The 143402-nt window shown below is 36.9% G+C and overlaps 6 protein-coding genes across 10 annotated transcripts in view; 3 read left to right on the top strand and 3 right to left on the bottom strand.

Annotated features, from left to right (window-relative positions):
- Nucleotides 1-14275: 14275 nt before the first annotated feature.
- LOC117326589 (fukutin-like) lies at nucleotides 14276-39071 on the bottom strand. Its single transcript, XM_033883346.1, has 8 exons — nucleotides 38883-39071; nucleotides 38311-38340; nucleotides 37459-37641; nucleotides 35726-35976; nucleotides 34492-34754; nucleotides 28982-29115; nucleotides 24256-24362; nucleotides 14276-14492 (listed from the first exon to the last, which is right to left on the bottom strand). Exons 1-8 carry the CDS (start codon nucleotides 38976-38978, stop codon nucleotides 14276-14278), a joined length of 1281 nt encoding a protein of 426 aa, XP_033739237.1. The 5' UTR covers nucleotides 38979-39071.
- Nucleotides 39072-39139: 68 nt separating this feature from the next.
- Nucleotides 39140-50785, top strand: LOC117326298 (solute carrier family 35 member E1 homolog). The gene is made up of 6 exons (XM_033882985.1): nucleotides 39140-39646; nucleotides 40464-40534; nucleotides 41927-42064; nucleotides 44753-44878; nucleotides 46192-46437; nucleotides 50105-50785. Exons 1-6 carry the CDS (start codon nucleotides 39325-39327, stop codon nucleotides 50423-50425), a joined length of 1224 nt encoding a protein of 407 aa, XP_033738876.1. The 5' UTR covers nucleotides 39140-39324; the 3' UTR covers nucleotides 50426-50785.
- A 9737-nt stretch (nucleotides 50786-60522) lies between these two features.
- Nucleotides 60523-71033, top strand: LOC117326296. Of its 2 annotated transcripts, none has more exons than XM_033882982.1 (4): nucleotides 60523-60681; nucleotides 64860-65106; nucleotides 67089-67247; nucleotides 69075-71033. In XM_033882982.1, exons 2-4 carry the CDS (start codon nucleotides 64872-64874, stop codon nucleotides 69725-69727), a joined length of 1047 nt encoding a protein of 348 aa, XP_033738873.1. In that variant the 5' UTR covers nucleotides 60523-60681; nucleotides 64860-64871; the 3' UTR covers nucleotides 69728-71033. The 2 variants fall into 2 exon arrangements, with proteins under 2 accessions (XP_033738873.1, XP_033738874.1); XM_033882983.1 differs by having other exon boundaries at nucleotides 60526-60681; nucleotides 64860-65100.
- Nucleotides 71034-73554: 2521 nt separating this feature from the next.
- On the bottom strand, nucleotides 73555-114600 carry LOC117326295 (7-dehydrocholesterol reductase-like). 3 transcript variants are annotated; one of them, XM_033882980.1, is made up of 3 exons: nucleotides 114488-114600; nucleotides 83284-83359; nucleotides 73555-77020 (listed from the first exon to the last, which is right to left on the bottom strand). In XM_033882980.1, the coding sequence occupies exon 3, from the start codon at nucleotides 77017-77019 to the stop codon at nucleotides 75574-75576; it is 1446 nt and encodes a 481-aa protein (XP_033738871.1). In that variant the 5' UTR covers nucleotide 77020; nucleotides 83284-83359; nucleotides 114488-114600; the 3' UTR covers nucleotides 73555-75573. The 3 variants fall into 3 exon arrangements, with proteins under 3 accessions (XP_033738871.1, XP_033738872.1, XP_033738870.1); XM_033882981.1 differs by lacking the exon at nucleotides 114488-114600 and adding an exon at nucleotides 100527-100548; XM_033882979.1 differs by lacking the exon at nucleotides 114488-114600 and adding an exon at nucleotides 88211-88332.
- Nucleotides 114601-133183: 18583 nt separating this feature from the next.
- LOC117326293 (NADH-cytochrome b5 reductase-like) lies at nucleotides 133184-143205 on the bottom strand. Of its 2 annotated transcripts, XM_033882976.1 has the most exons (7): nucleotides 143100-143203; nucleotides 136644-137927; nucleotides 136199-136350; nucleotides 135421-135508; nucleotides 135119-135223; nucleotides 134045-134248; nucleotides 133184-133499 (listed from the first exon to the last, which is right to left on the bottom strand). In XM_033882976.1, the coding sequence occupies exons 2-7, from the start codon at nucleotides 137325-137327 to the stop codon at nucleotides 133293-133295; spliced, it is 1440 nt and encodes a 479-aa protein (XP_033738867.1). In that variant the 5' UTR covers nucleotides 137328-137927; nucleotides 143100-143203; the 3' UTR covers nucleotides 133184-133292. The 2 variants fall into 2 exon arrangements, with proteins under 2 accessions (XP_033738867.1, XP_033738868.1); XM_033882977.1 differs by lacking the exon at nucleotides 135119-135223 and having other exon boundaries at nucleotides 143100-143205.
- Nucleotides 143206-143248: 43 nt separating this feature from the next.
- The window catches only part of LOC117326294 (probable proline--tRNA ligase, mitochondrial), a gene marked incomplete at its 3' end in the record, with an annotated part of 4729 nt that continues 4575 nt past the window's right edge, over nucleotides 143249-143402 (top strand). Inside the window, 1 exon segment of the mRNA XM_033882978.1 lies at nucleotides 143249-143302.

Raw genomic sequence — 143402 nt, 5'->3', positions numbered from 1 at the left:
TTGTGAAATTAGCAATGACTTAATAATATTAATCTTCCCTAATGGAGTTAAGGTTCGTCTCTTCCATGTTTGAATCATTGCCTTAAGTTTTACGATTTTTTTTATCAAAGTTCATTTTTGGAATTTGACTTAAGTCTACAGAAAAGTCTATCCCTAAAAATGTGAACTTATCTCTTCCCCACTGTAAATTAGCTTCTGGCATAAAAGTATCTTGACTATATATCCTACTCCCTATCCATATAACCTGGGTTTTACTAGTATTAATGTTTAGTCCAGATATTTTTGCATAATTCTTCAGTTGAAGGATAGATTCCCTCAAAGACCCCTCAGACCCATCCAATATCAGCCCAGTGTCGTCTGCATACAATATATTTCATTAAAAATCCACCAAATACCCTTCATACCATGAAATCTGAGAACAATGTCTGCATCTCATTTTTAACATACGGGTTTACAGTTTATGTAAGTACAGTCTTGTAATAAGTCGAAATGTATGTCTCACCCAGAAGTGTGCCACTACTCCACCAGAATCGCACACTGAGTTTATCTAAGACTTGTTTTGCTCCTGCTAACACCTGTCTCGTTCTTTTCCTGAATGCGTTTGCTGCCGACGATATATCAGGAGGATACATTTTGAAGAAGTTGTCTGCCGTTGTTTGATTACAGTCAATGTACTTGGATTGCGCAACTGTCTCTGGAAACTTGTTCGCTGGTTTGGGGATATATAGACGTAAGCCATCTATCATTGCTAGTTCTAGATCAAACCTGTTTAGGAAAATGTAGTTTATACCGTGAAATCTGAGAACAGTGCCTGTATCTCATTTTTAACATCCGGGTTTACAGTTTATGTAATATCACAATAATATATATTGAGATTTTTAATGTTTTGCGTCTACCGCCTGGTAGTTTCTTAAGCTTCCTTGTGTTGTTTTTTTATCTGCAGGTATATATATGCCTGGTTCTTGTAAACATGTAATGCGTATACATTACATGTATACATGTGTAGCCGCCGGCAGAAAAATTATGAACATTTCATAATGATTTTAGGAATTGTCTTGTTTTTAATAATTTGATATTGATTCTCTTAAAACTCAGATATTGACAAAAATAAGCGACGAAAATTCAGACTCTCTATTTCTAAGTCTCCAATATAATTGAATAATTTGATGAGATTTAATCTAAATTTCATTTTTTTAGTCTTGATTTTGTCTCCAATATCATCTACATGGTATGTTGTCTTTGGAAGCATTGTATAAAAACACAAAAAAATTATAGTACCATTACCGGTTATTAGGAATGCTGATAATGAAAACATGAATTTCAATCATGTTTTCACTTCATTTTTTTAGTCTTGATTTTGTCTCCAATATCATCTACATGGTATGTTGTCTTTGGAAGCATTGTATAAAAACACAAAAAATTATAGTACCATTACCGGTTATTAGGAATGCTGATAATGAAAACATGAATTTCAATCCTTTTGGTGGACGCAATATACATATGTTCATGCAATTCTTCTTGGTTATCATACATGATGGTCTTAAATAAGAATCGTTATGAAAACCTCACCTTAACACGTCTGGGTTTCCGCTCGGGTACGGCTTTCTGAAAAAACAATGACAATATATGCCAAACGTCCCTTCGTGTATATACTTGTTCAGACCAGTGGAACGAAGCAAGCAATGCAATAAGAGACTCTAGTAGTGTTAGAGTTTTTAAAAGCAGGTATCTGCAGGATTATTTCACTCAATCTTAACCTGTACCAGGTATACACCAGTATTTTATATTCTATATGTAATTTTAGTCGAAAATTTCCAATCCAAACTTTTATAGAACTGACTTCATTGTTCCATTTTAATACAAACTATATTAGTGTATATCTTGTCAATTTTTACCATGTGCTATATTAGCATTGTATGTATATTCCACTATCATAGTGATTTAACCATGTTAATTAGTTACACTTGTGTGATATACAAGTATTCACTATTTAAGTTTTACAATATGCTAAATTTTAAGTTTCTTTAACTGTGATAATTGCTTACATTATTATATTGTTATCTTAAATTGTATTATGTTTGTACATATATAGGATGCAGGGCCATGTTGTAAACTAGACATTGTCGAAATATGTAAACCTGGATAAATAAAAGATATGATGATGATGATGATGATGATGATGATGATGATGATGATGATGATAGCCTGGGGGTCTAATAGGTTCGATTTATCTAAGAAACATAATTTAATAAATCTCACATCAATTCGATCACAAGTTATATCAAGTCATATTTGATTTTTATACGATTTTATCCAATATTTTTTCTTTTTTTAAAGAATTGTTTACACTTCGTGCGCACAGCGCATACAAGACATTGGACTGAGAATTATTATTATTTTTTTCGTTCCGGTGATGTCTGCAGTAATGACGTGAATGACCGTTAAATTTTAGTCAAAATTTGCCTGCAACGCTGCCTGTCATTTCAACCTACCAATCGAATTACAGGAACAATTAAAAAGATCTATAAAAAAAAAAAAAAAAATGATAACATTTTCACCAGAAAAATAAGGCGCATATTTTCTCAGAAAAGCGTTTCGATTTTCCGCTGTAGTGAAAAAGAACTTGCTTTTTCACCACTAAAAAATAAACACTTTTAGAGTTCAATATTAGCAATGTACATATAAATACAGAACACCAGTGACTACATAAAACTAAACAAACCATTGTTCAGAAATTTGCATTCAAAAGCAAAGGAGTCATATTATTTTGAGGTCTTTTCAGGCATTTGCAGGTAATTTACAAAATGTAACGTCTTCAGTTATTACACGAAGTCGTGTATTTTTTAGGAATTGTTTTTACCAAATATTAGCCATGGTCGTAAAATATATCTTTGTGTGCCCTAAAGGTACTGTTACTCGATTTTAGTCGACTTATTTGACATTTCAGCATCAATGTTAATCAGGTTTGAAAAGTACGATCGTCAAAAGTGTACGCTTTATGTATAATCTGAAAACTGATGGCTAAACTTAATTCACAATATTTCGGCCATACCTCTTTTAGTAAAAACGCAGTCCTTTCCAATAGATAAAGGAACAAAATAACTGATGAAACCATCAGTGCAGCTTTAAGGATAATCCTTCGATTCTTCTTGCGGGATGAAATCATTCCTTTTAGCATGAGAGATATGTATATTGTTTACAGGTAAACGCTCCTTGTTTAAAAGTTATTAAGCTATTTTCCAATTCCTTGGGTACATGTATCTTGTAATCAACACTGACTTGATAATAAACTGAACTTTTCCATAGATGTATCTGAGTAACTTGCTAACCACTTCAGAGTAAGTAAATTGTTTCCTCGACCTATCGTTACAAGACAGCGTCGGTTCCGGTATTTCCGTACACCTGTGGATGTCACCTCATTTCACGTTACATATAATTTAAATCCGCCCTGGCTTGATGTTACCAGAGACATATATACAGAGAGATTAGTAACATCGCTATTTCCCCGTACACGTAGTGGCTCCCTTTATTCGTGACCACTCAAGCATATCCCTTATCGAGAGCGTCCTGTCTCCTATCAAACACACGCGAGCGCAGGTAAATCGGGCTATGCGCATGTGTGTATCGTAGTATTGGAACTTATTCGACATGTTCTGGTTAATCCGCCATTACGTCAGACCAAAACATCGTCATTTTAAATACACACAGAAAGCACATCGTTTTATTTTGGCCACTACAAAAGTTACCACATTAACCAAAAACTATCTAACTTATGGGATATAGTCTTATTGATCATGCATATTGTTGTCATTTATCCGTATTTTCTAAAATCCATTGGGTCCTATTCGACATGTCCAAGTTTGTAAATAGCCGCCATTACGCCAGACCAAAACATCGTCAATTTTAAACGCACACAAAAAGCACATCGTTTTATTTAGGCCACTACAAAAGTTACCACATTAACCAAAAACTATCAAACTTATGGGAAATAGTCTTATTGATCATGCACATTGTTGCCATTTATCCGTATTTTCTAAAATCCATTGGGTCCTATTCGACATGTCCAAGTTTGTAAATAGCCGCCATTACGTCAGACCAAAACATCGTCAATTTTAAACGCACACAAAAAGCACATCGTTTTATTTAGGCCACTAAAAAAGTTACCACGTTAACCAAAAACTATCATACTTATGGGATATAATCTTATTGATCATGCACATTGTTGCCATTTATCCGTATTTTCTAAAATCCATTGGGTCCTATTCGACATGTCCAAGTTTGTAAATAGCCGCCATTACGTCGGACCAAAACATCGTCAATTTTAAACGCACACAAAAAGCACATCGTTTTATTTAGGCCACTACAAAAGTTACCACATTAACCAAAAACTATCAAACTTATGGGATATAGTCTTATTGATCATGCACATTGTTGCCATTTATCCGTATTTTCTAAAATCCATTGGGTCCTATTCGACATGTCCAAGTTTGTAAATAGCCGCCATTACGTCAGACCAAAACATCGTCAATTTTAAACGCACACAAAAAGCACATCGTTTTATTTAGGCCACTACAAAAGTTACCACATTAACCAAAAACTATCAAACTTATGGGATATAGTCTTATTGATCATGCACATTGTTGCCATTTATCCGTATTTTCTAAAATCCATTGGGTCCTTTTCGACATGTCCAAGTTTTGTAATTAAGCAGCCATTACGTCCGACCAAAACATCGTCAATTTTAAACGCACACAAAAAGCATTGTTTTATCTAGGCCACTAAAAAAGTTACCACATTAACCAAAAACTATCATACTTATGGAATGTGTTCTTGATTATCATGCACATTGTTGTCATTTATCCGTATTCTCGAAAACCCCATAGGGACTTTTCGAAAATTGGAGATTCCCGCCGATCTTTCCTGCGTTGTGCTTGACTTTCATACTCAAAATACAAACACTTGGACAGCAAATTGTGATATATTTCATATTGATGACACTTCTGCACTTTGATATTAATAAAATTAAAGCACATAATTGGATCTTGGTGATGATTTCAAATAGAAATTATCGATAATTATGTGTCTGGTTTTCAAGTTTTCTCCAATATGGCGTCTAGTGAAGACTGAACCGAGCGACCGCAAAGGATTGTGGGAAGGTCAGGGGCCACTATGTAAACACAAGGGCAAATAGAGAGCTGCCAATCTCTGTATATATGTCTCTGCTGTTACACACTAAATTTTCTTTCCAGTCTCTCCCATAGTGCATTGCGGTTTCCCTCCATGCCACATCTGTAAACGGCTCACGCCATTAAAATATTCTTGAAAAACGTATTTGTTGTACTGTATGTTATAGATTTGTTTACCAATCTTAAGTTTATTTATTTGTCATTTACCTCCATATAATTTTCAGTAATTTCCGAAAATAATCACATCAATATTCATTCTTACTATGGATTATATTGCGGATGAGTATTTATTAGTTAATAGTCACACTTTTAACGAAGAAAACATTTGATTTGGTAGCCAATTAACTGGTAGATTTCATTGAAAATAAACTTATCATCATGCGAGTTCGACATTAACGGGATGGCCATCAGATATATGCTGGTCCGCAGTGAATATCGAGGTAATACTTTTTAATTCATGAAAAATTAAGAGTTATCTGCCCTTTATTTTCAATCGTTTCAAAAACTGAGAAACATGTTACACCAGAAGTATTAAAAATGTTTCAACGACACAGAATATAAATATAAATTGAAAGAATCCATGTGCTTACTAGTGTTCTTTTTTTATTGTCAATATCATGAATTAAAAAGTATTACCTGGATATTTACTGTGGACCTGCATAACAATGGCCACTATTTTCACGACATGGTTGACGTGACAGACCAGCTCAGAAAGTTTTTAGCTGAAATAGAACTTATTAAACGCAGTGAGTAATGGTTTATGTTTGTCGAGTGTTAAATAATGTTAGCGGCATCTGTGTATACTAATAATTATATTGTAAATCGTATATTTTTCCCGTTTGCAGAGATTTAAGTGATTGTTGTCATCGGAGGCGTTGCATACCTGTTCTTTTTTTTATAGTAAATACCCTTATTTTTTGTATGGTATTATATATCAGTTTACAATCAGAACTTCAAACGCCTGTGATCAAACAGAAGAAGCACTTACCTGTAACCTGAGCAGTAAGATGGTCAGTGTCTCTCAATTATCTTTCAAACCTTGTTCAAAATAAAGTCTCCAAATAAATGCTGAAAAATGCATAACGAATTCATCCCAAATACTCTATCCATTTTCTCACGTGTTTTTCGTGGGTGCAGCCATTTTAATAACAAGTAAACAGTCCGAGGGGTTCCAACCTTTACTCGCGTCTACACTAGCACTCGGAACTCCTCGGATGTATTTCTATTGTCTACCCTAAACTAGGGCTGTTGTAGTGCAATAGTGCGGTTTTATCACGCTTTAATTGCGTTATGACACTTGCAAAAATGATACGAAGACACGGGAAATATTTCGATGGAAACTATGGATAAACAGTTGTAAAGTTATTCTTGCTGCATATCCCACTGGAAAGACTCAGGTAGGAAATTGTATTAGGTGCATGCTTTGTTGTGGCCCAATATTGTCAATATTTTCTTCTCTTTCTTTTATTGTGAAATAAAATATATATATATATATATAATTATCTCTTCAAATTCCATATCAAAGTTCTGCAATTGCGTACAATGTAAACAAAAATCCGCTGGCGTGTGTATTGAGAACGTCATCTATATATAATGGAGAGATGTGTTGCTTTGCGCATGTATCGATAGACTGATACTTGTCTCTAATTTATTTATTTATTTATGGGTTTTACGTCCGCTATTACTTGTCTCTATGAACGCACGCGCATTTATAGCGGTTCGTATCCACGCATAACCAAAAACAAAAATGTCTGCCCGTCCTTAGTTACGACCCTACTATAACTGGGGGATGTCTCGGAGACGATTTTTGGAAATCTATACATGTATCTTTTTTTTTTTAATCTCAATTGGATGCTTTTTAACTTGCACTGTCAGCTTTAAGTGGCTAATTCTAAACAGGCTCCATATGATAATGGCCTTCTTCGAGCGTCAAGTATTTACTTTAATCAGGCTGTTCCGGCTAATGTGATTTCATATGCGTATAAATAACAAACAATCACTGCCGGCTTCCAAATGGTGAAGCATGCGCAAACGAAGTCTAGGTGTGAAGTTGGACCAAGTGGTTGAGCAAATTCGACTAGACATGCGTCTTGTAACTTCTTGTTTCTCTACACATGCGCATTACATATAACCAATTAAAAGTGCTTTCAACATAGACACTATAGTAGACTATAGTAGTCGGCCGTAATTGATACAAATGTTTAAAAAGATCTTTTCATAAAGATTAACATCATTTATACAGCAATGTGTTGAACTACAGGTATATAAGATGGTTTTGATATTTTTGCTATATATACGAAATGTATATTATAGAGAATGGGTACAAAGTTGCCTTATGTCATTACATTTATACTTTAACGTAATGTTTTTGGAAATTGTTTTTATAATTGTCACCATTTGTAATAAAAATGTCCAAACAATTCATATGTATACCAGTTAATGATGTGTGCAAAGATTAATCATTGAATATCCAACATAATGAAAACTTAAGTAAACAAAATTTGTTAATTTTAAAACCAATAAATGTTATCATAATGTTGGCAACATAATGACAAATTCACTATCAGCTGTAATTGCATCATACCTGTTATGGGTATGAAAGACGTTTACAGAAAAAAGTCTCGGCCATGTTTCTGTTCTATCGGACAAACACAGATTTTTGTTCTCATGAAACTACAAGATATTCCTAAAAGTATGGACTACTGTTAGTGACGGGAATCTCTCTTCATTCATTCATTCTGTAAATCTCTGATTCATGTATTTCGAAATTCATTCATCCCACACATATCTCCTGTCTGATATCAGTTAACAGATTAGATGGTCTAGCATGGGTATTGCCTACACTACCCTGTTCCGATATACAGATTGATTAAGAAGCAATTTACTTGTCAGTCAAAAATGAAACAGGCTTTCTAATATCACAGGAAGAAATTTCTCATCAAATTCCAGGTGATGATTCTCATCAAACTCATCTACTAGAACAATTAGTTCTCTTGTTAGTCGTTTATAGTTATTGTTACCTTCGCTTTCATTTTTCTTGTAGATGAGGTGATATTTTAATGTTACTAAAAGCTGGATACTTTCTCCCTGGAGTGTTTTTGAATTCTCAATGGTTTCCAATTCTTCGGAAGACACAATTTTGAAAGCCTACTAGATTTAGATTGTATACCAACACTGTTATCAAATTGCTCGCATAGATTTGTGATCATATCTGCTGTTTCAGTTACACGACCTTTTGCTACATTTTTACCTTACTTTTTTGTTGGCAAAAAGAGTTTTGATCAAACTTTTCTGGTTGCATACGGAGTGCTCTTGCACAAGGAAGTAGACCAGATAAAGTATGTTTGGCTTTGTCAAGGGCTTTTTTCTGATCAGCTAAATTTCCTCCTTACCGGGAATCCGCATCTTTCAGGTGTTCCTCAAGACGTAACCCGAAACTTCTTCCCGTCTCTGCAGTTAACGATGCTCAGCAGCTTTTGCATCCGAAATTTTACACGCGTTCTACGACGTTTTCCTTGTGTGTATTATACTATTACTAGGGTACTAGAGTGTCTTGTCGTAGCTGTAGTTATACCATGGCGGCAGCATGTCCTCTTGATGGTTTCGGATATACCTTTGATATACGGGATGGCCACTTGGCTTGTAGTTTTTCTGTTGTCCTTAGCTGGTCTTCTTTGCTTTTTCCTTAATTTTGACATTGGTTTTGTACATGTACCCGTTTGTTTGGCCCATTCTGGTTATCGCTTCTTGCTGCAGATGTTCCATGAGCCACTGGGCTCCCCATGGCAGTGCCGAAGAGTTCCTGGTAAATGCTGTCTCGGAAACTAAGATACATTTTGTATGTTGTTATGAGCACAAATTCCAGCAACTCCATGATGTCCTGAATCTGGAGGTTTGTATCCTTCCGCGAAGATCTCTCGAGTTCTAGGCGCATCTAAATGATTCTAATTGATTTACCATAGCCCTCAAGGGGAATCCCTGTTTTTGGATCTTGGGTGTGCAGTACATTCTAGGGCTGTTCTCTGCGGTGGGGTGTAGGTATCTGTATTGGCCTTCATTAATTTTGCTGTCATGTTTCAATTTTCCTAGAATGGCTACTAGACGCCTTTTAAACTTTTGTGTTGGGTTGGTCTGCAGCCCTTCGAACGTTTTGGTATCCTGCAGCATTTCATGACCTTGGTGTCATAGTCATCGGTGTTTATGACGACTGTGACTTTACCCATGTCAGCTGGTAGTATCATAACAGATTTTGTTTGTAGTGAAGCTCTGTGGCTATAACAAAATCGTCAACTAGTCTGTCCGTCCCTCCCTCCCTCCCGTCCTCTGTCCAAATTGCACAAAAACAGCTATGTAATATACCAAAATGTTTGTTTAGACCTGTTGTTCCTTAAACTAAACAATCATTTGCTGTAGATGCTATAGAGTTACTTTGTGGTAAGATATCGATGTAGCATGGAATAATTCAAAGCCACACAGATAATCAAACCTGAAAAATAGCCATGTTGTTGTGCTAGCGAGTGTCTATACCACACGACAGGAAAATTATGACATATAAGGAGGTATATCAAACATCAAAACTGCTGTTATTAGATACTATCAAGAACTCTAGACATGGCAAGAAGACTGTTTCTAGGAAATGACATTCAACTGCTGAGTTTGGGGTCAAATGCATTTTTTTTTTTAAGTTCACAAACTCGAATTTGTTGTGAAAACGTCCTTCTTACTATTATCAGATTCTTAAAAGTATGATATAGGAGCAATATCTGATTGAAATGCCTCCCCTTATGTCATATTTGTGTGATATTATTCACAGCCGCCATTTGCATTTCAAGGTCAAAATAGAATCAGTGTTTATTCATATATATTATAAAGTCAAATTTGGTCTAACCAATGCTCCGTGTGTGTACTTTACACGCTTGTGAGCAAAATAGCATGGCTATTTTATGCAATATATGTGATACATATGAGGTAATTCTGTCCCCTATAAACATGCATTTTTCGCATGTTTCGTTAATATATCAACACAAAGGCCCACGGTTTGCCATGATTCATACTAAAAGTTTGTCAAGTTACTTTTGTTAAATTGCATCATAGTAGGAATTCATAGGCTCATAAATGTCAGAGACTGGAAATACCAGTTTCTACTGTCACAAGTAAACATTCTCCGGTATATCCCACCCAGGAACAATACATCCTCTATATATGTGCATTTCAGCTGAACGGACGATCGAGCCGGTGTTTAATTGCACAAAAACACGTCAAAATTATGCAGTGATTGTATTACATCGGCGAAACACTGAACTCTCTCACGAATTCCATTTCCTAATACTATCTTTAGATTTAGATTGTACACCAACACTGTTATCAAATTGCTCGCATCGATTTGTGATCATATCTGCAGTTTCAGTTACACGACCTTTTGCTACCTTACTTTTTTGTTGTCAAAAAGAGTTTTGATCAAACTTTTCTGGTTGCATACGGAGTGCTCTTGCACAAGGAAGTAGACCAGATAAATTATGTTTGGCTTTGTCAAGGGTTTTTTTCTGATCAGCTAAATTTCCTCCTTACCGGGAATCCGGATCTTTCAGGTGTTCCTCAAGGCGTAACCCGAAACTTCTTCCCGTCACTCCAGTTAACGATGCTCAGCAGTTTTTGCATCCGAAATTTTACACGCGTTCTACGACATTTTCCTTGTGCATTTCCTAATAATATCTTGATAATAATCAACATGACGGGAAGTAGTATGGCCAGCCAAATTGTCATTTATTCGTTGAGCAATGTTGATTCAGTATTTTACCAAATTGTATTACTTATCTTTTATGATATAGACGTATCGTATATGTTTATTAGATATCTTATAGTTTAAAAGATATATTATTTAAAGTTTATGAGATATCTTATGTAATATATAAAATATCTCATAAACTATATGAGATATATCATAAACTTTTCTTCATAAGATATATTATATAAGAAACTATATATATCAAATAAAATATCTTATATATAAGATATATTTTATTGAACAGTTTATTAGATATCTTATAAAGAACGGGACTCTCGCGAGACCGGCAAAAAATAAAAGTTCGAGAATGACTGCACCCTCTGTAAGGTCACTTCCGTTTTTTGTTGGAAGGCCAGTAGTATGGCTGAAAGAGTGGCCGAGACGGCGTCTGCCACAATCATCTGAATAAAATGATGACACATTATGAATATGACAATTTTAAATCTGTACCAAACCATAGTATGAAGTTTGAGCTTCTGTCTTGTGTTCCGATGAGATTTTCTCGGATCCGTCATCTTATCTCAAATTCCATTCTCGTTCTTTATACGAAATCTTATAAACCAATTATATAATATATTTTATATATTTTTCTTCGTACGATATCTAATATAATATATAAGACATCTGATATAATATATAAGACATCTGATATAATATATAAGATATCTGATATAATATATAAGCCATCTGATATAATATATAAGATATCTGATATAATATATAAGATATCTGATATAATATATCTAATATAATATGTAAGACATCTAATATAATATATAAGACATCTGATATATTATATAAGATATCTGATATAACATATATGATATCTCATTTAATTTTCTTTATACGATATATTATACCTTTAATGAGATATAATATTATTATATAAGATATGTTATATCTTTTATGAGATATCTTGTATAAAACATAAGATTTTTTTATAAAAAATATATAGGTTATCTCATATATTAATAAGATATCTTATAAAGTGTATGGGATATGTTATATAATTATATAAGATATCTGATATAATATATGGGATATGTTATATAATTAAATAAGATATCTTACATAATATATGGGATATGTTATATAATTATATAAGATATCTGATATAATATATGGGATATCTTATATAATTAAATAAGATATCTTACATAATATATGGGATATGTTATATAATTATATAAGATATCTTATACAGTTCATTAGATATCTTATATAATTAAATAAGATATCTTACATAATATATGGGATATGTTATATAAGTATATAAGATATCTTATACAGTTCATTAGATATCTTATATAATCAAATAAGATATCTTACATAATACATGGGATATGTTATATAATTTGGAAAATTCCTGGATCAACGTTGTTCCGTGAATAAATGTCAACTAGGCTTGCCATAGAGGAACTAAGCGAACCACGCCATCTTAAAAACGTTTTGTTTTTATAATTAAACGGAGAAAGGAGGTGCGCCAGCTATAATTCTTCATGTTTCTGATATATGCTGGAATTTCTAAACTAAGATTTCTAACCTAATCTCAAAACAAAATTCCAGAAATTTAGAATAACATTTTTGAATCTACATATCTATATCTAAGTATTAATTTATATTTGAAAAAATAGCTCATCACACTGAAGAGGCATATAAAATATCCGGTTTTGTTGTTGTTGTTTTTGTTTTGAGAATAACTTACAAACGGTGTCAATCTATTGAAAATAATATGTTCAATTCAACATACAGATTTAAATAGACTATAGTTAAATTGTGTCCAGGTAAATATTTCTACAGAAACAACACGTTGTGTAAGTGGAATGAACCCATATACATGTACACATTAATCAAACGTTTTGACACTTATGTTTGCAGTATACTGTGTTATGCATCCGAGTATGGGGTTCATGCAAGGGTCAGAATATCGAAAAGTCCACTTGGAGTTAAATAAAAAGATAACATGTGTTTAAAAAATCAACATGTAATATAATGATTTATTTTGAATTGTGTATACCCAGTATTATAATGTAAAATGAGATGACAGTTTGATAGTATACACATATTGGTCCTGACTGACCCCAAGGGGCTGATGGACAGGGCTAAAAAAAAGTTAAATTGACTGAAATTTCAAAAATCTTCTTCTCAAGACCAAAATAAGGTAGAATCAAATGTTCTTCATAGATGGAAGGGTCTTAAGGTACTTTACCAAATTGTGAATTTCATGACCCTTGGGTCTCACGTTTGCCCCTGGGCAGGGCGTAAACTTTACTATATTTGATATAGGGAAATCACATTTTTGACTATTATTTGTTTGATTTGTATTGGAATACATTCTAATTTGGCTAACATTATCAGTATGAGATGACAGTGTGATGGTGTGCACATGTTGGCCTTGACTGACCCCAGGGACTGATGGGTGGGGCAAAAAAGGGTCAATTTAATTAACTGAAATATTTCAAATCTCAGGAGACCGTTAAGGCGCTAGTCATGCAAGATTAATTTGGAGACAGATCGGAAAAACCAAATGGCCAACAGTAGAAATTTGTAATCTCTATTTCTAAAAAGGTTTTTCTTGGATTTTGCTCCATTTGTGTGTGTCGGTTTTCCTTGATCTCTAATTTTGCATTTTAAATTTTGAGAACGATTTGAAGAACAATTAAACAGCTGTCAGATCGTCATTGTTAATTTAAAAAAGATACAGTTTGTTTTCTCTTTTTCTCCGAAATTTCTTTCTGATTTTTTTAATTGAGGTTCTCCTCAGTGTGTCTCATTCAGACTGATTGGAATAAAAATGGCTGACAGACTGATATTTTGAATTTTTGACTGTTGAAGTTTGCTATCGCTATTTCTCATGAAGTTCTTCATTGATCTTTCTAAGCTTTCATATGCAAGTTCGCCTGATTACAGATGATCAACAGAAAAATAGAAAAGATGAGAAAAGTAGAGAAAAAACCTGTCTACAGAGATTCAATAATGATAACTCAATTATGAGCATCAACATGCCTCTGGGACCTCTTACTCCTGGTGTTGTGCATGTAGTTTCTAGGTAGATCCTTTATACGCGGAAGAATTAATCCTTTACACTTCTTCCACATATACAGTCTAAAGCAATAGCTAGGTGCCATGTTTCCCTCCGGGTCCACATAGAAACAACAAAAGCCAACACCATGAACTGGAATCCTCTTGCATAGTACGTAATAAATTACTACACACGGACATTTATCATCAACGTGATCACGCCTGCTGCAGAAATACCCGAGACAGGAAATGTGCTATCGACGTTTGCCCGGCCGGGCATTGGTCAAAGTTCAAAGGAAAAATTCCCTGTCTTTGGCCCAAACTGTTTGGTCGGTTGGTTACAAGTTTTCCGTTTCCTTTCACGGCAGCAGCTGTGTTCAGGTGACTCAAGCTCTGGGGAGACATTCAGTACGTTCTGCAGGCCGGGCAGATCCCTGATACAGACGCGGGATTCGTCGTCTGCAGGCAGGCTGATCGGTTGGTTACAGGTCTTCCGTTTTCTATCACGGCAGTAGTTGGGGTTCAGGCGACGTCATGGGCCCGGTACGTTCTCAAGAATGTCAGACGTTTCACACCCAAAACGTTTCGCACCATGACGTTTCGCCCCCAAGACGTTTCGCACCGCGACGTTTCGCACCCTATGAAAAGACGTTTCGCACCCTAATTTTTTCACTTGTTTTAAACCTTAATAATAGTTAATGTTGTGTTATTTTGATACTATAGTCGTTAATATTGTTATCATTTTTGTGGGGTTTTCTTTTTACAGGAAATTGGGCGAGTCTGATAACTGATATGCATATTGATACATCTCGGAGATATATATACTCCATTTTCTCGTAAATTTGTTTTTACTATTTTTTTTTTTATTTACTCCCTTTTCACGAAATCTCGAAAATGCACAACTCGAATCTATAGATCTAATATTTCAAGAAGCCAATCGTACGTATTACGTAGTCACCAATAATAGTAATTGATGATTATTTGTACACGTGTTGTTGCAGCAGTACAAGATTTTATCAGATATAACGACGGAGTTTTTACGTAACAATTAATTCTGTCATAATGCGTTATATTCTATTTGATTGGTTTAAACAGTATTTTATTTTGTAAACAGCAAAGTTGTACACATTACATGAATGTAAGGATTCGAAAAAAAGCCTAAAGCTTATGTTAATATTCTATTTGATTCGCAGGAGATTGATAAATAATTGATATATTCATTTTTAAGTCATTAATTGTACTAGAATACTAAAACAATATATATTTTTGCCCATGATTGTACGTTATCTAGCGAGTGTCTAGCTAGATTAGCCGAACACGCGGGCTTGTCACTCATTAAAACTGTTTATGTTGTAAAAAAGAATGTTAGCATTTAACTTAATTAGAATTACAGTTTTCGTATTTATTCTAGAACACAAAGTTTACGATGTTATTAAACGTTCTAATTACTGAACTGAAACTATGTAACTGAAGGAATAATCGTAACTGATGAAATAGTAAGTTTTTATGTGTATTTTATTCCGGGTTGCAATATGTAATATATCAATTAACAGGAACATGTCAAGTTGTTATGTAAACCAATACAATTACCGGTCACACCGCAGGTGGGCGGTGCTACGGGATTACTTTGTCAGATCGCAGGTAGATATAAAATGGCCCGGGCAGTGAAGTGATCACCGAAGGCTGGATTCAGTAACAAAATACAATAATATACACTCGTCCGATCGAAGTGAAATTTTGCATGGTGTTAGATAAATATATAATCTGTATGCAAAATGTCCCTCGACACCCGAGTGCACGCTGCACTGCAACTTCAGAGGTACATTTCCGTATTATGCAATCATTTGATCGAAGTGAAATTTTGCATGGTGTTAGATAATGGTCTATATATGTCTCTGTAAGTATGTTACAGAAATAAATATCAAAACAATCTTCATTAACGAAATCCTGGGCGTGCAAAATGTCCCTGGTCACTCATTAGGTACACCGCTAATAACAACTCGATGTGGCTTCGCACAAATATTAACGACTGTACGAAGGGAAGCTACAACACAAACATAGCAAAGTATTTACACCAGTAACCAAGGTACAAAACAATAAAAACACGGTCAAACAAAATATAGTGTTAATAAGCCGGGCAGCTACCTGATACAGACACGGGATGGGTCGTCTGCAGGCAGTCTTCTTCAAACATTATATAACATTTGTTTACATTTCTTGAAACAAAAGTAAGAAGAAACAAAACGGGGATAAATGGTTTCAGAATATATTGGCAAATAATACTAACATGGAAACAAAATAAGTTTTAACTCAAATCCGATGGGAAAATGGGAACATAACACGAAGATCAAAGAAAACGTCAAAGAAGAAATGGCCTTGTGCTCCGGCACCTGCCCTGCAAATCTAGGTCAGATCTAGGTTTGTCACATCGTCAGCGTTTTAAATGTCAATGGGTTCACATATATATCAGGAATAGTGAATGTCTAACAGGATAGATCGTTATAGAGTTTTCAAAGTCAGGACTTCACATAGATATCGGGAATAAATAGGTCGTTATAGAGTTTTTAGAGTCTATGGTTCATATAGATATCATGAATAACGAACGTTTAACAGTGTGACCTTGACTTCTAGGTCGAGCAAATGCAATTCTTTAAAGCAATCCTTTTTTATAAGTCGTGTCTTTGTGATAACGTCTAAACCATCTAAGATATATTATTGGTGAATACCTTAATCACCACATGACAAAGTGCAGTGCTCCATCATTAGATCATTAACAAAACAAAAAAAAAAATAAAACATACAACACATAGTCTTTGATTAATGGGTTTTATTATCACAAAGTATAAATATGGAATGATTATCACATAACATTTGATGATCTAAGACCATTTTCAATACCAATAAAATGAGAAATATTTGAACTTTTGCCACTAAAGGAAGAGAAATAAAAGGAAAATAAACAACTCCATGCAATTGTATTATGATTTTGGCACAATCACCATATTGCGATTTAACCCTAATTTGAAATGAACTTAAAGTCTTTGAAAACACCCTTAATGTGTATAAGCTGGCAAAACATGGAGGCAGCTAGAAGTTTATAATGTAAAATTTATGAGTAATAACACCTAGACAAGAAATAGAATTTCAGCATCGTTGGTCCTTTGGGCAAGTTCAGGTTCAAAAGAATTTATTCAAGTTGAAACAGTAATCCAATTGAACTGAATCAGTCGCATCTTAGATTACTTGACTTTGGTAAAGATTACAAGTAAATTTCAGCTTGTCTATTGGGCAAATTACCACCAAAACCTTCTAGCCTCCAGTAATTTTAGGACTTTGGATTTGTCTTGCCATGATTATGTGACTTATCAAAATATATTTTACAAAGATAAACAAAATAATTAAAATGCTATATTAAAGCATATGTTAATTGTACAATGCATAAATTGTAATGCATGCTAGCACCATTTGATATATATAACAAACAAGGGCCCAATGGGCCCAAATCGCTCACCTGCACCTTATCATATATGGATCCTGCAGTTATTTGAAAGCATGCTACAGGACCAATATAATGTCTCTCTGCACTTTGGCTTTTCACTAAAAGTCATTTAAAGATTTAAGCATACTTGATCTATGTGACCTTGAATGTGAGTCAGGGTCATTCATTTGAACAAACTTCGTAGCCCTTTACCCCAGCATGCTACAGACCCAATATTAACTCCATGGGACTCTTGGTTATTGAGAAGAAGTCGTTTAAAGATTTTAGCCTTTTTGACTCCTGTGACCTTGAATGAAGGTCAAGGTCATTCATTTGAACAAACTTGGTAGCCCTTCACCCCAGCATGCTACAGGCCAAATATTAGGTCTCTGGGACTGTTGGTTATTGAGAAGAAGTCATTTAAAATGTTTAGCCTTTTTGACCGCTGTGACCTTGAATGAAGGTCAAGGTCATTCAATTGAACAAACTTGGTAGCCCTTTACCGCAGCATGCTTCAGACCCAATATCAACTCCCTGGGACTCTTGGTTATTGAGAAGAAGTCGTTTAAAAATGTTAGCCTTTTTGACTCCAGGGACCTTGAATGAAGGTTAAGGTCATTCATTTGAACAAACTTGGTAGCCCTTTACCCAAGCATGCTACAGGCCAAATATTAGGTCTCTGGGACTGTTGGTTATTGAGAAGAAGTTGTTTAAAAATTTTAGCCTTTATGACTCCTGTGACCTTGAATGAAGGTCAAGGTCATTCATTTGAACAAATTTGGTAGCCCTTTACCGCAGCATGCTACAGACCCAATATCAACTCCCTGGGACTCTTGGTTATTGAGAAGAAGTCGTTTAAAGATTTTAGCCTTTTTGGTCCCTGTGACATTGAATGAAGGTCAAGGTCATTCATTTGAACAAACTTGGTAGCCCTTTACCCCAGCATGCTACAGGCCCAATATCAACTCCCTGGGCCTGTTGGTTATTGAGAAGAAGTCGTTTAAAGATTTTAGCCTTTTTGATTCCTGTGACCTTGAATGAAGGTCAAGGTCATTCATTTGAACAAACTTGGTAGCCCTTCACCCCAGCATGCTACAGACCCAATATCAACTCCCTGGGACTGTTGGTTATTGAGAAGAAGTTGTTTAAAGATTTTAGCCTTTTTGACCGCTGTGACCTTGAATGAAGGTCAAGGTCATTCATTTGAACAAACTTGGTAGCCCTTTACCCCAGCATGCTACAGGCCCAATATCAACTCCCTGGGCCTGTTGGTTATTGAGAAGAAGTCGTTTAAAGATTTTAGCCTTTTTGATTCCTGTGACCTTGAATGAAAGTCAAGGTCATTCATTTGAACAAACTTGGGAGCCCTTCACCCCAGCATGCTACAGGCCCAATATTAACTCCATGGGACTCTTGGTTATTGAGAAGAAGTCGTTTAAAGATTTTAGCCTTTTTGACCGCTGTGACCTTGAATGAAGGTCAAGGTCATTCATTTGAACAAACTTGGTAGCCCTTTACCCCAGCATGCTACAGGCCCAATATCAACTCCCTGGGCCTGTTGGTTATTGAGAAGAAGTCGTTTAAAGATTTTAGCCTTTTTGATTCCTGTGACCTTGAATGAAAGTCAAGGTCATTCATTTGAACAAACTTGGGAGCCCTTCACCCCAGCATGCTACAGGCCCAATATTAACTCCATGGGACTCTTGGTTATTGAGAAGAAGTCGTTTAAAGATTTTAGCCTTTTTGACTCCTGTGACCTTGAATGAAGGTCAAGGTCATTCATTTGAACAAACTTGGTAGCCCTTCACCCCAGCATGCTACTGACCCAATATCAAGTCCCTGGGTCTTTTTGCTATTTAGAAGAAGTCGTTTAAATTTTTTTTAGCATATTTGACCCCTGTGACCTTGAATGAAAGTCAAGGTCATTCATTTGAACACACTTAGTAGCCCTTCACCGCAGCATGCTACAGACCCAATATCAACTCCCTGGGACTCTTGGTTATTGAGAAGAAGTCGTTTAAAGATTTTAGCCTTTTTGACCCCTGTGACCTTGAATGAAGGTCAACGTTATTCATTTGAACAAACTTGGTAGCCCTTCACCCCAGCATGCTACAGGCCCAATATTAGGTCTCTGGGCCTTTTGGTTATTGAGAAGAAGTTGCTTGAATCGAAAAGTTGATGCCGGACGGACGGACAGACGGACGGACGACGGACGCCGCGCCACGGCATAAGCTCACTTGCCCTTCGGGCAGGTGAGCTAAAAAAACAAAAACACAAAAAAGATATTGTTCTTACTAATCCGCCTAATATTCCACAGAATAACAAATAAAAAAACATTAATATTGATAAGGAGGGTTTTTTATACTTGAGATTAAACACAGAACTGAATCTCAAATTGCTGAACATAGGCTATTGTCGCATAATTGGTGGATTGGCTTCATCATAAACAGTGAGAGAAACATATGCATGTATATATTCTGTAAACATGGTTACTTTCGCAGGGGCTTAATTTCACGATTTCAATATGGTAAACTATATGCGTTGGGATAATTTTCGCAATTGACTCACCTATTTTTATTTCTATTTGTATTTCAAGGTTACACAAACTGATATCAAAATAATATGTGTGGAGGAAATTTTTGCCATCAAAAGGACTCAGCGTAATCAGCATAAATTTCCACCTTGCATAAATGTCCACGTTTACAGTATCTGAACACCACCTAAAGATAATTTCTACTAAATAACAGTAGGCCTTTGTTGAACTAGTTCTCAACCAAATAGATAATTAACACAAACAAGACTCTACTATATTGTTCATAATTTATCTACTAGAAAATTTGACAATTTACTTGTCTGTACTGTCGTTACGACAGTATTTTATCATACATACGAATGTGTTATCATATACATGTATCATATAAACGTAATCATATTTCTGACATCAAATCAACAAAATAATGTCACAACCGACGACAAAATGAATAATTTACCACTAGACCATTGAAAAATTACAAGGCGACCATTGAAAAATTTCATGGAGACCATTGAAAAATTTCACAAGGAGACCATTGAAAAATTTCACAAGGAGACCATTGAAAAATTACAAGGAGACATTGAGAAATAACATGAGACCATTAAAGAATTACAAAGATAAAAAAATATTTTCTACTCCGACTCGCATGGGTTTTGAGTTTTTGAGTGCATACATGTAAAAACTAGAGAAAATATTGTTTCCTGTATAATAGATGTTCATTGTCTCTCCAACCCCCCTCCCTCCCTACCAAAAAGCGCAAAAAAACAAACAAGAGATCCCAGAGGGATCTTGGCGCCCACCATTGAATGATCTTTATAGGTTCCATGTCAGATTGATCTTTTCCCTACTTTTCCCTTCCTCTAAGTCTTACTTATCTGTGTAAATTCAGAAACAGCCCTCTAGTACTATTCAAACAAGGGGAACCTATATATAGAATTTAAGATTTAGCTATAATGGCTGTCTGTCGGCCATGTTGTTTTCGTATTGGTCCCAGTATGCAAAACTAGGCACTGAGGGGAACCTACATATGAAATTTGAAAAAGATCCCTTCAGTACTTTCACAGAAATAGCGATAACAAACTCCAATTGTAAAATTCCAAGATGGCTGCCTGTCAGCCATGTTGTTTTCTGATTAGTCTCAAAATGCAATATGCATAACTAGGCACTGAGGGGAACTTGCATATGTAATTTCAGAAAGATCCCTTCATTACTTTCTGAGAAATACTGATAACAAATTTTAATTGTCAAAATCCAAGATGGCTGCCTGTCAGCAATTTTGTTTTCCGATTGGTCTCAAAATGCAATATGCATAAGTAGGCACCAAGGGGAACCTCCATATGAAATTTGAGAAAGATCCCTTCAGTTCTTTCACAGAAAAAGCGATAACAAATTTCAATTGTCAAAATCCAAGATGGCTGCCTGTCGGCCATGTTGTTTTCCGATTGGTCTCAAAATGCAATATGCATAACTAGGCACCAAAGGGAACCTATATATGAAATTTGAGAAAGATCCCTTCAGTACTTCCTCAGAAATAGCGATAACAAACTCAAATTGTCAAAATCCAAGATGGCTGCCTGTCGGCCATGTTGTTTTCTAATTAGTCTCAAAATGCAATATGCATAACCAGGAACAAAGAGGAACCTGCATATGAAATTTGAGAAAGATCCCTTCAGTACTTTCACAGAAATAGCGATAACAAACTTCAATTGTCAAAATCCAAGATGGCTGCCTGTCGGCCATTTTGTTTTCCGATTGGTCCCAAAATGCAATATGCATAACTAGGCACCAAAGGGAACCTTTATATGAAATTTGAGAAAGATCCCTTCAGTACTTCCTCAGAAATAGCGATAACAAACTCAAATTGTCAAAATCCAAGATGGCTGCCTGTCGGCCATGTTGTTTTCCGATAGGTCCCAAAATGCAATATGCATAACTAGGCACCAAAGGGAACCTACATATGAAATTTGAGAAAGATCCCTTTAGTACTTCCTCAGAAATAGCGATAACAAACTCCAATTGTCAAAATCCAAGATGGCTGCCTGTCGGCCATGTTGTTTTCTGATCGGTCCCAAAATGCAATATGCATAACTAGGCACCAAGGGGAACCTACATATGAAATTTGAGAAAGATCTCTTCAATACTTTCTCAGAAATAGAGATAACAAACTTCAATTGTCAAAATCCAAGATGGCTGCCTGTCGGCCATGTTGTTTTCCGATCAGTCCCAAAATGCAATATGCACAACTAGGCACCAAGGGGAACCTACATATGAAATTTGAGAAAGATCCCATCAGTACTTTCTGAGAAATAGCGATAACAAGAATTGTTTACGGACGGACGGACGGACGGACGGAGGGACGGACGGACGGACGGAGGGACGGACGGACGACGGACCACGGACGCAGGGCGATTTGAATAGCCCACCATCTGATGATGGTGGGCTAAAAAAATCAGCCAAAACAAAAACGTCATTTGCATATGATGCAGCTAATGCCCCGCTATTTTTTTTTATCAATTTTTGTTATCATCATGCCAACCACTGAATGATTTAAAACAAGCAATGGAAAACAAAAATACAGGCAAGATATTAAAGTTTTTAAAATGGATAATGTATTTCTCCTGCTAGAGAATTTGATATGTAACATGATAAGATAATATGATAGTGTAGGTCTAATCTCACAAATAAATCAAATATAACATCACACATCTCCTACATAAATATAGATCATATCACAAATATCCTTTTAAAGGCAAGTTCATCGAATAAACATCTCATATATTATTTACACACATACGTACACTTCATTCTCATTTCAACATACTTACTACATGTATATTGTGGATTTTTATCAAAACTCACTCATCTAATTGTTTCAGGAATCAATGTTCTCTATGATGAGCAAAAAGGGAGAAAATCGAACATTGAGAGCAAAACATATGCCTTAAAAACAAGAGGCCCAGAGGGCCTTTATCACTCACCTGGATTTGACCAAGATGTCAAACAACACAATAAATGGTTATAGGTGGAAATCTCAACTGTTTCAAAGAGAAAACCCAGAAACAAAGTTCAGACAGATACCGTGGTGGTGTGAAAAGACACCAGGGATTGTTTTTCAACATGATTGTTTTTAAAGGAACTAGTCCCTTGGGGTGGGGAAAGACTGCTAGACCTACTTTTATATCAGGATTGGGTTGATGTCTTGGTATCCGCGGGGCCGCGGTGGCCGAGTGGTTAAGGTGTACCGACACTTTATCACTAGCCCTCCACCTCTGGGTTGCGAGTTCGAAACCTACGTGGGGCAGTTGCCAGGTACTGACCGTAGGCCGGTGGTTTTTCTCCGGGTACTCCGGCTTTCCTCAACCTCCAAAACCTGGCACGTCCTTAAATGACCCTGGCTGTTAATAGGACGCTAAACAAAAACAAACCAAAATCTTGGTATCCACCTATGCTATACATTGTATTTGGTAATGGGGTGGGAATCTCAACGATTTCATAACCAAGAAAGTTCCTTAGGGTGGGGAAAAACCCAAGGGCCTATTTTTACATCATGATTGTGTTTATCTCTTTATGCCCAACAATATAATGCTATATAAGATTATGGGGTGGGAATCTCAACAAAAAAAGTCGTTTATAGCAATACAACAAAGTTGCTCCCTTTTGGCCCTGCCCCTTAGTCCCCTGGTGGTTAGCCCCACACTTCGTAGTTTTTGAATCCCCACCATCTAAGGATGCAATCAGTCAAATATGAACAATAACCATTACTTAGTTCCAGAGAAGAAGTCATTTATAGCAATAAAGGCAAATTGCTCCCTTTTGGCCCTGCCCCTCAAACCCCCTGTATTGGCAAGCCCAACCATCTTTAGCTTTTTGAATCCTAATTCCTTAAGGATGCTACCATTCATGTATGAGCGATATCCACTGCATTGCTTAGTTCCAGATAAGAAGTCATTTATAGCAATATAAGCAAATTGCTCCCTTTTTTTCCGTACCCCTTAGCTCCCTTGGGGTTCAGCCCCATCATTTGCATAAATTTGAATCCCACCAACCAAGGGATGTTACCACTGAAATATAAATCTACATTGCTAAGTTCCAGAGAAGAATTCATTAATACCGTAAATATTCGCGTATAGTGCACACTTTTTTTTCAAAAATTGACAAGTGAAAAAAATATTGCCAAATTGCTTCCTTTTGGCCCCGCCCCTCAAGCCCCGGGGGAGTCAGCCTTATCTTGTCAGTTTGAAACCCTGCCCACCCTAGGGATCTTCCTACAAAATTATTCCCATTTGATCCGGTTAAGAAAAAGAAGATGTCTAACTTTACATCCCCAGCTTGGAATGATAATTCGAACGTGTCGTTGATCTGGGGAGACAAAGCAGTTACAAAAAAAATCATTGTGTAGTCAGGAAAATTGTAAGATGCACTCTACACCGCAATTTTACGAAAATTTATTTTAGGCAATTTTGCGAAAATTTATCTTTAGGTGATATTACGAAAAAAAAATTTTAGACAATAACTCTTTACAATAGTAGACAAATTAATTCAATGAAATGAAAAATTATGAAATAATTTCAAGCAACACATTTATCAAACTTGAAAATTATCTTATATCAATATATTTTCCTTTTTAGCCTGCTTCTTGAAAAGTGGTCATCCCAGTCTCGAGTCAGCGTTTTTTTTTTTATCTAAATGTTAAGTTTTTGGTGTAAGTGTTAAAAGGCATAAATAAACTCTTTTATAAGTGTACTAGGGTTCTAATGTCTGGCTTGAGAGTTGCTATGGGGGTTAACAATGACTTCCTGGAGTCATATGAATAATGCTTAGAAAAAATATAATATATTTGAAGAACTACACTTCATTTTCTTACACCTAAGGTTAGAGAAAGTGTGTAAGACATAAATGCTCCTGCTCATCTTTGCAAGGAACTTGGTCTTAGGTAGCCCGAGTCTGGTGTCAGGGTCAGAGGAAACTTGTGTTATGTATATGGTGTTACTGGTCTGTGAGATATCTTATAATTGTACAATCTAGGGGAGATAATCTAACTCCATATGTATATGAGTTATTCCCCTTTGTTGTAATTCTTTTCGTTTGTGAGATACATTTTGATGATTCATATAAAGACTTTGAACTGGAAAGACGTTTGTTGGTTTTGTCTGATGATATGTAGCGTAAAGCGAGTTCCCCATACCTCACAATATTACATGGTGGAGAATCTAAATCCGGTTTGGTGTTCATCTACTATTATGTAACTTTTTTATTGTGTATTCGCCGGTGTGGCCGGCGAGTCAGCCTCGGCTCGTCGGCCAGACATCAGACATTTCACGCCATGTGCTAAGTTGGCGGGAAGGTGTGGACTTCAGATGAATTCACACTATCATATCCACTGACAGCATGTATCACTTAGTGACTTTTATGATATATCGGATATACATATTGATGCAGGAAGAAACTTTCCGTGTTCCACTGTTTATGATGTCTTTATATTTCATACAATGTGCCATGACGTCACCAACATGATGATAGATGGAGGATCTGAGTGTGACTACGGTCCGCGGTATCATTTGATTTACTTCGTTTGTCCAAGGAAAAGTATTCCTTTATCATGATTCGTACATTTAAACGATCCAGTATCCTGATTATTATACCTGACGTCTAACCATGACCCCGGGATAATGCTGACGGTATTTCGCTGGATTCAGTTGTTGGCTTGTTGCAGTTAATTTTTCATTGTTAACATTTCATCTCGGTTCCAGTTCCAGTCTGACAACTTCAACTTATAATAGACTGGTCTACCTACAGATATCTGGAATTGTCTGGACTCCATACCAATATTTGAACTTTTTTTTCGATCTACTATAGCAGTGACGTTCTTTGTTTGCTTTGTTAATGTTAGCATAGTTTTCATGGTTTACTCTATAACTGAAATCACATGGTATAATACATTATTGTACACAACATAGTGATATTGCAAGTTAAAAGTTTATATATATATATAGAGGATCTGTCATGAGTTTCCCTTCATATTAGATTTATGATATGAGTTTTGAATTTTTTATTTTTGCGAGCCTCTGGCGAGCAAAAATAAAAAAATTCTAAACGAGTATCATAAATCTAATATGAAGGGAAACGAATGACAGATTCTTTTTATCTTATGACGTTTTCTTTCATCGTTCCCCATCAAAAACTGATTTTCTCTTTTGCCTTGAATCGTCACATCTCAACCAAATCACCCGAACCTTCGAAGTAGGTCAATTATACCGACGAGAGAAGAAATAGTTCTAACACAACTGACTCTTGAAAAGGATTCATTTTATTAAATACACGTCTCAAAACAAAATTTCAGCATTTTTTCATTTAATCTATAATAGATAAATTGTCCTTGGTGTTTGAAACAATGAGGAAAATATTTTAGTTTGAAAGTTCATGAGCGACTGTTTTTGATGTGACGAAGCCGTGACGTCACTTGGCGCGATAATGGAGGCTTCGTTGTACAAATGTCTATTCGCTGTCGCTGTCGTACAGAACCATTGTACAGCGCCTTTTCACTGCTTTGTGTTTATCCTCGTCCTCGCGGGAGTTTATGGAGATGTGAAATGTTCCACCGTGAATATTCCCACTGAACATTGTGTTCAGACTGCCGTGAAAAGCGACTTTGGATGCCGATTTGTTGGCAGTGTTGTTTGTTTTGACATTACACGTGTTTGTCGACGACAGTGTCTGCATGTTATTCTGAGTAACCGTTGAAGGCAAGTTGTAACAAACTACATTGCCGTTTTTCATGAGGATTTTATTAAATAATGTTATTATTTGTTTATTTGAAAAGAATCTAGACTAGATATGTCTCATCGGACAACGCAACCGCAATTTTCTATCGGAGTTGAAATATGTTACTAGGGGTCATAAAATAGATGTTTGCCAGGCCTAATTTAACATCTTATAGTATAAATATAATTAAAAAACTTAGGATGTTTACATCTTGGATTTTATATTTGATTGTACAATATGTTATGTTAATAGACCAATTTGTCGTTCAGTTGATTTTTTTTCAAAGTTTACAAGCACTAGTCGCCATTTTTACGAGTCGTAGTAAAAAGAAGTAGGTCGTTCCCACGCGTATGAATACAGTTCTCACGGAACCAGCCAATCAGCGTAGCGAAAGGTGTTATTACACTAGTGTCATAAAGAAAATTTATGTGATGGGTTTATGACACCGTATATAACGGTAATCATATGATAAATGTATTTATTACATTTTTACCAGTGAAATATCAAAAATTATTCATTCTATAAAAGTGATGAAAAATATCACTTTTGCTGATTTGACCAATCAAATTAATGATTAGAAAATACCACAATAATTGACCAATCAGAAAGCCCGACATATATGTCAGCACCTGGACAGGGGGAACTACATTTTTTTGTATGCAAACTTTCGCTGTAGGCCTAGTTAGCATACAGGGTAGGTTTTTCATTGATAAAAAATGTAATAAACAGAATATCTAACAGTGTCTTCAGTAATACCAAATATATTTCACTCGTGTGGCTAATATTTTGATATTTTTCACTCGTGCTACGCACTCGTGAAAAATATCAAAATATTAGCCCCACTCGTGAAATATATTTGGTATTACTGAAAACACTGTTAGATATCCTCTATTTATTACAAAGTTAGTATTACCACAACGGATTTACCATTTATCATGTTACTTGTATTATTTTTGAATGACAAGCTTGATGGGTTTCAGAATGATAATCTGCATTTGATCTACTGTATCAAATGTAATCATTCTTGTGTTCATAGTTGAATACATGTGTACTGTATATAGCATCTTGTATAGGTACAAAGTGTATTTGTTATGATTGTTGTATTTTAAAATTTGTATGTGCCTAAAGTTTGGATTTCTTGAATATTGTAGAAGTCATAAATAATTACTAAAGTTTAATACAATTCTTGTTAAATTACTGAAATTAATATCATTTTAAATGTAGCTTAATAACTTGTATTTTTGTATGTGAAGTTCTTTTACCCATGCTATTAAATCTGCATCCTTGTATTTGTGTTCCAGAAATGCGCAGCTGGAGGGTAGATATAGGTATGATGCAGACATGGTGTTGTGTGAGGGAAGTTTTATTGCAGATTTACTCGGTTTTTTTTATAGTAACGTTTAAATGAATAGTGTAAAATTCTTGATTTCTGTATATTCATGTCATGTAATCAGACATCTCACGACCAGTTGTTAATTTCACAGGGTTCAATTTTTTAAGGGGGGCATGTTATGTATATGGTGTTACTGGTCCGTGAGATATCTTATAATTGTACAATCTAGGGGAGATAATCTAACTCCATATGTATATGAGTTATTCCCCTTTGTTGTAATTCTTTTCGTTTGTGAGATACATTTTGATGATTCATATAAAGACTTGGAACTGGAAAGACGTTTGTTGGTTTTGTCTGATGATATGTAGCTTAAAGCGAGTTCCCCATACCTCACAATATTACAATTGGGCTAGATCTTATGATGCTATACCAAATCTATTGAGGTGTTCTCAATTGTTGAGATATTGATTCGAAATGGGACAATGTAATTGTGTCCCATTCTGGAGGGATCAGATGTGACCTTTGACCTTGACTGATGTATGTTATGATGTTATGGTGTAAACAAGAACCAAAATCTGTTGAAGGGCTTTCAAGATACAGATGTATGTTATTGATGCAGAATGGGACAGGATGCGACAGGATGGAGGGAAGGACGTACAGACGGACATGAATAAGTCTATGCTGGTATGACTATAATTGATAAAGAACAACTACACAATCTGAGACTGAACTTTAAAGAAGTGGAAAATATAGGTCACCTTATGCCCTACGCAGAGCTCATAAATAAATTGCGGGGGAGGGGGGAAATTAGAGGGATCTATGAAGTGATTTTTCAGAAGTGTCGCTATTCTTTCGGAGTGGAAGAACTACATAGAGTACCAACCCTGCCAAACACATGTTTGAGTGGTAGTCCGGCCTTCTCCATCTCGTGGATGAGTTGTGAGTTGTAGTCTTTGATCCACATCCCGAAATCCACATCCTGGGCATGCGTGATGATGTCACACTGTCGATACCATCCTAAAAACAATCAACACAAACTACAAATTGTCACATATTTTATGAATGGACTTTAAAAGGAGGGTCATGGCGTCTTCAATCATAGGATATTTGTTGGGTCAATAAAAGATTGGTCTTATCTCCCTACCCATGGAATTTTGTGTTTCATAGTTCACCGAGAAAGAAATCAGTCGGGACTGTTACAGTTATGCACTAGGGTGATAGTGTACTCTTCAACTTTGGTCTAGTATGCATGTAATGGGCCTCAAGTGCTATATAGTGAGTTAGCCATTGGCACGTACAGGGGACCGAGAGGCGGGGCCTAATGAAGAAAATTCTTTAAAATTCTTTTCCTTCTCTAGGATTAAAAAGATTTGTTCTTCATTTTATCTGAAGGTTCCCTCAGTAAATGAAGTAAGCTGGTTTTGTATAAATGTTGGTCAGGCCCTCCACGGGCCTTATAGGTGGGGGTCAAATTGGGAATATAGAGGAAATTCTTGGAAGTCCTTCTTTTGCAGGAATGATTTCGTCCAAATGTGGTGTAAAGCATCTAAATGGGCAAAGGGATTAAAATATGCATAAAAGCTTGTTCTGGCCCCCTTGGGGGCAAAATGTTGGGGCCAAATAATGTAGCAGTAACGTTTTTTTTTTTTAAATTCCTCTTCTGTAACAAGAGGCCCATGGGGCCTGTATCGCTCACCTGGCTGGATTTGACCAAATGTCAAAATAATGTTCATGTTCAATTCCTTTTGTTTGTTAACCTCAAACAATGCTATTTATGGTTATAGCGTGGGGATCCCAACTGCTTTAAAGAAATAATGAAGTCCAGACTCTCTGAGTTTACAACATGCATTTATAACTTTATGACTAGTAGTGATTTAAAGGAATTACCTCTATTTCCTATATGGGGCCCCGCCCCTTTTGCCCCTCGGGGGTCAGAGTCACCATTTATGCAAAATCTGTTCCCCTTCCCCCAAGAATGTTTCTTACCAAATTGGGTTCAAATCCATTCATAACTTTATGACTAGTAGCGATTTTAAGGAATTACCTCTATTTCCCCATAAGGCCCCGCCCCTTTGGCCCCTTGGGGGTCAGAGTCACCATTTATGCAAAATCTGTTCCCCTTCCCCAAAGAATGCTTCTGACCAAATTGGGTTCAAATCCATTCATAAATTTATGACAAGTAGCGATTTAAAGGAATTACCTCTATTTCCCATATGGGGCCCCACCCCTTTGGCCCCTTGGGGGTCAGAGTCACCATTTATGCAAAATCTGCTCCCCTTCCCCAAAAGATGTTTCTTATTAAATTGGGTTCAAATCCATTCATAACTTTATGACTAGTAGCGATTTAAAGGAATTACCATTACCTCTATTTCCCATATGGGGCCCCGCCTCTTTGGCCCCTCGGGGATCAGAGGCACCATTTATGCAAAATCTGTTCCCCTTCACATAAGAATGTTTCTGACTAATTTGGGTATAAATCCATTCATAACTTTATGACTAGTAGCGATTTGAAGGAATTACCTCTATTTCCCCATTAGGCCCTGCCCCTTTGGCCCCTTGGGGGTCAGAGTCACCATTTATGCAAAATCTGTTCCCCTTTCCTAAAGGATGTTTTTGACCAAATTGGGTTCAAATCCATTCATAACTTTATGACTAGTAGCGATTTGAAGGAATTACCTCTATTTCCCCATTAGGTCCCGCCCCTTTGGCCCCTTGGGGTCAGAGTCACCATTTATGCAAAATCTGTTCCCCTTTCCCAAAGGATGTTTCTTACTAAATTGCGTTAAAAACCATTCATAACTTTATGACTAGTAGCGATTTAAAGGAATTACATCTATTTCCTATATGGGGCCCCGCCCCTTTGGCCCCTTGGGGGTCAGAGTCACCATTTATGCAAAATCTGTTCCCCTTTCCCAAAGGATGTTTCTTACTAAATTGCGTTAAAAACCATTCATAACTTTATGACTAGTAGCGATTTAAAGGAATTACCTCTATTTCCCATATGGGGCCCCGCCCCTTTGGCCCCTTGGGGGTCAGAGTCACCATTTATGCAAAATCTGTTCCCCTTCCCCCAATGATGTTTTTGACCAAATTCGGTTCAAATCTTTTCATAATTTTATGACAAGTAGCGATTTAAAGATATTACCTCTGTTTCCCCATTAGGCCCCGCCCCTTTGGTCCTTTGGGGGTCAAAGTAACCATTTATGCAAAATCTGTTTCCCTTCACATAAGAATGTTTCTGACCAAATTGGGTTCAAATCCATTCATACCTTTATGACTAGTAGCGATTTGAAGGAATTACCTCTATTTCCCCATTAGGCCCCGCCCCTTTGGCCCCTTAGGGGTCAGAGTCACCATTTATGCAAAATCTGTTCCCCTTCCCCAAAGGATGTTTCTTACTAAATTGAGTTCAGATCCATTCATAACTTTATGACTAGTAGCGATTTAAAGGAATTACCTCTATTTCCCATATGGGGCCCCGCTCTTTGGCCCCTTGGGGGTCAAAGTCACCATTTATGCAAAATCTGTTCCCCTTTCCCAAAGAATGCTTATGACTAAATTGGGTTCAAATCCATTCATAACTTTATGACAAGTAGCAATTTGAAGGAATTACCTCTATTTCCCCATTAGGCCCCGCCCCTTTGGCCCCTTGGGGGTCAGAGTCACCATTTATGCAAAATCTATTCCCCATCCCCAAAGGATGTTTCTGACCAAATTTGGTTCAAATCCATTCATAACTTTATGACTAGTAGCGATTTAAAGGAATTGCCTCAATTTCCCCTATTGGGCCCCGCCCCTCAGGCCCCTTGGGGGTCAGAGTCACCATTTATGCAAAATCTGTTCCCCTTTCCTAAAGGATGTTTCTGACCAAATTGGGTTCAAATCCATTCATAACTTTATGACTAGTAGCGATTTGAAGGAATTACCTCTATTTCCCCTAATGGGCCCCGCCCCTTTGGCCCCTTGGGGGTCAGAGTAACCATTTATGCAAAATCTGTTCCCCTTCCCCAAAGGATGTTTCTGACCAAATTGGGTTCAAATCCATTCATAACTTTATGACTAGTAGCGATTTGAAGGAATAACCTCTATTTCCCCATTAGGCCCCGCCCCTTTGGCCCCTAGGGGGTCAGAGTCACCATTTATGCAAAATCTGTTCCCCTTCCCCAAAGGATGTTTCTGACCAAATTGGGTTCAAATCCATTCATAACTTTATGACTAGTAGCGATTTTAGGAAATTACCTCTATTTCCCCATTAGGCCCCGCCCCTTTGGCCCCTTGGGGGTCAGAGTAACCATTTATGCAAAATCTGTTCCCCTTCCCCAAAGGATGTTTCTGACCAAATTGGGTTCAAATCCATTCATAACTTTATGACTAGTAGCGATTTAAAGGAATTGCCTCAATTTCCCCTACAGTGGTCCCCCTATTTACGACCACTCTCAAGAACGACCACTCCCTGTATGCGACCAAGTTTCGCGTTCACCGACGTTTTCCAACGATAAATTACCCCTTCTAAACGACCACCCCGCTAACCCGACCAACGACCGCTTAATCATGTCCCATAAACGTGAAATGTACTTTGGTATCCCTCTCGTGAACGACCAAGATTTTTGCAAAGTTTCATTAAGACATTCAAATTATAGAATAATCAATAATAAAAGCGTGTAACGTCCAGCTCATTGAAATTCGTGGACCCAGGTAAAATTTGACACATTGGATTGACAGGTTGTTTACACTGCGATAGCCAGCTAGTGAGCTGTTTTGTCCACCGATGTTTTTACAAACAAGATAATTACTCCTACCTTTTGTAGACAAATGGTTTGTTGTGATTTTCACAAATTTAATATATTGTGGAATCTGTATACAATGTATCCATTATACAAAGCTATTATTAAATTGTACGTACAACGTAGGACTACAGTATACGAAGCTAGACAACGTGATGAAATTCCATTAGAGTGACCTCCCCTGTTATCTGTATGCGTGCGCATCGTTGTCGGTAATGAAAACAATTTATTACAAAGATGGCTGAACATCCTCAGCAGTCAGCAAGAAACGAAAAGTTTTTACACTTAAACAAAAGATCGGTGTTTTAGAAATGATACACAATGGTGGTAATGCAAGAAAGATTGCATCGGAACCAATGTCGGTAAAACGCCGAACTCAGATCCCGAGCTTGGATTATTGTTTAGTTTCTCTTCAACGGCTTACATAATCCGAGGGTTCTGATGTTAATTAATATCTCAAGCTGCCTTGTATCTACGTAGTAAGATCGTCAGAAAATTCGGACTAAGGCTTACAATAACAGATTAAAGTATTTTTTCTATAACTAGTTTTGTTGGTGCTTTTCAGCTATTCGTACCTGCAAATTTTCTGTATTTTTACATTAGAGATCGACGTTTTTCAGGGATGAGGGGGGTAATTTTGTGGATCCTGCACTCAAGCGTGCCTATTTACGTTTTTTGCTTATTATTCGAGATATAACGTTACACTTAAATTTTGTGAAATAATTTACACATGCAACAAGTAAACCAAATTCAAAACATTACTGACAGAGAACATTTAAAAACACATTTTAACTTAACACAATGAATTGTCTATGTATATAATGTAATATGTACTAGCTTGTGTGATCATTGACTTCACTGACGTCACTCAGATGACAAAACTCTCAACAAAGACCACCCCCGTTATAAGACCACCTGATGCCTGTCCCATAGGTGGTCTCATAAGAGGGGGACCACTGTATTGGGGCCCGCCCCTCAGGCCCCTTGGGGGTCAGAGCCACCATTTATGCAAAATCTGATCCCTTTCTGCCAAGGATGTTTCTGACCAAATTTGGTCAAAATCCAATAAGAACTTTTTGACTAGTAGCGATTTGAAGCAAATGTTGACGGACGGACGCCGGACGCCGGGCGACGGACGCTGCACCATGGCATAAGCTCACCGGACCTTCGGTCCAGGTGAGCTAAAAATGCAGTGTTTTGCCATAATCACTGAAATATCCAGGTGAGCAATACAGGCCATCTGGGCCTCTTGTTTGATGATTATTCTCATAAATGAACATGCTCTTCTATATACCAAGAGGAACTAACTTGGAATCCTGTGAAATGCTGCAATAACATATCAAACCTGTCCAAATATTAGATGACTGGCTATCAACCATTTTGTTTTTTCTGATCAGCCTCGAAATTGAACATGCTTAACTATAAATAATAACGGAAGGACAGCGAACGGTGTGCAAAAGGACGATTTAGATTTCACACTGATATTTGGCTATGAAAAGAAAGATCAAAGAGAGGGAATTTTCTATTTCAGAACCTCAGATTTCAAATACAAAATTTCCAATTATTATACAAAGACACACGAATGAAAAAGAATGAAAGATTTAAGTACCAAGAAGTGTTCCACTGCTGATCCAGAATCGCATTCCAAGTTTATTAAGCACCTCTTTTCCTTGAGCTATGAGTTGTCTGGCCTTCCTTTGAAAATATTTTGCTTTGCTTGATACATCGGGAGGATGAGCTTTCAGGAAGTTGTCTGCCCTTTTCTGATCACATTCAATGTATCTGGATTGTGGCACAGAATCCAGAAACTTCTCCACAGGTTTGGGAATGTATAGAGATATACCATCTATCACAGTATGCTCAAGGTCAAATCTGTTGTAAGAACAAGTTAAATAAATATATCATAACATGTAAATGAAGTTGTTATTAACATGATGGTGATTTAACACAAAATAACCATCCAGTATCTAAAATGTCATTTCATGAAATATCTATTATATTCTGCAATAATTTGAATCTGCAATTACAAAACCTTTGGATCGTTGGTATTTTCGCTTGTTTGCTTGTTTACTGGGTTTATAAAACCATGAACAGCATTTAACATTTTGAGGGATCAGCAGGGCATCCAGTTATCTCTTAATTTTTTGGAAATTTTAGAAGTCAAATCACTATATTCTCAGAAAACTGAAGGGTTAAATAGACATGTCCTTTCAATCCCAAGAGTCACATTTTATTTTGGGGAGTCAAAAACATACTTTCAAAGGTGCTCTGAGTCAGGGTCGCATTGTAGTAGTTGGTGACTACACTGAACAAAATAAGGGTGGCCCGTCACATACAATCAAAAGCAATTTGATTAAAGTGTCTTGTTCCAGGACGCAACTACAACAGCAGAGACTGGCCTGTTTCCCAGCTTCCCAAGAAATACAAACTGACACGGGTGGGGAGCGTCAAACTATGCACCTAAGATCTTCACCTGAGGTTACGGTGCCACCACACTACCCGACAGAGCTACATGTGTATTGTGGCCCCTGGCAGGGTTCAAAGTGAATATTTTTACGGGGTGGCCTATTTGGCTACCAAGTCATAAAATCTAGGCGCCAATTGGAAAAGTTAGTAGCCTGGCCTAGTTGTCTTAAATAAATAATAAAAAAAAAAATTCTTTAGATCAGTATAAGATCTCTCTGTAACCAAAGTTAATTTACAAATGTTTTCTAGTGGCCATGCAGGCCTAATAGGTCCGTTACTGGTTGCCAATTGTGAATTTAAGGCACCATGGCCACTAAAATAGGCGCCACTTTGAGCCCTGCCTGGCAATTTTGTAGTCAAGTGATACTGGTACCTACTTTTTATACGAGCCAGCCTCATATCCAAACGAAAGATCACTAGACGCCACCTGAATCTTCGAGTGCCACAGAAACCCAGCAGCACGCTCGTACAGAACCAATATATGTACGGATGGCTCCGGATATTTCATATTCTGGAGGAAAACGTGTGATGTGACGTGGAATGATGTGTCACCGACAAATTCTGGAAACTCATCGATAGAATCCACTACGGCAAAGTTGTAGCTGCGCAGTCGGTGGAAAACAGGTCTCTGTGGAAACAAAAAAATTTTAAAAACAAAAGTTGTAAATATCATTCCAGAAGTATTCTGAAACTAATTTATATTCCTAAGTTGGCAAACTGAACTTTCATCTACAGTAATAATTTGAAAAGACATAAATCCACATAAATGTCTTATTGATGTTGAAATTGAGATCATCCTGAAGTCTGTGATGATAGCAGATATATATCTAGTGAGATAGTCATTATATACATGTAGTACTGTAAAATTTGCACATATAGTGCACAGGTACTTGTTTGTTTGTTTGTTTTTGTTTAACGTCCTACTAACAGCCAGGGTCATTTAAAGACGTGCCAGGTTTGGAGGTGGAGGAAAGCCGGTGTACCCGGAGAAAAACCACCGACCTACGGTCAGTACCTGGCAACTGCCCCACGTAGGTTTCGAACTCGCAACCCAGAGGTGGAGGGCTAGTGTTAAAGTGTCAGGACACCTTAACCACTCGGCCACCGCGGCCCCGTGCACAGGTACATTTTTGAGGTTCATTTTCAGTATCTTTTTTTTTAAAACTGCAATTAGCTTGTGATTTTCATGCTAGTATGATCTATATTTTGATTTATATACGAGGGTAATTACCTGTAAGCCCAACTATAACAATATTGGTAATTTACATGTTTTAGATGCTAGGAAGACAAAACAAACCTTATCAAGATAAACAGTTACCTTGACATTTGTGTTGTCAAAATACGTACACCTTCATACTAAATTTGAACATAACAGTATCAAAATATCACATCAGTTAGAAGTGACATGACGCATACATGTTGGCCATTACGTCAAATAAGAAAATGGAATGACGGGGCCTAATGTCATAGTACCAAACATTTGATAAAAACAAACAAAATATACATCAAAGTTCACCTACAATGTATCTAAAAGTAATTTTTAGAAATTGTGGTCTCTGACTATAAATTGAACAAGCACAACCAAGAATAGTTAGGACCAACATGAATATGATCCTTATAAGCAGGTCATCCAGTAGACCCTTGAAAGTGCTTTTGACCTTCCAAAATCAAATTTGACTTATAGGATTGAAGGAACATGTATATTTGACATGTTTCGAGCCTTCAAATTTCTGAGAAATAGTAATTTGACTTCTTAAACTGCTAATAATCAGGGTCAACTGGATTCCCTATCCTTATAAGCAATACTTCGCATGAAATAGTGATAACACTGCATCAAAGGGAAATTTGAACAGACCATGTAATTATTTATTCATGCTGATTTTTCAACAAATTTTCACATATTCTAGTTTTAGCTGAATTTTCAAAACTTTCACTTGAATATTTCAGGGCTTTTTCTGGTGAATTGACCCCATTTTCCAGTTTACTCCTGAAAAAATCTTTCCAAATTCACCAATTTTCTTCCCAAAATGAGACAAAAAGGCCCTTTCCCAAACCAGTGAGAAAAAACCATGTATCTATGACAGATGTGTACAAATGCTATTGATTTTACCAGGCTTTTTTTGACGTCTCCTATTACACCAAATGTGACAAGTCTTTTCTGACTCTGACAGAAACTTCCACATGCCTGGCCTTCCATCTTGTCCTCCGCGTATTCTGTCAGTATGTCTGGATCCATCAGGAACAGTTTGCCCTTGTCATGATCCCAGACATTCATTAAAGCTTTGATCACATCCTACAAACACAAATAAAGTTCGAATAACACATGTCTTGGTTAACATATATATCAATGCATATATTTGCTTGCTTGTGTGTTGAATTTTATTGGTTTAGTTTTTTGTGTTTTTTTTTATTTGGGGGGGGGGGGGAGGTACTGGGATTTTCGCCCAATCAATAGCCAGGGTGGTAGTTTGGCACAGTGGTAACACACGTGTCTTTCACCTTGGCCACCAGGGTATGCTTCTCCAATCGGACATGAAACCATTTAAGTTTTCTCCAGTTATTTTGGTTTTCTCCTAAAGTTAACCCCCACACACACTTCCATCCGGGCCAACAAGCATGATTAATAAAAGTTGGTATTACTTGTTTCACAACTGTTGTAAATAAATGAAGTTTACATTGTCAACAACCATATGCATGGTCATTTGAGGCTGCTGGTTGTCTTCACCAGGCACAATAATGTTGACCTCAGCTTTGTTTGCTGGGTTTATTGCCCAATGAACAGCTAGGGTCATTTTGAGACAGGGTCTCCTTGTAGTAGTTGGTGACTACCTCAATGAACAACAAATTGCATACATACCGAGAGGAAATCTATATACTGTAGTCCCCTTGTTTCACCAGTTGGGGACCAATAACATTCAAACCTGTCAGCTATATTTGAAATGAAATTAACTATATATCTTACCTTTACCCTACTTGGATTTGGCTCTCCGATCTGAAAATAAAATAAAAACAAAAATTTAACACTGTGGATCCATTTCTTCCAGGGGCTACTGTATACAACATACTTGGAGCTTTAAAGTGAATCTATACATACAGAAATTGAATCCTTTACACAGAAAAAGAATCCTTCATAAAAAAAAAATCATAAAAAAACAACAGAATCCTTCATACAGAAACAGAATCCTTGTAGACACCAGAGTACAGAGGATGTAGTGTGGACAAACCTTTGCAAAACCTTTACAATTATAGCCATTTGATAAGATTGATACGTGCACGTGGTTTTATTAACCTGAAAAAATATTAACCAATGACAATTACAATGAAATAAACATATCCTAGAGAGATTTGTTGGGATGGAAGAACTGTGATTCCGTTGGCCTCTAGTGATCTCTCATTCGGATATGAGACTGGCTCGTTTAAAAAGTAGGTAGGCCTATCAGTATCACTTTACTCCATCTGCCCTGGGCATGTATCGCAGATTGTGCACTTTACCGAGTGTGATCTCAGTCTGCCTAATCATCTATCTTGACATACCTCTTTTGATGAAAATTTCGTCCATATCACTAATTGAATAAGCATAAAAACTGACGATAAAATCAGTGCAATTTGGAGAAGAGTCCATCTTTTCATTGCTGTCGTTCACTCGATAGCTGCTTCGAACTGGGCGCTGACATATTGTAGGTCTGCAGAACATGACGATTAATTCATAATGCATACTTATGCGAACTGTTATGATATGGCAATTGTCAAGAGTTAATGTTTAATTTTAAATATATGTATACTTTAATATTTTAACGGGCTCTTATTTTGTTTATATTTTTATTTACACAAATCACATTCCTCTCAATATTCACCTCGGCCCTTAAAAATCGTCGGCAACAACGTGGACACTTGACAGGAGGTTTTCGAAGATGGGTACAAGTATGTCATATTGATGTTCCGGTGATCCTGTGTGGAGACACAAACTGCTCCAAAAATGGATAAAGCAGCCGTAAACGATGCGGTGAAATTAATAGTGATATGCGTGATGTGGTATACCACGAGTTCGGGTGGCAATATTGTAGGGAAACTTGTTTTGAACGAATTCCCATACCCAATGACAGTGACGATGGTTCAACTGTTGTCGGGAGCTTTATACCTCAAACCGATCATAAACATGTTGTCAGTCCCTAACACCGGCGACGTGCCGCGCTATTACTATTGGACTATGATATTACCTCTGGCACTGGGCAAATTTCTAGCGTCCGTTTCGTCACATATCAGCATTTGGAAAGTTTCTGTTTCTTACGCTCACACAGGTATGATGATTAATTGATATTTTTCTATGCTTTCTTCAGTGGCCTAAAATTTAAGTTCTATTTTCTTTCGATATTGATCTACATTGAATGAGATTAATTACATATATTTAAGGTGAACTCCTAAAGTCAAATGAATATTGTTTGGTTAAATCAATGCAATGCTGTATCTATTTTCTATATTTATATATAATTAAATATCCAATATAATGCTAACCCAAATGGCAATAATTAATCTATATAGAACTAAGTGTGATTTTGAATTTAGGAAATTCATACCTGTATTTGTACATCTATAACATGGCCTTTATGACAATAATCATGATTTTAAAATTATGGAATGCATACAGTGCAACTTTCCAAAACTGATCACTCGATCTTGATACTGATCGAAATGGCAATGTACTGATTTGTTTCTTCTTTATTATAGTAATAAAAAAAACTTCCCAATGCTGATCACTCTGAATTCCAAATACCAAACTGATTTTGTGTCCAGAATGGTTAAAATGTACCCAAAATTACTTCTGTAAACCGAGACTACCTGAGCGAATTTGAACATGACAGGTGATGACTGGCCGAAACGTATATGAAACTCTGGTCATATGGGAATAGTTCATTGCTATATAATATATATATATAATACCATTGACCAAATAGGCCTATTGCATAGGAGCTCCACACTGCAATGAGCAGCAACAACAGTAATTTTTTTTTTTTTTGTGACATGTTAAAAAATTGACTGATCGACATGTAGGGTATTTAAAGTTTCAATAGTTTTAAAGGGAATGTTACAATATAATCCTGTGTCTTTTTTTTGCAGTTAAAGCTACTTTGCCATTATTCACAGTTTTATTATCAAGAATTATCCTTGGAGAGAAACAAACATATCCTGTAAGTATTTATACATGGATAATACTGTAAATCACTTAGATTTCGCAAATACTTTATTTCGCAAACTTATATTTGTTTCATACATCTTCGTAAATACATGATTCCATGACCATGTAATTATAAGAGTCATGCCATATGGACTCTGCAAGACCGCTTTGCTGTTATCCGAGGGTGCTATTTTCATACAAATCGCAATGGATTTGAACTTGCTGTTTGTCTTTCCTTGCCTTATATATACATCATGTATACATGCATAAGCGAAAATGAATTCCCATGCAAAATGTAACTGATTTACACTATACAGTACTGCTAAACCAAAAGGTACTTGCCAAAGGCAAATTGTTGATAAAAATCTACAGACAAATTCCTAACACGTTCAATGATAACAGATATGATTATTCACTCAGAGAATTCATTGAAGTCGTAAACATTTTTTCTCAAGCAATTATTTAAATGGGGTCAAATTAGCTCAGTCAATATATAGAGTATAACGGACTGTGTATTACACTCAGATGAAGATCTGAGTTGTGTAGTTCGATCGATATCCCTTTAGCGGAATTAGACCGGGTCGATCATTGGCAACCAGGTAGCTCAATTGGTAGAGTACCCGGCTAGTGTTTGGAGGTCCTGGGTTTGATCCCCTGTCTGGCCGTGCATTTTTCCTTTCCTATTATATTACTGTTACATCCCTATTCAGGGCGGTGTGTTTCTCTGAAAGTTGAGATCGAGGACTCTCCTGTTCTGTTGTGGTTGTGTCCATGTGACACGTCACTAAGACATAATTATAACTACCTATTATAATGTAATGATCACCTTGATTATAGACATGTCATTATGTAACTTATTTTTATGTAAGTATTGTCTTGTAAATCCTTTAAAATGTGTTTTCATACGCCCGTCAACGACGGGTTGTATTATAGTACCGGTATATACCCTGCTCTGTCCGGACGTTCGTTAACTTTTCCTTGTTAGCTTTTTCTAGCAATTATTTATCAACAGATTTTCATGAAACTTGCTACAAATATTCTATATGGCACAATAGCTGAAGTGAGTTCATGTTATGGAATTTCACGATTATTTCTAGCAAAGTTATGCCCCTTTTATTGCCAAATATGGGCATTGTATCAGTAATTGAGAAGATCAGGACTAGTCTGATTAGCTATACTGTAAAGCTTATTTATATGATTGCATGGATGTAAATTAAACATTTTATTTGTGTTTGTTGCAGGTCTACTGATTAGCTATACTGTAAAGCTTATTTATATGATTGCATGGATGTAAATTAAACATTTTATTTTTGTGTGTTGCAGGTCTACTGATTAGCTGTACTGTAAAGCTTATTTATATGATTGCATGGATGTAAATTAAACATTTTATTTTTGTTTGTTGCAGGTCTACTTTTCATTAGTTCCAATAATTGGAGGAGTAATCATAGCCACACTCACCGAAATATCGTTTGATTACATTGGCCTGATTAGTGCTCTATGTGCAACAGTTGGCTTTTCCTTACAAACTATATTTTCTAAAAAGGTAAGCTGTGTCATTTTGTTAACTACCTCTAGATTTCTCGTACCCTGTATCAACAACAGAAATTGGCTTCAATATAAGATAATTAAGTTCTGTTTGAGCTTGGTTTCAGGTTGGAGAGGAACCAAAATAATTTTGTTGGTTTTATGGAGGATGCATGTATACACAGTCAGAGTTTACATATCGGCCAATTCTTTGCTTCATGCTAATTCTTTTATTTTCCCCAAGGAATCAGAAATCAATTAGATAAGGCTTCAAGGCCAGTTGAACCTTCATGATGATCACTCCCTGCAATTTCAGAAGTGATATCAACATTCGCAGAAATCTGTAGGGTAATGTGTCGAACAGACATTTTCTTTCAATCATTAGAGTCAAATTTTGTTTTGAGGTGACAAAATATTTACTCTCAAAATTGATTATATTCCAAAGAGAAACCTATCAATTTGAGAATATTGAGTCTTGTTAGTAAGCAACAATCAAATATCTAGTTGAGCAAGAAAATGTTGATACAGGCTATTTAAGTCTATTGTGTGATAAAGACTTGGCAGAAAACAACGTCAGACTCTCACCATATGTCACTGTTTCATAAACAGACTAAAAAGGGACTTATTTTGATAGACTCACCTAGCTAAACTTACAACATAGCACCTGTTACCAATAGAAGCAGGTGGACACCAGATTAACTTGTCTTTAGTGAATTCAAACATTCAGGAATATTAACATACTCCCCGACATCTAAGCCCTGCGATTATTGGCTTGAAAGAACATTATGAAGCAGTATAAAATATATAATTATTCATATCCTACAATTTTTTTTCTCCAGGCATATTTAATGCTTCTGTAATACTGTCATTGGCCATATCGTGTACAGTGTATTGCATTGATCAATATATATTCCATTTTTAAAAAGGAATAGCATGCATTGTAAGATAAGTGTTTGTCCAATCTTAGCAGTGTCGGATTAATGGGTGGTCTTAACTTGTGTACATGTACTGGTTTTGAATCAATTGTGGTATTAATGTAATTACTGTATTAAATTGTTATTCTACATCATGGATGACTTCAAAAGGATAGTGATATGTTCTCTTAAATCCATATTATTTTTACCTATTCCATGAAATGATGAGGTCCTAATGGGCCAAACGATATCAAAGACTGAAAAAAACAGAGACATTCCAGGTATTGCAGTATGTAGATCTCTTTGGTATTTTCGTTATCCCTTAATTCAAAGTGAGTATCTTCACCATCCCCTAATTTAGAAATAGTATTTTCACCATCCTCTAATTCAGAGATGGTATCTTCGCCATCCCCTGATTCAGAGATGGTATCTTCACCATCCCCTAATTCAGAGATGGTATCTTCACCATCCTCTAATTCAGAGATGGTATCTTCACCGTCCCCTAATTCAGAGGTGATATCTACACCATCCCCTAATTCAGAGGTGATATCTACACCATCCCCTAATTCAGAGGTGATATCTACACCATCCCCTAATTCAGAGATGGTATCTTCACCGTCCCCTAATTCAGAGATGGTATCTTCACCATCCCCTAATTCAGAGATGGTATCTTCACCATCCCCTAATTCAGAGTTGGTATCTTCACCATCCCCTAATTCAGTGTTAGTATCTTCACCATCCCCTAATTCAGAGATGGTATCTTCACCATCCCCTAATTCAGAGATGGTATCTTCACTATCCCCTAATTCAGAGATGGTATCTTCACCATCCCCTAATTCAGAGATGGTATCTTCACCATCCCCTAATTCAGAGGTGATATCTTCACCATCCCCTAATTCAGAGATGGTATCTTCACCATCCCCTAATTCAGAAATGGTATCTTCACCATCCCCTAATTCAGTGTTAGTATCTTCACCATCCCCTTATTCAGAGATGATATCTTCACCATCCCCTAATTCAGAAATGGTATCTTCACCATCCCCTAATTCAGAGTTAGTGTCTACACCGTCCCCTAATTCAGAGATGGTATCTTCACCGTCCCCTAATTCAGAGATGGTATCTTCACCATCCCCTAATTCAGAGGTGATATTTTCACCATCCCCTAATTCAGAGATGGTATCTTCACCATCCCCTAATTCAGAGGTGATATTTTCACCATCCCCTAATTCAGAGATGGTATCTTCACCATCCCCTAATTCAGAGGTGATATTTTCACCATCCCCTAATTCAGAGATGCTATCTTCACCATCCCCTAATTCAGAGATGGTATCTTCACCATCCCCTAATTCAGTGTTAGTATCTTCACCATCCCCTAATTCAGAGATGCTATCTTCACCATCCCTTAATTGAGACAGCTGTAGTGTTTTAAATAACCAATTTAGTAAGGAGTGTTAAAGACTTCTGTTCATGACTTAATTCTTCTGTAGTACAAAGATTGTAATTACAGTATAAGATTAACATGTGTCCCATATTTATACCAATGTACCATTACATCAAGTTCCATTTTGTTATATTTACGTGGTAGTCATTGTCAAGGTTAAAGGGTCAAAGGTCACACTATTACCTGAAATATATACTATAAAGCCATGAACAATGCCCATTGTTTACTGAGTGGGGTGTAGTATATGTATGTTATAGCTGTATTTGGTGGAGATGAAGATTTGACTAAGGGATGTATGTTAGCTGTATATAGTGAAGATTAAGATTTGACTTTCTCTTATTATTTCTTACAGTGTTTAAAAGAGACGGGGCTACACCACCTACGCCTATACGTTACCATCTGTCGCCTCGCGGCCACATGTTTCCTCCCTATGTGGGCTCTGTTTGATCTCCGGAGAATCTACGCTCACCATGATTCGGTAAGACTTATAGTTCGGCAAAATATTGAACTTGTAAGAGAGAGTTTAGTGGTGAGTGACCTTGTCAAGTTTTCTATGGTTAGGAACTGATGAAAGTATTTAACTAAAAGCTGGCCTGACACAGTAGCATCTTATGTGGGAGGAATGATCGATATCTAGTGATTTAACGAGTTCCGTAAAACAACACAGGTTAAATGAAAGACTTCCCTAACTCTTCAGATTTTAAAACGTGGGAAATTAGTGAGGTTGTTATTATTCACTAACCTAAGGTTGTTATTAAAGTTTTCCTGCACATAATTAAGGAACTTTTTATATATAGGGGAGTTTTGTGTAATGCTTTTAATTTTTAGACCCTTAAGCTGTATATATTGGTAAACAGTTCTTTCTTCAAATGACAATATCTCACTTTCCCTATAATAGCACACTTTTTTTCAAATTTATAATTTTGTTGAATATGCCCTTGATTTAAGCCATTATATATTGTTCATTTCCATCTATTGGTGTCGTCTTAAAGTAATAAATTATAAGAGAACATACACATTATCAATACTTTATCTGAAGATTTTCTTTACTTAATCGTAACTTTTGACCAAGTTACATACAAGTAATTTTGCTGTGGTTAATAAGCATATTATTACAGCACCATTCTTGTGCTTGCTCCGAATTCCTATCTTGCAGGCCTAGGGGGCCTGTATTTCAGATGGATTATCTCCCTTTAGATGTGAAGGTTCATGTCTACATGATCATATTTAGAGTTGTTAAATATATATCGGAAACATCAAAGGCCCTAGTATAGACCCTTGAGGTAGACCAGGCGATTTAGTCTGAAGCATATCATTTGATATGAATCTTTATTACAATTTATTATTTATTGTAATACATATGTTTGTTACATATGAAATATGATTCATATCAACATTTTATTAAAGCACAATACTATAAACAAGTATTTTTAACCCTCCCTGGTTCAGAGCTCGAGGGAGGCTCAAGATTCTTAGGCCCAAAATTAGTAATAGATAATTTTGTTGGTGGTGAGTGATCTTGTAATTATAACACAAGTTTTCTGTATTTTCTATGGGTGATGATTTGATTTCAGCATCCTTCGATGAAATAAATGTTTTCCATGATTGTTGATATTCAGGTGAGCTATACAGGCTGATTGGGCCTCTTTCTTACATCACAGAACACATATTTCCCACACTGAGCTTACATTTTCCAAAAACCAAATAGAAATACACGACCTGCCACTGGAATAAATAACAATCTGATATTTCTACGTCACTCTTACTCCGACATTGGTCTTCTGTTTAAAGATGGTTGAGGGAAGAATGCTTTACTACGTTTTCCTACTGCTGTTGGACGGATTCTTCAGCATGCTGCAGAACGTGTTTGCCTTCACCGTCATTGCTATGGTGGCACCCCTTAGTTACGCTGTAGCTAATGCCACTAAGCGGATCATTATCATCGGGGCATCCCTGTTCTTCCTGCGTAACCCAGTTACACCCATGAACCTACTCGGGATGTCAGTCGCAGTGTTTGGAGTCCTCATGTATAACAAGGTAAAGTAGTCTTACTACAAGTTACTTTTCTGTGTTTTGACAATCTTCTAATGTATTTCATGCTTCAAAACTTTTATACAGTAAAACTCACTTGTGTCGAACACGGTTGAATCGAATACATCGGATGAGTCGAACGTTTCGTTCGGTCCCGATTTTTTCCCTTCTTTATCTTAGTAAATTAAGCACGGATGACTCGAACACTGTTGAATCGAATACTGCGGTTGTGTCGAATATATTTTGTGGTCCCTCCCTTCTAAACTATACCAAAATTTCCATTTTTGTGTCGAACATCGAGGCGTCATGCTGTCTCAGGTAAAATTTGCTGGCCTCGTATGATTGACCGAGTGTAACCGATCACCCGTAACGGTGTAAACAGAGCCTATTATTAGTTTCCGGCTGTCGGTTACGCATCATCCCATTGTTTATACAGGTGCTCAGGTGAAGTAAAACGTTCAGGTATACATAACTAAGAATAAAATGTGCACGTTTTAGTCTACAAACCAATATGTGTTCTGTTTACTGTTTTGATGCACAAGTCCGCCGAAAAAAAATAAGGAAAAAGTAAACGATAAATTACATATCTTCCATCGAAAAATGCAAAGAAAAATACCTGTCTGTCATTGATTTATCTATATATGCCTAAATTCTGAATACGACGATGCAATAGTAACAATGATATGCGGGATGTTTTTACTCTGTTCAAAAGATCGTGGCAATGCATGATTATGCAGCCGATAAAACACTGACCGCGGCCTTCACCTTTGATACAAAATCAGCACGTGTACGGTCGATCAATTTTCCCGGACTGTTTATTGTTTAATATTGTTAAATTGGAGAACAATATAAACGGATTTAAGGATAAATAATATGAGTACAATATATACATTTATATTCTTATAATATATGTAACGTTTTCATAGAATATTATGCTGTCATTTGCGACTCCCGTGTGTAAATCGTGTGTCTATGTCAAAGACTATTTTACGCATGAACTTTGTTTTTATCTGTAACTGTGCACAATATTGTTTATTAGATAAAGGAATAATTGTTATCATGTACAATTAATTAATTTCTTTGTTATTATGTATTGATTATTTTCGACTATGTTATCATGCAAGCACTTGATCTGCATACAACCGATGATAGTCGGGTTTTGTCTCCGTATACAAACACGGATAAGTCGAACCATCGGATAAGTCGAATATTTTGCTTGGTCCCGTCGACTTCGACTTATCCGAGTTTTACTGTATTTGAAAATATCCTGGGAAATTTTGCATGGAATATCTTTATATCAACTTTTCTTATGAGAAGAATTTTGTTGTATTGAAAAGACAAACTATATGTTTTATGCAAAGAGAATTTTAACTTTTTAAATGGAGGACTAACAGTTTTCTTAATATTGTGAATATTTAGGTGGACAATTTGAAATTTGAGATTTTCATTTAGTTTGAGTCTGTGCAGATTATTTAACAAACCCTTAGTATTGATGCAGGTATAGGGCCTTGTTTTACCACCAGGGGCTTGGCACGTTCCATTGACCAAGAATGAAAAATTAACCTTAAGGCCCGGCCACCTAGATCTTTTATCCAGACCCTCTAGATAATTTTAAAAAAAGCATTTCAAAATAGAGATCTAGGGGTCAGGTCTTTGGGGTTAGTTTGGTTTGGTTTGGTTTATTTAGTTTGATGTCCTATTAACAGCCAGGGTCATTTAAGGATGTGCCAGGTTTTGGAGGTGAGGTAAGAAAGAGTACCCTGAGAAAAACCACCAGCCTACGGTCAGTACCAGGCAACTGCCCCACATGTGTTTCAAACTCGTATCCAAGAAGTGAAGGACTAGTGATAAAGTGTCGGGACACCTTAACCACTCAGCCCCCTTGGCCCCTTTTTAGCTCGTCTCTTCGAAGAAGAGTGAGAGCTTATGTTGTCACGTCGGCGTTGGTTTTCCAAATGTTAAATTTTTGGTGCAAGTGTTGAAAGGCATAGTAATTTATGGTAATATGGTCCCTGTGGGGGTCAAACTATCCCCTGCCGGAGTTAAACTAAAAGATTTTTTTGGGAAAAAAACAGAATTTTCAAATTTTTGGACTTTGAATATTTCTGTGTTAAGTTTTTGGTGCAAGTGTTGGGCGGTATTAATACATCACTTTATAATTGTACTAGGGTGCTGATAATTGGCAATAGAGTCCCTCTCGGGTTAAACTATCCCATGCCGGAGTTAAACTAAAAGATTGTTTTGGGAAAAAACCAGAATTTTAAAATTTTTGGACTTGGAATATTTCTGTGTTAAGTTTTTGGTGCAAGTGTTGAAAGGTATTAATACGTCACTTTATAATTGTACTAGGGTGCTGATAATTGGCAATAGAGTCCCTCTGGGGTTAAATTTTTCCCATGCCGGAGTTAAACTAAAAGATTTTTTTGGGAAAAAACCAGAATTTTCAAATTTTTGGACTTAGAATATTTCTGCGTTAAGTTTTTGGTGCAAGTGTTGAAAGGTATTAATACATCACTTTATAATTGTAATAGGGTGCTGATAATTGGTGATAGACTCCCTTTGGGGTTAAACTATCCCCTGCCGGAGTTAAACTAAAAGATTTTTTTGGGAAAAAACCAGAATTTTCAAATTTTTGGACTTGGAATATTTCTGCGTTACGTTTTTGATGCAAGTGTTGAAAGGTATTAATACATCTCTTTATAATTGTACTAGGGTGCTGATATTTGGCAATAGAGTCCCTATGGAGTAAGACAATCCCTTCCTGGAGTAAAACTTTTTTAAAAAATTGGATTTTTTCTTTTTAAATCTGTGTTTTTTTGTTTTTGTTTTTAAATCTTTGGACTTTGTGTTAAGTTTATATTGTGAGTGTTGAAAGGCATAGTAATACATGGTATTAGGTTCCCTGTATGGGTTAAACTTTCCCTTTCCTGAGTTAAACTGAAATATTTTTTTTGTGGAAAAAACACATTTTTTAAAAAATTTCGTGCAAATATTGAAAGCTTTTTAACACATCACTTTATTTTTTTTTGGTAAAAGAGTCCCTATGGAGTTACACTATCCTTTCTTGGGGTGAAACTGAATATAAAACAATATGAAAACGTCACAATAGACAATTTATACTGGTCCACATTTTTCAAGGGAGACAACTCTCATTAGGATATGTTGTCAAAAAATTGAAGAAATATGTCCAAAAGCAATTACATTTGTGTTTAATATCTTCATTTAATCTACAACAGCATAGCTTGTCTCCCAAATGTTTGTCAATAAATAATTTATATATATGTAAATTGGTATGGTTTTGAAAATTGCATGAATTCACAAAACATAATCTGATCAAGTGAACAATATAAATATTATTAATGGAATTTGCGAAACCATTCCAATAAATATATTTTAATTATTTATTGACAAACATTTGCGAGACGAGCTATGCTGTTCTCCAACAGCTCTTGTTTGGGTTAATTTTTCACTCAGGGACAAAGGAACGTGTCAAGGCACTGTCCTAGGACCCAGAATGAACAAAATAACCCCAGGGGTTAATTTTTCCTTTTGGGTCATAGGAACATGTCAGGCCCCTGTGATTTACCAATGTGTGTTATTTGATGTACATTTCCATGTCATATTTGCATAATGTTGCTTATTATATACTTTACCTATTATTTTTGTCATACAGGTGAAATATGACCAAAATGTAGCGATGCGTCATGCAGCCACACTTCCACTGGTCAAAAGTACATCCAACTTGGAGTTGATGGACAAAAACCATATATCTTTATCATTGCCTCACTCCCAAAGTGCCTCAGATTTAGAACTTCACTCAAATGGTGTTTCAACAAACTTACTTAACAACCATATACTGTTCAATAACAATCAATTCCAGTCGAATCATGTGACTTTATTACCTGTGCAGGACACTGACAGATCAGGAGACTGGCAATGGCAGCCGAATAGAGATCGTGGCAACGTACATTCGAGGATGGTTCATCATGTCTGATATTTGACATGACTCTATATTGTTGGTGTATGATGTTATAATGTATTGTTTTAAATGATGAAATAATTTTGAAATGTATATTCAAAATTTTTTTTTTTTTTTTTTAAATACCTGTAATACATTTTAATTGGGAGAGAATTCAAAATGTTTTGTGAAATATTTGAATCTCTATGTTGTGTGATTCTTATGTTTACACAGTTTTTCTAGTCAAATATTATACATGATGTACACAGCTAAGAAGATACCTTATATGTGCCATGAGTGGCTTTTAGGCCACCTGAGACAAAGTCTGCTTACTGAAAACTACTTCAATTTAATGATATTGCTTATGCCATGATGTGGTGTATGTTCGTCAATCAACTTTTTAGCCCACCATCATCAGATGGTGGGCTGTTCAAATCACCCTGCGTCCGTGGTCCGTCGTCCGTCCGTCCCTCGTCCGTCCCTCCGTCCCTCCGTCCGTCCGTCTCTCCGTCCGTAAACAATTCTTGTTATCGCTATTTCTCAGAAAGTACTGAAGGGATCTTTCTCAAATTTCATATGTAGGTTTCCCTTGGTGCCTAGTTATGCATATTGCGTTTTGAGACCAATCTGAAAACAACATGGCCGACAGGCAGCCATCTTGGATTTTGACAATTGAAGTTTGTTATCGCTATTTCTGAGAAAGTACTGAAGGGATCTTTCTCAAATTTCATATGCAGGTTTCCCTTGGTGCCTAGTTATGCATATTGCGTTTTGAGACCAATCTGAAAACAACATGGCCGACAGGCAGCCATCTTGGATTTTGACAATTGAAGTTTGTTATCTCTATTTCTGAGAAAGTACTGAATGGATCTTTCTCATATTTCATATATAGGTTTCCCTTGGTGCCTAGTTATGCATATTGCGTTTTGAGACCAATCAGAAAACAACATGGCCGACAGGCAGCCATCTTGGATTTTGACAATTTCAGTTTGTTATCACTATTTGTGAGAAAGTACTGAATGGATCTTTCTGAAATTTCATATGTAGGTTTCCCTTGGTGCCTAGTTATGCATATTACGTTTTGAGACCAATCAGAAAACAACATGGCCGACAGGCAGCCATCTTGGATTTTGACAATTGAAGTTTGTTATCGCTATTTTTGAGAAAGTACTGAAGGGATCTTTCTCAAATTTCATATGCAGGTTCCCCTTGGTGCCTAGTTATGCATATTGCGTTTTGAGACCAATCTGAAAACAACATGGCCGACAGGCAGCCATCTTGGATTTTGACAATTGAAGTTTGTTATCTCTATTTCTGAGAAAGTACTGAATGGATCTTTCTCATATTTCATATATAGGTTTCCCTTGGTGCCTAGTTATGCATATTACGTTTTGAGACCAATCAGAAAACAACATGGCCGACAGGCAGCCATCTTGGATTTTGACAATTTCAGTTTGTTATAACTATTTGTGAGAAAGTACTGAATGGATCTTTCTGAAATTTCATATGTAGGTTTCCCTTGGTGCCTAGTTATGCATATTACGTTTTGAGACCAATCAGAAAACAACATGGCCGACAGGCAGCCATCTTGGATTTTGACAATTGAAGTTTGTTATCACTATTTCTGAGAAAGTACTTAATGGATCTTTCTGAAACTTCATATGTAAGTTTCCCTTGGTGCTTAGTTATGCATATTGCGTTTTGAGACCAATCTGAAAACAACATGGCCGACAGGCAGCCATCTTGGATTTTGACAATTGAAGTTTGTTATCACTATTTCTGAGAAAGTACTGAAGGGATCTTTCTCAAATTTCATATGTAAGTTTCCCTTGGTGCCTAGTTATGCATATTGCTTCTTGAGACCAATCTGAAAATAACATGACCGACAGGCAGCCATCTTGGATTTTGACAATTGAAGTTTGTTATCGCTATTTCTGAGAAAATACTGAAGGGATCTTTCTCAAATTTCATTTTGAGGTTCCCCTTGGTGCCTCTTTATGCTTATTGTATTTTGAGATCAATTTGAAAACAATATGGCCGACAGACCGCCATCTTGAATTTTGACAATTGAAGTTTGTTATCTCTATTTCTCAAAGTATTGAATGGATCTTTCTCAAATTTCATAAGTAGGTTCCCCTTGGTCCCTTGTATTGCATTTTTGGACCAGTCTGTCCTGAAAACAACCTGGCAAACAAACAGCCATTATCGTTAAATCTCAAATTTCTTATATAGCTAGGATTCCCTTGTTTGAAAAATACTGGATGGATGTCTCAATTTGCACAGATTAGTAAAATGAAGGGAAAAGTAGAGAAAAGATCAATCTGACATGGAACCTATGAAGATCATTCAATGGTGGGCGCCAAGATCCCTCTGGGATCTCTTGTCTTACAAGCAATTACATTCGGAAAAAAATCTTTTTAGTGTGGAGTTGTTATTAGTTCAGTTGTACGTATGATTGAGGTCCATTAAAGTTTACGAAAAGAAATCACCTTGACGCATATTCAAGGTCACAGGAAATCACCTTCACGCATATTCAGGCTCTCAGTGAGTAAACGTTGTTGAATTGTTCAGACAACTTTTGCTGATATTTAGTCCGTAGTTGTCTTCATACAACACAAACAATGTTGTTTTGGAAACCTAAATCATTACGATTTCATTCAAGAGTCTGAAGAATCAAACACGAGTTCACGTTGACCCATTTGTAGACCACAGATGTAAAATGTTTTTGTGAACACCATTGAATACCTGATGATACAGGCCCATTGGGACTTTTGTTTAAAGTCACTGATGTAAAAGTTTTCATATCTGTTTGTTCCAGATATAAGTTAAAGTTTTAAAAGTAGGATCTATCAATTGTGGAGTGACAATGTTTATCATGGAGTGTTATCATGCTAGCTGTAGAATTTAGTTTAAAAAAGTTTAATTTTGATCAATTTTGAAGGTCACAGTTATGAAACGATTTTACAAAAATCATGTTTTGAGAAATGTAGGCCAAGGGTCTCTTGGTAATGTTATGTTTATTATGTGATAAACGTTTGCATATTATATTACAATAATGAATTTTAAATAGGATTATAATTTACTTTCTATTATGCAGATAAATTGATAAAGTTTAAAATTAATAGGTTAAATAATGAATAGACTTTTCAGACTTTTTTTATGAAGTACATTTATAAAAAAAAATTATAAGTACATTTTTTTGTACTTTCAAATGATTGAACATTACAGTAGAAGCAGTGCGTAGTTGGATTTAACTGAAAAGAATTAAAAACTGGTAAATATTCAAAGGAGGTACAACTGATACCATGAATTCTAAAATATAAAAAAATTACAATTAAATTTTAAATTCAATTTTAAATTCTGAAATTCTTAAATGAGAATTTGCAAAACTGATTTAGAACCAGATTTTATTTGTTGTGTGAAACTTATTGTTATCTATTATTTAGTAGTGAGACTTTGTTTAATTTATTTTAAACTTAGTTAGGAGATTTGTTGGAAGTCTTCCATGTATAATGTGATTTATTTTTGTATGCAACAATTACAAGTTGGTCTAAGACAGCATCTTTTGTGTACATCCGTCTTTCAGTCTGTCACGAATTGATTAAAAGGTTGCAGTTTCTCATTCACACATTAACAGTGGCAAAATGTTGATAATCTGCACATTGAAATTATTCTGTGATTAAATATCATTTCTATGCTGTAGTTTACAGCTATATATTAGGGAAATTATGACACATTTTAGACTAAATGTTTTTTTAAGTAAAAGTTATATAAAGGTTGAATTGAAATTTAAAGAATATAATGAAATTTATTCTCATAATCTTAAGGAACACCATGATAACTTGATCTTGATGCAGATGGACTTTTATTATGCATGGAAACCTTTATTTATGATAAACTTTTGCTACAAAAATGTATGTACATCCTAGTTTTGATAATTGTTACACTCTGATATTAATTAACTTATAGACTATTTGATTCCTATCTGAAAAGTACATATTGAATATTGATTTGTTATAATTATTTTTTGTTTGGGAAGTGTTACTTTAGTCATTGTGCCAATGAAAACCGTCTTTAGAGATAGTAATACTTTATTAGCATTTAAATAAGGCCAAAAAAATGTATATACATTGGGGGAATTTTTATGAGAAAAAAAAATAAAGCATCAGAAATATGATTTCTTTTAAGTGAGTTTTGATGTTAATCTCATATAAGTCATTTGTAGTTAAAATGATGAAATTTTTAAAGGAGAAAAAACAGATTTAAAGCTGTATGTGTAGAGCCGTATACATGTACATGTATGTATAGCGACATATAGGATGTAGTACAGCACCGAGATGTTTCACTATACACACTACTCAGATTGTAGAAATGTGCCACAAAGATTATTCAAGTTACACAGACAAAATGTCTTGAGGTAAATTTGTCATGAAATTGACCTGAAAATGATGTAAATTTCACATGAAGAAATTTTCAGGTCAATTTCATGTCAAATTTAGGTCAATTTTTTAGATGAATTGACTATATTCTACTCTTTTCAGGTCAACTTGACCTGAAAATATTGACCTGAATTTGACATTAATTTGGATTGACATGAATCGAAGACATTTTGTCTGTGTACATTTGATTTTAGCAAATGTTAGGTTTGCAATATACAGTATTAAGCATTATAGAGAAAGGCACTTTTATAGATAATTAAATGACTCCAAGTAGACAAAGCACAACACATATAAATGTAGCAGAAAGTTGGTACTTTGAGAAATTCTCCATCTGTAGATCATTCTCTTCTGGTTGCATATATATATAAATGGAAATAGTTTGCCAAAACATATATACATCGTTTTTCAGTAATGGCTTTGGTTACTATGAACCATTTTGGTGAGAAAGAAGTAATATTTGAAAATAGATATGAATTGTAATTCCAAACTGTGATCACAGGGATTTGACACAATTTTCCAAATCAAGGTGTGTATATACATATATATGTGTGTATTACACAAATCCTCAGTGAAATTTCATTATCTCAATCTCTGATAAGTCGAAGACTCTGCTTAACTCAAAATAAAAATTCTGTTACGACAGTAAAAATTCTGTATAAAATATGCTCAGTTACATTTAATACTCTGGATTTCCCGATTTATCATCGTGACTCTGACAACCTTGAGATAATGAGGTTTGACTCTCTATGCTTCTTAATCAGTCTGAATAAGTGAGATATGGCCCCACTTCAACTTAAATTTTCATGGACCACTTTGCGTTTTTGTACAGAAATAATCATGATTCAAGGAATAGTTTTGCCAAAATGATGATGCACATAAAATTGTATATGGCCAAAGGTTTGGAAACTTGTCCCTGTCAATTTGATGCACAGCTCTGAACATTCCTTACTGAGATTTGTACATTTTCATACGATATTTATCAATACTTGTGTGCTTCATTTAATGTGCAATGAAATTAATTTTCAATAAAGAAAATTAGAGAAGTTTATTGGTATGTTGAAAACCTTTGTTCAGTTTTTATATTGAATTTATGAGCTAATTTCACACAAACAATTGATGGTCCTTATCTGTATTTTGCATAGGTTAATTTCTAGCTCTGTACCTAAAAGTCAGGTATGTGTGCACCTCAACAAAAACATTCACAAAGCTTCTGTATTAAAACATACAGTTATATTAGATATTAAATATGATCTGCTTTACTGCTATTCTCATTTGCTAATACATTGTCACGTGGAAATAAATATTGCATTTATGACATATTTAGTCATTGTGCCTTACAATGCCTGAATTTACTGCTTTCAAGAAAAATATTATAATAATGCAATTTCACCCATTTACAAGCAAGTTTCACATCTAATATAAAAATTGAAGACATTTGATTTGGCCAATATGGTCTTATAATTGACCCTGTAGAATCGAAAATATTGACCTTGGGCTTCACCCTCGGTTAATATTGGATTCTACCAGGTTGGTGAAACACCTTAATGACCTCATCAAAGGTCCATAATTGATAATTATCACCTTATCATCTGTTATCAAGTGAATTCGCCCTTGCTATATATGTTTGCATGTGTCACTAGTATGATAATATAACCCTGGCTGCACGAGTCAAATCAATTGTGAGGTCATAATGGTGAATGGGCAACAAAATAGCTGTCTCCGTTTGATTAATTCCTTCACATTTTGACTTGAAAACCTGTCAAAATAATGGTTTTTGTGCGTTCTTTGAAAAAAGCTGTCTAGGTTTCATTAATTCACTTACATTTCGACTTAAAACCTGTCAAAATAATGGTTTTCGTGAGTTATTTCATAAAATGTGTCTTGAATTTATTTTCCATTTCATATGAGATTGTATGAAACTTATCTCGAAGTTCAAATTTTGCTTGAAAAAGCTCACAACTTCATAAAATTTTGCATGAATGAAAACTTATTTGAGGTACTTGGTTTATACATGAAAAGCTAAGATGAGGCTCGGACTTGAAAATTAAATGTTCTTGCTAGCAGTGTGATTATATATTTTACTGAATTGTCTTGAAGTACAATCTCATGTTCTCATAATCATTATCAAATGGCCTGTGAATGAGAATGTTTAAGGTTTTACAAGATTGGATAAAAGATATGTTGCTTTAGTGCTACCATTGTCTTTCTCATACATTGTTGTATATGTGTCTACTGAAAACTTGGATGATTTCTCTAGACAATAAAATACATGTATCACTGAATGACATTTTTCGGGGTCTTATTGGCAAGATTTAAGTTAAAAAGCAATCTGTTACGGAGGACTAAATATTCTATAAACTTGACATTATTGATGATACTTGGCGATTTCTATGGAAATTTTTTAACTTCAATATGATTTTTTAACCCACCATCATCACCTGGTGGACTGTTCAAATCACCCGCCAATGAGAATGTCTCAGAAAACAAAATGGCAGTCTGGCAGCTAGTTTGGATTCTACATGAACCTTTCTCAGATGAAATAGGAAAAGTTGAAAGTTTCATCTCTACGTGTCTTAATTTTGAGACTGACCAGAAATTTTCTATTTCTTGAAAAGAACTAGATGGACATTTCTTAATCCTCATGTAGGGTGTGTAGGTTCCCCTTAATCCTTATTGTGCCCATTCAATTTTGAGTCTGATCGGTAAAACAAAATGGCTGACAGGCAGCCATCTTGGATTTCGACAGACACATTTGTTATTGCTGTTTCTTGAAAAAGGACTGAAGGGATATTCGTCAAATATCACATGTAGTTTTCGGTTTTCCTTGGTCTGTAGTCAATTTTATGTCTGATCGACAATTAATGGTCTTATCGAGATAGTAAAATGGCTGCCAGGCAGCCATCTTGGATTTTGAATTTAAATTTGTTATTGACACCTTTCAGAAAGCCTGTGTAAAACCCATGCTTAGACTTCATATGTACATCTTATGTAGGTTCCCCATGTTATCAAATTATTTTTAGGAAGAAAGGAATAAAAGGGAAAAATAGAGAAAAGATCAGTTTTTCATACAACTGGTACAGATCATTCAAGGGTTTGTTCCAAGATCCCTCTGGGATCTATATTAGCTCACTTGGCCCTTTACACCTGGCACAAAGGGCCAGTGAGATTTCGGCATTGTGCAGCCTATCATATCTGTCATCTGTCTATCATCTTGTTAAAAATCAGTACTTATCATGAACAATCTGAAGTATCCTTGGAAGGAAATGAACCCATTTTCGTATAATTAGGGGAAATATAGAAATTTCTTTAAAATCCTCCTGGCCCCCAGTGGCCTGAAAGGTGGGTTCAAATAGGGGAAATATAGAAAATTCCTTGAAATCCTTCTTTTATTGAAATGAAATGATTTCGTACATATGTACATGTTGACCTGGATCATCCCTGGGTGAAAGAGAAAATGTCAACCGACCAAAAGTCAAGGTCAAAGGTCATGGTCAGGATCAAGTTTGTTATCTTTTCAGTGGTGAACATTTTGTTACGGCATTATGAATTTAAGAAAGGGTCATCTGAATAAAGGTCAAGGTCACTGAAACAAAGGTCATGGTCACATTTTGTATCTTTTCACTGAGGAACATTTTGGTACGTTTTGAGTTTGATGGAATTACTAAAAAAAAAAGTAATATTGATTCAACTTATCACGGGCAAAGATCACTGAGCCAAAGATTAAATTGTGTATCTTTTCGCCAAGATACATTTTATGGTATTACAAAACCAATGCTTGGAATGAATCAAGGAGTCAACTGGCTAGATATCGAGATGAAAGGTCCAGGTTTCTTGGCCCAAAGGTTAAAGGTCAGGGTCAAATTTTCTAATTTTTCACTGTTGAACATTTTGTCATGACAGTACGATAACTTTGTTGGTATTAAACAAGATGTCAACTGACCAACTGACCAGGTCACTGGGTCAAATTTCATGGCCGTTTGTGTCTTCATGGCAAGGATAAATTCGATCTCTGGCAATGCCACTGGCTTAGATTAAACAAATCAAACCTCACAAATGAGTATTATACTGGTACATGTGTACGGAAAAGGAAGGAAACAAGAGCTACAGCAATGTAGATTACTCACCTAGTTGCAGTTGAAGTCCAAATGTCAAATGTCAGACTGAAGCTCAGGGATATGGGCGTACGGTTTCTTGATTTAGGGACGATATAGTCCCACGACGGGGCCCTAGATAACTTGTCAGTATTCCAGTTTGCTTTGCATTTTCTTTGGAATCGGAGGTAGATCCCAAAACTGAAAATTATTTTTAATTACTGAAATATCCAAGTGAGCGATACAGGCCCTATTGATCTCTTGTATTGATGAGAAAGGTCAACGTCGTCCTTACGAAAAATAGGTTTTGCTTGATTGAGAAGTTCTTGAGAAAGATTTTTTTTTTCAAACTTCATGTAGTGCGCATGTGTGGCATCTCAGACGGCATCACTCACAACGTACCAACCAGGTCGAAAGTCAAGTAATGCCAGTGTTTGCAAAATGTATAAAAATCGCGATGAATCTTTTCTGTGACAGTTTACCCTAGGAGAGGCCAAACCGGCAAATCTATTCAAAGAAAACACACTTACACGTATCTTCTCTCGCGAGACGGATTATAAGTGTGTTTCATGCTGTGATATGCTTCTGGTAAAATAGTCTGTAAGGCAAATACATTTACGGGAAATCGTGAAAATCTAGCGTGTTTTATCTGTGAAAAACTAGGGCTCCTTGTCGTGGCTCTGATGTTCCTTGTCATGACCAAGGTTTGGTGCTAGTCGTCTTTTGTCACTATTATTATTATTGGTGTTTGTTTGTTTGTTTGTTTTTTAAGACAGTTCAACTTGTCAAATTTACATGTGCATGTACCTCACAAATAGCGCGCGATTGCGAAAGTGCATTTCTGCCAAAACTGCTACCTTCGGCTAGTTTAGAGAGCAAGAGGATGCTAGCAGGGGATACGTGTACAAGAAGAGATACGTTGGTTATTTTGTTACAGAAATAAACAATATAAAGCTTACGTGACCTTGTATTATTAATTTATATCAAATGTCATTTTTTTATCAGATTTAATTTAATTGTGCATGCATCATATACGAATAATGTTTTAACAATCGAGTAGTTTAATCGTTATTGATATGTACGTCAAGAATCGTTATTTTCCTACTGTATTGTCTCATCTCAGAATTTTGAAGAAAGAAAAACAGTATTCATTATTATATACAATTCAATGTAGAAATGGTTATATAGAATTTAATTAAATTTTATCTTATATTTTAAACAATATTGTCATCATTAATGTAAAGCGAATTCGTCTTCAGTGTCCTGACCTACGCCTGTCAGTGATAATGCCGAAAGAGTCACGATGAAAGCCTACCCCGAGTTTCCTCCGGCCCTTACACTACGGTATTCTGACAGATATAGATGCTTTCTGTCAGAATGTCTAATTCGGGTATTAGGGTGAGAGGAAACTCGGACTGTATGATTGCCTAAACCAATTTACACATCTTTTGTAATCCATGTTTCGTAAAGGCATGCATTAAGTTCATTTAGATAGCACACACTGTCGCATACAATACGTTGTTAGATTCGCTTCAGCGGCCAGGTATAAAAAGTCGGTAACAGGTATACGCCATTTTGAATATTTTCCCACGGCGTCCAGTGAGCGTGGTTAGCGATACGTTGCAGAACCTATAGCTACGTATCTGGACAAATAACATGTTGTCTGGACGGACAAGGTGGACAGACAAGGGATGCAAACATGATGTAACTGGACAACGATTGACAGGGAAGCTTGAATAAATGGACACCGTTTAAAACACAGGTATTTATAGTCACAGATAATTGTTAGCTTAGTATTTAAAATCCGTAACAGTACTGTATTTGGCCCATCGTAATGTCCCAACATATCTGTATGGGGTTCATATTTCGACATTTTCATACGTAATGCATACCACACTACTTGGTTTGTTTTTGTTTAACGTCCTATTAACAGCCAGGGTCATTTAAGGACGTGCCAAGTTTTGGAGGTGGAGGAAAGCCGGAGTACCCGGAGAAAAACCACCGGCCTACAGTCAGTACCTGGCAACTGCCCCACGTAGGTTTCGATCTCGCAACCCAGAGGTGGATGGCTAGTGATAAAGTGTCGGGACACCTTAACCACTCGGCCACCGCGGCCCCTTTAATTTACCACACTACTTGTGACGATATCGTTCACAGTATGTATACAATGCATTTAATATCCGGGTATGTTAAAGATTTATTGTATATATACATTCAGCATTAATGTTGTAAATATGTTCTCTCTATACGTATGTGTTAAACATGGTATTTTTTTCTAAAGAGAAGTTGAAAAATTGGGACTAACAGTACAGTCGAGGTGCACAAGCAATCAACACGCCGTGTACACAATGCATAGACAATCCTTTGTCCCCTTTAATTGTAACCATTGTAGCAAATAAAAAAAACAACACTGTTTTAAAGTGCAATGTTGTCAATAGCGATTCCCTCAGAGCTTCACGAAACTATGTTCTAATAATATACTTTAAACAATTGTATTTTCACGTTTCTTTCACATCAAACTGCTAGAATTTGAAACCATGCATCGCTGCCTGTGTAACGTTACTCCATTAATTATTTACTTCTGAAGGAACGGGTAAATTGTAGTTTTAACCACGGGATTGAGTATCGCCGCAGAACCTATCTGAATAATTTAATATAAGCCAGAAGTAAATACGAGTTACTGGATATGTATATGGGTGGTTTACGTGGGACTGGCTGGTAATTATAAAATTCCCGGATAAATATACACTTATCCAAACATTATATAACCATTATAATAATTGAGTCAGTTAAGTTGACGGGATCGGGAGGTTTCTGTTTGTATAATTCAAACACGGGAAGTTGAAGAAGAAAAGTCCTATACTTTGCCGACGTCCTTACTGAAGAAAATTCTTATACATTATTTGTACTTTGCCGACGTCCCTTCTGAAGAAAAGTCTTATACTTTGCCGACGTCCCTACTAAAGAAAAGTCCTATACTTTGCCGACGTCCCTTCTGAAGAAAAGTCTTATACTTTGCCGACGTCCCTACTAAAGAAAAGTCTTATACTTTGCCGACGTCCCTTCTGAAGAAAAGTCTTATACTTTGCCGACGTCCCTTCTGAAGAAAAGTCTTATACTTTGCCGACGTCCCTACTAAAGAAAAGTCCTATACTTTGCCGACGTCCCTACTAAAGAAAAGTCCTATACTTTGCCGACGTCCCTTCTGAAGAAAAGTCTTATACTTTGCCGACGTCCCTACTGAAGAAAAGTCTTATACTTTGCCGACGTCCCTTCTGAAGAAAAGTCTTATACTTTGCCGACGTCCCTACTAAAGAAAAGTCTTATACTTTGCCGACGTCCCTTCTGAAGAAAAGTCTTATACTTTGCCGACGTCCCTTCTGAAGAAAAGTCTTATACTTTGCCGACGTCCCTTCTGAAGAAAAGTCTTATACTTTGCCGACGTCCCTTCTGAAGAAAAGTCTTATACTTTGCCGACGTCCCTACTAAAGAAAAGTCTTATACTTTGCCGACGTCCCTTCTGAAGAAAAGTCTTATACTTTGCCGACGTCCCTACTGAAGAAAAGTCTTATACTTTGCCGACGTCCCTTCTGAAGAAAAGTCTTATACTTTGCCGACGTCCCTTCTGAAGAAAAGTCTTATACTTTGCCGACGTCCCTACTAAAGAAAAGTCTTATACTTTGCCGACGTCCCTTCTGAAGAAAAGTCTTATACTTTGCCGACGTCCCTACTGAAGAAAAGTCTTATACTTTGCCGACGTCCCTTCTGAAGAAAAGTCTTATACTTTGCCGACGTCCCTTCTGAAGAAAAGTTTTTACTTTGCCGACGTCCCTACTAAAGAAAAGTCTTATACTTTGCCGACGTCCCTTCTGAAGAAAAGTCTTATACTTTGCCGACGTCCCTACTGAAGAAAAGTCTTATACTTTGCCGACGTCCCTTCTGAAGAAAAGTCTTATACTTTGCCGACGTCCCTTCTGAAGAAAAGTCTTATACTTTGCCGACGTCCCTACTGAAGAAAAGTTTTTACTTTGCCGACGTCCCTACTAAAGAAAAGTCTTATACTTTGCCGACGTCCCTACTGAAGAAAAGTTTTTACTTTGCCGACGTCCCTACTAAAGAAAAGTCTTATACTTTGCCGACGTCCCTTCTGAAGAAAAGTCTTATACTTTGCCGACGTCCCTTCTGGCGTGCCCCATGACTTGCTGTAGATGGAGAAACGGATCAAGAGCGGCTGTGACAAACTAGCGTTTTGAATAAAAACAAAGAGAATGGTCTTCAGTCGGAGTTACAGCAAATGTTCCAATGTACAATGTATGTTATCTTTGACTAAAAATCCCAAATTGATCATAGTTACACCGACTGTTGACCGACACAAGTACGATGTCGTGCGTTAGAGACTTTGATTGAGCAAACATCTCAAAAGGGATTCTAGTATCACATATTATCACATGGAAGTAACATTTACTCAAAGTATAACTCCGATTTGAATAGACATTTTCACTCTGACAATACCTTAAAATTGACTCAACAGTATTATTTTTCAGGTTCACAAATTCCTAATATGACCATCGCTAGAGTATGCCTGCCGTGTTGGTTAAGGTGTCCCGACACTTTAACACTAGCCCTCCACCTCTGGGTTGCGAGTTCGAAACCTACGTGGGGCAGTTGCCAGGTACTGACCGTAGGCCGGTGGTTTTTCTCCGGGTACTCCGGCTCTCCTTCACCTTCAAAACCTGGCACGTCCTTAAATGACCCTGGCTGTCAATTGGACGTTAAACAAAAACAAACAAACAAACAAACAAAACTTCACTTCCCAGGAAAGGACTCCTCCCTGAGTTTCCAGAGGTCACAGAGTTGCTTGTGGAACAAGGTTGGCCATTTTCTCCGGATTCTCATAGATATTTTATTTAGTTCAATGCCTCCGTTCATGCTGTGCGTCAAAGTATTGCCGTGGTCGTTAGAATGGACGGCCTTTATGTCACTGGTTTTCTTCAAGCCATTTTGGGTGGCATGTATTTTAACCTAACAACACTGAGAATTCAAATTCCATGCTGTCATTGTTGTCCGAACTGATACTTCTGAATGGTCAACAATCATCCATTGATAAATCTGAAAATTTATAGATGGTTCCATTTTCGATACTTTCATTGATAAATTGGAGAGCTCTAATTGGTTGAAATGATTCAAGTTAGCGCATGCGTGGAAACCAGTTATCCTCGGGATAACAGTTTAGTTTTATTGCCCTCCACATCCACTGTTCACGTCTCTTGCCCCCTATAGATAGGGTTAAGATTTGTACCTGCTGCCTCACTTGTATGAGACCACTATATTTTGTGTACATATGTTTTCTTTGTAAATAATCACATTCTTATTTGTGTACTCTCCATTGACACTGTCTCATTTTTGGCCTTTAGCTTGAGCGTTCGCATCTGTTAAGGCTTTGGGTTCTTTCTCCTACACATTCCAGAGTCTATAAAATTAGTAGTTTCTACTACTACTTAGCGCTCAGCATTTTGGGAGTTAGACGACTGGTTCGCCGGCCTCATTGTGTGCATGATGTGACCGTATGACGTGTCCCGCTGGGAGTTTTCGGCAGTTTGTTTCATTGGAGTAACACTATAAAGTCGACTTCCGTTCCGCACTACCACAAAGAGACAAAATACATATACATGTACATATATTGGAACCTCCAAAAACACCAACAGAGTCGAACTAGTCCGAGTTTCCTTCTTCGCCTCCAGGGTATCAAATACTTTATTATCAGACTCTCGACGTCACTAATGCGTCACGCAGGGACAAAACAGAAGTATGATGCGGCATACAAAATGTATTTCAATTTTGGCTCTACAGTTTCTAAATCTCAATTCTTATTGGATGGGAAATCATGCTAGCTTATTTAGAGGATTAAAATTTATCACTGACGATTTTTTTCCCGTTAAGGTGATTTCCAGGATGCTGCAACTCTACCGGAACCCCAGTCTTTGGTCCGTGCTTGCTCTCTGCGTACACGCGGTAAATATGTTGTTCCACGTGATCGCCTACTGCTCTGACCAATGGGCAACGTGCACATTCAAGGGTAGGCACACGTGGTTCGGACTTTGGCAAGGATGCTGGGTTAATGACGTCACTCAAGAGACCACGTGTTCGGATACCATTTTCCAGCACCCATCGTTAAATACAGGTAAACGTAAGTGTTATACGGTGAGGAGCGGTAACACTACCGTATGTTAGTATTTTTAGCTCACCTAGTCCGAAGGACCAAGGTGAGCTTATGCCATACCGTGGCGTCTGTCGTCCGTCCGTCAACAATTGACCTCTTCTTCATAACCACCAATTGAAATTTGACCAAATTTGGTCAAAAGCATCCCTATGGGGTGGGGACTCAAAATTGTAAAAATGGTGGGGCTGACTCCCAGGGGGTCTTAGGGGCGGGGCCAAAAAGGGTCAATTTGGCTAAATTGATATAAACGACTTCTTCCTAAGCTATGGATATCGCTCATATTTGCCTGATAGCATCCTCTTGGGGTAGGAATTAAAAATTGTACAAATGGTGGGGCTGATCACCGGGGGAGCTGAGGGGCGGGTGAAATAGAGTCAATTTGGCTGACTTGATATAAACAACTTCTCCTCTGAAACTTAGCAATGGATATCTCTCATATTAGACTGTGAGCATCCCTTTGGGGTCGGGATTCGAAATTGAATAAATGGTGGGGCTAACCCCCCGGGGCCGATGAGTGGGGCCAAAAGAGGTCAATTTGGCTAAATTGATATAAACAACTTTTCTGAAACTAAGCAGTGGATATCGCTCATATTTGCATAGTAACACTCCCTTGGGGTAGGGATTCAAACTTGTACAAATGGCGGGGCTGACCCCCATGGGGGCAGAGGGGCGGGGCCAAAAGTGGTCAATTTGTTTAAACCACTTCTTCTCTGAAACTAAGCAATGGATATAGTTCATATTTGACTGGTAGCATCCTTTTGGGGTAGGGATTCAAAATTGTATAAAGGAAGGAGCTGACCCCCGGGGAGCAGAGGGCAGTGTCAAAGGGGGTAAATTGGTTTCTCTGAAACTAAGCTAATGGATATCACTCACATTTGTGTGGTAGCAATCCCTATAGGGTTGCGCTCAAAGTCAATTTCATTTCATTGATTAATTGTACTTTTTGACATCAAAACCACATTTGTATGGTAGCATGGTTATGGGGTGGGTTTTCAAAATTGTACAAATGTTGGGGTTAACCCCCAGGGGGCTGAGGGTTGGGACCAAAAGGGGTCAATTTGGCTAAATTGACATTTTTAGAATTACAATAAAACCAATGTACATGTACATATAAAATGCTTATGATATATTGACATAGCAATACCAGCGACAAATATACTTAAGCATCATTCTTGTTTCATATCTCATGAAACCAGGTGAGCGATACAGGCCCTCTGGGCCTCTTGTTTAAAAAGAAATCCGGAGAGAGAGAGAGAAAAAGAAGAGATTTTAGTTACTAAATAAAGAGTTATAGTCACAAGGACTTTCTAACCCCACGGTCCATATACATGTACATGTACGAGCAAACCTGTCAAGTTCAATTATTTTTCTTCATATTTTACGGGTCGCGAATTCCTTTTAATCAAATATTGGGTGGTCGGATGGCGCAGTTAAAACGCACTTGCTTTTGACCTAGGCGACCGGGGTTCGATTCCCCGATCGGACGTGAAAAAGTATGGGGTCAGCTGTGTGTGCATGCCCGACCACATCAATTTGACCAGTTCAAATTGGCCAAACATTTTCCTTTTTAAAATACGGGCTAACCATGTGCTCTGTCTTTAAAAAAAATGAGGAGTTAAGTAAATATCATTCATTCGTTATATCTTTTCTAGTAGACCTGCCACGTTTATTTCATATCACAGAACTATTCATACATGTATATATGAATTATAAAATCAATAAAGAGTTTCACTTTCAAGGAAAAAGCATTCCACATCACTTTATTATGTGTTGTCACAAAACTTTTTGTTTAAAAACATCATTTAATTTTATTTCGACAAAGTTTATGTGTCCCACATTTCCAAATATAATGCATACATATATGTCCAATTTTGAGATATAAAGACACGTTTGCAATTCACGATAGTTTTAAACTTTGAGCCTGTTTTTTATTTCAATATTTTTTTCAGATACAGGTTGGCATACAGGTGGACAAATTCTGATGACGATTTCCTTCATATTGTTGATATTCACGGAAATTGTGCTCATTGGTTACGCATGCGTGTTGAAATTTGAACACCACAAACCGAGGATGGTGGGAACGTCGGTTGGAATGTTGGGCTTTGAAGGTTTGTTTACACCCCCGAGACGAACATTATAAAGCATGGTACATGTTTGTGTTGAAGAAACTGACTTTATCCACTGAAATATTTTATTTTAAAACACGATCACGAGAAAAATACGATAAAATTATGAGTATAAAGGGTTGGGCTACTTTATATTAAAAAAATAGCCAGAAATATCTATATATTAAGACAAGGGAAGCGTCCGATCGCCATTGAAATTCTTACCTATTTTTTTCAAACTTATTTTTTCCGTACAAAATCTCCACCTACCTACATAATCCTACTACTGATCTCTTCAGAAGACTTCAATCTATCGGCTCATACACGTTTTATATATTTGAATATTAATCGAAAGTGTTGAAATCCAACTTTAATGGGGGACATGCTGCAAAACTTCTAGCCTCCCACAGGGCTTGTACTTCAACACCATATCCTAAAAGGATCCACTCTAAATTGTATGGAAAGATGACAATAACATGTGTTTATAGTAATCGTAGCTGAATTGCCACAGTGTAAGTGTACTTTCTTCATACACCACCGTGTGACCCCACAAAAATATCTCTAAAGGCATGACATCACCTGACGTCATAAAATTGTCAATGGGCCATGAACAGATGATTTTAATCAGATTATATAATTGTCTAACTGTGTCGGCCATACAGCCGTCTGTGGAGGTGCATGGCTTTGTTCTGTATAACGAGATCAACTGGAACATAAAAAAGCAAATTCAACATTTATAATTGTTTTCGATTAAATGATCGATTTTGGCCTTGGTGGATAAAATATACAACAGTACCTTACTAAACCAGCCACAGACATGCGCACTAGATCAATGATCTAATATTAAGAAGGGTTGGTTCCAACTCAGAACCAATAAAACGAGGACCAACCATGAACAAAATGTTGATTAAGTTAGGAAGTCCTTGAAAAAAAGAACAATGAGAATACGACCAGGCGTTCCGGAAGGTTAAACGTCTGATGCTGAGCCAAATCCAGATTATGTCGCATCCTCAGAATTTTTGGTAATAACGGAGGCACAATTTCTTACTGTAATCCGGAAAACCAACCCGTAGATACCTACATAACAGTGTTACACAGTTCTGTGTTACGGATCGCACGGATTTCCATATACTGTACAATTGGTAATTTTCGCGGGGATTTTATTTTTGTTTTTTTCCGTGATCATTGAATATAACGCGAAAATTACTACCCAGTGAATATTTAAAAATAGACACAAATGTATGGAGACGGTTACTTCAGAATGGTATAGAAGTCGGTGTTGCACGACTTGAATACTTTAATAATTAGTTCTGACTGGGACAACCGCGAAATATTTGCTCCGCGAAATTTAATAGCTATGCAGTACTGCATTTAAAGATCCCTTCTACTAATCAGCTTTTGCAATATAGAATGACATACGTACACCAGATTTATATTTAGCTCTCTGATAGTTCTAAATCTCTGACAAATGATAATAATGATCGATTGAAAACAAAAACAAGTTATCACCTACCAAAAGTTTGAGATTCTCTTTTCATCTTTCAAATGTCAGATGAATAAATAATTGCGCCTAAAAGAAACTCAGTTGTACTCCGCTTCTATATTTGATAAATAATGTTCAGTCTTATCATTTAGAACACCTTTTTCCCAATTGTATATGTTTATTTTGTTATCAGTTCTACACCACGAGGACCATTTTATGATATTTCATTTATTTACTACATATCTAAAAAAAAAATATTATTATTTTTTGCGACAAGTGGTGTATACGATATTCATGGTGTAGTGATATCTTTAAAACTGGTACAATTCTTTTCCATTCCATTGTAGTTGGTATAACCGGCATCTTGATCCTGATGGTAGGGACTGAAGTGGGGAATCTGGAGGACGGATATGTATCATGGGGCTATGGAATCAAATGTACCACCATGTTTTTAGGTATCGTTACAGTAATTCTAGTGTACATAGACAAATACAGTTTCTCTGGAAAGAAAAGAGATTTGGTAACACAAAGTGAAAAGGCATATGATAAAAACGACTTTGACAATCCTGGCTTCAATGATTGGAGATCAAATGAGTTTTCCGGGTCAATGATGACGTCACCTATGAGGGTTTCCTCAAGTGGTCTGGGAACTTTGGAAAAGGGTTCGTCTCGGAGTCTGTCATGTTCCGACATTGTCACAGTATCAGCTGATATCAGTTACTCTCAAACACCACAAACTTTTTCCTCCAAATGTGTTTTTGGTGGATCAGCAGACGACATTGCTAAGACTAAACATGTAATGAATTTTAAGGACTTCAGGCCGGAGTTCAAGAACGGAATAGGAGGTCCGGGGAGTAGGGTTATCAACACTGACAGTCTAACAGCGAAAACCAGATCTGTAAATATGAATCCGGATTTAAGTGATATAGTTCACAGGGATGGCTTTACGTCACAGAATCATCGTTTGTCTTCCAGTAGTTCAATCGAAAGTGATGTGTGATGATAACAATTGTGTATCGCGCCCTAAATACTGTGTAAAAGATGTCACGAAAGCTTGTTCATCTTACAAAATGACGTGAACCAAATTAGACCCAGTTTGACCACCGTCCAGGATATTGTGTAGACTTAATGGTCTTTGATACCCCACATTTAGTAAAGGGTGTATATATCATTTTGTGTGCGCGTGCTTGCGTGCTTGCGTGCGTGCGTGCGCGTGTGTGTGCGTGCGTGATAAGTTTGTGTACAAGATATTTCCCGGAGCTCTGGAGAGATTTCGTTAATATTTACACCATCATGTTCTACACCTGATTAAAGTTTGGCGGTTATCGGCCAAGGCTTAAGGTCAAAGGACCACTCTTGAAATAAACAAGAGGCCCATGGGCCTTATCAGCCATCCGAGTTCTACATGTATATATACTAATAGATGCTTTTTGCTTTTAAACTAAGATTCCGTCTATTTGACCCCTGTGACCTCGAAAGTAGACGGGTTATTCATTTCAATATACTTTGCAGTCCTTCATCCCAGGATGCTCCTGGCCAAATATGACCGTGGATCTAAACTGCAAAGGGCCATAACTCTTACGATCAGACCAGTCCCAGTGAGGAAATTGAATATCTTATTAATATCATACAATTTCATCAAAATCTGTTCATATTTATCCAAGTTGTAACGTTCACAGGGTGCAATGGTAGGAAAGCTGAAAAGGGCCATAACTCTTTTAGTTACGGTTGAATTGGTCCGATTTTTCTACTTATCTGGGATGTTATTGACACAGGACTGTATACTAAGCTTCATGAAAATCCATTCATATTTATTCATGTAAATCTCACGTTTTTGAGAGTATCCCAAAATACATAGCTCACATTCACGATTTGTTGTGAAACATCCTTGGGTAATGAAAATCAATAGTATAAACGATGAGTTTTGACCCCCTGTTGCGGGAGGGGCAGGCCCACTAGGGGGAGTTACATTAAATTCTTTATAATACTTCTTCATTATGAATGAAAGATTTCGGTCTATATTTGGTCTGAAACATCAAAGGGTGAAGGGCAACCAATTTTGTATAAACGGTGGGCCTGGCCCCCGGGGCCTGAGGGGAGGGGCTCAATACGAGAAATGCAGCAAATTTAAAATCCTTCTTTTGTAGAAATGTGTTTTCCCCTAATCACTGCAATATTTAGGTGAGCGATACATGCTCTATGGACCTCTTGTATTATTGGTGAATAGTTTGAGTTTATGTACGTCTCTGCTCACTCTGCTTTTATTCTGTCAATTTACGTTAACAGTTGATGGTTGTCCGTCGAGATGTTTTTTCCATGGAAACGCAATATATATACCTTTATATTCAAAATCGTTCAGAAAGTAAAGTGATTCAATATAAGGTTCATATTTCACATTAAATGATAATATAACCTGAAATGAAGATATATAAACGGAGATACTTTATATTTGTAAACTTGGATGAAACTGTCTGAAGATGTGTTTAATAAAGCAAATTATATCAGCGATTATAAAAGATCGTATGTAAATAAAATAAATACCATGCCTACAAGAAGATTAAAAACAATACGTATACTGAACAATTCATTGCTAAGACAATTAATTTGACGCCATTCCGCTTATTGGCTCTAAACCGATATTATGACATTAGTCCGACGACTGTAGGATACCGGCAAAGGCGAGTTTTAAAGTGCCGAAAAAGAATATATATTGTAGTTCTGTGTGTTTACTGTTAACTGGCACTATTTTACGATATATTGACGATTTTTTTTATATATCTTTGAGGTTTCTGCTGAACCTAAATACAGCACTCTTAGGATTCACGTATTTGTAGACTTGAAATGTGCTATACATATTTATTTTGATTTAAATTTCCTCTAGATATTGTTTTTCAAATGTTGTAGCTTTTATAGATGTTCATTTGCTGTCTGATCTTGTATTACAGGAGGGGCCGCAGTGGCCGAGTGGTTAAGGTGTCCCGACACTTTATCACTAGCCCTCCACCTCTGGGTTACGAGTTCGAAACCAACGTGGGGCAGTTGCTAGGTACTGACCATAGGCCGGTGGTTTTTCTCCGGGTACTCCGGCTTTCCTCCACCTCCAAAACCTGGCACGTCCTTAAATGACCCTGGCTGTTAATAGGACGTTAAACAAAAACAAACAAATTGTATTACAGCATTGTGTTTATATCCAGTCCTTGTATTACAGCATGCTGTAAGTTCAGTCGTTACAGCAAGCCATGTCTGCTCGTTGTTGTCATACAATGTCAGATTGATGATGAATTTTTGGCATCCATACAGCTGGCACACTGGCGATGTGTATGTGGTTTCTAAATCAGAATCTTCTCTCAACTCATGCATGCGTTCCAACAAACTGATACGAGAGAGAAACGCTAGTGAAATGATATGATAGATTTAACAAGTATGTCTCAATATATTGCATTCTTACTGGACCCAGTTTCATCATTTTTCCTGCACTTGGGGAAACTCCTTAATTTTGCGCAAGACAGCATGATTAGATATAGATATAGCAAAATATAGAACTCATTGAAAATGTGCAGAGAAGGGCAACAAAACTGATCCCTGGATTTAAAAATATATCGTACCCGGAACGGCTACAACGGTTAAATCTCCCGACGCTACAGCACCGTAGGACCAGAGGAGATATGATTAACGTTTTTAAGATAGTAAATAACATATACGATAGTAGAATAACAAAAAACTTTTTCCAAATGGACAAGATGAGTAGAACCAGAGGTCACGATAAGAAAATATTCAAAAAGCGATGTCGTCTTGATGGGAGGAAACATTTTTTCAGTTACCGAGTTATTGATTTATGGAATAGCTTGCCACAAATTGTTGTCGATGCTGGTTCTGTCATAAAATTTGAAATAATGTTAGATGATCATTGGAAAAATAAACGTTATTATTCATGAATGTACAGGAACTAATATAAAGCCATTAATTACATAGGAAATATTTATATTATACTATGTATTGATATTGATATCGATATAGAGGCTACAAGCCTGCGTCCATTATTTATGCTAATAAATGCTAATAAATAAATGATAAAATTTAAATAAAGATCCTGTGAAATAATCGTATAAGATAAAGATCCTAAGCTAAGGTTTTCCCTGTAATCAAATAATGCTGTCTTAGGTGAACTTTTAAGTTAACGGAACTTTGATGAAACCTGAGTCAGGTATTTACATAAAATGATATTTCCAAAATCATTTTACTTTTTTGTTGCATGGATATCATTTTTAAACCCGATTATTTGCTATCGTGCTTACCACGCTGGTTCTTTTGAACTGTTGATTGATATTATTGTAAATAAATATATACTGGTGACAGTGACTATTTTGTTTACAGATTTGACTTGAGTTTTAAAGAAAAGTTAAAAGTTAAAAGAAAAGAAAATCAAACAAAACAACGCAATACTTGTACACATATTTTAGATTCGTATGCATTTATTGACAGACAATTTGAATAAAAACTGTTATGAAGAAGTGAATGTTGTGGAATTGTTTTGAGCGAATGTAATCTTGAGGGAAACATTTTCAAATATCCTTAAAGGGTTTTATCAATTATAAAATTCATTTATGGAAAAAAAGGAACAGACAAATGGTAGCCCGAGTTACCTCTGGCCCTGACACCTTTACCAGACATGGTGTCAAGGCAAGAGGATACTCGGGTTATCAAATGGTTGCTACACATTTCGTTATATGCTCTTATTTCATAAAAAAAAAAACAATTATACGCTATCTTTTCAGTGTATTAAGCTGACAGCGCAAGATTAAAAGTTCACATAATAAAATTTAAAAAAAAAATCAGAATGTTTCTGAGATGTTCTGCCATTATAATGGTATCTTCCGGTCTTTTTATCTAAGGTAATATGATGCAGACAGTTTAAAACTTGCTTGGTGACGAGTTTTTGCATTCATGGACACAAGAACTTGGAATAAATTCCCAAACCACGGTTCATATATGTCTTATAATATATAATATATATATATGTGTGTGTGGACCATTGTTTCGGGATTCATGCCGAGTCCCTGTGCCCGTGGCTCTAATCATTGTAAGAGGAAGGTGACGTCAAAACTCGCTTGTTATACCAGATTTTCGAGAAGCACTTCAGTGACGTAGTTATCTGCCTTGGCTGATATCATTCGAAACACCTCGCACTGTTAGCCCCGGCATGCACGTGTGACACGACATGTGGACCCACTGCAGGTAATTTCAGCGTTTTCATGCCTAAATCAGGTCTGTATTTTGTTCGACACATCAACTGGAATGATAACCGAGAGTTACAGATAATCGTCACGCGACACAGGTAAGTCAGTTTTATTTTGTCAAATGTCCCGAGTCGAGATGTTGTTTATATGTGACCTGCTGCACGTGTATTTCGCTTTGGCGTTCCGTGTTGCAACCTGTATACAAGAGTGTCATAATCGTTTTCGACCTAAAATACCGCATAAACTAAAATGTCTACACTTCCTAAGATAGGATGACAAAAAGGTATAATACAAAATGAGGTATTTGGGAAAAATTCAGAAAACTACAAGCATTTGTTAAATCTCGATTTGAAAGCTTATAACTTGCACTGTCAACAGCTTAGCATGTTTTCGCGGCATTTTTTCTTGCAACGTCATTCACTTAAGACAGTAAAGTGGGTTTCATTATCATCTCATTATGAAATAAATATCTTAAAATACATTCAGCGGAATTCCTTGATCAGTTTGGTACTAAATAACAGAACTGGTCGTTTTTTTTTAAATAGTTCGTGCCAATTTTTGTTGAAAAAATATTCAAAATTTTTTTGGTACATACAGTACATGTACATTGATGCACCGATGGTTTACTGAAATGCCTACATTTTTTCGTTAATATCGATGTATTTGCATTGCCCACAGACATTCGAACCCTAGCTATATGATAAAAAAAATGCAGTACATGTATAGATAAATCCGGCATTAGTAATGTATCCAAGATATCGGAACATAAACTTCAAACAGGACAATTCGTTCAAAGAAATTTGAAACAATTAATTTATTTCTGACAATCAAGTATACTTGTATATATTTAGGACTCTGGATCAGTACATTATAAGTACGCCAGTTTGTTCTACAGAACACACGTAGGCAAGAGTATATGGCTAGGCATAACTTATTAAAAGTCATACTGAGCAAGGTATTAAATAACAACTTAACAAAACCTCGAATATAAAAAAAAAGATGAATGTTAAAAACGAATTCAACATAAGCACCGCCAAAAATGTCGAGTGCACATTCTATATATACAAACAAAAAGTGATAAAAACGTTAATAAATGCTACATGTATAAGCGTAATACAGACCTAACAATGTTACGTTTAAATTAATGGCCAATATCCCGTTTAGTGGTAGATATGACGACATCTAGTTTACGTCACAGAACTGTCATTGACGTCACTCAGCACCAGAGATTTCATTAAAACATCGACAACGATATTCGGGGAACACTCGGAACTCCCGAGAACGCGCCACATCAAGCACACAAGACGAGTTCCGATTGTTCCGGAAGTAGTTCAACTTTTCCGGAGGTAGACACATCAACGAGACGAACATCCAGAACGAAACTGATTTTGATGCATTCACAACATTAAATTATTAAAATAAATAACTATTTTACGACAATAAATCAGAGTCAAACGCGAAAACTAAATGTCTCGACATCGTCCCACTTTTCATTGTTGTCCTAAATACTGCGGCACACATCCGGTATTGATGCTGCAAGTCTTCAGTATTTTGATTGGATGAGCTGGAAGCGTATATATGTTACTATATATAAATGTTCACACTAAATCTAGAAGAGGTATGGAATTATCTTATGCGGCACTTTCCGGCAGTATTCCGCCCAGAACTTACCATATTTTATACCACATTTAGTGTCGTCACGGAAGCTCCGATGAGTGAGAAGGATGATGAGAAAAATGACGTAACTATATGGCATGATATTCTCACTTAGAGCAGGCAAACTCCAGCAAAACGCCAGAAGTATTTCCGGTATATAGTGGAAATGTCGCGACATACCCCACCAACCGGAAGCGAGTAGGATGCTCTCCCTTTCTTGTCCGCTCTCTAGCATGTACTTAGCTCTGAGAATGTTCGGCTTCTTGCCCCAGATTAAGCATTCTCCGTTAGTTTGGCGAACTCTCTGTTTCTGCCAGTCGGCAATGTAGTTTATATATATTGACGTTAGGCCACAAAGACATATCAGGAGTGACGTCACGGGGCCAAGACTGACAGGTTTGGTGACAAGGTAAAGACTAACGGAGGCATAAAACGACGGAATGAAAACAAGACATCCCCAGCAGATGTAGTAACCGGCTCTATCCAACATGATATCAATGGTTCGCATATACCCCGCTTCCCACCAGAAGAACTTCGTGATGTACGCCAATTGGAGAAAGGCCGATACAAACATGCTATCTACGAATCCATAAAGCTCGTAACTTTTCAAGGCAAATATGGCAACAAGGAGTCCCCAAACGGTCATTCCAAATCTGCAGTTGGTGAAAACCTTCACATCAAAATTAAAAATGCGGGGATAAAGTTCCGTACCCCAGTAGTAATCAAAAAGAGGGTTTCCGGATGAACCACAGTCTGTCGACGAAGGCGAGTGGATGCCCTTGAAGTACAAGAAGACACAGAAGATAAAACTAAAAATGTTCAGAATCAAGAGAATTTCGTCGAAACGGTCATATACGACGGATGGACTCATACCATACTGCTTCAACACAACGGTCAGACCGGCCAGAGTTACCATGGTAACTATGTAATGCTTAAAGCCATTGTCTATATATATCGGGACGTTTCCTTTAGGAGTAACCGGGCCTTCGACTTTTTCCCCAGGCAGGAACGCCATCAGGAAAAGAGCCCAGATGCTGTAGCCGATCAGGATGTAAAAACATAATCCGTCTTGGGGCCAGTGTAGAGTGCGTTGCCAGATTTCGTACATTCCAGGCAAGAAAGACTTCTCGGAAAACATCATGCCAAGCTTAGCGTAACTTCCGCCACACTGTCTGTGTGTGTACCAGAACAAAATGCCAACGTGAGGTGTCACCAGCATCAGGAAAAACGGGACGAAATATTTGTCGAAAAACCTCCTGTGTGCCGGGGTCATTTTATCCTTCTCGGATCCTTTCCTATGGTCATGGAATCCGTTGGAGAGGGCAGTCCCATTTTTATTTTCCATTTGGCTTTGTCGGGACAGTTTCTTTCCTGAGCGCAAGATGCGGTCGTGTTCCATCCTGCAAAAAATAAATAATAAACTTAATGACATATATTGTTACGAAAAACAAATTATGAATAAGTTTCTAGCTCTAGTATTAAACCAACGCAGTATCTACAGTATTATTTCTGAAGGATTTTCTTTAAAATATTGAATTTTCTGTTTTCATACTTTGTTTGACCCGTTCTCATCATCAAATGTTCTAGCTTCGGAGACGTGTTAAATTATGAAGTCTATATTAGAACCTTCTCTCCTGTCTAGTACACACACCATTGTGTAGCTTCCTTACGCCCGCACATATATGATGTACAAAAATGTAACAGACTTAATCTCGGCGAATGATCTATTGTTTAAAAGTGGAAGAACGAAATACACAAGAGGATACACTTGAAGTCCTTAAGATCCTTCATCGCCGACAAAAGTAGTTACGACCAATTGAAAACAAGAAGAATACATTTCATTAATGAAATACTATACCAAATGTCACATTATGTGCCGTAATACTATCCTCCACAGGTTTAGTTTTTAGTTTTATAATTTTATCTTAGGATTGATAAAAAATTACTTCCACCCCGACGAATTTAAATCCTGCTCCGCTTCTCTTTTGTTAGTAACTTTCGATCTGATAAGCTATCATTATTAGGACATTATTATTTATTTATTTATTTTTCATTTTATTTACTTATCTATCTCATTTGCTTGTCCTGTTAGTTATATTTCTATAACGTCTTGAGAATTTGTGAGAAGCCGTTAGAAAATAAATGAGGCGTTGATGATACTAATACACTGGAAACTAAACCAAGTGAAATAAAATATTTCTCCAGAACCTATGGTACTTTTCATGATTTATTTTATAATTCCGTGACAAATAATTCGTTACATATACACATAAGTAGTCTACTGTTTTGAGATTTTTTTTAAATAATGCAGTCTATCGTTGGATTGTGCTGTTTGAATTTTAATAAGAATTGTCTCCCTTTAACTGTTTTTAAATCTCAAATTTAATGTGACACGAATCGATATCACCAAACTCTGGAGTGCATCATATCCCATTAAACAGCTGACAATTTTATTAAAAAATGATATCGAAGAAAAACAATAGGAAGAGAACAAGACTTGAATTGCACTATATCATCTTCTGGGGAACCTCTACCAGTTTAAATATAACGAACAAGTGGCAAATCACTGAGCATTTCTGTGGAATGTTTATATATTTCAATGTTTCTATAAAAATTTAACTTTAAACAATTTTTTTAACAAACTTGACATCCAAGACAGAATTACCCGGACGGACGGAATGATGGTCGAACGGACGAGACCGACGTGTGGTATTTGGTCAATGAACTTGTAGCGAGCAATCCACAATTCGATCGGAATTTCAAAATCTGTTTATATTTTCGTTCATTCCGTCGTTAAAAAAACACACCCAGTAAGATTAATGATGAATTATACTCTTAAATTTCGTCTCCAACAGACGGGGAATTTATTTTGAGTGTATAGTGTGTATAGTCTGTACGGCCTCACAGCGTGGTATACAACAGGCCACTGTATATAGTCTGTACGGCCTCACAGCGTGATATACAACAGGCCCCTGTGTACAGTCTGTACTGCCTCACAGCGTGGTATACAACAGACCCCTGTGTATAGTCTGTACTGCTTCACAGCGTGGTATACAACAGGCCCCTGTGTATAGTCTGTACTGCCTCACAGCGTGGTATACAACCGGCCACTGTGTATAGTCTGTACTGCTTCACATCGTGGTATACAACAGGCCCCTGTGTACAGTCTGTACTGCTTCACAGCGTGGTATACAACAGCCCCCTGTGTATAGTCTGTACTGCTGTGTGAGCGTGGTATACAACAGGCCCCTGTGTAGAGTCTGTACCGCCTCACAGCGTGGTATACAACAGGCCCCTGTGTATAGTCTGTACCGCCTCACAGCGTGGTATACAACAGGCCCCTGTGTATAGTCTGTACTGTTTCACAGCGTGGTATACAACAGGCCCCTGTGTATAGTCTGTACTGCCTCACAGCGTAGTATACAACAGGCCCCTGTGTATAGTCTGTACTGCCTCACAGCGTAGTATACAGCAGGCCCCTGTGTACAGTATGTACTGCCTCACAGCGTAGTATACAACAGGTCCCTGTGTACAGTATGTACTGCCTCACAGCGTGGTATACAACAGGCCCCTGTGTACAGTATGTACTGCCTCACAGCGTAGTATACAACAGGCCCCTGTGTACAGTATGTAATGCCTCACAGCGTGGTATACAACAGGCCCCTGTGTACAGTATGTACTGCCTCACAGCGTAGTATACAACAGGTCCCTGTGTACAGTATGTACTGCCTCACAGCGTGGTATACAACAGGCCCCTGTGAACAGTCTGTACTGCCTCACAGCGTGGTATACAACAGGCCCCTGTGTATAGTCTGTACGGCCTCACAGCGTGGTATACAACAGGCCCCTGTGTATAGTCTGTACTGCCTCACAGCGTGGTATACAACAGGCCCCTGTGTATAGTCTGTACGGCCTCACAGCGTAGTATACAACAGGCCCCTGTGTACAGTATGTACTGCCTCACAGCGTGGTATACAACAGGCCCCTGTGTACAGTATGTACTGCCTCACAGCGTGGTATACAACAGGCCCCTGTGTACAGTCTGTACTGCCTCACAGCGTTGTATACAACAGGCCCCTGTGTACAGTATGTACTGCCTCACAGCGTAGTATACAACAGGCCCCTGTGTACAGTATGTACTGCCTCACAGCGTGGTATACAACAGGCCATCTGCTGATACACATGGAGGTTAGAGAGGTCGGCCTGCATGTAATAAATCCTAGTCAGCTTGAAAATGATTTTAAATGTTGTATAATCTTGAAAGTCAGATTTATTTTAAGGTTTTGCGTCCATGCCTCAGGTGAAATGAAGGCCAATGACAGAATTATCAGGAATATGTGATTGTAACTACATTACTTTTTTCTTTGCAGAAGTATTTTTTTTAACATTGCTTATGATATTACTGATACCTGTTTTGGTGTGAAGCGATAAATAATGAATTCTTAGTCAGCTGTCACAAATGCTTGAGGTCACAATAAGTTTACAGCGTAAACGTTAAAAATGTACCTTGATAACTTGAATAAACATTGCAAGTTTGTGGAATAATTAGCATACATATGTTAAACATTCTTTTGCTAAGTATTTAAAAATTCATGTGTATCAACAAATTTTTGTCTTATGCCCTGAAAGCACTTTTAGATTGATGAATATTTAGGCAACCAACTTACAAAGCAATGTAAGTACCTATACTACATTTCTTATCCTGTCGGCTATTGTCATCAGTTGTTAACAATGCACTCAATGTACTATTGTTGTTTTCAATACAATTATAGCGATAATGCCATTAAGTAATTACACATCTTCCGATATCTCCATTGAGGATGTACATACTGATATCTCCATTGAGGATGTACAAATCTACCGATATCTCCATTGAGAATGTACATATCTACTGATGTCTCCATTGAGGATGTACATACTGATATCTCCATTGAGGATGTACATACTGATATCTCCATTGAGGATGTACATATCTACTGATATCTCCATTGAGGATGTACATATCTACTGATGTCTCCATTGAGGATGTACATACTGATATCTCCATTGAGGATGTACATACCGATATCTCCATTGAGGATGTACATATCTACTGATATCTCCATTGAGGATGTACATACCGATATCTCCATTGAGGCTATACATACCGATATCTCCATTGAGGATGTACATATCTACTGATATCTCCATTGAGGATGTACATATCTACTGATGTCTCCATTGAGGATGTACATACCGATATCTCCATTGAGGCTATACATACCGATATCTCCATTGAGGATGTACATATCTACTGATATCTCCATTGAGGATGTACATACTGATATCTCCATTGGGGATGTACATATCTACTGATATCTCCATTGAGGATGTACATATCTACTGATATCTCCATTGAGGATGTACATATCTACTGATATCTCCATTGAGGATGTACATACCGATATCTCCATTGAGGATGTACATATCTACTGATGTCTCCATTGAGGATGTACATACCGATATCTCCATTGACGGTGTACATATCTACTGATATCTCCATTGAGGATGTACATACCGATATCTCCATTGAGGATGTACATATCTACTGATATCTCCATTGAGGATGTACATATCTACTGATATCTCCATTGAGGATGTACATACTGATATCTCCATTGAGGATGTCTACTGATATCTCCATTGAGGATGTACATACCGATATCTCCATTGAGGATGTACATATCTACTGATATCTCCATTGAGGATGTACATACTGATATCTCAATTGAGGCTATACATACTGATATCTCCATTGAGGATGTACATATCTACTGATATCTCCATTGAGGATGTACATACTGATATCTCAATTGAGGCTATACATACCGATATTTCCATTGAGGATGTACATACTGATATCTCCATTGAGGATGTACATACCGATATCTCCATTGAGGATGTACATATCTACTGATATCTCCATTGAGTATGTACATATCTACTGATATCTCCATTGAGGATGTACATATCTACCGATATCTCCATTGAGGATGTACATATCTACCGATATCTCCATTGAGGATGTACATATCTACCGATATCTCCATTGAGGATGTACATATCTACCGATATCTCCATTGAGGATGTACATATCTACTGATGTCTCCATTGAGGATGTACATACCGATATTTCCATTGAGGATGTACATATCTACCGATATCTCCATTGAGGATGTACATATCTACTGATATCTCCATTGAGGATGTACATATCTACTGATATCTCCATTGAGGATGTACATATCTACTGATATCTCCATTGAGGATGTACATATCTACTGATATCTCCATTGAGGATGTACATATCTACTGATGTCTCCATTGAGGATGTACATATCTACTGATATCTCCATTGAGGATGTACATATCTACTGATGTCTCCATTGAGGATGTACATATCTACTGATGTCTCCATTGAGGATGTACATATCTACTGATATCTCCATTGAGGATGTACATATCTACTGATGTCTCCATTGAGGATGTACATATCTACTGATATCTCCATTGAGGATGTACATACCTATATCTCCATTGAGGATGTACAAATCTACTGATATCTCCATTGAGGATGTAAATATCTACTGATATCTCCATTGAGTATGTACATACTGATATCTCCGTTGAGGATGTACATACTGATATCTCCATTGAGGATGTACATATCTACTGATATCTCCATTGAGGATGTACATATCTACTGATATCTCCATTGAGGATGTACATATCTACCGATATCTCCATTGAGGATGTACATACTGATATCTCCATTGAGGATGTACATACTGATATCTCCATTGAGGATGTACATATCTACTGATATCTCCATTGAGGATGTACATACTGATATCTCTATTGAGGATGTACATATCTACCGATATCTCCATTGAGGATGTACATACTGATATCTCCATTGAGGATGTACATACTGATATCTCCATTGAGGATGTACATACTGATATCTCCATTGGGGATGTACATATATACTGATATCTCCATTGAGGATGTACATATCTACTGATATCTCCATTGAGGATGTACATATTGATTATATAAGTATGCTTAATAGTCCAAAGCTGCTTAATACACAAAATCTAAAAGACACGAATCCTGAAAAAATGTGCATATCATCAATAGAACTATCAATTCACATACAAAAAAGTTTTCGTGTGAGTCAACTGATGAAAATGGTTCTGCTTGAATAAAATTCCAAAGCTATTTATTTTGCTGTATAATGAAATCATTTTGCATTGTAATATAAGATTGTGTATGGCCTTTATAGATCAGAACAGGTATCTATGTATCCGTATTCCCCGACTCCTAGTCTCTGGTTACAGAGAGATAGTTATCTGCACCATGGTAAAGTATTGTTAGCATACACGCATTTATATTTCAAAGATACAGAAATCGTTAGACATAGTTTAAGCTTCTTTTTTTTTTCAAAAGTATAGGGCAACATAAAAAACAACTTAATATGTGCCTGGTTCGTCCCAAGGACCAGACGTATTAGGAATTATCAGAAAAAGTGAAAAAATCTTTCTATTGCCGAAATAAATACTTAAGCTGCAAGTTTTCGCACAACACATATAATATGTATACATTTGTATATAAATAAATATACCTTGTAGTCAGACTGTAGAGAAAACTCCCGGCGACACCAGCTGTTCAACCCTCACTGTCTGTTCCTCCGAGACTCTCTGTGAAAAGAGATGAACACAGCGTTATACTACATGTACTAGTGTCATGTGACTAGATCCCCACTACACTACTATCGCGATCGCGTGACATTGCTACACACCGAAGACGCGACCAGGTATCACAAAATGTGTCTTCGCTTTATGATGCCCAGCCACCGGAAAGAATTCAAAGTTACTAATCTCCCTAGGTTTTTATCTTTCGATTATGGTAATGCATACGATCGATACTGCATTTAAATTATATCCTACTTTCTCAAAACACGTGCAGTGTTCATGTTGAATACGAAACTAACGGCGGCTTGTTTTGCACGTGATGTCACCAAGTACAGCAGGGCTGCTGCAGTGTTCAGATTTACAAGACAAAAGTGGTTTACTGTTTTTCTAGATCGATATTTCACTGTTAGTTACAAAGGGCTAATTAGTCTATTAATCCGTGTACAGATGACGTCATCAAACTTTAATCACTTTATGTAGACTCTTTCAAATAAACATTTTTTTTCTAAATTATAGTTCAAATATATCGATTAAAATTTCTTGAATCTACACGTCTAATAAGATACATGGCTAACCCTTTACGTGAATTATTTAAACAATGAGAAGACAAAACGCCAAAATCTAGACGAAATGGCAGTTGGTTTTGAGAATCTCACTATTGCAATGATGTCCTAGTTCAACGATGAGTCACAAACTGATCGATATTTAAATTTGTCGGAGATTGAATATGGACGATTTTCTGGCAAACTGGCTTTGTCGGAGTTCCTCGATTGCTTTTATTTAAATATTGATTATCAACAGCTCTCATATAGCTTTTGTTAAATGTAATTGTGTATCAAATCATACATGTACATATATATGAAATGTAAATCTTTACCATGGAATCTTAAATGTAAGGTGTGATGTTATCACATTCTAGTAAATGTGCATCATAGCATTCAGCTCGAGAATGTTTGGGGATATATATGAATGAACATATATTTTTACGTATATATTTATTTACAGATGTCTCTGTGAATATTGAGTATTGGGGACAAGAGAATCACTTTATTATCTTTGGTCCTTATTGACTGTTAACTTACAATGGTTCGTAAAACAATACAAACATACCTTATTGTCTATTTTGAGGGAAAAAGACAAGATTTTACGACATGTAGAAGTAAACTTAACATAAAGTTGATTTTAAAGTAAAAATATGTGATATATAAATAACGATTTTTATCGTCATTAAACGCGTTACATTCCATCATACATGTACATTATAAACAATCTCAGGCCTAAGTCTGACAGAATGCTCGGCTAAAGGAAACTGTCACCATGGCAACATCACACCACAATCTCTCACGCACACAGACATCCCGACATGTGTGTGTGGAGTGATGACAATCAAATTCCACTAAACAACAATGAAAAGGGTGACAGCTTGTATCTTATTCACGATGTGCCACAAACATCACTCAAAACAACACACAATGCTTTTATTGCCCCCGGTCTGACGGCATTCATAAAGATATATATATATACACACCTATATACATATTATAGGAAATACGACACTTTGTCGTAATTAATCCTATTTAGCGGTTACCGTAGTTCTGATATAAAAGGCACCCTTGCCGGGAGAAATCCCCAGGCGACATATGGCGGGTATATATTCTAGATAATTAATCATGTTCATGTATGATTCAACTGATACCTACCGGCGGATTACACTGAAAACCCACATATCTATTTATAGATATTCTAGGCCGGTTCGCCCAGTGTACTGAACAAAGCCTTGTGCTGTTAGATTTCAAATTACATGAAATGATGAAAGAACGGTATGCGCAATATGTTTCATTTACTGAAAGAGGGGAATGTTTTTCTCCCTCTGTCTCCAATAACGCGGTCAAATGGTGGTATACGAACAGAAAAAAACAACAGTGGTTTATCTCATACTTCATGATTTGTCTGTTCGTTGTCTGGGTTTATCGCCCCATGAACAGCCAGGGTCATTTTGAGATGAGTTCTCATTGTAGTAGTTGGTGACCACCTCACGGAACAACATACGTGAGGCCCATTGCATGTCTTCCAGAGCAATTAGGGTCAAGTGCCTTGCCCATGGACACAGCCAGGGCGGTCCATTTCTCAGCTTCCCGAGAAACACAAACCGATACGGGTAGGGAGCGTCTCGAACCACGGTCCTCGGATCTTAACCTGAGATCACGTGGCCGGCGCTGTAACCGACTAAATTATCGGGACTTCATTATCAATAAACAGGGTCACGGGGACCACATGGAACGTCAATTATGTCACTATCATCATTTCCAGCTTCAAAGAATTTTCACTCTTCGTAAATAGCGTTCGAAGTAGTTTTTGAAGCAAACAATACGATTATTATATCTCACTCTATATTTATTTGACTTGGAGGCGACTAATGTGGCAATCCAAGGGAATGTAAGATTGCTGGATTTTACGGAAAGGTAAACTGAAAGAACAAATGGTGACATACATACAAACGGAAATACACTTCAGTTCTTCATATAGCTAGCACATATTCGTAAAAAAAAAAACGTTTTAGAAGACTGGTATGGAAAATGAAATTGCGATATTCTCACTCCATTCCACCTTTTTCGTCGGTGAATCTCCAATCTTCGTGAACCGTAAAGACCTTATTTACCCGGGACTGTCTATAAGTAAGTTATGGTAGCGTTGATGTGTCATGTTACCCGTGGGTAAGACTCTTTGTCCACAAGACAAACAAAACACACCGACCGGAAATTACGTCGCAATAAAATATGTTCTCGACTTGATGAACGGTAGCAGGAGCCCCAAGCTACAGTATTTCCTCGAGAGCATGTTACATCACTCACAATACGTAAGAATGATGGACATATTTTTTTCAGTTAATTATGTGAGACTAAAACTTTCACGTTTAGAATTATCGCAACTTTATTTAAAGAACCAACCAGAACCATTTTACCATTTGTTGAAATAGCTGAAATCACTGCTTTCTTACTGCTTATATACGAGTAATTTTGGATTTTGATGAATAGAGACGTCAGCAAATGTGTGAAAAGCTACAACTATGATAGATTTCTATTTTTGCACTGCCTGAGGCGACACGTGATTTGATTAATCAGCTGGTGTTGAAAAGTTGACAGGAACCGAAGTATTTTTGACGATTAATGCGACAAGATTAACGATCGATAAAAAAATGACACCCTTCAACGAAAAAAACAACACCTCAATTCCCTGTGTTTAAGATGAGTCAAAGATTGTAACGAATTCTCAAGTCCCTGTGTTAAGGACAAGTCAAAATACATCAAAACGAATTCCCATGTCCCTGTGTTAGTCAAAATACACCAAGCTTTTAACAAAGTCCCAAGTCCCTGTTAATAATAAGTCAAAATACATCAAGATTGTAAATTCCCAAGTCCCTGTGTTAAGGATAAGTCATAATACACCGTAACAAAAATTCCTTAGTCCATGTGTTATTCAAAATACACCAAGCTTTTAACATACACCAAGCTTTTAACAAAGTCCCAAGTCCCTGTTAATAATAAGTCAAATCACATCAAGATTATAACAAAATTTTAAGTCCTTGATTATTATCAAAAAACACTTAGACTGTGACCTAATTCGCACGTCCCTGTGATTCAAATGTTACTTTTTAACAATAAGAAATAAACAATAGTATATAAATGACATAACATATATATATATATATATCCCCTTGTAGATATCCTGTACGTCCTTCCCTTTCTATATGTATTCTGTGTCAGCCTCTCGGCTTCCGGCAAATGCATCATCACGTTACACATGAATAAAATTTGTATAACTTTATAAAATGGCGTCCCTATAATAACCAACTGAAATCAGTATTTTCTGAAATAATATGGTTCAAACCAGCGGACTTATACCTATTATGGTCTTTGAAGCTCCGATATCCATAATAGAAATATTTTTGTTTTGTTGGGGGGGGGGGGGGGGGGGGGATAAGTATCTTTTTAATATACATGGGTTCCGTTGATTTTCCCTTGTTGCTTTCCATTTTTATCAAATCCTTCTATAAAGCCCAGTATATAAGTATATCTATTTAGTCTGGAAATATCTTTGATACTCATTTTTTATTCCTCTCTCATGTTCCTATTAACGCCATATATTTTTATACTGGAAAATGACGACAATGCTAAACGTACATTAAACGACTGTCTTATATGACCTTGGTTGTAACAAATAAACATTTCTAGTGACGCCATGCAATCGTCTACAGAAACCTTTAAATTCCGAATAATAAACACTCTTTAAAACCGCCAATTGCTGAAAACTCGATCCGATCATATTGCGAGAATTTCAACTGAATCGTTACACGGTAAGAATCGTATAATCTCAATCAAGGGGTAAGATTATTAAGGTGCAAAACACACGGCAGATTCCCCATCGGGTTTAGATGCTTGAAATCCCCTCGTCTCGTCCCTAAAGGGGGGGGGGGGGGGTTCTATCAGACTCGAATCCTAGAAATCATTAACAGCATACCCGGTAATAGTGACACACTGCACGTGTCAAACTCCAATATTGTACACATCTTGGAACAGCAGCTAAATTTTATAACTAACACCAATGTCTTACAATTTGAACCCGGTGTTACGTTGTGAATTTGGCATATTGAGTTTTCGTGTAGAAGTTTGCACTTGATGAGAAATTGCGTTTATTTTGATAAAAAAAAATACTGCACACAATTTCAACGGAAGTACACTTGACGAAAACCACGAATTCTCGACAAATTTCAAGTGCAACACAAGTATCAATTTTCCTGTCGGCTACAAACATAATTTAGAATTCTTTAAAATTGACAACGGGAGCCTGTGCACTTACCTCGATCATTCGTAGACAAAAATTATATATCCTACCGACGAAACACCACAAATATAGTCTGCTTAACAGCGTGCGTATCTACTTTATAATGAGCGCACTGACAGCCCGGAGGTGATATGTCAGTCGGAGGTGAAAGGTCACGCGGTACATACTGTATAGATGTATCCTTCCGCCAGATCTATTAAGATAAAACGATATTGGCGTCTTTGTGACTTGTATGTATTGTCGATTTTGTTACTATGTCCGTGTCACTTTTATTGCAATTTCCGTGGACTGAAATACTTAACATTTTTTTTCATGCTGGGTCAAATCTACCGACATATTCGCATTAAACTATTGTGGTAACTCCAAGTGATAAAAACAATAATGCATTCTGGGAAATTGTCTCTCTAATGGGCGAAATGCTTCGAAGTTATCTAAAGACTATTAATAACTATCTGCGCTGGTGCCGGTAAAGCAGAAACTCTAGTGCCTAAAATGTTAATAAAAACTTTCACAATGAAACCGAAAGGACATGTTTCATTACAAATTTTATTTACATTTTAGACACAGGACACAGTGATAAGAATTCACAGAAGTTTTACTCTTGTTTGCGGAATTCTCCGCCATGACGTCCCGTCCCGAAGCAATGTAGCTAGCTAATCTCAGAAACTGCCAATGTGAGAACTACTGATGTTGTGTTTCGTGGTGTCAAGTGTCGGCGGGGGCATCAATGTTTACATTTTCTAGATTTTATTTATTTATTTTTACTGATACGAGGGCTGATTGATAAGTTGTTAGCCTCGTACTGAATGAGATACTCAAGGATACTCTTTTTAAGTCCTACTATTCTCCCGACTAGTAAATAGGGCCGTGTACCCAAGGACTGGTCTCATTTGGTTAGTTTTCATTTCAATTCATTTCAATTCAAGTTTATTCCTTAGGCCTTTCAGCCCATAAGAGAAAATTACAACATGTGTATATATATAAATGCATACAAGTACGTACAATTAGATGAATATATGACAGACGGAGAGTGATCATAATAATAATGGTATTTTCAGGACAATTCAGACATATTGTATATGGAAAATAAGTTACAAACTTTAATAATATACAATCAACCTTTTAGTTTTTCTGCCCTTTTCATGAAAGCTAACTGAATAAATTTTCCAATTTTATTCAGTTCTTTTACATTATTAACGCTTAACAATTTAATCAATTTAAAAACACTTGGTTTTGTATAATAATACTTCTTAATATATTTTGCACGAATTTCTGCATAAAATGGACACTGTAGTAAAAAATGAAATTCGTCTTCAATTTCTTCTAAATGGCAACAAGAACATAATCTATTTAACCTTGGTATAGTTCGTTTTCTGCCATATTATTTTGCTATAGTTTATATCGACGAGGTAGCACTCTAAAGTAAACAAGACAAGCGGCTTTTGCAAAATGGACAAAATCGGTAAGGGTTAGGGTGAGAGAGTCTGTCATTGCCACGGCTGCCATAAATTCACGATTCATGATTGAGCATCCGCCTCATTCACCTGATCTCGCTCCATCAGACTTTCATCTATTTCCAAAATTGAAAATAGCTATTTCAGGCACCCTAACCCTTGCATGCAGTCGATAACTTTCTGAACAGCCAATAAGAGGAGTTCTATAAAAGTGGCATTGAGGCCCTTAAACACCGCCGGCAAAAAAGTGTATAAATACTGAAGCGGGTTATGTTGAAAAATAATACAATATGTCCAGCGAAAATTAAATCCTTCAATACGAGGCTCACAACATATCAACCATCCCTCGTAACATCCGGGTTGTCAATCAACCAAACTCCTTATGCATGTGACACATAACACGTCGTGTACGTCCGAATTCACCCGGAACGTAATAAATTCTCGGGTTTAATCGCTAGCACTAAAACAGGCATTCGTTCACGTGCTGTTTTAGGAAGATACTTGTCACTTCGTGTGATTTTACTCGCTGCTTAAGAGGTCAAAGTTCGTATTTGCTTGTACAGGTATGTTTTTTACTGTAAGCGCATGTAGGATACTACGGCGCATAAGCAAATCATTAATTGCATCTTGTTTGGTCAGTTACCTGACCAACAGTAGTGACCAAAAGTTGGTCAAAGACAACATTTTGACCCATGTTACATTCAAGATGGCCGCCATAGCTACCATTTTGAAAATTTTGTTATCGCTACATCTCGTGCATGGAAGGGCGGTATTGAGACTTAAGACTTTTCACGAATGAGTTGTTCTTAAGTGAAATTTAGACCTGTCACATGCAACAGTCGTCTTGAATATACGCCTCCTGAACTGAAAGTCAATTCAACTGTATGACTAATCACGGTGGAGTTATGTATGGTCCACTGAACTGAAAATCAAATTTCTTCCAAATTTAAATCTGCATTTTTTATATATAAATATCATTACAATCATTTGAGAAACGTTGTATACATCAAGCAGAAACCAAACCCTCCTATTAGATACTGGTTGCCAGAAAATGTGTGATGAGAGCCTCCTTGATAATCGTAAACATTTTATACGCGAGTTTCAATTCATCTATCAACTGTTTTGACAGTTTCTGTATACCAAACACTCGAACTCCGTATAAAAAGGCAGGAGCCTCCTTAAGTTAAACAAATAGTTTGATGGAAGTTTCTTTAATATGAATTTGCTTTTTTAACAAATCTAACATCGGGACCGAGTTGTTTAAGGTGTGATTAGCCCAATCTCTTGGTAATTGAAAATCTCATTTCTCCTTTACTTCAAAAACAGTGTTGTGTGTTCCTTAAAATAGGCAGGTAGAAAAAGAGCTACAGTTTCGCCAAAAATTTGAAGCTAATTAATTTTAACAGAAAGGATTTTAGCAGGATTTCAACACTATTGTTAAACTGCAATTTGCTTAATTACTAATTACTAATAGGCAGGCTACCAAGAGAATGAATAGTGCTGGAGTTTCGCAAAAAAAAAAAAAAAAAAATGAAAATATGAAGATAGTTTTACCAGAAATGATTTTAGCAGGATTTCAAAATTGCTGTTAAACTGCGATTACTTAAATAACCTTTCGAACAATAGGGCCCTGGCGGTTTTTATATAGTATGTACCGCGCGTATCTCGACATTTTTATCAAGAAGTTTTGTTCATGGACTGGCAATATTAACACTTCGTCGAGCAAACCAAATAGTTAAAGATACATGTTTAAGATATGAGCGCTGATATGCTATACATACAGTTTAAGTTACACACTGAAATTGTAATTCGCTTACGTCACGAAATTACACCTGTGAAGAGAGGCGACACAGCATATTTATGTACTTCGTGACACGCACGGATATCTGAAAATTTTCTCAACATCACGACATATCAGATTCACGAAATATCGGATTCACGACATATCAGATTCACGACACATAAGATTCACGACATATCAGATTAACGACACATAAGATTCACGACACATAAGATTCACGACATATCAGATTCACGACACATAAGATTCACGACATATCAGATTCACGACACATAAGATTCACGACACATCAGATTCACGACACATAAGATTCACGACACATAAGATTCACGACATATCAGATTCACGATACATAAGATTCTTGACACATAAGATTCACGACATATCAGATTCACGACACATAATATTCACGACATATCAGATTCACGACACATAAGATTTACGACATATCAGATTCACGACATATCAGATTCACGACATATCATATTCACGACATATCAGATTCACGACATATCAGATTCACGACACATCAGATTCACGACATATCAGATTCACGACACATAAGATTCACGACATATCAGATTCACGACACATCAGATTCACGACACATACGATTCACGACATATCAGATTCACGACATATCAGATTCACGACATATCAGATTCACGACACATAAGATTCACGACATATCAGATTCACGACACATAAGATTCACGACACATAAGATTCACGACATATCAGATTCACGACACATAAGCGACACACATGTGTCGTTGACACGAAATACGGTATTCTATGCCAAATATTTTCGATATTGCTTTACCTGGCTAGACTCATGATTCCATCACACCAGACAGATAGTATTAATCCCACGTCTGCTATAAAAAATATAACTCATAAGACGGACAAAGACCTTAGATATATATATATACATATATAGAATGTATGTGTGATACAGCGTTTGGTTTGGTGTCTGGGGCCGCAGTAGTTCGGGTGTACCGACATTTTATCACTAGCCCTCCAACTCTGGGTCGCAAGTTCGAATTTGAAACCCACGTGGGACAGTTGCCTGCAGGCCGGGTGGTTTTCTCTCGGGGTACTCCGGTTTTCCTCCACTTGACCCTGGCTGTTAATAGGACGTTAAACAAAAATAAACCAATAAAGGTTTGGTGTCGACCTTGACACCCGTCCTCATATGACTTAAAATATAACAACCTCGCGAAAAAAAAAAAATCCACGCATTCTGTACTAGTACGATTACAAATGTATCCAGTATTCTAATCTAATGACCTTACAGGAGGTATCTTATACCAGGGATACATATATTTTTGCTTTAAGAAAAGGTATATTATATATATATATATATATTATATAAAGATATGCGTCAGTTGCCAGGTACTGACCGTAGGCCGGTGGTTTTTCTCCGGGTACTTCGGCTTTCCTCCACCTCCAAAACCTGGCACGTCTTTAAATGACCCTGGCTGTTAATAGGACGTTAAACAAAAAACAAACAGACAATTTATGCGTCACAGCACAAATTTAAATGGAAAAAAAAATACATTAGAGTTTATATCAAAACCAAACCATGCCGTTTAATGTTCGATTCTAGCACAAGTCATTTTTAAATCTCTAAAACACCTGCTTCTGACATCTTTCTGGGTTTCAATCCTTTCCGTAAGCTTGGAAACCACTTGACAAAATCTGGTCAACTCTTGTGATTGGGACAAATGACAGACAATCAAATTATCGAATCAGAAATAACAACAACAGAAATCAGTCGATCATTCGTCTACGTTTACGAGCAAGCAATTGTGACGTAGAAATCGATATATTCTCAGTGTAATGAAGCTACGTGTAAGTTGATCGGACCTGGACGACATTGTCCATGTGTGGCGGACGACCAAACCGTCCTTGTCAGAGACTACGGACACAGAATATTGAAAGTAGACAGACCCGTTGTAATTAACGTTATGGGGAGATTAGGCAGATCTGGCGCGAGGTTCGTCAAATGTGATTATACGTTTGGTGACGTCAACATTGACATGCGCAGTAACTTTCCCTGGTGGTGCCACATCGGTCGCTATATAGACGACCGTGTCAAAGTTATTAAAGCAATGCTTCTGCAGCATTGAGAGTATGACAATGAAATCACAGCTCAAGTTGTCGAACGTCTATGAATTATGGCGATGGCGGTCAAGCTTCGTGGGCCAACTCAACTTGAGAATTCCCTATGGTAGAACGGTTGCCACCAGAATAACTTGATGAATGCCAGACGCCAGACAACTGCAAAGAATGCCTATCAACTTTGGTACAACCATCATACTAACATCAATATTCTTGTGCTTGGAAATTTAATTCAATGCTTATTACTTCCTGTAATTAAGTTAATGAGCTTAGTGTAATACTCACTCTATAGCTCACATGGGATTATGAACTCACATTGAGATCCTCATGACGATCTAAGACTCGGAACAATAGCTCTTAGTCATCACCCTTGTAATGGAACTTTTACTTGCCGGTTTGACCTATATTTGTATGTCGGTTGTCGCCGTGACCTACATTTGTATGGTGGGTGTCGCCGTGACCTACATTTGTATGGTGTGTGTCGCCGTGACCTGCATTTGTATGGCGGTTGTCGCCGTGACCTACATTTGTATGGTGGGTGTCGCCGTGACATAGATTTGGATGTCGGGTGTCGCCGTGACCTAGATTTGTATGTCGGGTGTCGCCGTGACCTGGATTTGTATGGCGGGTGTCGTTTATGAAGCAGAAAACGCGTAATCTTCCGGAACACCTTGTTTTATTCTCATTGTTCTTTTCTTGTTCTCTTTTGGATCCATGCAGATCTTTGTTTTGTTTGTTATTTACCCTCACTCTATTGATTTTGAGTCAGAATAACAATTCGTTTAAACATCTATTTTTCAGTTGTTTTTTCTGTAGCCTCGTTCTGGTAACACGAGCCAGTAATACCTACTAACCAATACAGAGAGCCATGTGAAAATATAACAACCCAAGTACAAGCGAAATTATATAATCGCAGATATGATAACACTAAAATGACTAGGAGTATAATATTAAACAGTAGTACATAGTAGATAACTAGTTGTCTCTATATGAATGGAAGACTACATGTACCTAAATATAGTCCAATGGCCTACGCGTAACTAAACCTAGTCCAATGGCCTACATGTAACTTAACCTAGTCCACTGGCCTTCACGTAACTTAACCTAGTCCACGGGCCTACACGTAACTTAACCTAATCCACTGGCCTACACGTAACTTAACCTAGTCCACTGGCCTACACGTAACTTAACCTAATCCACTGGCCTACACGTAACTAACCTAGCCTACTGGCCTACACGTAACTTAACCTAATCCACTGGCCTACACGTAACTTAGCCTGGTCCACTGGCCTACAAGTAACTAACCTAATCCACTGGACTACACGTAACTTAACCTGGTCCACTGGCCTACACGTAACTTAATCTAGTCAACTGGCCTACACGTAACTTAACCTGGTCCACTGGCCTACACGTAACTTAACCTAGTCCACTGGACTACACGTAACTTAACCTGGTCCACTGGCCTACACGTAACTTAATCTAGTCAACTGGCCTACACGTAACTTAACCTGGTCCACTGGCCTACACGTAACTTAACCTAGTCCACTGGCCTACACGTAACTTACCCTAGTCCACTGGCCTACACGTAACTTAACCTAGTCCACTGGCCTACACGTAACTTAACCTAGTACACGGGCCTACACGTAACTAACCAAGTCCACTGGCCTACAAGTAACTTAGCCTAGTACACTGGCCTACACGTAACTAACCAAGTCCACTGGCCTACAAGTAACTTAACCTAGTCCACTGGCCTACACGTAACTTAGCCTAGTCCACTGGCCTACACGTAACTTAACCTGGTCCACTGGCCTACACGTAACTTAACCTGGTCCACTGGCCTACACGTAACTTAACCTAATCCACTGGCCTACACGTAACTTAACCTAATCCACTGGCCTACACGTAACTTAACCTGGTCCACTGGCCTACACGTAACTTAACCTAGTACACTGGCCCACACGTAACTTAACCTAGCCCACTGGCCTACACGTAACTTAACCTAATCCACTGGCCTACACGTAACTTGACCTAGCCCACTGGCCTACAAGTAACCTCACCTAGTCCACTGGCCTACATGTAACTTAACCTAGTCCACTGGCCTACACGTAACTTAACCTGGTCCACGGGCCTACACGTAACTTAACCTAGTACACTGGCCTACACGTAACTTAACCTAATCCACTGGTCTACGCGTAACTTAACCTGGTCCACTAGCCTACGCGTAACTTACCCTAGTCCACTGGCCTACACGTAACTTAACCTGGTCAACTGGCCTACACGTAACTTAACCTAATCCACTGGCCTACGCGTAACTTACCCTAGTCCACTGGCCTACACGTAACTCGACCTAGCCCACTGGCCTACACGTTACTTAACTTGGTCCACTGGCCTACACGTAACTTAACCTGGTACACTGGCCTACAAGTAACTTAACCTGGTCCACTGGCCTACGCGTAACTTGACCTGGCCCTCTGGTCTTCACGTAACTTAACCTAATCCACTGGCCTACACGTAACTTACCCTAGTCCACTGGCCTACACGTAACTAACCTAATCCACTGGCCTACACGTAACTTAACCTAGTCAACTGGCCTACACGTTACTTAACCTAGTCCACTGGCCTACAAGTAACTTAACCTAGCCCACTGGCCTACACGTAACTTAACCTGGTCCACTGGCCTACACGTAACTTAACCTAGTCCACTGGCCTACACGTAACTTGACCTAGCCCACTGGCCTACAAGTAACCTCACCTAGTCCACTGGCCTACACGTAACTTGACCTAGCCCACTGGCCTACAAGTAACCTCACCTAGTCCACTGGCCTACACGTAACGTATCCTAGTCCACTGGTCTTCAAGTAATTTAACCTAGTCACTGGCCTACACGTAGCTAGTCCACTGGCGAATTTCACTGAAAATCCGGTTTCCTTACCTTAGAAGCCTAGGAAGCCTAACAATATTTCACACCAAATAATATTCCCGGAATTCCAATATCTCTGATAAACATGGATCTCCATATGTACTCTACAATTACCGCACGAGATAAAGATACCCATCTTTGTTCATTACCAACGCCTACTCTTCATAAATACCACATGGCGCGAGGACAAACAAATACAGATTGTCTAAAAATCCGCTATCATACAGGGACAAAATCGCTGGAAATGGCTTGTATTCCCTTGAATCGCTCCAATAAGCGTTAAAATAATCTGAAGCACTACTTAAATCCCCTCATACTGGCTCAAATCTGTAAAACAATGGCGATATATGATAAATATAAAGATTATCAAAACACGACCAGGTGCTTCAAAAGTGCAGGCGTCCTTTGATGTGCATAAGCTACTTAATGCCGCGTTCTTGATATGAGAGCCGGCATTTTGACAACGGAAACAACAGGCAGCCTCGCAAAATTCGCACTACTAATCATAAATTTATTGCTGAAACTGGCAGATGGCACAAGATTGAGTATAGGGAAAGAAAACGTCCGCATTGTAATGGTCAACAAATTGGTGATGGATTTCATTATTTACTTGAATGTACAGCGTTATCTCCTCACAGAATTTTATATATAGACAAATACTATTGGTCAAGACCAAATATTATTAAGTTTAACGAACTAACGAATATAACTTATGTTAAAAAACTAATGAAAATGTGTATTTTCAACAGATTAATTAATAACATGATCTGTCCTAATTATAAAATAAAAATGTCTTGTTGTGAAACAGTGCCGTGTATCAACTACGAACACTACTTTAATTGTATATATTATATTGTAAATATGTTTTTCTCTATACATCACGTTAATATGTGAAAAGGGAATAAAATGAATTTGAATTTGAACATCTAGCTATATCTCACGAAGATAAATAGAAGATTTCCCACAGAGATCATGATAGCAATCGTATATATCTTCTTTTTTTTTCATTATTTCCATCAACCTTCATTCCACGCATGTGCTGTGAAGTTTTTGTCCGTCAGCAGCCGACATCTATTACGAAAATCGTGATTTAGGAAGCAAGTCAAAAACAGATGTAAACAAAAAACTCGAATCTAAGCTTGGTCCCTGGTTAGTCCTGAAATGAATCTCCAGCGATTTTTTTTTTATCTTATGTGTTTTTTTTTTTTTATAGAACTGATATACCATTATTTTTTTACTGACATTGATCTATAATGAAAAATTTCTGCTTAATGATAGTGAAACGGATGTGCAAAAATGCTGAGTCTGATGAATCGGAAAAATGACCCGAGTCTATCACACTCGCGTCCGGTTCCCCCTGGGGAGACGCGCGCGAATCCCAATCGACAAATGTCTGCATAATTCATGTTGAGAGGCGTTACCATGGTAACACAGTTACATTTTATTCCCTGGTAACGACCAGTGTAAATGAAGAGATACGGCTCCTTACAAAAATACTACGTCTCTATGGCGCGTGGCGTTTAGGAAGTGAGGTGTTTTTTTACATTGGACAAAGCGATCGTATTGTTCACAAGGCTAGCCTAGATAATACAATACTGTGTTTTGTCTAAACGGACATTGTATGGAACTGAGTGAAACGAAACATCGATTTTAGTTATCAAGATTTCTCTGGCTTGAAAAAAGGTTCATTGTTATTATCATGATCTACATTCCAACTAAAAACTCCGTAGTAATTATGGCTCGAGAATACTGCAGTGAGGTGATGGAAATGTTTACACGGGGGAGACAGTGAACTGTTCTATAAAAGATTTCCGAGCGAAGGTAGCCAATGGGGATACTGATGAATGTTTCCTATGGGAAGATAACGATGGGAAGGTTACGATGGGAATGTTTCCGATGGGAAGGTTTCCGATGAGAAGGTTAAGATGGGAAGGTTACCGATGAGAAGGTTTCCGATGGGAAGGTTACCAATGAGAAGGTTACCGATGGGAAGGTTACCGATGTGAAGGTTTCCGATGGGAAGGTTACCGATGGGAAGGTTACCGATGGGAAGGTTACCGATGGGAAGGTTTCCGATGGGAAGGTTACGATGGGTTGGTTACCGATGAGAAGGTTAAGATGGGAAGGTTACCGATGGGAAGGTTTCCGATGTGAAGGTTACCGATGGGAAGGTTACCGATGGGAAGGTTACCGATGGGACGGTTAAGATGGGAAGGTTACCGATGGGAAGGTTAAGATGGGAAGGTTACCGATGGGAAGGTTACGATAGAAAGGTTACCGATGGGAAGGTTTCCGATGGGAAGGTTTCTGATGGGAAGGTTTCTGATGGGAAGGTTACCGATGGGAAGGTTACGATAGAAAGGTTTCCGATGGGAAGGTTACCGATGGGAAGGTTAAGATGGGAAGGTTACCGATGAGAAGGTTAAGATGGGAAGGTTACCGATGGGAAGGTTAAGATGGGAAGGTTACGATAGAAAGGTTTCCGATAGAAAGGTTACCGATGAGAAGGTTACGATGGGAATGTTTCCGATGAGAAGGTTAAGATGGGAAGGTTTCCGATGGGAAGGTTAAGATGGGAAGGTTTCCTATGGGAAGGTTTCCTATGTGAAGGTTTCCGATGAGAAGGTTACCGATGGGAAGGTTAAGATGGGAAGGTTACGATGGGAAGGTTTCCTATGTGAAGGTTTCCGATGAGAAGGTTACCGATGGGAAGGTTAAGATGGGAAGGTTACGATGGGAAGGTTTCCGATGGGAAGGTTAAGATGGGAAGGTTACGATAGAAAGGTTTCCGATGGGAAGGTTTCCGATGGGAAGGTTTCTGAAGGGAAGGTTTCCGATGTGAAGGTTACGATAGAAAGGTTTCCTATGGGAAGGTTACGATGGGAAGGTTTCCGCTGGGAAGGTTTCTGATGGGAAGGTTTCCGATGTGAAGGTTACGATAGAAAGGTTTCCTATGGGAAGATTTCCTATGGGAAGGTTTCCGATGTGAAGGTTACCGATTGGAAGGTTTCCGATGGGAAGGTTTCCGATGTGAAGGTTACGATAGAAAGGTTTCCTATGGGAAGGTTTCCTATGGGAAGGTTTCTGATGGGAAGGTTTCCGATGTGAAGGTTACGATAGAAAGGTTTCCTATGGGAAGGTTTCTGATGGGAAGGTTTCCGATGTGAAGGTTACGATAGAAATGTAACCGATGGGAAGGTTACCGATAGAAAGGTTTCCGATGGGAAGGTTTCCGATGTGAAGGTTACGATAGAAAGGTTTCCGATGGGAAGGTTACGATAAAAAGGTTTCCGATGTGAAGGTTTCCGATGGGAAGGTTTCTGATTGGAATGTTTCCGATGGGAAGGTTACCGATAGAAAGGTTTCCGATGGGAAGGTTACGATAGGAATGTTACGATGGGAAGGTTACCGATAGAAAGGTTTCCGATGGGAAGGTTACGATAAAAAGGTTTCCGATGGGAAGGTTTCTGATGGGAAGGTTACCGATGGGAAGGTTACCGATAGAAAGGTATCCGATGTGAAGGTTTCCGATGGGAAGGTTACGATAGAAAGGTTTCCTATGGGAAGGTTACGATAACAAGGTTTCCGATGGGAAGGTTTCCGATGGGAAGGTTACCGATGGGAAGATTTCTAATAGAAAATCAACAGAAAGTAAGGGAAGGTTACAATAGCAAAAGTTTTAAAATTGAAATGGTAGTTCAAATGGAAATAAATAGGACAGTTACCAATGGGCAGTTTTCCTATGGGAAAGTTTCTAATAAAAATCCACAAAAAAAGTTACTAATGTGAAGATTTCTAATAGAAAATCCATAGAAAGGTTTCCGATGGAATGGTTTCCAATGGAGGGTCATAATTCCCGGTTTTACCCTTAAGGTCACTACGCAACGTTAAACAACTACATTTTTTGTATATGTATCACACAAATAAAACTTCATTAAAACTAAACGAGCCTATTTACCCGCATGCATTTTACCGTCTATTACAAAGCGAGCTAACGTGACGAGAAAACAATGAAAGATTTAAATCTCTTACCATGTAACGTTCGAGAACAGAAGCCGTCCGAGTGCTTGGAAGTCTTGCTCGTGTGAACTGACCGATAATTCACGAGCGGTCATACTCTATAGTGAAACCCTAGAGACGGTGATTTGGGAGACGGACACTATAGGGTGGGTGCGTTTGTTCCTTAAGGCCACGTGCACGGATCGATAGATACATCTGGCGGGTAAAATACAGTCGTTCGTTCAGCGTCTGAAGCCAACCTCTAGTCACAATTCAATAGGATCAGATTCCCTGTCACGGGAGAGGACTGAACTCGGAGGAAAATAAACACAATTTCCGGGAAGTCAATTTTCCGTTGGAAATGGATTTTTGTGGTATGGCTTCCTTATCCTGATCACGTGCTCTATATTTAGCATCATCTCAAAATACCGATCTTCGACTAAATAGCGTTCGTGTTTTTACTTGTATCATAATTAGATCTGTGGCAATATTGTCCATTCGTAAATGCCTTCTCAGCGTAATTTCAACTTCGGAATACGAAAGTAGTCCAGAAAAAGTCGCCATTTCGTCATATACCAATCAACTGAATGATTTCATATTCGCAATATGGCGTGAAATCTGTATGTCACGAGGAAAATGAGCCCGGCGGGAAATAATTACGACCACCAATAACCAGACATATTGGTCTGGAAATTGGTCACAGTATAATGTTAGCTTCATGTCGAACAGTTGTGACAGTATACAGTATAATTCCTCAGTGTCTACTGAGATCCCGTCGGGATCGCCTGCTGTAAACGTACAAATTTAGGCGGTAATCTTATTTTCGCGATTTTTGCGTTGGAAGAATTACACATTTTACGCTAAAATATATTCCCGCTAATTACAGTTCGTATTAAATTTCAAATATTGTGAGTCGCCAATTCATCTTTAAGCTTATATGTTAATATTTGTTGATGCTCTAAAATTTGATCTCACAAAAATACGTACATTTACTAATTCTCGACCTTTGGTGCACTTCGCCAAGGGCAGTTGTTCAACATAATCTCTCGGAAGAAAATTATTGGAAAAAGTAACAACAGAGCTATTGTTATTGGTGTGACTATCCCTTGATAGCCGTGCTAATTGTAGACGGTCTTAAAGCATCAACAATATGGCTTTGTGTGGTAATCACGGAAAACAGTATCTCAGGAACCGAATACCCTCACACGTAAGTTTGTATCGAGGCAGAACTTTCGCTAATGATAAAAGGATGTTCCAAAGACAGAACGCACGTGGCATTCAAGAAATTATTTCCGTCATAGCCGCCATCTTGAAAAAAATATGTTATGGTTTGCTGTTAGGACGGTGGTGTGAAGGAGGTGACAATGTTGAATTTCTGAATAGATGATGTTACTGGAGACGGAAACTTATTGACTGATACTAATTTTCGCGGTCTTCGTTGGAGCATTAAATCCGCGAAAATTAATAACTACGGTTTTGTATCTAATTTTCAAGTTGATACGATCAATCATGGCTGGAAAGGCGAACGTGGTATAGCGTACAGGGCCCGATTCGACCTTAATTTGACCAACATCAAAATGAGTACATTTTACTAATTGGAATCTTACATGGATTAAATCATTATGAATTCCAATATATAATGAGGAAGCAAACCAAGATATGTGAAATATTAATTTTACAGATCATTAAGTGACTGCTTTGAACAATATGTACAAAAAACAGGGGGCGGGGCTGTCCCGGTTTCAAATGAAGCACAGCGCGTACCTTTCAACATTTAGACTTCTGAACTTAATCTTTAATTAACTATCAAAAACTAAACCCTATTCTTAAAGATGGTACCGAAAAATCGAATATGATTAAATCAGATATTTCCTCGAGCTCATGCGTTCCGTCTGGAACGCCATACCTCATTAACAGTCTCGAACATTGGTTCATTTGCAGTATCTAAGGGATTTCATCGGCTTAACTAACTGTATACATAGTGATTATACATCCATAGCAGTCGGAGTTAATGAAGTCAACTTAAAAACCTATAATATGGTCGTGCAAATCGTGATTTTTCTAGTTCTAGTAGGACGAAATCACATTTGTACGGGTTAATTACAAACACAGTCCTAAGCTTGAAGTTGTACAGAAGCAGGACACAGATAAAATATATTTAAGCTGAAACGAAGCCTTGAGCTACTTTGACTGAAATTGATCTCATTTGGAGATTTTTCTGCTGAACATATACATTGATACTAAGCGTTTTATTCTAATCTCTTTCCCCGGAATTGGCATTTTGATAAAAATCGAAAGATAATTAAGGGATGCAACATATCATTAAGTTGTCAGTTTTTACATTAAAAGTTATTTTAGTTAATAAGAATAGATAACTATTGCTATACTTAATGAGTTGTGGCCTTTATCCTATGGATCTCGCTAATGACGTGGAATTTGGTTACCGCGGTCTGACACAAGCTAGCGGGCCCGATCGATACGTCTCCGGCAAAATCCGCGATGCTAATGGCGAATTTATATGCGGGAAAACAAGCCCGGTGATTTTGTATTAGCGACAGGCAATTTATATACATGAAATCCGCTGTGATAAGCAAATATCTGTTATAAACACTTTGTTACTCTGCATCACTGTTACTCTGCATCACTGTGTAAATTTAGGTGAAATATCGTAACCCGGAATGACATCACACCAATTTTGACGTCACGGTTTCTATGATGATGTCATACAGAGAATATTTTTCGTGATTGGGAGAGGAAGCATGCGTCATCAGGCCAATTTTTTTATCTTTAACATCTAACTGGCAGAAGAGTATCGCTGTGTCAATAGCTAGGGTCATTTTAGACGGGGTCTACATGTAGTAGATGGTGACTTGCCCTACATGTAGTAGAGGCTCGTCTGAGCAATTTGGTAAATGGCCTAGTCTAAAAACACAACTACAACAACACCCGGGTGGTCCGTGATCCCAGCTTTCATGAGAAACAGAAATCGTCTCGGGGAAAGGGGGTAACCTGACGTTAGATGGATAACTAGTACTGACATCGACGACATCACGTGATTTTGAGCGCAAGAATATATCCAAGACCGTCTATCACACGAAAAATATGTATACTTCCGAGCAATCAACGAGTACAGCCTGTAGCGCGTGACTGAACAGTCCCATGTTGGCGTCATTTTGATATCAAACTCTATTCAGTTTTCCATTATTCTGTCATCACCATGGTATCGTTTACAGACCCATTATGGTCCCGTATCTATGAAATAATTGGATGCTATCGGCCTAACTTAGTAGATAATATGTGTAATCAGGCAATTTTCATCATAAATCATCGGGCAGACATTTTTCCTTTCAGGACAAAGCTCTGGCGGTTAAAACACCAACCGTACAGTAACGTACACTTGTACAATACACCAACCGTACAGTATGACGTACACCTGTACAATACACCGACCGTACAGTGTGACGTACACCTGTACAATACACCAACCGTACAGGGTGACGTACACCTGTACAATACACCAACCGTACAGTGTGATGTACACTTGCACACTACATCAACCGTACAGTGTGACGTACACCTGTACAATACACCTTCCGTACAGTATGACGTACACCTGTACAATACACCAACCGTACACTATGACGTACACCTGTACAATACACCAACCGTAGTGTGACGTACACCTGTACAATACACCAACCGTACAGTGTGACGTACACTTGTACAATACACCAACCGTACAGTATGACGTACACCTGTACAATACACCAACCGTACAGTGTGACGTACACCTGTACAATACACCAACAGTACAGTATGACGTACACCTGTACAATACACCAACCGTTAAGTGTGACGTACACCTGTACAATACAACAACCGCACAGTGTGACGTACACCTGTACAATACACTAACCGTACAGTGTGACGTACACCTGTACAATACACTTACCGTACAGTAACGTACACCTGTACAATACACTAACCGTACAGTGTGACAAACACCTGTACAATACACCAACAGTACAGTATGACGTACACCTGTACAATACATCAACCGTACAGTGTGACGTACACCTGTACAATACACTAACCGTACAGTGTGACAAACACCTGTACAATACACCAACCGTACAGTATGACGTACACCTGTACAATACACCGACCGTACAGTGTGACGTACACCTGTACAATACACCAACCGTACAGTAACGTACACCTGTACATGTACAATACACTAACCGTACAGTGTGACAAACACCTGTACAATACACCAACCGTATAGTGTGACGTACACCTGTACAATACAGTGTAACGTACACTTGCACACTACATCAGCCGTACAATGTGACGTACACCTGTACACTACATCAATCGTACAGTGTGACGTACATCTGTACAATACACCAACCGTACAGTGTGACGTACACCTGTGCAATACATCAACCGTACAGTGTGACGTACACTTGTACAATACACCAACCGTACAGTGTGACGTATACCTGTACAATACACCAACCGTAGTGTGACGTACACCTGTACAATACACCAACCGTACAGTGTGACGTACACCTGTACAATACATCAACCGTACAGTGTGACGTACACTTGTACAATACACCAACCGTACAGTGTGACGTACACCTGTACAATACACAAACAGTACAGTGTGACGTACACCTGTACAATACACTAACCGTACAGTGTGACGTACACCTGTACAATACATCAACCGTACAGTATGACGTACATCTGTACAATACACCAACCGTACAGTGTGACGTACACCTGTACAATACATCAACCGTACAGTATGACGTACACTTGTACAATACACCAACCGTACAGTATGACGTACACCTGTAAAATACACTAACCGTACAGTGTGACAAACACCTGTACAATACACTAACCGTACAGTGTGACGTACACCTGTACAATACACCGACCGTACAGTGTGACAAACACATGTACAATACACCAACTGTACAGTGTGACGTACACCTGTACAATACACTAACCGTACAGTGTGACGTACACCTGTACAATACACCAACCGTACAGTGTGACGTACACCTGTACAATACATCAACCGTACACTATGACGTACACCTGTACAATACACTAACCGTACAGTGTGACGTACACTTGTACAATACACCAACCGTGCAGTATGACGTACACCTGTACAATACATCAACCGTACAGTATGACGTACACTTGTACAATACACCAACCGTACAGTGTGACGTACCTTACAGTATCAAAAGGTCAAGGTCAGATTCAAAATTCGCTTCGTGAGAATACAGAAATTGTGTGAGGTCCATGTGCACAAAATCGTGTAGTTTATCACAAGAGCTTGGTACACAATTCTGAAACATTCATTTTCAATACACTTATACATGTATATGAATATTTTGCGGTTATCTATACAATCGTGTAACTTGACACAGACGCGCCAACCTTATATTGAAGCGGGAATTGGTGTGTAGTTTACGTGTAGCAGAATAATAAACAACAACAACTTTCTATATCGGTGTCAACACATGTATCGGTATATTTATTTATACCGCAGGCGGGATACCATCAGTGAAAGCTCCCACTTATAATGTGGATAAAGATCTCCTTTAAACATGTGCACATCGAACTGTGCCACTGCCACAAAGAAAAAGAAGTGTTGTTATTTATCGTAGATAATATTGTATCAAAATACAATATTTATGAACATTCCAAGCATTTCACGCCTGTGATGAAAGCTTTGGCACGAAGTGTGTCTTATCTGATGGGATGGAGGGGGGTCGTGGAGGAGGAAAGCCGCGATATGCTATTTTCAACAGTTTAAACTTGTTCTCATAACAGCACGCGGGAAAAGCGTGAACGTGACACAGATCCCTTTACAGTATATATCTAGGCTGCCCTTGACCGCGGCCTTTTGACCTTCTGCCTGGCCAACACATGTCCAGTAGTATGTATAAATAAATAAAGCTATACATATTAGCTGTCTACAAGCGGGAATGGTTGTTTGCCCGGGGCTACTGCCGAAAATTCTTTTTCCTGATTTGTTAAGAGGGACACATCGAATACCTACATATGTAGGCTAAACTACTCCGAAAAAACATATATTCTGTTAATAATGTGTAGAAAAATGTATAATGGTATGCATTAAAATCAAATGAACATATTTTATATAATTTTCGAGCTGGACTAGCTTCTATCGATTGCAATACAAGCGAAAGCGACTAAAACTCATGCGAAAAGTTCAAATCAAGCTAATTAGTGTCCAGTGTCCAGAAAACATCTTGCCGGTCACAAGGCCGACAGCATATCGTGAGAGTTATAAGGACTCGCGTCCCAGCGTTCACAGTGTTCGAGATGTATCCGTCCATGTTATTGTCATTTTATTGCCCCGAATATCCGTCTCCTGCAGTTTCAATAGTTCGATCGACAATGGTAGCTTTATATGAAGATTAAATGCCGAGTTGAACTGTGGACTGAACCAACCAGGGACGGCCACCCCTCGGCCTCCTTCCCCCGGCTCTTACCAAATCGGAATTTGATAATGATCCAACATACGCCATTTCATTTATATAATTAAGAATATAATGACTCGGGTTATTATTCGCTTCAAGTCACAAAACGACCGGATGGAGCACGTCTCTTTCTGAACATTTTACGTATTGTGTTCTGAGAACGTGGTGTGGAATGAGGCCAATTCAAAGCTTGACAATGACGGGCTTGCTTTTAAAAGGGGAAAAAAAGTGGTGACGTCTTCGAGGCAGTCTATGTTCTCATCAATAGCAAATGTTTTCTTAAACCCTTCCAGACGGGAAGACGATGGGGGATCTTCCGATTACAGAGGAAAACGTCCTGGTGATCATAAATTGCAGAATAAATATTTTAAGACTTACAAACCCTATGTTCACTACGTTTAAAGGCATATGGTCGAACATGCCGACTGAGTCATTCTGATAATACTCGGAATTCCGTCGAAAATCTCGCCATATGCACAGATAGGCCATTTCCCCAGCTGTCAAGTGATTTTCTTATTCGAGACGTACATTGAACGCGGAGGCCGTGCTTTTAGAATATTTGTCAGCTTTACGCGAAAAAGAAATTATTTTAAATCTCCATCTTTCAATATTTTTTTTTTTATTTCAGTTTTTAAGCTCAATGTAGTAAAATTTTGTCTGCATAAAGATTATATAAATCTGCTCTTTTCGATTTTACAATACTTTAAAACTTCACACTAATCATACGGTTAAGTTTACCAGCCGTTTTCCACTAAAAACTCCACATCGTACGAAAAGTCTCGTATTTTACGAGGAATATGATAAAAGTCTGGATCAAGTCGATAATATGCTCATTTTGAGTCTGCCGGAATGTACTAAATTATATAGCACTGGTATGGGTTCAGAGCAGAGACACAAACCGAAATTTCCAATTACGTGTAAGTAGTCAATTTCAAAGCTTGAAACGAAAACCGACTAATTGTAGTGTAATTAAGGTTAAATGGAACAAATTAGATTCGCTGGTACAGAACACAGGGATCTGATAATCAAATTTACTGGTACAGAACACAGGGATCTGATAACGAATTAGGTGTATTTGTTGTTTTTTATGTGTAACGTGATTGCGAGATAATAGAAAACATCACAGGATCTAGATTTCAGACACAACAAATGAGAAAAAAACAACGAGGAAAAAAGAAAAAAGTTTTTTTTCAATATGCAGATACTAATGCTGGCCTTCAAAGTCTTTGTCGATGCACGTGTGAAAGCAATTAACACGGAACCAATAGGTCAGTTCTTGTTTCATCAATGATCCGTGAAATGTAAAGTCACGAACGTGCGTGCGGAATGTATGTATCTTGGTGTTACTGTTAATTTAGCGTATATGTCATCGCGTTTGTCTATATTATAACCAGCATGGTAAATTATTAGATCATAATGGTGTTCATTGTATATTTAAATTTGACCTAATTAGAGGCACGCGACGATTGCGAATTTATATCTAAAGTTGTTTAAAGATTGGGTGGGCGTTGATGATCAACAGGAAACAGATTTATTTAGACAAGGGATTGCTTCAAAAGGGAACTCAAGTTGCAAACATTTGATCTCCCATATAACAACAACAGTATACCTGTACTTCCCTATAATAACAACAGTATACCTGTACTCCCCCTATAATAACAACAGTACACCTGTACTCCCCCTATAATAACAACAGTATATCTGTACTCCCCCTATAATAACAACAGTATACCTGTACTCCCCCTATAATAACAACAGTACACCTGTACTCCCCCTATAATAACAACAGTATATCTGTACTCCCCCTATAATAACAACAGTATACCTGTACTCCCCCTATAATAACAACAGTATACCTGTACTCCCCTATAATAACAAGAGTATACCTTTACTCCCCTATAATAACAACAGTACACCTGTACTCCCCCTATAATAACAACAGTATACCTGTACTCCCCTATAATAACAACAGTATACCTGTACTCCTCCCATAATAACAACAGTATACCTGTACTCCCCCTATAATAACAATGGTATATCTGTACTCCCCCTATAATAACAACAGTATACCTGTACTCCCCCTATAATAACAACAGTATACCTGTACTCCCCCTATAATAACAACAGTATACCTGTACTCCCCCTATAATAACAACAGTATACCTGTACTCCCCCTATAATAACAACAGTATACCTGTACTCCCCCTATAATAACAACAGTACACCTGTACTCCCCCTATAATAACAACAGTATACCTGTACTCCTCTATAATAACACCAGTATATCTCTACTCCCCCTATAATAACAACAGTATACCTGTACTCCCCTATAATAACAACAGTATACCTGTACTCCCCCTATAATAACAACAGTATACCTGTACTCCCCCTATAATAACAACAGTATACCTGTACTCCCCTATAATAACAACAGTATACCTGTACTCCCCTATAATAACAACAGTACACCTGTACTCCCCTATAATAACAACAGTATACCTGTACTCCCCCTATAATAACAACAGTATACCTGTACTCCCCTATAATAACAACAGTATACCTGTATTCCCCTATAATAACAACAGTATACCTGTACTCCCCTATAATAACAACAGTATACCTGTACTCCCCTATAATAACAACAGTATACCTGTACTCCCCCTATAATAACAACAGTATACATGTACCCCACCCCCTATAATAACAACAGTATACCTGTACTCCCCCTATAATAACAACAGTATACCTGTACTCCCCTATAATAACAACAGTATACCTGTACTCCCCCTATAATAACAAGAGGCCCAGAGGGCCTGTATCGCTCACCTGGATTTCATGAGATATGAAACAAGAATGATGAGTAAGTATATTTGTCACTGGTATTGCTATGTCAATATATCATAGGCATTTTATATGGGTACCTGAGGATTTAATGCCAAAAAAGGCATTAATCCATGAAATAAAATTAACTTTTGGCACAACCCCATAGGGATGCTACCACACAAATGTGAGTGATATCCATTGCTTAGTTTCAGAAAAGAAGTTGTTTAAACCAATTGACCCCTTTTGACCCCACCTTCTGCACCCCGGGGGGAGTGGGGGTCAGTTCCTTCCTTTATAAAATTTTGAATCCCTACCCAAAAGGAAGCTACCAGGCAAATATGAGTGATATATCTTGCTTAGTTTCAGAGAAAAAGTTGTTCATATCAATTCAGCCAAATTGACCCCTCTTGGCCCGCCCCTCAGGCCCCCGGAGGGTCAGCCTCACCATTTGTACAATTTTGAATGCCCACTCCATAGGTATGCTACCAGGTAAATATGAGTGATATCCATTGCTTAGTTTCAGAGCAGAAGTCGTTTATATCAATTCTGTAAAACTGACCCCTTTTGGCCCCGCCCCTCAGACCCCAGGGGGTCAGCCCCTTCATTTGTACAATTTCAAATTCCTACCCCAAGGTGATGCTACCAGTAAAATATGAGAGATATCCATTGTTTGGTTCCAGAGAAGAAGTCAATTATATGAATATAGCCCGATTGACCACATTTGGCCCCGCCCCTCAGGCCCCTGGGGGGTCAGTCCCATCATTTGTACAATTTTAAATCCCAACCCCATAGTGATGCTACCAGGCAAATATGAGTGACAGGCATTGCTCGGTTTCAGAGAAGAAGTCATCTATATCAATATAGCCAAATTGACCACATTCGGCCCCACCCCTCAGGCCCCTGGGGGGTCAGCCCCATTATTTGTACAATTTTGAATCCCCACCCCATAATGATGCTACCAGGTAAATATGAGCGATAGCCATTGCTTGGTTTCAGAGAAGAAGTCGTTTATATCAATATAGCCAGATTGACCACATTTGGCCCCGCCCCTCAGGCCCCTGGGGGGTCAGCCCCATCATTTGTACAATTTTGAATCCCCACCCCATAGTGATGCTACCAGGCAAATATGAGTGATAGCCATTGCTTGGTTTCAGAGAAGACGTCGTTTATATCAATAGCGCAAAAATGACCCCTTTTGGCCCCGCCCCAGAGGCACCCAGGGGGCCAGCCCCATCATTTGTACAATTCTGAGTCCCCTACCCATAGGGATGCTTCTGACAAAATTTGGTCAAATTCTGATGTGTGGTTATGAAGAAGAAGTCAATTGTTGACGGACGACGGACGACGGACGGACGGACGGACGACGGACGACGGACGCAACGGTATGGCATAAGCTCACCTTGGTCCTTCGGACCAGGTGAGCTAACAACAGTATACCTGTACTCCCCTATTACAACAGTATACCTGTACTCCCCCTATTATAACAAGAGTATACCTGTACTCCCCCTATAATAACAACAGTATACCTGTACTCCCCCTATAATAACAACAGTATACCTGTACTCCCCCTATAATAACAACAGTATACCTGTACTCCCCCTATAATAACAACAGTATACCTGTCCTCCCCCTATAATAACAACAGTATACCTGTACTCCCCCTATAACAACAGTACACCTGTTCTCCCCTATAATAACAACAGTATACCTGTACTCCCCCTATAATAACAACAGTATACCTGTACTCCCCCTATAATAACAACAGTATACCTGTACTCCCCCTATAATAACAACAGTATACCTGTACTCCCCCTATAACAACAGTATACCTGTACTCCCCCTATAATAACAACAGTATACCTGTACTCCCCCTATAACAACAGTATACCTGTACTCCCCCTATAATAACAACAGTACACCTGTACTCCCCTATAATAACAACAGTATACCTGTACTCCCCCTATAATAACAACAGTATACCTGTACTCCCCCTATAATAACAACAGTATACCTGTACTCCCCTATAATAACAACAGTATACCTGTACTCACCTATAATAACAACAGTATACCTGTACTCCCCTATAATAACAACAGTATACCTGTACTCCCCTATAATAACAACAGTATACCTGTCCTCCCCTATAATAACAACAGTATACCTGTACTCCCCTATCATAACAACAGTATACCTGTACTCCCCCTATAATAACAACAGTATACCTGTACTCCCCTATAACAACAGTATACCTGTACTCCCCCTATAATAACAACAGTATACCTGTACTCCCCCTATAATAACAAAAGTATACATGTACCCCACCCCCTATAATAACAACAGTATACCTGTACTCCCCTATAATAACAACAGTATACCTGTACTCCCCTATAATAACAACAGTATACCTGTACTCCCCTATAATAACAACAGTATACCTGTACTCCTCTATAATAACAACAGTATACCTGTACTCCCCTATAATAACAACAGTATACCTGTACTCCCCTATAATAACAAAAGTATACCTGTACCCCACCCCCTATAATAACAACAGTATACCTGTACTCCCCCTATAATAACAACAGTATACCTGTACTCCCCTATAATAACAACAGTATACCTGTACTCCCCTATAATAACAACAGTATACCTGTACTCCCCCTATAATAACAACAGTATACCTGTACTCCCCAATAATAACAACAGTATACATGTACTCCCCCTATAATAACAACAGTATACCTGTACTCCCCTTATAATAACAACAGTATACCTGTACTCCCCCTATAATAACAACAGTATACCTGTACTCCCCCTATAATAACAACAGTATACCTGTACTCCCCCTATAATAACAACAGTATACCTGTACTCCACCTATAATAACAACAGTACCCCTGTACTCCCCCTATAATAACAACAGTATACCGGTACTCCTCTATAATAACAACAGTATACCTGTACTCCCCCTATAACAACAACAGTATACCTGTACTCCCCCTATAATAACAACAGTATACCTGTACTCCACCTATAATAACAACAGTATACCTGTACTCCCCTATAATAACAACAGTATACCTGTACTCCCCCTATAATAACAACAGTACACCTGTACTCCCCTATAATAACAACAGTATACCTGTACTCCCCTATAATAACAACAGTATACCTGTATTCCCCTATAATAACAACAGTATATCTGTACTCCCCCTATAATAACTATAGTATACCTGTACTCCCCCTATAATAACAACAGTATACCTGTACTCCCCTATAATAACAACAGTATACCTGTACTCCCCTATAATAACAACAGTATACCTGTACTCCCCTATAATAACAACAGTATACCTGTACTCCCCCTATAATAACAACAGTATACCTGTACTCCCCTATAATAACAACAGTATATCTGTACTCCCCTATAATAACAACAGTATACCTGTAATCCCCTATAATAACAACAATATACCTGTACTCCCCCTATAATAACAACAGTATACATGTACTCCCCTATAATAACAACAGTATACCTGTACTCCCCCTATAATAACAACAGTATACCTGTACTCCCCCTATAATAACAACAGTATACATGTACTCCCCTATAATAACAACAGTATACCTGTACTCCCCTATAATAACAACAGTATACCTGTACTCCCCCTATAATAACAACAGTATACCTGTACTCCCCCTATAATAACAACAGTATACCTGTACTCCCTCTATAACAACGGTATACCTGTACTCCCCTATAATAACAACAGTACACATGTACTCCCCCTATAATAACAACAGTATACAAGCACTTCCTCTAAATAATAATGACATTCTTCTACGTTTTCCGTTCTGATTAAGACCTACTTAATAATTTCCGTCCGCAATTAAGATGTTTCTATTTCCTTTTAGAAAATATTTCCTTATCCATTTCATTATTTTTGACATAACTGTCCATCAAACACTACATCCCCATTTTTTCTTTCGACTGACTAGAAGTGCCGAATACTTTTCATCTTGCAGCCAAAAGAAACAGCTCTTCATAGGTTGGGTTTGCACACAGAAATTCTGTTTCAGCTAGACAGCACTTGTATACCAATTTACAATATAAGGGTAACAGAGGTTTGCTTGGCAGAACAATGGGCAATTACTCGTACGGAATGTAACAATAGAAAATACTTCAAAAGCATTGTGTGAAATATGAAATGAATGACTTGTTATATTTCCTCTTAGTGATGTTTATCAAAGTAATGAGTCCAACATTCCTCAGTTAGTTTCATAGCAAACATATTCATATCTAAATTAAATTATTCCACAGAAAAGAAATTCATATTATGATTATATATTACTTTTAGGTACAAATTTTATTAAATATGCAATATTACATAAATTTACAACCAGTTGGAGCGAAGGCTGTTTTGTGACTCGAATACATTACAGTGCCAAGTTTTGCACTAAACTCACCCAAAATGTAGATGTGTATATTATATATGCTATACTGTGCAATATACATATCGTTAACTTCAACTGTCAGATCATGCATGAGTTATTTAAAGTATATTTACATATATAAATATATATATTTTTAACAAGAGTGTGAAAAGTTTTAAAACAGCTGGACAATTATGACAGACATACCTGATGTGACTTGAGAGATGAATCCGTACGTATAAGCTACTGGCGCGTGAGACTCTGAATGATGATCTGTCGAACACGTGCGTCGACACTTAGAATCTCTGGTGTACAGATGGAACAAAACGATGGCAAGCACGAGGCTACTTAGGGTTATTATCACGCATGCGCGTGATTATCTTGTCGCGTATCCCAATATTTGTGTGAAAAGCAGTAGAAATACACAAATAACCACACGATGACGGAAGAGAACTCGTTCTAGGTTTGTTTGGGAAATTGATTACAAGGAGAACAGGGATGTGATAGTATTAAGTTGAGCGTGCGCGTTGTAGCACGATGTGGGATAGGACACGGTGCATCTGTACTGCAGGGAGCAGCGCGTCGCGAGCGTTACATTCTCTAACAAGACTGTGCACAGATAAAGCTTGGGTGCCTTTGTAATATAACATTGTACAGTTAGATTCTGTGTCTGATATGTGTATTTGTTTGTTCCTTCTCTCCATCCGAACGTGTTAATCAGTTTCCTCCCAAATCACATACGGGTGACTATTGAAACTTCAGGGCCCAGTCGTTCAAAAGGTGATTAGCTTAATCACTTGATTAGTGAAAATGTCATTTCTCCATCACTTCAAATAATATGTGTGTATATCCTTCAAAATCAGCAGGTTAAATGAAAAGACTGGTAGGTGTCATAGTTTATCAATTTTTTGTCAAATAAGTTTTACCAGAAATGATTGTATCAAGATTTTAATATTGTTGTTAAACTGTGATTAGCCTAATCACCTTTTGAACAACTGGGTCCTGGTGAAGGTCTATAGATTTGCAAAACGCGTTTCACATGACGTCATCCAAGATGGCCGCCATACTCTGTCTTTTGATTGGCTCAAATTCATCGTGTCGTAACTAATTCTATTTCTATTTTCTTTAACGAAATGTAACTTCGTGGAAGGCATGTCGAGACGCTACTCTCAAATGTTGAATAAGCGAATTCATCATTATCCACCGGTACTTTTACAAGACGGAGTTGGGGATTCGTGCAAAGTCCCTTTAAAGGGGCATTTCTTCGTTTGAATAAAGTTAAAGTCATCAAAATTAAACTTACTGGAAAATACGGGTTTTTCCCAAGAAGTAAAAGTTATAATCTTTACATCAATAAGGCAGTTAAACTCCGAAAATAATCCAAAGTTCTTCGAGTATTAGTCCTGAAAATTCTTAATTCGACCCGAAGTATCACTGATTACCGCAAAGGCATAAGGTATTTGTATATGTTACGTCTTTTTCTTGTACATTTCGGCGTTAATGTAGGCACAGACACTCATATAATCATTGTTCGGACATAGATTTCATCAATAGAAATTATGCATGTTTCTGATGTCCAAACGAACGAATGCCCCTTTAACAGTTTGTCCACACATTGTTTTCCATTACTCCTTCCTAGTAAGGAATTGATGCCATTTACCATTCCATGTGAAAGCTATAGGATATTGGAGGCTTCCTTGGATTAAAGAATCTACTGTGTGGTCGTCTTCAGGGGCGAAGACTTTGTGAAGTAGGGAGTTGTGTAAAAGTTACCTAGCTCAGGCTAGCGGGAGCGACATCTTTCGCCTAGTGGTAGGCTATTTGCCACGAGAGCAAGAGATCGATAGTTCGAGCCCCAAAGCGGACAGGGTATTTTTCGGCATAGCCGTATAATAATCTCTTTCGCCCGGATATGACGTGACAGGTGGCGTTACTGGTCAAGATGAAGTATGCTGATTGGTCAATGTAGCGGTAAATGCAAAATGTAGATATCCAATTAAAAACGAAATAAAGTTAAGATTAAATGCAAGTGGAAGTATCTTTTCAAATGACAAATTAATAAAAGTATATTCCTGATTCAAATGCAGTCTTATTATCACCAAAAATGATTCAAACTGATATAGTTTTGTTATCCGTGCTGAAACGCATTAGTTCGTTAATTTAATTTCACCAGCAGTTTTACATTATAACCGCCAGCATCAAAACTATGCCGTTTCATCTTTTTAAAGGTATTTCTTGTTATTACTCCTTCCTATTACATATTTAATCCGGTAATGCTTTTGTTTAAATATAGCAGTTCCTGCTGACAGGAAATGAGGACGTCTCCCCCTTTCTACATTGATGAGGTGTTTTAACCTTGTCGCAACCGCGGAATCAGTGATTTCCGGTTGTTTTTCCCTAGACACTTATTCATCTTCTTGATGGTGCTAGGTTGAAATGCGTCACTTTTAAGATTATTTTTTCCCGACATTAATCCAGGTATACATGCTTTCTCTGCTAATTTTCTTGTTTTACCTCCACCTTATTGAAGAAAAGCGAATTCGTCTCGAAGATTTTACCTTCCTCCAAGGGTATGTCAGTGGTTATATTGTGATGTCATTTCTTGCGCAATCCGAACTCCGCAAACCGGACTTGGATTGATAATTATGTAAGTACTAAACAACAGGAAAACTCCTACACACGGCAACAGAAGCAGGCCTTTCAGAAATAAAATCTTTCTCGCGTGTAGGATCTACAATCCCGAGTTCTCATTTTTTGAAGATAGGACACGGTCTAACTGCATGTAAATAGAAAGAAAGAAAACAACATTTTACCAACAAGGCTAAGAGATTATTACTGTTTTTCAAACTGGGAATTTTTAACCTTCATCCGTGGCAGACATGGCGAGATTACATAATTGAAGTGATATTTCTATTTTTAAAAACTTCAGTCTGTAGATTGGATACTGTGGCTGTTTTTTGGATGAGCAGCTATCTTTGGATATGAATTATGAAGTATTCTACTCTAATGCTATTACGTCTGTCTTGGAATGCCATTATGGCGTTTACACAGTTTTGGTTTTCCTTGTTAATTGTCGCCAAATTTTATTGTTTTATTATGCATGGAAGCTTTATACTGAGTACAACATACAATACAATGGCTGATAGCATGACATTTTGTCGGATTGCGTTGTTGTCATCACGGGAAGATTTTTAATGTTCTAGACACGGGAAGATTTTTAATCTTCTTGATTTTTTTTTTTTTTTTTTTAATTAAAGAGCAAAACCTTTGAAGTTGGTGATCAAGTGCCGTTGTTAATGATACTGTAGGACGTCGTGGGCGTCATGCATCGACTGTATTGACATCATTAACTGGTGTTCTGGCTAAGGCTAGGGAAGTCACGTGACACCAAATTGGGATGATTATGCGAAAGGGAACGGGTAATGGATATCCTTCGTTTCTTACGTAAAAAATTACATCATTAGATCCTTAATTTGATTTATAGATTTGGATTGATAGACATAGTTTCGGATTATTTATGGGCGAACATTTTTAAGTTATGTAATTATACTCATTTTTTCATTCTTTCGTGAATTTCCGGAAATTGTTTTGTATTTAAGAGACCAACCCCTGTTTTATAAATTAGTAATAGATTCGAATAAAAAGGGAAAGATGAAATGACAAATGTGAAGTACCAACATTTTTATTGTGTCAATAATTCCGTGATACAATTAAGCACCGAACTGCTTTCATTTGGAGGCTATGGGCTGATGAATGCCAACTGGACAAAGGCAAATTTAACGAAGTGCGCTAACGGTTCATGTGGAATTTGCCGTAGTTCGACGCTTCCATGGCGGTTAGTGTTTTTCGTGAAGCTGAGAAACGAGCAGTCATGGTTGTGTGCTTCGCCAAGAACTTTATCCCTAACTACTCTTGATGGCATGCGACGGGCCTTCCTGTATGTTTTTTCTGTGATCTAGCCACCAACTACTACAAGGAGACCCCGCCTCAAAATGACTCTGACTGTTCACGAGGGTGATAAACCCAGCAAACAAACATACACAAGTACCTGTGTATTATATCATGACAACCTCTTTAGAAAGTGATAGCTTTCTGTTTATATATCAGCTTCATATAATAATTTCGAATTTCTTTGAAATGAGAAATTGGTCAATTGTTTTTACGCCGAACAGACATATCTGGTATATTTATGAAGCATTGAAATTCATACTTGTATATCATCAATCGGAAATAGGAAACGGAAAACTTAGGAACGTTCCTCTTTATTGACAAAGAGCATTCGATATGTGTACAGTATTGACGTCAATTTTAATTAGACTTAGTATAACATAGAAGCGTAGAATAAATGTGTATATGTTCAAGATGAAAATATCCTAACCCTGGTAAATAATAGCCGCAATATACTGCTCAGCTGGGGAAAATTTCTCTTTTAACACTATCGATTGGCCGTAAGAGTAGTAAGCCAGATGTCCCGGGTTCGATCCCTAGTGGAGGCAATTAATTAAATTTAATTCAGCATACACATACGCGCTGTTACATATTTGTATTACTATGATATCATAAGGCATGTACAAGGATGTATTGTAATCGACATCCTATAAAAATAGATAGTAAACAATTTGTTTCTAGACATTGTATCGCACTGTCATGTGTCAAGCGGGACTCTCTGTGACAATGTTACCTAGCATCGCAGGGGCTTGTTACAACGTTACACCTTAAAGTTTGGTTATTTGGTTTATTTTGTTTAACATCCTATTAACAGCCAGGGTCATTTAAGGACGTGCCAGGTTACGGAGGTGGAGGAAAGTCAGAGTACCCGGAGAAAAACCACCGGCCTACGGTCAGTACCTGGCAACTGCCCCACGTAGGTTTCGAACTCGCAACCCAGAGGTGAGGGCTAGTGATGAAGTGTCGGGACACCTTAACCACTCGGGCACCGCAGTCCCGTACACCTTAAAGACCCTGGCTATTAGTTTGAAAGGTTATATGGATATCAAGGAAGACTGCTGTACATTTTGGAAAAGACTGGAAGAATGTGTCCGTGCCAAGTTTAAATACAGGTCACTGAATGTTTGTGGTACCTCATACATTAATAGCTAATTAAGCAAGCGGGACTCTAAGACAATGTTACCTACAAGCATAGGGGTTTGTTACAAATGACACTATTTATGAGATGGGTCGCACATGTTACCTATAAACCACAGGGATTCGTTACGAATAATATGATTTATGAGATGGGTCGCACATGTTACCTTCAACCACAGGGGTTCGTTACAAATGACATGTGAGATATATCATGTGCTACCCATCTGTTATTAGTCCCCTGCCGTTTGAAAAACGGGGGGACTTTAGGTTTACCCTCCGTCCGTCCGTCCCTCCCTCTGTCCGTCTGTCTGTCTGTCACGCAACAGTTGTCCGGACAACTCCTTCTAACGTACTACTCCGATTTTAACTAAACTTGGTATAAATTATCAGAATAACATGTAGTTGTGCATCTCACTTTTTTTTTTTCGAAAAACCATTTTTCAAAATGGCCGCCGGCTTCTCATTGGTTGAGGCTTTTCCTGACAACTCCTCCTAAAGTGCTACTCCGATTTTAACGAAACTTTGTATACATGATCAGTATAACATGTAGTTATAAAAATGGGAAATAAATAAGTGCACTCATAGCTAAGGCAGGGAACTTTGTATTGCTGTTGCAATACTATCCATCCTTGTTTCATATCATTTGTAACGAACCCCTGTGCTATAACTGACAAAGAAATGTTTGGTTTGGTGATGTATCCCCATAAACTTACACAATTGACTGCATACCTTACTTGGGAGATCATTTAAATATGAATAAACATAAAAACATATGTACATGTATATATGTTGGATAAGCTTATTTCTACATCGAGGTGTCTAATCAAAGTAAACAGAGAAATTGTCCTGATGTGACCCTGGCTGTTACGAGGACGTGAAACCCCTGAAAACAAACAAAGCATTTTGAAAACCCACGTGGTCGGGCAGATAACTCGCCTTTCGTTAAATGAAGGAATGTCACCGATGAAGTTGAGATGGTGTTGCTATATAGATGAATTCCAGTTCGCATAATAAAATACATAGAAGTTACACAACAAGTGGTTGTTGTATAGGATATTTCTTTCACTCGAGTTAGTTATTTTTTCAAAAGTTACAAACACACAAGCTTTACCGTATACAACAACCACGAGTTTGTGTGACCTGTTTCTACCACAATAGAAAAGCTATTCTGAGAATTAAGTGACATGTTTTGTGTCAACGTGTGTTCTTTTCACAATATCAGGTATGGTGTAAGGATATGACCTAATTAGAAATGCCGCTAATTAATATGCAAAACTGACAACTTCGAAAATATATGAAAATATTACAATTTATTACAAATCATTATACAATAATAAGTAGGTTTATTCTTTAAAAGCAAAAAAAAAATGATAAAAATTTATATATATTTTCAAGAATATAGCAAAACAATGCGAACTACTTCTTAAATGTTATCATTTCCAGGACATCGTGAAGCGGCCTTCAAGTATTAGCCAATTGCATTAAACCACATGATTAAGAAATAGTCCCGGTCAAAGGTCACCGTGTCAACCAATCAAAACGCATTTAGAGTTTATTTTAAGTGAGGTATCAACTGAATGTTATTCAACAGTTTTATGATTATTTCATACCTTCGGAGTTGCATAACACCCACATATTGTGTTAGAAATTTATTTACAAAATATATAACGATGACACGAGTGCAAATGTCCTGAGTTGGCCGGTACACCGAGCGTTACTTCTCGAGTCGGAGAGCTCACTCGGCCGAATCTACGTCTCTGACTATGTATGCTTCAATGTACTATATATTTGCAATCTAATTAAAATCTAGATGGTCATTCTCACTACGTTACATAAACATCTAACAACATCCCATAAGGGGTCACGTCAGGGTGACCTTTTGGATTAGCCAATCAAATGACTACTTCCAGAATCTTGGAAGTGAATTTCACGTGTCCGAATTAGCATGACTAAAGTGTAAAGCTTGTATAATCTGTCAATATATTTCAAGTCATTTCGTCCCACAAAGCATATAGCTATATACAAACTGTGCCGAAATGGTTTGCTTCAGATGTATGCTGTGACGAAATGTTTTGCTTCGACGACATCGCCAAATTGACAATTCGTCCTGAAATTGAAATATACACATATCGGAGGTCATGAGAACGTGACCCCTTATGGGATGTTTTTAGATGTTCATGTAACGTAGTGAGAATGACCATCTAGATTTTAATTAGATTGTATATATTTGTCAATTGTGCACAAACCTTATTCATCATTTGCATTGTATATGGTTAAACGCGTATGTCCTTGCGGTTATTAATGTTCATATGTTAAGATTAGCAGATAGATACGGGTAATTACATCAATAAAAAAAAAGAAATTCAAAATGATTGACAGTTCTGTTCTGACCAATATCAAAAATAAAATTACTCGGCCCTCTCTAAACAAACAAACAAACGAATAAAAGAATTAGAAAGGAAAAAAACACATTTCAAGATGGACCCCTACCACGGTCATATTCTCCATATATTTTCGTTGGCTGACTAGATTAACATGATCGACCCCTGCTGTATGTACTACCATTTCCGTATCCATGACAACCACCAGTATGGCATTATTGTGGTGACCTGATCAATTAAGAACACTAAAGCTAAATGGATCGCCATCACGACACTGGACACTAATGGACATCACCTATTAATGCACTGGTTAAACATTTTATTCGCTCCAGGCATGTAACGGCGATTCCTGTATATATGGATACGTAAGTCGGTATCTAGACTGGCCCCCTGTCTCTAGAATATTAAAATTATAAATAAAATTGAGCTTTATGATTTTGATCCCTAGGATATGTCTGATTCTAAGTTTCAAACTAGGGGCAGATAATCTGGTATTAGGATTTAGCTTGGCAATTCTTTGAAAAAAAAACTTAGGGTCTGGTGGCCAGTCTAGTCGGTATCCACAGTAGGTTTTACCGTAATTTATCATATACATATGTATATCAATATTCTTGATGAGTTTTAGTTCACATCCCCTCGGTTTCATCAAGTCTCATTAACTTGAGATCAAGTTGGAAAGCATTTCAGAGTTTAAAGGTGATTTCTTAACAAAGGCTTTTGATCCAATGAAACTTCCCTCTGGCAAATTTTAAAAGTAAAGGATGTTCATGAATTGACGGCCGTAGACGAAACCGGGGCCATGTCCGAAAGACGGAGGAAAACTTGCAAATATACCTCCGGGTTCAGTCGTCCGTCCGGACGCGGGGCCGCGGTGGCGGAGTGGTTAAATCATCACTTATTAACACTTTATCACTAGCCCTCCAACTCTCGGTCGCGAGTTCGAAACCTACGTGGGCAGTTGCCAGGTACTGACCCGGTGGCCGAGTGGTTAAGGTGTCCCGACACTTTATCACTAGCCCTCCAACTCTCGGTCGCGAGTTCGAAACCTACATGGGGCAGTTGCCAGGTACTGACCCGGTGGCCGAGTGGTTAAGGTGTCCCGACACTTTATCACTAGCCCTCCAACTCTCGGTCGCGAGTTCGAAACCTACGTGGGGAATCATGTTTTAAACATATTGTCGATATTTTAGAAATGGCATATAAAAATTTCTATTTCCATCTTAACTGAAAATTGAAAAATACAGTCTAGACTGCCTGAGCAATCTCAATTTATTCACATTAAAGTCCAAAGTCGAACATAATTGCAACATAATTTATTTCTTGGTTTTTGGAATAGTGGGTTCCTACATTATTACAGGGAGAAAGGCCTAACTGTAATTATGTGGATCTAAAACTGTAATTAAATCTAAATTCTGCACGAATCATTTTGTCGACAGTCGTAACTATGTTATAAGTAATATTTTGTACCAGATCAGACATTTGAAAACGTGCGAAGGGCGATAACTCGAAAATAAATTCCCGAACGATGAGATATGCTGAATAAGTTCTTTAGTGTGCACAGAATTTGGTTTTGTTTTACAAAGATATTTTCTTTTTAACTGAAGTGACCAATTAAAGAACAATGTTTCAACTAAATTTAGTTATTTCTCAAACGTTAATCTATAAATATCAGTTTGTGAACTTTTACTGTACGTGCGGTCTCATGATTAGTGAAACTTATTTGATAAAATGTTGCAACATCCCAGAATAAATGTCTTTTTTGTTCGTTTTCATTTTTCATCCTTGACAAGGCTGCGTCATCATATTTTATAGTCGATTATTCTTCCTTGACGTCTATTATTATATAACTTGTATTGTTTAACAAGTTTACATCTCTCACAATCGTTTTTAGCTCACCTGGTCCGGACACACCGTGGTGTCCATCGTCCGTTCGTCCGTCGTCCGTACATCAACATTTCTTCAAACGACGTCTTCTTTTTAACCACCGATTGGAATTAATCTCAATTTGACCGGAAATATCCCTGGTGATAAATAATTGATTGTTACCAATCCCAGGGGCCTAGGGGCGTACATATATGTGACCAGAAGCTTTTGTTTTTATGTGAATAATATTAATACCTACCATGAAAATGCTCTAACGCGTGGCCCTTGGTAGTCAAATGTTCTAAAATCGGAACGGTTGTTAAACCCAAATTCCCTAGAATTATATACTCCTAAATCTATATATATACTAGTTATCTTAAACTGAAAATGTTATAAGACCGCCTTAAGATTTTCATGTTCATGTTTCGAAAACAAAATATCAAATTGATGGATATATCAGAACTCTGGTGACCGTTAATGCCTTATGTTTTATATATATATACATGTATATATATATATATATAAGTAAAATAAAAAAAAATAAAAAACTCTCCGTTAGCGCTTTCGTCGCGTCATGGCGACTCTTCATATATATATACTGGACACTTTCACATTTCATTTTTGAAAGCGAGTGGCAAATTATTTGATAAAATTTAATGTGAATCTCAAAACAAGAGATCCCATTTGATTTACATATTTTATTTTCTAATATACAAATGGGGTCAGACACAAGTTTAACAAGTGCAATCAATGATTGCGAAAGGTCACCGGCGGCAGCAATCACACTATGCATTCATTTTTTATGTATGTACATGTATAAGCATGTCATTTTAAAATTGTACGTCACACAATATCACTCCTAGACCTCTAATGGATGTATAAACCAAATAAGAAGGATATGGACCCAAAATTCTTTAAAGAGGGTTTTCGTGCCAAAAAAAATTAAGTCCTCTAAATGATAAAAAATGTTTGCATGATTTTGCCATAACATCACTCCTGGACATCTAATGCATGCATAAACCAAATTAGAAGGGTGTGAGAGAATACTTTTGGACTTGCCTCCAAAAACTTTAAAGTGGATTTTGGTGCTAAAAAAGTTACGTTCACAAAATGGTAAAATGCGAAAAAAATCACATTTTTTTTCTTAATGATTTTGCCATAACATTACTTCTAGACCTCTAATGAATGTATAAACCATATTAAACGGGTGTGAGGTGTATACTTTTGGACTTAGAAGCATTCCAAAACGTATCCCAAAAACTTTAAAGTCGGGTGGGACGCGGACGCCGACGCCGACGCCGGGGTGACAGCATTAGCTCTCGGTTACTCGTATAAATAACATAAAGGCATCATATCTTCAGTTTATTATATATGAATATTCCATGGAAATGTTTGAAAGTTATAAGGTTTTTGTATAATATATTGGCACTCAATAGGCCTCTTTATGAAGATTCGTTTTTATTGCTCCAATAAATATGTTAATTTCGTGTATCGTGATTCTGAGGTCGAAAAATGTAGGATCTCGGGACAAAAGTCAAACACTGAAATAATCAAAGGAGAAAAACTTTTGTAAGCATACCAAAGCGCTTCTCGTGAAAGAATTTTGATAAGCCTATCAAGTTTTTAAAAAGGATTTGTTGAAAAACATAGCTCTCTATAGGCAGAGACCTATATACTAAAAATAAGTCTCTGCTATAGGGAGTAAATTAAATAAACATAAAGTGCATTTTTTGTCTCTCGTGGGATAAAATAATATACCAAGAAATCAATCAAATTCCGTGAAACATGTGATACTTGTAATCTCTTAACTTGATGTACTTTTTACCTTAGATAAGGTGTTTGAGGATGTCAGCCAGCCCACATAAACAATTATATTGTACGCTGTTACCGGTCCTTGCCACGAGGAGGCCTCCTTCATTAAAGACCATCTATTCTATACCACCAAAAATGTATTTAAAAGTTCAAAAATTTATTTGAAAATATCAAAACAAAAACTTTTCTCAAAAAAAAACTAAAAATATTCTAAGAATACTAAATTTATCAGAAGAAATGATTCAAAAATATATTTAAGATTAAATTCAAAACATTATATTTGAAAAAATTAAGTAAAATAATGGTTTAGTTACACGCAAAAACTGATCAAGATCGAATTTAGAATCATGAAAAATGAATTAAAATATTTAAAGAATTATGGAAAGAATAATTAAAGAAATTTAGACCGATTTCAAAACATTACATTTGAAGAACTATCTTAAAATGCTGAAAAGAAATGTATTCAAAAATTAAATATTTCAGCTTAAAGAATAAATTGAAAACAATTTGCCTGAAGAAGTAAAAAAACAAATGGTTTAGGCTTCATGTCAAAAACTCATCTAAAGATATTTAAAGAATAATTGGAAGAGATATATATTTGAAGGATTTGGAATGATGTCAAAATTTATTACTATATTTTAAAATTGAAAAAAAAAATTAAGAATAAATCAAAAAAAATATTACCTTTATTATCATTCAGTATCTTAAGAGTCAATTCAAAAAAGTATATTTGAACAATTAAGGAAAAAACTTATTTTAACCAAAGAGTCATTTTTGTTCCAGATGTAATTCATAACAAAACAAGAGGCCCAGGGGCCTTAACGGTCATCTGACTCTAAATTAAAACATTTATATTATTGTAGTATGCATTCTCTGTAGCAAGTATATAGTGGCACTGTTGGCCATGGTGGCCATCTTGGATTTCTGACCGACCCAATAAATAATAACACTTGGTCTGGACTATCTAAGGATAATTTCTGGTAAGTTAGAGCTGAATCCCACGGTGTGGAATTTGAGAAGAAGTTTGAAATAGGTGTTGTTCAGGAAAACCATGATTGCGCAATCATGTTACAAAATGGCCACCATTGCTGCCATGCCAAAGTTTTTACGAGGCCAAAAAAATAACAACACTTTGTTTGCCCTCCTTCCTTAACATCCTCACCAATTTCGAGCTCAATGGCACCAGTGGAACTGGAGAAGAAGTTTAAAATGTGTTTTTTAAGATGGCGGATATGGCGGCCATCTTGCATTTCAGACCAATCTAAAAAATAACAACACTTGGTCGGGATTATTTCAGGAACATTTCAGGCAAGTTTCAGCCAAACAGCACTGGTGGAACTTGAGAAAAAGTTTAAAATGTGTTTTTGAAGATAGCGGTTATGGTGGCCATCTTGGATTTCGGACCGACCCGAAAAATAACAACACTTGGTCGGGATCAAATCAGGATCATTTCAGGCAATTTTTAGCTCAATAGCACTGGTGGAATTTGGGAAGAAGTTTAAAATGTGTTTTTCAGGATGGCGGCTATGGCGGCCATCTTGGATTTCGAATCGGCCCGAAAAATAACAACACTTGGTGGGGATCATCTCAGGATCATTTCAGGCAAGTTTCAGCTCAATGGCACCAGTGGAACTTGTGAAGAAGTTTAAAATGTGTTTTTCAAGATGGCGGCTATGGCGGCCATCTTTGATTTCAGACCGACCCGATAAATAACAACATTTGGTCAGGATCATCTCAGGATCATTTCAGGCAAGTTTCAGCTCAATGGCACTGGTGGAACTTGAGAAGTTTAAAATGTGTTTTTCAAGATGGCGGCTATGGCGGCCATCTTGGATTTTGGACCGACCTGAAAAATAACAACACTTGGTGGGGATCATATCAGGATCATTTCAGGCAAGTTTCAGCTCAATGGCACTGGTGGAACTTGAGAAGAAGTTTAAAATGTGTTTTTCAAGATGGCGGCTATGGCGGCCATCTTGGATTTCGGACCGACCCGAAAAATAACAACACTTGGTGGGGATCATCTCAGGAACATTTCAGGCAAGTTTCAGCTCAATGGCACCAGTGGAACTTGAGAATAAGTTTAAAATGTGTTTTTCAAGATGGCGGCTATGGCGGCCATCTTGGATTTCGGACCTACCCGAAAAATAACAACACTTGGTCAGGATCATATCAGGATCATTTCAGGCAAGTTTCAACTCAATGGCACCAGTGGAACTTGAGAAGAAGTTTAAAGTGTGTTTTTCAAGATGGCGGCTATGGCGGCCATCTTGGATTTCGGACCGACCCGAAAAATAACAACACTTGGTCGGGATCATCTCAGGATCATTTCTAGCAAGTTTCAGCCCAACAGCACTGGTGGAACTTGAGAAGAAGTTTAAAATGTGTTTTCAAAATGGCGGCTATGGCGGCCATCTTGGATTTCGGTCTGACCCGAAAAATAACAACACTTGGTCAGGACCATCTCAGGATCATTTCAGGCAAGTTTCAGCTTAATCCAACTGGTGGAACTTGAGAAGAAGATTGAAATGTGAAAAGTTTACGCACGGCGCACGGCGCACGACGACGGACGAAGCATGATGACTATAGGTCATCCTGACCCTTCGGGTCAGATGACCTAAAAACAAACAAAAAATTTAAGCATAACTTAAGGTATTTGGAGAATTAAGTAGAAATTTGTTTAAGCTAGAAGCAAAAACAACTGATCTAAAAATCGTATTGGAAAATTTATTTCAAAATGACTTTCATAAATTTACTAGAGAAATGGCAAAAATAATGTATTTGAAAATATTCTAAAAAGTCTTAAGAATTAATTCAAATATATTTAAAACACAGCAAAAAATGGTTAAGGCTACAATTTAAAAATTGATCTCAAAATCGATTTGAAATATTTGAAGAAATAAATAAAAAAAAGAATTAATTCAAAAATATATTTATAAAGTAAAATCAAATTTTTGAACTTGAGGAATTAGTAAAAAAAAACAGTTAGTAAAAAAAATCGTATTCAAATTTTTATTAAATGATGACTCAAAAACTAATCAAGAATGAGTGGAAATATTTCAAGAATTAAATAAAAATGGTTTAAAGCTAAAAGTCAGAAATAAATCTAAATCTAAATGAAATCAAAAATTTATCAAAAAATAAATACAAAATGTTTTTGAAACATTGAGAATATCTTAAAAGTTCTAGGTTCTTCCAAGTAGAAAATATTTGAATTAAGCTAAATATGGTTAAGGCTACAATTCAAAATTGATTTCGCAATGAAATTTAAACATTTTTTATTCTTAATACATTTTAAAGATTCAATTCAAAAACATATCAAATAGTAAAGCTTACAAGCCTAAAAATATCTTGAGATGGAATTAAAAATTAAGAAAATAATATGTAAAAAGAAATAAAAATGGTCAATTTTTAAATGTATTTCAAGATTATTTAAAAAAAATTATCTATAAGTAACCAATCAAATTTTTGAACTTGAGGAATTAGTAAAAAAAAAACGGTTAGTAAAAAAAATCGTATTCAAATTTTTATTAAATGATGACTCAAAAATTAATCAAGAATGAATGGAAATATTTCAAGAATTAAATAAAAATGGTTTAAAGCTAAAAGTCAGAAATAAATCTAAATCTAAATGAAATCAAAAATTTATCAAAAAATAAATACAAAATGTTTTTGAAACATTGAAAATATCTTAAAAGTAAGGTTCTTCCAAGTATAAAATATTTGAATTAAGCTAAATATGGCTAAGGCTACAATTCAAAATTGATTTCGCAATGAAATTTAAACATTTTTTATTCTTAATACATTTTAAAGATTCAATTCAAAAACGTATCAAATAGTAAAGCTTACAAGCCTAAAAATATCTTGAGATGGAATTAAAAATTAAGAAAATAATATGTAGAAAGAAATAAAAATGGTCAATTTTTAAATGTATTTCAAGATTATTAAAAACAATTATCTGAAGAATAGATTCAAGTTTTTTTTATATTTTTTTAAAAGTAAAAAATACAAAATTCTTTACTTGAAGGATAGGGCCAAAAATGGCAAAGGCTACAATTCAAAAGCTGATTTCAAAATCGAATTCAAAAATTTATAAAAAAAGAAGCCGACTTAAAAAACGAATAAATAAAGTTGGTTCGAGTATTTAAAAAAACATTTTCAAATAAATGTACATGAAGAATTGACCTTGAGACTAAATTCAAATTTTAAAAAAAGAAGTAATGAAACAATTATTCAGGATTGAATTCAAATATTCAAAGTATAAATTTAAAACAATAAAGATTGAATTCAAACATTTAAAGAATTCACCAAAATATTTATATTTACAAGTCAAAAATTTATCTAAAAATTGTATTAAAAAAATAATTGTATCAAAACAATAAATACTTCGAAAAATTATAAAATTTATATTTGAAGAATAAAACAAACAAACATTTTTCAAACATATTTTTTAAATTACATATAAAAACTTATACATGAAGAATATGGCAAAAACATGGTTCAGGCTACAATTCAAAAATTGATATCAGAATTAAATTTAAAATATATATAAATGTTTTAAATTCATTTTTCAAAGGATAAATCAAATTAAATAATTTAGTATAAATTGTTTAGACTATAACTAGAACATTGACCTCGAGACTGAATTCAAAATTTAAAAAGAAATAAACAAGAATAATCTAAATTATTTTCGTTTACATGTCAAATTTATCTAAAATCGTATTCCCTTTGACTCCCATAATATATAAAAACAATTCAAAAAATATTTTTAAGAGTGAATTAAAAATATGTAAAAACAAGTCAATCGAAACAATGAAGAATTAAGTAAAAATGGGAAATTGACCTTGAGACATTAAAAAATAAATCAGAAATGTATTAAAGAAATATGTAAAAATAGTTTTAAGTCAAAATGGATCATAATATTGAGTTCAAAAATACTCAAACGTTTATTATTGCAAAATGACTTCCAAAAATGTACTAAATATTTATTCAAAAATATATTTCAAGAATGTTAAAAAAGAAAAGAAAACAAATCTAAAGAATTTATTCAAATATATCGAAAAACAATATTGCAGAATAACTCCCAAATATTTACTAAAAAATTAATAAAAATGTGTTTAAACAATTAGATGTTTTTAAATAGTGAAAAGAGAACATTAAAATATTTACATTTCAAAAATCAGCTCAAAATCAATTTGAAAAACTAAGAATGATTTACGAAAATTTATCAAAAAAATAAGTTCAAAAATTTATTTTGAAATTTAATTCAAATAATATTTGAAAAATATTTTTAGGCTACAAGTCTAAAATTGATCTGTTGATTGAATCTAAACTTAGATAATTATTTGAAATATTTGAAGAAAGAAATAAAGTGTTTTTAGCTACAAGTCAAAAATAGAACTAAGATGGAATCTAAAAATTAAAAGAAACAGTTACGAAATTTAGAGCGTAAGTTCGAAAAAATTATGTGGTTAAGGCTACAAGTCAAAACATAAAATCTAAAGATTGAATCCAAGAAACTTATTTGAAAATATGTATATTTTAAAAAATATCTAAAGATATCTGAAAATATCTAAACTCGAAGTATAGGGGGGGCATGGTTCAGGCTACAATGCAAAAATTGATCTTAAAATCGAATTCAAAATTTTATTAAAAAATGATTTCAAAAATGTATCAATTTAAAATTGAAATTAGGAAAATGTATTCAAGATTAAGCTGCAAGTCAAATATAGATCTAAAGACTGAATTTAAATATTATCTAAAGAATAGATTTAAATATCTATATCAACAAGTTAAACCAAGTCTAAAAATCGTATTAAAGTATTTATTGCAAAATGACTCCCAAAGAATCGGTAAAAATTCTTAAAGAGAAATGTATCTAAACAATAGATGAAAAAATAAGCGTTCGAAAAATTGAGCCAAAAATGTATTCGGAAAATATTATTAAATATTCTATGAATTAATTCAAATATATTTATGAAGTAAATTCAAAGAATAGGGCAATAAACAGTTAAAGCTACATACAGTTAAAAATTTGTCACGAAATCAAATTCAAAAAATAATATGATGATCAATTAAAATATTTATATTTGAGAATTCAGTTAAGTATTTAAAATATAAGTAACTCCCAAAATTGTACTAAAGAATAAGTAAAAATGTATTTAACAATTGAAAAATATATTCTAGAAAAATATTTAAAAATTAAATTGCAATATTGATATTTCAAAAATCGAGCCAAAAAATATTAAAGAATAAATCAAAATATTTGAAGATTTAATTCAAAACTATAAAAAAGTGTATATTCAAAAATGGTTGAGGCTTATAGTCAAAAATTGATCTTGTGATTGAATTTAAATTTACCTAAATAACATTTTGAAATATTTGAAGAAAGAATTAAAATTATTTAAGCTTCAAATCAAAAATAGACCTAAAGATTGAATCCAAAAGTTTAATAAAGAAACAGTTAAAATATTTAGAGAGCAAATTCAAAAATGTATGTTGTTAAGGCTACAAGTAAAACATTAATCCAAAGATTGAATCCAAAAATTTACTTGGATAATAATCATTTATTCATACAACAGAATTGGGGTACCCAATACACATGGCAAGTCCGCACCCCTCTCAGCGTGAAGTTGATGCAAGAAAATTCATATCAAACTCCATGTATTCATTTAATTTGTCAATTATTTTGCACAAAGATTCTATGTTTTAACTTGTCCTTAATGACTTATTATCATCAGAAATGCCCTTCAGGAAACAAATGACTTGGGGAATCCAAATGTAATTTTATGGCTTAAGTTGAACAAAATGGAAATATCAATACAATTTGATACTAAATCTAACTGGATGTCGTCATCAGCTCAAATGACTGTACATGTTTAATAAATAAGTTGGTCTGAAGTAAGCAATGCCAAGTTTGTATATGTTCCACTATCTCTATTATAGTAAGCTGATGTTATAACCAACCCACCCACCCCCCCCCCCCCCCCCGTTTTTTTTATTTTTTAATTTTCAAGTATGAAAAGTTTGGGCCTACATAAATGTGACTGTGGAGTGGGTACTCTAACTTCGTTTGCTTTTCCTGTGTACTGTCAAATTCGATACATGGGGCTCTCAAGTTAGGCGAAACTCTTCAGATAGCCGAATCGTTTTCCGGGCAAAATGCACGCAGAGACATTCCTAAAAAGTGCACCTGCTCGCTACAGCCTAGTGAATAACTGCTTGACCTTTCAACCCCGTATGAGGGAGTAGTTTGTCCTGTTGGAGGAATTTGACCGTTTGTACGAATGATTGTGTTTTGGATGTAAAAATTTGTAGCGAGTGACACGACAGGTTAAAGATGAATGTTCTTGATGACTGTCATATTTAGTATGCACCTTGTCAGTTTGAATAAAGTTTTTTATTTATTTATTTTTTGATTTGTATTCGATCGAAATGAGGATGTGTCCTGTCTTCCGGAATCGCCAACATTTTAATTTCCACAGTATCCAGAGTCTTGCCATACGTATACATTGTATATACATGTAGTCAGACTAATTTTCCAAAAATGTTTTTTAGTTTGACTCCAGGAGAGGATAGAATAACACCACAGGGAGCCTAAAGTCAAATATCAGTACCCTAGTACAATTATAAAGTGATTTGTTAATGCCTTTCAATACAACCAAAAACTAAAGTTGGAAAACAGACGCCGAAGCCGAGTTGACAACATTAGCTCTCCCTCTTCTTCAAAGAAACAAGCTAAAAACCTATTTCATAATTTTCTGTAAATCAATTTAAGTTTATTGTAATACAATTTCTTATATACACAAGTGTAATATCACATTTAACATCTCTACGCTCACTTTCATCTCCAATTCATTCAACAATTCTCATCAAAATTTATGGATATCACAGTCCAGTATGCCAAGGATCTTGCAGTATTTGAGCATGTCCTTGTCAAAAGACTTAGTCCCTGAGATCAGAAACTTTGTACGACTGACAACGGGTGTTTGTATTTCATTGACAAGTAAATCCTTATCCAAGCGCCCTAGATGTATCTTGTCCTTGTAGCGGTAGTTTGTTTTGACTCCTGAAGGCTCCTGTTTCAAAATAAATGCATAAAATATCAGTAAATTCATAATCGGGCATGTAGTATTCATGTTTTATAGTATAATCCATAAACAATATATTGTGAGTCTACACCATTAAATGGCAAGGGCAAAAAACTTTAAATCTGTCCTTCAATTTGTCCATCCATCCATCCATCCGTCCATCCCTAAGTTAACCCATCTAACTATTGTGACCTGTGACCTTTGACCTTGACCAATGACCACCAAGATGTAACGAGGTGTTGACCTTGATGGTGCATTCTTAGGGTGTGACTATGAACTAAACCTCTCCAGGGTTTTTTACAAAATAGCTAGTACGCAAGATTTTTTTATTTTAAATGTGGTCAAGCATGACCTTGACCGATGACCGCCAAATTTGATCAGGCGTAGAACTTCAGTGTGTAATGATGCGAAAAGAAACATATTCTGTTCAGGGTTTCTTTACTTATCTTGTACACAAATAATGCAAGTATTTTTTTTTTATTTGAAAATGATAAAGTGTGACATTTGACCTTTAACCTTAATGGCATAATTACCTGGCTTAGTATATATAGAACAGAGAAATTCCAAAACTCCGCCCACTCGTCCAGCTGGGACTTCATTAGAATGTCACTGTAAGTTCGACAGGCGTAAAGAAGTTGGATACGCGTTTCATCCTCCTCGTTATTAAGAACACCCTGGATTATCTGTACCATTGGTGCTATTCCAGACCCTGCAGCTAGCATCAAAATCCGTTCATGCTACAAAAAAAATAATAATAATTCTAAAATTTTCCAAAAGAGGCCCCATGGGCCTGTTTCAGTCACTTGTTATTCTGTGTGTTTAACAACACATTTTTCATTTGTGACCTGAAAGTACTGTGTCTCTGTGAAATGTGATTGTAGGGACCTTCAAAGAAAGTTAAGGATTTTTGTTATTTGTCCTGTATGATAAAACGTAAAGGCTAAACAGATGTACCAGTAGAATAAGTTGTGTGATTGGTTCAAGGAATTTGACCACTGCATGACCTTGAATATAGGTTAAAGTCATTTATATTCACAAACTTTGTCTTAATTGATTCAAAAGCTACTAGCCATCCGGTTAGCCAAATGTCATGATTCTTAGCTTTATGGTTAATTAGAAGAAATGCTGTTTGAATGTTTTAGCAGAGCTGACCCCAGTGACCTTGAATATATGTAATATGTTTTTGTAAATTTTGTCGAGTCAGAACCTAGGAACCTACAAGCATACCATACCTAACAGCTACAAAATCTAGAACTGAAAACGAAACATTTATATTGAAGCATCATTTTCAAGATAAGAAAATGTCCAGATTTATGTTGCGATGTGTCTGGTTATTAGTCTCCTACTGGGGGACCATAGGTTTCCTCCCCATCTGTCTGTCCATCCGTCCGTCTGTCAGTCCATCCACTCAGTTTTCAGCACTTTTCTCAGCCATGCTTCAAGGTATGTTGGTGAGAGTTGGTATGTAACTTTAGCACAAGTATCTACAGATCAAGTTTGAGTTTCAGGGGTTTTGGAGTCAAGGTCAAGGTCACTGTTACTATTTTTGGCCGGGGTCGGTAGGGGATATGTATTGCTTCAGCAACACTCGGTATGCTTGCTTATACCTGATTTTGTGAATATGAAAACTCTCCAAAGGGGCCTCTCATATCCGCTTTCATCCCTGGTCTCCAAGTCTCAATAAACTGTGACATCTTCCCATCTTTATACAGCTGAAAAACAATTTCATACTACAAACCATTCACAAAATGCTTGTAAAGAACAGAAAAAGCATATATTCAGTCATGGAGACTTGATATGACTGCCAGCCATCAATCTTTTTCCTGTTACTGGTCTAGAATGTCTCACTATTTATTCAAGGTACAAGTTATTAGTGCTCTATATATATAAATAGCAACAAATTACTGACCTTGATGAGAAGCTCAAAATAGTCTGTGACCTTGACATCGGATACTGGTGTGTATTGACGTGTGACTACATTTCCATCAACAAGGCCCCTGTCAAAGGTCATAAGCAACAATCATATATTTGACAGTACACTTTACTTTTCTGACAATATCTTTATTTCAACCTATGTCTTTCAAGTAAGGGAAATGTTCAAATTTTAAAAGTTGGAAAAATTAAACAGTCTCAGAAAATACGAAGTACGCAATTGGGCAATAAGGCATTACTCTACAATCTAACATAATATAATGACAAGTTAAAACAAGATAAATGTATAAGTTTATAAAGAAAAACTGTAAGAGGGCCAGGTGATCAAACATAATGATTCAAATAAAACAACACCGTGTCCCTCCCAGTCTTTTCAGGATTGAGGGCAATCCTCAATACTCCAGTTCCGATCACTTTCACTGTGTCACGGTGTCGAAACCTGAGTATCAAGGATGCATTGTGGGTGGTAAAATTATGTATGTTTCTATTTATTAGTCCCCTACTGCTGAAACCGGAGAACTATAGGTTTCCTCCCCATCTGTCCGTCCGTCCGTCATCCGCCTACTCAGTTTCCAGCAATTTTCTCAGCCATGCTTCAAGGTATGTTATTAAATGTCGGTATGTAACTTCAGTATGATTAGCTACAGAAAAGTTCAAGTTTCAGGGTTTTGGGGTCAAGGTCACTGTTACTATTTTTAGCGGGGGCCGGTAGGGGACATGTATTGCTTTAGCAATACCCAGCATGCTTGTTTTACCTGATAATAAGATGCTGTCCTAGTTTCAGACCGAGTGATCTATTCGTCGGGAGATGGAATCGGTACAGCCGTGTGTCCTTGGTGATTGTGGTAATACTGGCTATAGTGAATTGGTGGTATTCTGTTTCCGACAGGATTTTAACACTATCATCCTGAAATGATGATGTTGACACAGAAAAAAAATTCAAATAAATCCTATGTTTTAACAATGTTTAAAAAAAGTGTTTTCTCTTTTTTAGAGCCCGATCTATGTATACAATTACCATTACGATAATTAATCTCCTCCAAATGTAAAGAAAAAATAAAAATTTCTGAGGCCTCTTCAAAAAAATTTAAGAAAATAAAAAATGATCAGATGAAAATCAAGATGATAACTTTGGAATGAAAATAAACAAAACTGAATACATTTTGGATGTTGATTTCATTATTTTACATACGTACATACCTGTCCATCAGCATTGCCACACTCCAGTCTTTGTCTGATCCTACGACATTCCTTTTCCCAGATTTTCATTTCTTGCATGTGGATGTCAAACACACAGGGCACACAACCTGTTCCACAGCAGTCACTGTCAAGGGGCTTTTCTGGGGGCTGGGGATAGGGGTCGCTATCAAGGGGCTTTTCTAGGGGCTGGTGAAGGTTGCTATCAAGGGGTTTTTCAGGGAGCTTGGGAAGGAAGTTTCTATCAAGGGGCTTTTCTGGGGGCTGGGGAAGGAGGTCTCCATCAACGGGCTTTTCTGGGGGCGGGGGAAAGAGGTCACTATCAAGGGGCTTTTCTAGGGGCAGGGGAAGATCTGACAGTTCCTTATCAAGGGGCTTTTCTTGGGGCTGTTGAAGGTCATTGTCATGGAGCTCTTCTGGAGGAAGGGGAGGGAGGTCACTGTCAAGGAGCTTTTGTAGGGGCTGGGGGAAAAGGTCACTGTCAAGGGGCTTTTCTGGGGGTTGATGAAGGTCACTATTAAGGGCTATGTTTGGAGCCTGGAGAAGCAACTGCAAGTTGTTGTCATCCCTAGAATCACCAGCATTTCGTGGCGCCGATTGAACAGCATCCTCAGCAACCCTTACATCACAATCCGACACTATTGTTTCACATTCCATAGAAATTTTGTGTTTTTCATTTCCCTTCATCACTACTGTCCAAAGCAAACATCCACAGGAAGTGACAAATTTCTACATACAACGTTGTCCCTTAAAGCCATATCCTTAATTTTTCAGCATTGATCACATGTTGAAGTGGTGATATATATTTTTAAAACAAATTCTGTCCATAAAAACTGTCGTCACATACAACTTTCTTCAGAAGTTCACATACAGAATACCTACCCCACTATATATATGAAAGTATTAATAAGGGACATTCACACTGTCTTAGCAGTAATTCAGAATAAAATGCTTTATGGGATTTCCATGGATTCCACACAAAAGAAAGACAATCAGAGACTCATCAGTATATATTCCAAGCTTCCATTTTAATGTTTTTATCTGTTTATTCTTAGTTTCCCTCGGCTGGTCGTGCCTGAGGCTTCGTTTTATCATAGGGCATCCCATACATGGCACAAGTCCACCAGGAGAAACCTTCCTCAACCTGGCACTTCCTTGAGGGTTGACCACAGGCCTGGGGCGGGGCAAGGGGCGGAGCCTGGGGATAAACCGAGTTGTCACTCACAGAATCCTCTTCCTCAAGGTCCTCTAACTTCCTTTTATTGGAAGACGGTATCAAGTGTGTTGCTTTAGAAAATAAAGAAATGAAAAATGAAAATAATGTAGTTGTACATAATAAAAGTATGAAATTAACATTCATCTGGTATGAAATATTATAAAAGATTTGGTTGTATATAAGTATACTACATGTATATCTATATGTGACAATGTGTCCTATTGGTTGAAGTATATCACATGATCATATGACAAAACTAGTACTATCACTAGTACTGGGGACAACGATTTGTATTTTTCATTGAACCCAGATCACAGAAACCTTCCTGTGCTGTCATAGTTGTGTCCATGGCCAAGACATTTATAACTTCATTGTTCTGGATGGCCAACAATAGGCCTCCTGCATGTTGTTTAGTGAGGTAGCCACCAGCTACTACACAGATACCTTGCCTGCATGGGGCAATAAAACCAGCAAACAAATCACTTGTGTGATATATCTATTTACACCAAATTGCCTCTCCACATTTATGAATGAATTGTCTCCCTTTGCCAGACATTGCATATATTGTACAATGCATTTTGGGGAACAAGATCCTCACTTTTTAATGTGCTAGGGTTATACTTTTCTTATATTTGGCAAATTCTATGAATTATTCTTTTTAATACATGTAAACACTAAACAAACAGGAAAATTGTGGTTCAATTTTTCGTAAAGCTTGAAGTAGCACAACATATTTTAGAGTTTGCTACAATGTAGCACAAAGATATTTTTACATTATGAATGAATGTTAAAATGTGTGAATGAGCTATATAACAATCAGCATAATTTGATATCAAGATTTTTTCTTTCTATTTGAAAAATGAAAATAAGATGCATTAATGTCAGATTTTTTTACATTAATTAAGTTATGAACAAAAGAAATCCACTAAGATATCTCATTGACTGCTAATTAAATGTATATATACAAGAGGCCCATTGGCCTTAATGGTCTTCTGACTTTAAAGACCTTAATACTATTATAGAGAGTCTAGCTATATAGTAAAACCATGGTGGCCATCTTGGATTTCGGACCTACCTAAAAGAAATAACCACTCTTGGTGAGAATTGGAACCCCATTTCAAGTTTGAGCTAAATACCTTCTGTGGAACTTGTGAAGTAGCTTGAAATGTGAGAAGTTTATGGACGGGTGGACAGCGCACCACGATGGGTGAAGCATGATAGCTTTAATTTATGTCACTACCGTATATTGTAATTGAATTTCTTTGTTCACTTCACTGTTTTATAAATCTATGATCATCCAACACCTATTACAACATATTTATAGTGTTTTTTGTCTTTCCAGAAAACAAGAGTTGTCAGAAGACAACAATGTGTAGCTCACTGAGTGGGTTGAAATTCTGAATTATTTTTTAAAAGTAGGTCAAAGGTCTCATTCAAGGTCAACAGGTGTGCAAATTAAATGTAGTATTATAGATTTATAGTAACAAAAAAAAAGTCTTGTCACAAGGAACATACAGTGTATACACATCAAATGTAAAACCCAAATATATATAGCTCAAACGGTTATAAATTATGAGGCCAAGGTTAAAGTTTTAATAGTCAATTTAAATGTCATGTCAAGTTCAGCAAGCTAAAACCACACATATTGAATACCTTAGCTGTTTGACATAACAAGGTTTTGTAAAAATTTCAACCTGGATGTCTACAGAAAAAGACAACATCAGCAGTATTAGCAATATAGCTCCCCAAGACTTTGTTCCAGCAATGCAAGATTTAGCTAAAAATGATCAATTATCGGGAAAAATGTAAATGTGTTTGTCAGTGATATGCAGATACACATATGAAGTGAACAAATCCTTCTTTCATACACTTATAAAAAGCTTCCAAACTATCAAATTTCTACAATATTCTTTGTTCAGAAATCATGCTACCTGTACTTTTTTTAAATGACCTAGCTGATCAGATCAAAACTTTAATTGACATAAAATTTGGTCAGAACTTCCGACACTGGATCAACTTCATCACACCAACTCCCCAAAGGAGGATACATGTAGTTTCTTTCCTTGACAGTGTTCCAGTATGTGGTTCAATTATTATTAGTCCCCTGCCGTTTGAAAAACAGGGGGACTTTAGGTTTACCCTCCGTCCGTCTGTCTGTCTGTCCGGACAACTCCTTCTTAAGTACTACTCCGATCTTAACGAAACTTAGTATACATGATCAGTATAACATGTAGTTGTGCATCCCACATTTGTTTTTTTTCGAAAAACCATTTTTCAAAAAAAAAAAATGGGAAATGAATAGGTGCACTTCTAGCTCAGGCAGGGGACTTTGTATTGCTATTGCAATACTATCCATCCTTGTTATGTTTGTCAACAAATATGCATACTGTGATGAAATGTCTGGTGGAATTCCTGAATCAGATCTTGTCTTGAGAGTTTCTTTGAAAAAATAACAAAAATTAAAAGCAAAACCGAGAAAAACATTTTTATTTCATTTCATAGTAATGTATCGTACAAATTAGTATGTTGTTGGACAGGTACAATTGTACTCTTCTAAGATTAAGTATTGGCAAATAAGAATTCCTTAAGCTGAATTCTAACTGACATTTCAATTGCAAGCTTCACTGTACATATACAGCAATAAAATTAATCCCAGGAGTAATTGTGTACCTGCAGTAGCCTCACGCTCTGATCAATGTTTTTGGTACAAGAAATAGCAATGATTGTCAGTAATTCTAGTATATATACCAGACAATAGGTCCACAGGCTTAATTACAATACATAGCCTTATATTGTCAGATAAATATGGGATGATAATGTTTTCTGTTGTTGAAAATTTGAAATAACCAAATTAAATATATATATTGACATACAGTGTGTACATACATATTTTAGTTTGTCAAAACCAGGCAATTCAAGTCCATTTCAGCATTTGAACAACAGAAAAACATCTACATAAACTTGTGTGTTTCAATGCATATTAACAGTAGAACATAGAGAAATTACTGCATAGAATAGCCTGAGTTTTCTCTGGCCCAGACACCATTGCATATGTATGGTGTAGACCAGACATGGTGTCAGGGCCAGAGGAAACTAGGGCTATACATAGAACTGCTTAGATATAAACAGTCTTTGTAATTTGTTATTTGAAAGGAAGTTTATTTTCTCTTGTCTTTCTGAACTTAAATTCTATTTAGATGTGAATTATCCTACTTTACTGGGAACCCGTATTTTAATCATTATTAGAGTGGTCGGGTGGCAGTGATAACACATAGCCTTTCACCTAGGTGGCTGGGTTTAATTCCCTGATCGGACATAAAAAGGTATGGTCACATGCCCGACAATGTGTGTTTTCTTCAGGTACTAAGCTGGTGTACTGTGCATGCGTCTTTACACAGTAAGACACACACGTGTGATTTATATAAGTTAATATAATTTATTTTACAATTGTTTTAAAATAAATAAAATTCTAATATTTTTGATCATCATTAACTGACTAATTTACAATTGTCTCTGATAGAGTTGTAAGGTATAAACTATATCAAACATGTAAGATACATTTCTGATATACCATACATTATTTTGACATTATTTAAACTAACTATTATACATAATTATAAGAAGCACCACAAAGTACATTTCATATCTAGAGATTTAGTTACTATAACAATGTTAAGCTTTACACACAAAATAAAATGGTCCATATTGCAATGCCCAGGGGGCTGTCATCCTAAATCTGACCCATGGCAGATACCTTTTTGACAAAGTCAGAATAGCAATCATACAGCAATATTAGTTGGTGTAGTATTAGTATACCTATGAGCACATTTGAGATGAGCTTTTAGACTAGATCTCCATCGATATGTTTTATCACACATATTACACTCGAACTCAGCACCTTGGTGCATGCCTTTAATATGAGATTGCAATCCATTTTTTGTGGCATAGGAGGTATGGCATTCATCACACATATGTCTGCAGTTGTCAGATACATCCTTATTAGCTGTTGTGTTGCCATCTCTCTCCTTACATATCCTCATATGTCGCTTTAAACTTGCTTCCACACAAAATTCAGCCTTACACATTGGACAGATATTTTCCGACAAAACAACATGACTGGAAAGATGGAGTCTGTACTGAATGGACTGGTTGAAACCTTTACCACAAATTTCACACAAATGTTTAAATTTTTTCTCATGCTTTGTTTTGATGTGCAGTTCCAGACCAAATTTTGTCACATATTTTTTCCCACATCTGTCACACACAAGTCCTGGCGTCTGTGGCTCATTTACCCTATTGTGTATCTTGCAGTGTTTGTTGAAGTTACTTCTACAAGTTGTATAGTACCTACATTCACTGCAGTTATATACTTTTCTGGGTCTTTCCTTTACAGCTTCTTTTCTTGAGTCCATCTACAGAAAACACAAAATGTACAAATGAAACTGATAGACATTGACAGGAACTGTCTGGGTAAATTTATAGGCAAGTACAGGAACAGTGTATACGCATATTCATCCAAATTTTTGTAGTTGTCTGCTGTATATAAAATTTCAGTATAATGTACGTATACATATACATAATATATCTAGGCCTATACTTTACTAGGAGAAGCGGGGATAAATGTAGGATTGTGGACTATATTAAGTATATCATAAGCACAGAATGCTAGAGTAATCCTGCAAGGAGTCAGCATATCATGAAAATATAAAATCATATTTGAAAATGAAAAAAAAAATCTATTTTGTATAATATCGCCTTGATAAACAGTTATCTAAAAGCAATTAATATAAATATAACATACCCTGTTCCAAAATATTGTGAGTTTTATTTGTTTATTTTAAAAAGATACATTATTACATCTGCAATACAATGAATTCGGATATACCTACAATGTACTTTTGAGAATTTGTTCTCCTGTTTTCGCTTTTTGTCTTTATAAAATTATTTCATTTTGACATTTTTTTCAGTATAGACTAAAAACCATGAAACAATTTTACAATACATTGACAACTGTGCTATACTTACGTCGTTTTCTTTCGTCGTTCTGCCAAATTAAACGTTACCATGATTTTCTTTCTGTCGCGAATTCGAATAGAGTATACTGACCGTAGCAGTAGTGAAATACCATCATACAGTCACATCCGTCCATCGGTGTGTCCTGTACAGAACAGTATATGTGTTGTAGACTTGAAGTGTGTACACTTCATGCATACCATAGTTAGTAGAAATAAATCTCTACTTACCATTCGTTTCCATCGAATATCTCGGCTTATAAACTCGGGTCGATACAACACTAGCAACACGAATGACTTTCTGCCGTCCCCTCGTCAATGTCACATTAACGCTAAATGATATTGTTACGCTAATTTCAAACATATCAACGACTAAGATCCAGGGTGGTTCTAATATACGGATCGGAGTTCCGGTAGTACTACACTGGCACCAGGTAAGTACTGCATCCCTTTTATTTATTATTTGTCCACTTATTGTTTTGAAAAGTTCATTGTTTTCGCCTAAGATCGTCTATATGTCCAGAAGATTTAGAA

The sequence above is a fragment of the Pecten maximus genome, chromosome 4 (genome assembly GCF_902652985.1).
Source record: "Pecten maximus chromosome 4, xPecMax1.1, whole genome shotgun sequence".
In the NCBI taxonomy this organism is placed as follows: Eukaryota; Metazoa; Mollusca; class Bivalvia; order Pectinida; family Pectinidae; genus Pecten; species Pecten maximus.
This window is presented reverse-complemented; position numbering and strand designations above follow the sequence as displayed.

What these genes read in the sequence shown, in the direction of transcription:
- LOC117326589 (XM_033883346.1), bottom strand. Translation starts at nt 38,978, where the DNA reads ATGAAAAGATGGACTCTTCTCCAAATTGCACTGATTTTATCGTCAGTT. An exon ending in CGAAATTTTCATCAAAAGAG is followed by an intron (nt 38,341 to 38,882) that starts GTATGTCAAGAT and finishes TTTTATTTTCAG; the next exon opens with ATCGGAGAGCCAAATCCAAG. An exon ending in CAAATCCAAGTAGGGTAAAG is followed by an intron (nt 37,642 to 38,310) that starts GTAAGATATATA and finishes TTGTGTTTGTAG; the next exon opens with GATGTGATCAAAGCTTTAAT.
- LOC117326296 (XM_033882982.1), top strand. Translation starts at nt 64,872, where the DNA reads ATGCTGCAACTCTACCGGAACCCCAGTCTTTGGTCCGTGCTTGCTCTC. An exon ending in ATCGTTAAATACAGGTAAAC is followed by an intron (nt 65,107 to 67,088) that starts GTAAGTGTTATA and finishes TATTTTTTTCAG; the next exon opens with ATACAGGTTGGCATACAGGT. An exon ending in TGGAATGTTGGGCTTTGAAG is followed by an intron (nt 67,248 to 69,074) that starts GTTTGTTTACAC and finishes ATTCCATTGTAG; the next exon opens with TTGGTATAACCGGCATCTTG.
- LOC117326298 (XM_033882985.1), top strand. Translation starts at nt 39,325, where the DNA reads ATGGATAAAGCAGCCGTAAACGATGCGGTGAAATTAATAGTGATATGC. An exon ending in AAACTATATTTTCTAAAAAG is followed by an intron (nt 42,065 to 44,752) that starts GTAAGCTGTGTC and finishes TATTTCTTACAG; the next exon opens with TGTTTAAAAGAGACGGGGCT. An exon ending in TCTACGCTCACCATGATTCG is followed by an intron (nt 44,879 to 46,191) that starts GTAAGACTTATA and finishes TTCTGTTTAAAG; the next exon opens with ATGGTTGAGGGAAGAATGCT.
- LOC117326293 (XM_033882976.1), bottom strand. Translation starts at nt 137,327, where the DNA reads ATGAAGGGAAATGAAAAACACAAAATTTCTATGGAATGTGAAACAATA. An exon ending in GTGGCAATGCTGATGGACAG is followed by an intron (nt 136,351 to 136,643) that starts GTATGTACGTAT and finishes TCATCATTTCAG; the next exon opens with GATGATAGTGTTAAAATCCT. An exon ending in ATTTTGAGCTTCTCATCAAG is followed by an intron (nt 135,224 to 135,420) that starts GTCAGTAATTTG and finishes ATTGTTTTTCAG; the next exon opens with CTGTATAAAGATGGGAAGAT.
- LOC117326295 (XM_033882980.1), bottom strand. Translation starts at nt 77,019, where the DNA reads ATGGAACACGACCGCATCTTGCGCTCAGGAAAGAAACTGTCCCGACAA.